The sequence below is a fragment of the Oncorhynchus gorbuscha genome, linkage group LG03 (genome assembly GCF_021184085.1).
Source record: "Oncorhynchus gorbuscha isolate QuinsamMale2020 ecotype Even-year linkage group LG03, OgorEven_v1.0, whole genome shotgun sequence".
Taxonomy (NCBI): Eukaryota; Metazoa; Chordata; class Actinopteri; order Salmoniformes; family Salmonidae; genus Oncorhynchus; species Oncorhynchus gorbuscha.
The window spans coordinates 91,545,260-91,689,438 of NC_060175.1; the positions used below are offsets into that span (position 1 = coordinate 91,545,260).

General features: G+C 41.3%; 1 protein-coding gene across 2 annotated transcripts; it reads right to left on the reverse strand.

Moving 5' to 3' along the window:
• Nucleotides 1–7,905: 7,905 nt before the first annotated feature.
• On the reverse strand, nt 7,906–91,854 carry LOC124032201 (teashirt homolog 2-like). 2 transcript variants are annotated; one of them, XM_046344424.1, is made up of 2 exons: nt 91,510–91,854; nt 7,906–11,616 (listed from the first exon to the last, which is right to left on the reverse strand). In XM_046344424.1, exon 2 carries the CDS (start codon nt 11,588–11,590, stop codon nt 8,573–8,575), a length of 3,018 nt encoding a protein of 1,005 aa, XP_046200380.1. In that variant the 5' UTR covers nt 11,591–11,616; nt 91,510–91,854; the 3' UTR covers nt 7,906–8,572. The 2 variants fall into 2 exon arrangements, with proteins under 2 accessions (XP_046200380.1, XP_046200378.1); XM_046344422.1 differs by lacking the exon at nt 91,510–91,854 and adding an exon at nt 87,567–88,060.
• Between the last annotated feature and the right edge of the window lie 52,325 nt (nt 91,855–144,179).

Below are 144,179 nucleotides of genomic sequence, written 5' to 3' on the forward strand. Positions count from 1 at the left end.
GCTTTAAAACAGCAACATTTGATCTACGACCCATGGCAAAATGAAGGACATTCACATTCAAGCTGCACATTTTTCTCTACGCAGCTAAAATGCGTTTTTTGTTGCTTTGGGGGTGTTTTTCAGCTAAGGGGACAGGGCAACTTCATCGCATCAAAGGGACGATGGACGGGGCCATGTACCGTCAAATCTTGGATGAGAACCTCCTTCCCTCAGCCAGGGCATTGAAAATGGGTCGTGGATGGGTATTCAACCATGACAATGGCCCAAAACACACAGCCAAGGCAACAAAGGAGTGGCTCAAGAAGAAGGACATAAAGGTCCTGGAGTGGCCTAGCCAGTCTCCAGACCTTAATCCCATAGAAAATCTGTGGAGGGAGCTGAAGGTTCGAGTTGCCAAATGTCAGCCTCGAAACCTTAATGACTTGAAGAAAATCTGCAAAGAGGAGTGGGACAAAATCCCTCCTGAGATGTGTGCAAACCTGGTGGCCAACTATAAGAAACGTCTGATCTCTACTTGCCACCAAGTACTAAGTTATGTTTTGCAGAGGGGTCAAATACTTATTTATAACATTTTTGACATGCGTTTTTCTGGATTTTTTGTTATTGTTTTTGTTATTCTGTCTCTCACTGTTCAAATAAACCTACAATTAAAATTATAGACTTCCCTCACTGTTTCCCTCAGTGTTCATGATTCTTTATTTACTCAGAACACCAAACAAAACAACAAAAGAATAACGAACGTCACGTTCTGCAGGCTTCACAGAGCTAACCAAAAACAAGATCCCACAAATGCCAATAGGAGAATGACAACTTATATGTAATCCCCAATCAGAGACAATGATAAACAGCTGCCTCTGATTTGGAACCACACTCGGCAAAAAACGAAGAAATAGAAAACATAGAAATAAAGGAACTAGAATGCCCACCCTAGTCACACCCTGGCCTAACCAAAATAGAGAATGAAGCCTCTCTATGGCCAGGGTGTGACAGAGTGAGGCCTAAGAGGGTTTTATAAATAAGAATCAACCAGAGATGACCATGGCCGAAAGGAAAATAACATCTAGCCGCTCGAGAGCACCGTTACCTGCCGATCTATAAATTATGTCTCCGTAATCTAGCAGGGGTAGGATGGTAAATCTGAATCAGGCTTCGTTTAGCAGCTGGAGTGAAAGAGGAGCGATTGCGATAGAGGAAACCAAGTCTAGATTTAACTTGAGCCTTCAGCTTTGATATGTTCTGAGAGAAGGACAGTGTACCATCTAGCCATATCACCCAAAGACTTGTATGAGGTGACTACCTCAAGCTCTAAACCCTCAGAGGTAGTAATCACACCTGTGGGGAGAGGGGCATTCTTATTACCAAACTACATGACCTTTGTTTTGGAGGTGTTCAGAACAAGGTTAAGGGTAGAGAAGGCTTTTTGGACACTAAGAAAGCTTTGTTGTAGAGCATTTAACACAAAATCCGGGGAGGGGCCAGCTGAGTATAAGACTGTATGATCTGCATATACATGGTTGAGAGAGCTTCCTATTGCCTGAGCTATGTTGTTGGTGTAAATTGAGAAGAGTGTGGGACCTAGGATTGAACCTTGGGTTACTCCCTTGGTGACAGGCAGTGGCTGTGACAGCAGATGTTCTGGCTTTATACACTGCACTCTTTGAGAGAAGTACTTAGCAAACCAGGCCAAATACCCCTCAGAGACACCAATACTTAGCCGGCCCACAAGAATGGAATGGTCTACCGTATCAAAAGCTTTGGCCAAGTCAATAAAAATAGCAGCACAATATTGCTTAGAATCAAGGGCAATGGTGACATCATTGAGGACCTTTAAGGTTGCAGTGACACATCCATAACCTGAGCGGAAACCAGATTGCATACCAGAGAGAATACTATAGACATTAAGAAAGCCAGTCAGTTGATTATTGACAAGTTTTTCCAACAATTTTGATTAACAGGGCAAAATAGAAATAGGCCTGTAACAGTTAGTATCAGCTTTATCTCCCCCTTTAAATAATGGACAAACCGTGGCTGCCTTCCAAGCAATGGGAACCTCCCCAGAAGGGAGAGACAGGTTAAAAGGTTGGATATAGGCTTGGTGATGATAGGGCAGCAACTTTAAAGACAAAAGGGCCTAAACCTTCTGACCCAGATGTTTTTCGGGTGTCAAGTTTCAGGTGCTCCTTTAGCACCTCGGACTCAGTGACTGCCTGCAGGGAGAAACTTTGTAGCGGGCAGGGGGAAAAAGAGGGAGAAGCATCGGGATAGTCGCATTAGAAAGGGTGGTAGATGAGGATATGTTGGATGGGCAAGGAGGCATGACTGAGTCAAATAGGAATCCTGACTTAATGAAGTGGTGAGTAAAGAGCTCAGCCATGTGCTTCTTGTCAGTAACAACCAAATCATCAACTTTAAGGGACATGGGCAGCTGTGTGGAGGAGGGTTTATTCTCCAGGTCTTTAACCATTTTCCAGAATATCTTGGGGTTAGACCCACAGAGAGAGCACTGCTCCTTAAAGTAAATAACTTTGGCCTTCCAAATAGCCTGAGTGTACTTATTTCTCATTTGCCAGAAAAATAGCCAGTCAGCCTGAGTGTGCGTGTGCCGAGCCTTTCTCCAAATGCAATTATTGAGTTGGAGTAACTCTGCAAGATCACGGTCAAACCAGGGGCTGAACCTGTTTTTAATTCTAATTTTATTTATGGGGGTGTGTTTGGTAACAATACCACTGGTCCTAGTGTCTTCGACAGAGGGGATCAAGCTGATTCTATACCATTTTACAGAGGCCAGTTCATGAAGGAAGGCTTGCTCTTTAAAGTTTTTTAGCAAGCGTCTATGACAAATCAGGACAGGTCATTTCAGTGAACAGCCATTACGAACACAGGCTGTAAAACAGTGATCACTAAGGTCATTACAGAAAACATCAGACTGATACCTATCAGGATTATTTGTGAGGATTACATCAAGAAGAGTAGCCTTTTCTGGGTGTTTGGAGTTATACCTTGTGGGGTTGGTAATAATCTGAGAAATATTTAGGGAGTCTGGTTGCGACTTGCTCAGGTGGTTTAAGCATGTATCAGTTTAGGTCACCTTGCAGGACAAATTCAGACTTGAAACGCCAATACCATCCTCCTCTCTTTCACGTTGACGAAATGGTCTATCACTACCACTATCTATCACTATCATACAGTACACATTTTCCTTTTTTGTTGTCCTTGGCTACATGGCTAAATAGTTGTTCGCTAGCCTAACTTCCATACATGGGCAACATTAGCTAGTTAACATTAGCCTTCTACATCTAGCTACATATTGAACTTCCATCCTCTCAGGCCAAGGGCACAACAATGTATGAATTAATGGTTGGATCAAAATCGCCATTTTAATCATTGGCTAGTATGGTGAATTAAATAAAACCACAAGTCCAAATCCCGATCTCCATCCATGGCTAATTTAGGAAAGTGCCAATTTTATCTAGCTAGCCACCGGAGGACAACAACACAACGAGATGCAGCAATTCAAGTTTTTCTGTCAATGACGGATGCTCTCAATGGGATGTACAGTTGAGCTCGCTCAGTTTAGCTCAACGCAGATTGGCAAATTTTGTGTACTTTTTTTTATCAAGGGAGCCCAAATGCTCTCTGGCTTCCCTTGCCTTCAATGCTACAGGTGGCAACAATGTCATACTCGTTTGGACAAGACAGCATCAGATAGATGGCCTACATGTAGAGAGACAGAGGAGCACAGTTTCGCTTGCTCAGATGCTTTCTCCTGTGAGATACATTCAGCTCCTTACAAATTGAAGGAAAATGATGAAATACAGAGATATGAAATATCTTTTTTTATGACATTGGTACATTTTTGGCGGGAAACCTGGCCTCCCTTGGCATCCATGAATACATCCATGAAAACATGAATACACCCCACTGCGTTGGACTCTGCGTTGATAGTGCAACATACAGCACATCAAGAGGGAGGGAGACTCTTCAAATCTCCCTGACATCAGATTACTGACTGACACAATGGTGAAGCCTTTCAAATGTTATTCTCCTCTCACAGAGAAGTAATGATATGACTCAATCATTGACTGGCCTATGTATTTCGCATTGAACAAGAAATGAAACAAAATTAATAATTAAGGACGACCATTATAAATTAAACCATAAGAGACAGACAGAGAAAGCACAAGGAAGAGAGGATGATTAGAAGAAAAGAGGGCAGAAATCATGAGTCGGCCTAAATTATGAAACAATGTTGGAACTATTATGATAGAACATTTTGTAGACTTCTAATGGAATACAGCACTGTTCCTGAGTTTTCACCTGTTCTCAACTACTTTATCAACCCTTATCTTTTCTTTTTAGAATCAGGTATCAGGTTACATGATTGATAAGACATGCATGTGCCATAATTGCTAAATAACAAGGAGTTTATAATGTATGATGCAAGATGAATATGCAGTATCATGCCACTTGATTGATGAAATGTTTTGAAGTATATTAATCAAGTGTTTGATATGATTAGCACATTTGTAACAACACAACAATCTAACATAAATAACATGACAGATAGGCCTACTGAAGGAGGCGCAATGGAGATGGCTACTAATTTTGACCACTTCTATAGGTAAAATCTGTGCAATGACCACTTTTATGTGAAAATTGCAATCCATTCTTAGCTCATGCAATAAGTCATGCATACAGTATGGGGACTGAAAATGGAGGCCTGGAAGTAATGAGGTGTAATGGTGTAAAATGGACATTACAAATCATAAAGATTTCAGGGAAGAAGAAATTATACTCAAGGGCTCGGTCTCTGTCCCTTATCTCTAACAGGTAATTATTTTCATGGTAATTCATTAAACAAATGAGATTCACTTATTATGATGATGTTGTGTGACAACCCTCTTTCAACCCTCTTTTCCTCTGTGATTCACAGAACATGCAGAAAACACATCCCTGTCTAATCCATAGAAAGAAACAAAGTCAGGCATATAGTTAATGTTTTGTGTGTATCCAAGCAGGCAAATTCCAATGTCCCATTACAGCACATCAACATCATAGCGGACCAAGCAATGGGCGTACACTTATCATTATTTGATAATATGTTTAATGGCAGATTGACAAAGGATTTGCAAATGCGAGCTGGCATCAATTTAGCTAAGTTCGGTTTTCACGGCTGTGTCTGCAATGCTAGCATAGTTATGTAGATAATTCAATTTTTCTACTAAGCCACTGGTACAGTTTTTAAAAAGAATCTCCAAGCCCTAGCCTGTTTGGAGAGAGTAAGCTGTTTGGATGTTTCGGATCCATCAGACTGTGAATAATCAGAATCATGAAATTTATAAACCTTAAGACAGTTTAAATGTTTCAAAAACAATTTTACAGCTAGACAAACCGCATCATGGTATAGGCAGGCTGTTACTTTTCATTGACTGCAAAACATTAGGCAAGAATAATTTCTTAAACCCGATATGACTAAGACAGAGAATTTCACATCAGTACTAATATTTTTCCAAAGTTTATTTCATTTACTTTTCCTTCATTCAATTTCCATGGATGAGAGGAAATGTGATGACACATAACACAATCTAGCTTTAACAATTCACCGCAACTGCTGGATTTACAGTACTGTGTATACTACGGTCTCTGCTAACCAGGGGTGTAACCCCCCCCCCCCAACATTCTGAAATAAAAATGTTGTCCCCCCCAGTTTTATTATTTTATATACATTTTATTTAACTAGGCAAGTCAGTAAAGAACAAATTCTTATTTGCAATGACGGCCTACACCAGTCAAACCCGGACCACGCTCGGCCAATTGTGTGCTGCTCTATGGGACTCCCAGGGTATGGTTCAATTCCAGACCCTGGAATGAAACCAGGGTCTGTAGTGACGCATCTAGCACAGAGATGCAGTGCAGCACCACTCGGGAGCCCAATTTTCTAATTGGAATGTGATACAAAACAAGACCATACTGACACATCCGAGCGGTCAGGTAGGGTGTTTGGAGTGTTCATCGGACTGGATTTAAAAAATTACATTAAAAAAAAAAAAAAAATGATGTCCCCCCCACCAAAGTTGCACCCCTGCTGCTAACTATATATTTCAGTCCATGAAGTGCAGTAGGGCTACAATACTACTACCTTCAGCCATTGCGGAGGTGCCCAGTTATTTTGCAAATGAAAATCAAAAATCTTAATCATGCCAGGTGTACAAAGATGAACTGTATGGAAATGGAAACATTCCATATGAAAAATCATGAAGCCTGGATTGTTCAGCAACTCACTTACCAGAATCTGTGTTTTGTTTGATAAAATAGAATTTGAACCTTGTGGAATATTTGTTTTAGCTCATGGTCACATATACAGTACATATATTTTACTTATAGATTATACACTGAGTGCACAAAACATTAGGAACACCTTTATTGAGTTGCATCCCCTTTTGCCTTCAGAACAGCCTCAGTTCATTGGGACATGGACTTTACAAGGTGTCAAAAGTGTTCCACAGGGATGCTGGCCCATTTTGCCGCCAATGCTTTCCACAGTTGTCTTAAGTTGGCTGGATGTCCTTTGGGTGGTGGACCATTCTTGATACACACAGGAAACTGTTGAGGGTGTAAAGCCGAGCAGCGGTACAGTTCTTGACACACTCAAACCGGTGCACGTGGCACCTACTGCCATACCCTGTTCAAAGACACTTAAATATTTTGACTTGCCTATTCATTCCCCCTCTGAATGGCACACACATAATCCATGTCTCAATTGTCTCCAGGCTTAAAAATCCTTCTCTAACCTGTCTCCACCGCTTCATCTACAATGATTTAAGTGGATTTAACAAATGACATCAATAAGGGATCATAGCCTTGGATTTATCTGGTCCGTCTATGTGATGGAAAGAGCACATGTTCCTAAGTGTATCACTTCCCTGTACAGTAACAATAAATCACGAATGTGACTGACTTATTAGACCAAATTAAGGTAAGAAACAATCCAGTTGATTGCATTGATGACAGCATTTTATCAATGGTAAGCCTTAACCTAATGTTGATCACTTGCATGCTATGCTGATAGAGCCAGACTACTATGTACGCTTGTTGTCCCACATCCAATACTGCAGTGAATTTCTATAGTCATTTCACAAAGGATAAAGGAACTTAAGCAAAATTGTGACATTTTGAATGCTTACAACTGCAGCAGTACTGAGGCATATCTCCTCTTTAATAAGACAATTCAATCTCACATTTTAATTTCCATGAATAAACACAAATGATCTGAATATTGCAATCAGTTTTCCCACTATAATCTTCCCATATCTTAGATCATTTGTGCTGGTCTCAATTTAAAATAAGTTGCTGCTCTACAACATAATGGCTCTACAGACGAATTAGGGGATCCATTGGTGAGGCGAGGCATTACATAATTTATAGCTTTAATCTGCTCACTGAGGTGTGTGGTATATGACAGTAATTATAAATGCAAGAAGAAATTATAGCTGAATACTTTAACTGCATTAGGAGTCATCTGATGAACAATTGTGATTGCCTGCTCATTTCCAGCAGAGGGCAAGTTGGTGTCACAGTATTCAAATCACCATAGAGCCCATGTGCTTTTCTCCATTTGCCATCAAATGTCAGCCGCCTGTTATTAAGCAGAGATTTGATGGTGGTGGTAATTGAGGGACTTGATTGCTGGAAAGAAGAGAGATAAATTGTGTAAAATGTTTATGAATTTAGCAGGCAATTATATTTTATAGCTGTGAAATAAAAGAGCTGAAGAAAATGTCTACTTGTTATGAAGAACACAGTCATTCCCAACCACACATTGATCTACGCAAATATTGTTAATTTACAATATTTCAGGAGACGTACAGGAGACTCATGAAAACTTAAAATGAACACAGTCTGGTATCAAATGTTAATTCTTTATTTAAATTGGTAAAAAAAAAGAAGGTGCAGGTATCATTTGTCTCACTGTCATCCTTTTAAAATGAAACACATTTATATTAGATTTTTCCTCGTTTCCAACCTGTCTATATTTGTTGGGTTCATGTACATAATCTGAGTCTAAACTGGTGATTTAACATTTATTAAAGTGCTTTTCTGTTCTATCAATGAAACACAAAACATTTTTACATAGCAATTCACTGTACAGTTCAATGTACAGTGCAATAAATGTGTTAACATGTGTCTGGCTACCTGTTTAAAACAGCTGCATATTTTACAAAGGTGTAGCATTGGAGATGAACATTACAATTTATCCATTACATTGTATTTGAAATAATACAATTGAAACTTGACATATTATACAAATAAATAGTAGTCATAGCCAGAGCTATTGCATGCAAACGTTAGCAGTTATATTTCAAGCAGTAATACATTTCATTACTGGTGATGCATTTGAGAAGGGTGCAAAGGTATAGGTTGGTGTATTCTTTAACATTTTAGGGTTTAGTCTAGCCAGCGTGTCCACGTCATATTCAATCAAATGTTTTCAATGTCTTTATTCATACTACACAATGCTACTGGAAACATGGCTGAAATATCTAACAAAAAAGGTAGCAAAAATGAACAACTCCTACTCTTTATCCATTTCCACATATTGTGAATGGTTATCAGGTGATTTGCTGTGAGTTTTACTCAAGTGGAGTTTAACTGCATGGTTACTAGCAAATGTCCTACAACACAGCTTACATTTGAACTTAGTGTCAACATCCTCCTCTGTGACTAGCGTCTCTGTCGCACGGACACTGAGAGCCTTTGACAGTTCTGGCTCCTCTACCTTCGTCTGATGCTCAATAGGCAATTTGCGCATATCTTTGATTTGGAACCCTAGGTGTGATTCCAGGTGAGAGATGAATGCTGGTGGTGTCCTGAACTGGGAAGCACAGTCATTGCAGTAGAAGATCGGATGGCCAGTGTCCATGCTCTTCAGAAACTTGGTCCCCCCTGTTTTCCTAAGTTGGTATTTCACATTGGCCAACCAGTGGCTGATGGTTGTCATGGACAGTCCAGTAAACTTAGAGATGTGCATTCGTTCCTGAGGACCAAGATCTGAGAGTAAGTACTTGCCCTCAGAAGTCAGAAAGAGGCTGGAGACAAACTGGGCTTGGAGGATGATAAGATGTCGGGGGTTCCAGTTCGAATGCCTTCCCTTGCGCTTGTGAACCGAGTATACCTCAGCCGACACGTCCTCAGAGTGTCTCACGTCTGATTCCAGTTTCATGGTGGGTATCCTTGATGACATAGAGGCTTTTGGTGTGGTGGCTTTAGGAAGAACCTTGACCATGTCAGCAATGTCAGACAGAGCGTGTTTCTGTGGCATTGGGGCAAAGGTTTGTAGATGGGAAGAACTTGGCTTGTTAGGTTTATATTTTGTCAGGTCTATTGGCTGATCATTGCTAGCAAACAGGAAGGCAATGTTAGCGCTGTTCCTAGCAGGGGTAGCATGCACCACTGCTGGTTTCTCCATACTCTGGTTGAGTTCAGCTAATATAGATTGAGAGCGAGCAGATGGTTTACTATTTTCAGATCTTGAATTGGTGGGCTTATTTGCTTTACCCAAATGGCTGTTCAGAACTGACTGCAGTGCACTTAGAGGGTTTATGCCGAGTATTTCCGGGGTGTCATTGACAAGCTCTGAAGTAGTGCTTCGTCCACCGGTGGCAGGAGGGCTTGGTGTCTTGCCTCTGTCTGAGAAATCTGGGCTCAACTTCCCTCTGATCACATCACTCCCTTCATTCAGACAGTCTGCATTGAGCTTTGAAGAGGTAGAGGAATCGTCCTGACAATCGCTGTCATTATTCTCCACCAGATCAAACGTAATATTCAGACGTTCTTTACCATCACTAATGCCAATCTTTTCTTTCTTGGTGTCCGCTTTTCGATACGGTTGCTGTGGAGTGTCAACTCCCCCAGCACCCTGAAGAAACTTCCCCTTTGGGGCGATCGGTCTCAGCTTGTGGTTGAATGTGTGCTTTATCTGAATGGGGGGAGACGCTGAGAGATGAGTGCTGCTCTTGATGATCCCAGAGAGTTGATAGGAAGCGTGGATACTGGGGTAGGCACTCCAGCTGGGGGTCCCAGTCTGAGCCTTGTTGATTGCAGAGGCGACCGTGTTGGCTAAAGACTTGAGGATATCCCCCCCACCACCTGACAATCCCTGTTGCTCCAGATCCTCCTCACGAAGATAGCGATATTTAATCACCCTGTTCCCTGCCTTTTGATCCTCACTGTCTGCCTTGTCATCTTTCACTTCATTTTCTTCCATTTTGTCCAATGTGTCATCCCTCTGGCTATCTTTCTCACTGACCCTTGGGGAATATGTTTTTGGAGACACTTTATCGCCATCAGTTTCGTTAGCAAGCGGCTCAGCTAATACCTGCATCTTTTCTATAACCAAGGGATCCAGAGCTAACTGTTTCCCTTTCTTAGAGGCTGAGTTTGTAACTTTCATGAAATGTCCAGTGACCATCATATGAGTGGTTAGTTGTTGCAGGGTATCGTGTGAGCTTCCACACTCCATGCATTTTAGAATCTGAGATTTGCATGTCTCAAACTGCCAAGTGTAGCTAGCCCCATTCTGATAACCATAGCGATTACTGTTAGCATTTGAAATAGCAGCGGACCGCTGGGCCTCGCTGTAGCCAGCTAACCCTGTGGTGGAATCAGGAGAACAAGGTCTGTTGGCCTCATAGGTCCGTTTCTTTGCTGGTGGCAGTAATTTCGGTGAGAGTACTGGAATAGGTTCTTTCAAAGGTACTTTTTGGTAATGCTTAGTTTTTATCATATGGACACTCAAGTCCTGGAGGGACTCAAAAGAATGGCCACAGAACATACACTTCAAAACTTTCTGTGCATCCTCTTTCCCTTCCATGTCTTGCAAATTTCGTTTCCTTGATTTGGAAGAGGATGTGGAGGCATTGCTTGGTTTGCCATGATTGTTGTCCTGGTAATGTCCACTCTTGTTCATGTGCACTGTCAAATCCACAATACTGTCATAGGATGCAATGCAGTCCTTACACTTGAAACGGCTGGCCCCTGTAAACACTGTCCCACCTGCTTTGCTGCTTTGTCTGTAGAGGTGGACCGAGCTGAAGAGGTTGGGTTTGGACACAGGCTTTGGGGAGTGTGTTTGCTGGAAGGTTTTGGATAGTGCATCCTGATGCCAGTCAAATTCACTCTTGGTGCTAACATTGGTGCTGTCACAGTTAGCCTTGCTGGGAGTTTTGCTAATTTTCAAGTCCATTCCGATCCCTGTGCAGTAGGAATCTGAGAGGAAGTTAGCATAGGCGGCCCTCATTTTCTCCAGGCTGCTGTGCATGTCATCCTTGTATTTCAAACCGCTGCTCCCCTCGTCCTTCTGGCTTTCAGGTGGTGAGGAACTTTTGAAGTCTGAGAGTGAGAGTCTATCGCTGGCGTCGCTAAGGCGCGACTCCAACTCGGCTTCTTGATGGGAAAGGACACTGACGGGGGAGTCCTGGTAGCTGTAGCTGCTTTTGTTGTCCATCTCTTTGTCCTCTGAGGCCTTGGGACTCGTCTTCTCTTCAGTTGGAGTGTCCTTCTCTCTCTCATCCTCAGGGATGGTCTCTCGCATGACGCCATGTTCATCAGGCTCGTATACTGAAAAAGAAGGAGAGATACAATTTAGAGGCCTTTGTTATTACGCTTCACATAATCTCGTTCCCAGACACTTCCGTCCAATGAAAATCTGGTGAACCAACGCATCAAACTGTGTCTTCGTTAGCCAATAAAGAAAGACCGGGAGAAACTCCCGGTGCATAGGCATTGGCTTAATCTACAACATCTTCCTTGTAACCCTCCCCACGCCTCACAGTCATGATGACAAATACTTGACTCAGTAGGCAAGTCCCATAGTGGGAGTGACCATAGAATTCTAAGGCCAAGTTTGAATCGTTGATATCCCAGGCTTATATGCCCAATAGCCTGGGGACGAGGTTATTCATTACAAGACCCATATCTCTGTTTAGACTACATAATAGTAAGAAATCACCATAGGAGAGGGAAATTAGTTGAGTTGCAATCACGTCTGAGCATTTGAAATATTTCCAAGAGTGGAAAAATATGCAAAGTACGTCAAAACAAGAGGTTTTGTTTGTTCTGTTTTCAGAGAAACTGAAATCCACACAAGGCTACATGCACAATGCAGGCCTGAGCTACATGAGAGGATCAACAGTGTGGATGTCACATGCCTTTTTTAACAAACTACTAGAGGTCAAGCAGCTCCTTGTGATTCACGGCGGGCCATTGAGTTAGTGCTGTGTCAATGGTTTCCCTGCCTCATGTTGAATTTACAACAATCGTTGGCTAATGACAGGCAAAATGCAATTGATTTTTTTGTAGGGTTTTACTGACTGTTATTGCAAGTGGCCTATTCCAAAGTGATTATGAGTATCTCCAAACTGCAATGAACTTGCAATGAAAAAACTGAAGCTTTCTCAGTTGGATAATATCTTCCCATGCTTGGATCCACCAGATTGTGTTGCACCAAATTACAAAGACTGAGCGATATTCTAATATTCCACAAGTGTTCTATGAATAAATGAAAAAGCCTGAGCCTTGCAAGATGAGGGGTTTACTTACATTTCAGATTTCAAAATGAGATTAAATGTATCCTGTCTCCATTAAGTGGTTACAGAGTGAGACAGTCTTTCTTGACAGTGAAATTTGAATTCTTTATGCAAATGTAAACCTAAATCTAGATAATTATTAACACATGAATCAGATCACAACAAAGAACCAGTAAATTGTTGAAAATATATGTATTTATCATAAGATCATTAACTAACATTTCTAGAAGTTGTTGGCAATCTGTCACATTGTTATATTGTCCTTGACAGTCTCATAAACAGCAATTATCCATTTCATTATTCACCTGTTTGTTCACACTCATAGGGCTCAATGTTATTGCATCAATTAACTGATAATTAAACAACCATTTTTCTAATTGACATATTTAACATAATCTAATTTGCATTACTTGTGATACAGCATATTAAGCCGTTTTGAACAGGGCTGGAGGATCAGATATTCATACAGTAAATGAATCAGGAAAACTATTATCAGTACAAAAAAATCTAACTCTTCTCTGTTGAATTAAGGTCCCTCTCAAATTTAGCCAGTCTACAATATGAAAACAAACGACTTAAAAAATACTTTTGAAGAGACATCTTGCAGTATGTTCTCTTATTCATGTTGGAAAATTTGCATTTTGGGAGAAGTTATGGCAGATGTGCTTTTAGATAAACATGAAAAGGACACAATGACCTTGTTTAGGAACCTATGGATCTAATGTGGGTAATATTTCACCTTTGATTTAGGGGCAATCTATGGAATGCTGAATGTAAGGAGCACTCTAAGTACTACAGAACACTGGGTCAGCCCATAGAATGAAGAATGTCATCCTCCTTCGCATTTGGAAAAAAATACTGTTTTTTAAATCAGTATTTCACAAGTGCCTCAGGACACGCTCTAGAGGTTGCCAGCTAATGGATGAAGATGGTCGTGGGACACAAAATTTCAAAACAAACATGGAGAACAAGGAGCCACACAGCACACCAGAGATTCCCGAATGTGCTATGACCCTTAACCACAAGAGAAACTTCTGGATTGGCCAACTGAGATCATTGATGGCCTTCAAAACACCCTCTTCCCCCCATGCAGGAGAGGGAGTGTTGTCAGAGTACAGAGACATGTTTTATTGATTGTTTTATACATACAGTTGGAGTCAGAAGTTTACATACACTTAGGTTGGAACCATTAAAACTAATTTTTCAACAACTCCACAAATTTCTTGTTTAAGTTGGTTAGGACATCTACTTTGTGCATGACAAGTAATTTTTCCAACAATTGTTTACAGACAGATTATTTCACTTATAATTCACTGTATCACAATTCCAGTGGGTCAGAAGTTTACGTACACTAAGTTGACTGTGCCTTTAAACAGCTTGGAAAATACCAGAAAATGATGTCATGGCTTCAGAAGCTTCTAATAGGCTAATTGACATCCTTCGAGTCAATTGGAGGTGTACCTGTGGATGTATTTCAAAGCCTACCTTCAAATCAGTGCATCTTTGCTTGACATCATGGGAAAATCAAAAGAAATCAGCCTAGACCTCAGAATTTTTGTAGACCTCCACAAGTCTGGTTCATCCTTGGGAGCAATTTCCAAATGCCTGAAGGTACCACATTCCTCTGTACAAACAATAGTATGCAAGTATAAACACCATGGGACCACGCAGCCGTCATACTGCTCAGGAATGAGACGCGTTGTCTCCTAGAGATGAACGTACTTTGGTGCAAAAGGTGCAAATCAATCCCAGAGCAATAGCATAGGACCTTGTGAAGATGCTGGAGGAAACAGGTGCAAAAGTATCTATATCCACAGTAAAACGAGTCCTTTATCGACAACCTGGAAGGCTGCTCAACAAGGAAGAAGCCACTGCTCCAATACCGCCATAAAAAAAGCCAGACTATGGTTTGCAACTGCACATGGGGACAAATATCGTACTTTTTGGAGAAATGTCCTCTGGTCTGATGAAACAAAAATAGAACTGTTTGGCCATAATGACCATCATTATGTTTGGAGGAAAAAGGGAGATGCTTGCACGCCTAAAAGCACCATCCCAACCATGAAGCACGAGGGTGGCAGCATTATGATGTGCAGGTGCTTTGCTGCAGGAGGGGATGGTGCACTTCACAAAATAGATTGCCTCACGGGGAAAGAACATTATGTGGATATATTGAAGCAACATCTCAAGACATCAGTCAGGAAGTTAAAGCTTGGTCGCAAATGGCTCTTCCAAATGGACAATGACCCCAAGCATACTTCCAAAGTTGTGGCAAAATGGCCTAAGGACAACAAAGTCAAGGTATTGGAGTGGCCATCACAAAGCCCTGACCTCAATCCTATAGAAAATGTGTGGGCAGAACTGAAAAGGCGTGTGCGAGCAAGGAGGCCTACAAACCTGACTCAGGTACACCAGCTCTGTTAGGAGGAATGGGCCAAAATTCACCCAACTTACTGTGGGTGGCTTGTGGAAAGCTACCCAAAACATTTGACCCAAGTCAAGCAATTTAAATGCAATGCTACCAAATACTCATTGAGTGTATGTAAACTTCTGACCCACTGGGAATGTGATGAAAGTAATAAACGCTGAAATTAAATAATTCTCTCTACTATTATTCTGACATTTCACATTCTTAAAATAAAGTGGTGATCCTAACTAACCTAAGACAGGGAATTTTTACTACGATTAAATGTCAGGAATTGTGAAAAACTGAGTTTAAATGTATTTGGCTAAGGTGTATGTAAACTTCCAACTTCAACTGTAGTTATCACAGATAAACAAGAACACTTGTTCTATTCTTAGCCTATGACAAGCTTCTAGTTAATGTTTTCTAGTTTGAAAGTCTTGAGAGACTATGGACAGAAGTCAATTATAGCACATTGCTTTTTTGGCAAATTCAAATTACCGTAGAACCTTTCACATATATCGACCATTACCAAATATTGATTGATAAAAGAGCCTTTTCAAGTAGAAGTTTCAAGGATTGTCTGGTGACATATTGCAGATATAGCAAAACAGCTTTACTTAGCCTACTTCATGCAGATAGTGAACCTTCTAACTAATTAATGGATTAGGAATTAGCATTAATAAATATTTCACTAAGACATTTAGCAATCATACCGCAATGGAGCTGACATGCATCCAATAAATTGTTATTTCATGGCAATTAGATGATACAATTTACTATGTTCAAGTAGCTTTATCTACACTGCCATAGAGCACTATCAAACTCAGCATGGCTATTTAATGAAACAAAAACGTATTAAGATATATAAGATAACGTATTACTTAATTATAAGGAATTAAAATCCTAAAGTAACAGAATGTGAGAACAGTCTACATTCAGTATATTTTGTATTTCCAGACGAAATTGAGAGAAATTATCAGCAGCATTTCCTGCCCATTTGATCAGAAGTAATATCAGTGAAAAAGATGTGACGCGAGAAGTTCCACTCCCGTCCATGCGGGAATACAGACCGCCTGCCTTCCCACATTTGCGACAACCACTCCCATAGTTAGGGCAGAGACAAGACCATCTCGTCATTATATACAGTATCTTTGGTTATCAACATCCAAAGGCACCAGGCAGGGGTGACTCCAAGATGACCAGGGGTGACCCACATGTCTACTTCCACTTCTCACACTCTTTGTAACTCCATTTTGCCAACCCTTGGTTGATGCCAATTAGCAATATCAAATGCAAGGGCAGAACCTTCTCTGATGCTACTTAGGGACATTGTAGTCTACATCTCCGATACAAATGTATGATCATAATTTGATCACCTGTTGCAGAATAACTTTCCAGGGAGGCAGGAAATGTAACACTTGTAGTCTATTTGAGGCTTGAAAAGGCTTCTGAAGATTGGAAATGAGAGGAAATTACAAATTTCAGACTTTAATTTATCTTACAAAAAATGTAGAAACTCCTACATCGGATGTCCATTAAGCATAATCCACATAATAATTCACATTTCCTGGATTATTTTCCTGCTGTAGCAAACAGTCTCAAATTAAGATCCTAAAACTTTATGATGACAAAATGTGTCAATGCGATACTGGAACACTCCACCCTAGTAGTAAATCGTCAACTGAAAACCTGTACAATTTTTTTACAATTGCTACAACTGTCAATTGCTACAACTGTCAAAATACAGTACAAGATTAAACAAGATGCAATAATACTGATGATGTAATCATTTCAGTGATCATCAACTTTTATGAATGTTTCCTAAACTACAAAGTAGACCTTCTGAGGAAATGTTGTGCCTTTTAGTCTGGTATAGTCAGCATTCAGTCTAACTAGGCTTGTAAAATGAGAGGGTTGGCATGCCAGGGCTGAGATTTATCATGTCATAAACCCCTGCAAAGCCTCCAATCTGTGTCACTACAAATGTCTATCTTCAGACAGGGATATGCAAAGGTCAAAAAACCTACGGTGTCCATCATAAAACAGCTACTTGAGGTGTTTATAACATGAATCCGTTAGAACAGACCCCTGGCACAACAATGCCTGAATATCCAGGAGAAGCAGTCACTTTGAGCCAAGGCAATTTTAGAACACAAGCCTAGTGAATGTGTAGTGGTAGACATAGTATAAGAAATCATATTCTCACACTTACAGGAATTATTTTCCCCCCCAGTTAAAACAATACTGAATGGGTATTAAAACATATCAGAATACAGAAATACAAAATTTAAAAATGTATGACAATCTTGGCATTTTCCAAGTTAGCATGCTGAAATTAGTCTGTGTTTTCCCCCAGTAACAGTATTTAACTTCCACTATTAGCCTGTTAGTATTAACTTTGTAATGGTAAAGATAAACATTTATCCCATGGAAGGTCAACATTTCCCTCATTAAAGTGACAAGGCAGTCAGTGAGCAGCCTGACAGGGTTAGCTAATGGACAGCTGCCTGCAATATCCCAGGTAATACTATCTTCACAGAAAACACAGTCTCAAGCTACAGTTTTCGCAGCTCACAAATCAATATCCCTTTTTACTTCACATTGATTGCCTGGAAGTGGGACCGACCTAAGCAGGACTGTTATGACATTTCTAGATTTCCCCCTGTCTTTGGAACAATCAATTACACGCTCATAGCAATCAAAACCTCTTTGGAAAATTATCCTGCTCCATGACATTTTCATCTCCCGGATTTATGGCACGCTAAATAGAAAAAAATAAAACAGCAGGCCCGTCCGTCCGTCCGTCTAGGCTGTCCGTCCGTCTAGGCTGTCCTTCCGTCTATGGTGTCCCACATAAGAATACAGCTTCTAAAGTCTACATGTTAATAAAACAGGTCTGGCAAATAAAGCAATCTACAGACTGTCTTCTGGAGTCAAATTTTCTCCCTAACTTCTGCAAGACTTTTGTTGATATATTGTTGTAAATGAGCAGTTTCATGTTGTCGTCACTATAGATTTCAGTTCTATAATAAGGTAAGTGAGATAGATATGTTGTAGGTTCCTCTCCAGAGCACTCTATGGAGTTGGAGTCCTTGTAGTGTGAAGGGAGACATCTCAAAGAGGCTGTGGGGGGCTGACGCACTGTACTGTAATTTTGATCAAATATCTACTAAAACTATACTTTTGTTGTTGACTTCATAGTGTCTGCAAGATGGCTACACATTTTCTAGTGGTTAGTCATCATTATGTACAGTATTAACTTACGCTTAATGCACAAGCCTGTCATAAGACCGAGATACATACCAGCTATGTAATATTTGCCAGAGATGTACTATCTCACAGACGTCAGTCAGTTGAAGTCAGGTTACAGTATGCTGTCTAGATCAATCGGAGACTGGATACATGGCTGACATTGCATGAGTTAATTTTTAATCCGGGCCAATAGTTGACTGTAAACTCAATAATCCTTGCTTTATTTTACAGATAGTATAAAAGAAACAAGTCCAATATACTGTCTCGAAGAAATGAAGGGACATGTTCACAGGGTTCACAAACTGCCTAGCCTATGTGATCCAGTTAACTATTCCTGGAAGGTAATAGACAAGACACAAAATATCTGTATTTTTAAAAATTGTAAATTAAGTAGGCCTAAATAACTGACAATCTTTCTCACACTCCACCTATAGCCTAGATGGTTTATTTGGCTTGATACAGTACATCACCCCCACAGTCATAAATATACCCAGAACACTTATGTTACCAGCAACAATAAGATGAACTCAGAATGCAGTGGTTGCAGAAATCACAAAATTTCAAATAGTTCGCCTAATTTCAGTTTATGTAACAAAACAAGCAAGTATAGTGTAGAGAATCATTGTACCATCTAAACCACTGTGAAATATATTTTTCATAACCAAACATATTTTATTTTCAGCTGTTTGAAACTGGTATACTAAACCGAAAGTAAAAGATGCAAAAACAAAAAACCTAAGTATGGGAATCATAGAAATAATGCACACAGAACAGATCTTCTGCTTCTTAGACTTGCTTTCAACGAGAATGACATATCTATAACTCACATTTCTATGTCGCCCAAAAAGTTACATATGGCAGCTTTAAGATCTCTCTGAGGGTTCTGCTGCAGTGTGAAACAATGTGACAGAGTTCAGTGTACATTTTTGTATGCATGAATGGGATGATACTTAAAGCGCATTACCTACTTCACTAAACAGGGGCTATTCATGCAGATTAATGCCTTGCTTTCATACACCGGCACATTCAATATTTCATAGTCTAATATGATCAAATAAAGAACCTCAACATTTCAAAGCAGACAATGTGGACAATGTGAAGAAAGGCAGATTGTGAATTGTGCTAAATGCAGCACGATGTAGCTACTGGGACGGACAGATTTATATGATCACAAATATGACGCCAGACCATACCATCTGGTGGTTGCTTTGGGCAAAAATCACAATAATTTTGGCAATAAAAACAATATTTCCACATTCACAACCAACATGTTGGTTAGTGAATGAAGGTAAAACATTGAAAACCTTACTAACCTACACCATTGACACTTGATCTTGAAACAGCTACAATATGTTTCAAGACTAAGACTAAAAAGGAGCTGAATCTATTTGGAGATTTTTATCTTTCCGATTTGGGGATTTTCATGTTCAAAATAAAAATGCTGTCAATCGTCAGTGTCCCTGTTTCTTCATTGATACTAATCACAATTCTCACCTAGTCACATTAAGCTGTGGCTGCCATCCTACTGTAGCTCCAGGAGTTCCTTCCCCTCCCTCCCTCAATGATGTCACTGAGCGACACTGCTCTTTTTGATGCCTGGCTGCTTGAAGATCCTGCTCCGAGACGCATCACTCGGCCCGCTGCCTAATTGGAAGTGAATAGCAGGAGAGCAATGCAATTTGCACTCTAGCACCCAAGTCATCACGTAAGCGTGCCACCGTGCTAACGCCAGCCGCCATGACGCCTGCCTGCCACCGCCTCACTTGCAGTACTGTTGCCTCGTGTTGCATCTCACCAGAAGAGGAGGGCACTGCTTTTAGGGCTGGCAGGGGACATTCTACACACCCTTCCAAAAAATATGGATGGAACCACGAGAATATTGCCTCACTGTACGTGGCACTACAGTCCATTGTTAAGTTCAAGGATTTTGTTTCTGGCAAATGCAACAAATACTTTCTTAGGAAAAGGAAAACAGTACATTTAAATCATGAACAGCAAATACTACTGTCAATATAATAAAAAAAAAACATTTTTATCTGAGACAGAGACACAGAGCGAGAGGGAGAGAGACACAGAGCGAGAGGGAGAGAGACACAGAGCGAGAGGGAGAGAGACACAGAGCGAGAGGGAGAGAGACACAGAGCGAGAGGGAGAGAGACACAGAGCGAGAGGGAGAGAGACACAGAGCGAGAGGGAGAGAGACACAGAGCGAGAGGGAGAGAGACACAGAGCGAGAGGGAGAGAGACACAGAGCGAGAGGGAGAGAGACACAGAGCGAGAGGGAGAGAGACACAGAGCGAGAGGGAGAGAGACACAGAGCGAGAGGGAGAGAGACACAGAGCGAGAGGGAGAGAGACACAGAGCGAGAGGGAGAGAGACACAGAGCGAGAGGGAGCGAGAGAGAGCGAGAGAGACACAGAGCGAGAGGGAGCGAGAGAGAGCGAGAGGGAGCGAGAGAGACACAGAGCGAGAGGGAGCGAGAGAGACACAGAGCGAGAGAGAGCGAGAGAGAGCGAGAGAGAGCGAGAGAGAGCGAGAGAGAGCGAGAGAGAGCGAGAGAGAGCGAGAGGGACACAGAGCGAGAGGGACACAGAGCGAGAGGGACACAGAGCGAGAGGGACACAGAGCGAGAGGGACACAGAGCAGAGGGACACAGAGCGAGAGGGACACAGAGCGAGAGGGACACAGAGCGAGAGGGACACAGAGCGAGAGGGACACAGAGCGAGAGGGACACAGAGCGAGAGGGACACAGAGCGAGAGGGACACAGAGCGAGAGGGACACAGAGCGAGAGGGACACAGAGCGAGAGGGACACAGAGCGAGAGGGACACAGAGCGAGAGGGACACAGAGCGAGAGGGACACAGAGCGAGAGGGACACAGAGCGAGAGGGACACAGAGCGAGAGGGACACAGAGCGAGAGGGACACAGAGCGAGAGGGACACAGAGCGAGAGGGACACAGAGCGAGAGGGACACAGAGCGAGAGGGACACAGAGCGAGAGGGACACAGAGCGAGAGGGACACAGAGCGAGAGGGACACAGAGCGAGAGGGACACAGAGCGAGAGGGACACAGAGCGAGAGGGACACAGAGCGACACAGAGCGAGAGGGACACAGAGCGAGACACAGAGCGAGAGGGACACAGAGCGAGAGGGACACAGAGCGAGAGGGACACAGAGCGAGAGGGACACAGAGCGAGAGAGACACAGAGCGAGAGAGACACAGAGCGAGAGGGAGAGAGACACAGAGCGAGAGGGAGAGAGACACAGAGCGAGAGGGAGAGAGACACAGAGCGAGAGGGAGAGAGACAGAGCGAGAGGGAGAGAGACACAGAGCGAGAGGGAGAGAGACACAGAGCGAGAGGGACACAGAGCGAGAGGGACACAGAGCGAGAGGGAGAGAGACACAGAGCGAGAGGGAGAGAGACACAGAGCGAGAGGGAGAGAGACACAGAGCGAGAGGGAGAGAGACACAGAGCGAGAGGGAGAGAGACACAGAGCGAGAGGGAGAGAGACACAGAGCGAGAGGGAGAGAGACACAGCGAGAGGGAGAGAGACACACAGCGAGAGGGAGAGAGACACACAGCGAGAGGGAGAGAGACACACAGCGAGAGGGAGAGAGACACACAGCGAGAGGGAGAGACACACAGAGCGAGAGGGAGAGAGACACAGAGCGAGAGGGAGAGAGACACAGAGCGAGAGACAGAGACAGAGAGACACAGTGAGAGACAGAGACACAGCGAGAGACAGAGAGACACAGCGAGACAGAGAGACAGAGAGAGCGACAGACACAGACAGACAGAGACAAGGGGACAGAGAGACAGAGCTGCTACTCAGTACAGCCCAGCGTGCTGCTGCTTGCTCCTCTCTGTCACATGTTTTTTGAAGAGCTTGTGACATGGCTCTCCAGGAGCGACGTGATGAGGTCTGATGGTTCCTTTCTGCAGAATAGCAGTTTACCCCTCATTCACCCTTATCAGAGAGAACCCGTCATCTTACTGTACGCCACCCATCCAAACTCTGCATATTGGAGCTGACCAGTCAAGCAAACAGAGGTACTATTAAAAGACCATCTTGCTTCGGTTCAAATTTCTCTGATTGAATGTCAGTCAGGAATGTTTGCGTGGTTTGGCAGGCAGGGTAGGGGAAAGTGGGCCATCGTTTAAAGGACCACTGCCTCGCACAGATTAGGTCTTTGTTCAAAGCTTTTATGAGCCACAGGCTGGGAAGAGGAGGATGGGACAATTATTCTACACTTGTCTGACCGGACTGGGATTTTATGATGCCCAGTAGTTCTGCCACATACAGACTAATAAAACAAATGCATTATACATTTACCAGGTAATTTGATTGCAAATAGAGAGATTTTTATTTAATTAGATTTTGCTATATTCTTATTTTACAAAGTGAAAGTGGTTGAATTGAATCTTTTAGAGAAAATTCCTAAATTAATTAAAAAACCTATACATTATATTTTGGTATAACACATTGTGTTGTGACAATAAGCTATTACACATCATAGTGTATTTGATGTAATAGACACTGAACATAAATATAAACGCAACATACTACAATTTCAAAGATTTGACTGAGTTACAGTTCATATAAGGAAATCAGTCATTTGAAATAAATTCATTAGGCCCTAATTTCACATGACTGGGAATACAGATATGCATCGGTTGGTCAGATAGATTTTTTGTTAAAGTAGGGGCGTTGATCAGAAAACCAGCCAGTATCTGGTATGACAACCATTTACCTCATGCAGTGTATAGAGTTGATAAGGCTTTTGAAACATGAGGTGATGGTAGTGGATGAATGGTATGACGATGGGCCTCAGGATCTCTTCACTGTATCTCTGTACATTAAAATAAAAATATAATGCAATTGTGTTCATTGTCTGTAGCTTATGCCTGCCCATACCATAACTCCACTGCCCCATGGGGCACTCCGTTCACAACATTGACATCAGCAAACCGCTCGCTCACAGGGTGCCATACACGCCATCTGCCCGGTACAGTTGAAACCAGTATTCATTAGTGAAGAGCACACTTCTCCAGCGTGCCAGTGGCCATCGAAGGTGAGGATTTACCCACTGAAGTCAGTTACGACAATGAACTGCAGTCAGGGTAAGACCCTGATGAGGACAACGAGCACGCAGATGAGCTTCCCTGAGACATCTGACGGTTTGCTCAGAAAATCTTCAGTTGTGCAACCTCACAGTTTCATCAGCTGTCCGGGTGGCTGGTCTCAGATGATTCCGCAGGTGAAGACGCCAGATGTGGAGGTCCTGGGCTGGCATGGTTACACGTATTCTGCAGTTGTGAGGCCCATTGGACGTACTGCCAAATTCTCTAGGCGTCTTCTTCTTGTGGAGGCAGCTTATGGTAGAGAAACTAACATTCAATTCTCTGGCAACAGCTCTGGTGGACATTCCTGCAGTCAGCATGACAATTGCATGCTCCCTCAAAACTGTACATTTTAGAGTGGCCTTTTATTGTCCCCAGCACAAGTTGCACCTGTATAATGATCATGCTGTTTAATCAACTTCTTGATATGCCGCACCGGTCAGGTGGATGGATTATCTTGGCAAAGGAGAAATAATCACTAACAGATTCAGAAAACTTTAATATCTTCAGAGAGGCAATTCATAAAACATAGCACATATAAAAAATAAAAATAAAATAGCAAAGGATGTTTCCAAGCATTTAGGCAGGGTAGTGCAATTTCAGTGCAAGTGCTAATGTGCAATTAGTCCAACATTTTGTTAAGTTGCATAATTGCATTTGGAATAAAAGAGTACTCCCTTTGACCTGCGGCCAGAGGGAAGGAGCTGGAATTTGGAGTGGAGTGGGTTGGAAGAGTCAACCTCTATTTTATTTGCCTTCTGTAGGGCTCTGCCCAGGGATGTAAACACATTTGTGCACAACATGAGAACATTTGTGGTCTTCTATTTCAACTCATGAAACATGGGATCAACACTTTACATGGTGCATTTATATTTTTGTTCAGTGTACAACATGAAATATAAAGGCTGCTGGTGGTCCACCTCTGTCACTACATGGTTCACTGTTACATTTCCTCTTCTCCGAGATAAGTGAATGTATATAGTCACAAAATCATGAACTTCACAAAAATGCTGGCCATCATTAATCTGATACTGCAGCTGCCTGGTGAAGTGTGTATTCTATTAAAACAATCTGAATTTCACTAACTCTCCCTCCCTCTTCTGGCTCTATGGATCTTTCATTAGAATCTGGACGGGAATCCAGAAGAGGCTTTCCCTATATAAGCAGTTTTGTGCCGTTTTCAGCAAAGGAGGGCATTTTTTATATTCCAAATTCATTAATAGTAGATTGCTGCTTTTTCCCTTCATTAAATACAACAGAGGTGTGGTACTGTCAGATGGTTTCTTGTGGGACCAAAGGCTGTTTCATGGCAAGTGTAGAGGGGAGAAGCAGACCCGCCAAACCTGAAGCAGCTTTGGGGGACGAAACAAGCTAAAAAGTAAGAAAGGCAGAAATGCTTCAAAACAACCCAGCCTCCCTCCCATTCATTTTAATGGCAAATTTGCTGTCAAATGTCCTTCTGCAAAAATGATTAGGGATCGCAGTTTTTCTGAAAAGCGCAAACTTCTGGATTTGCCTGGCGCTGCATTGTCACTTTGACAGCCCGTTCTGAGAACAATGGTTGCCCAAATAGTGAAATGTGTTGGCACCAAATTTCTGAAAGTTGCCCCTCAATACTGTGGCTCATGGCTTCTTTCCGCTGTTCGTGGATATTCTGTAGCGTTGATACCTAGATGTGGATTAGAGTGATAAAAGGAAGAAGCTAGTGAATTGAAGCTTCCTGCGGCGGCGCATCATCTATTGTTAAGAGATTGACATTCACTCTATTGAGTCAATGTTTCAGTTCATAAAAACCTTTTTCTATAAGATCTGGTTAAAGAGTACAGTCATTGTGTCATTGTAAGCCTCTGTTTGTAAAGCATTAACGTTTCCAGTAAAGCAATATAATTTAGTGGAAGGGCCCACCACAAATACTGGTTTGAAAGTACAGAGTAACTTTATAACCCTGGCTACAAATAACAAAATCCTTGTGATGATATTCCTTTAGTTTGTTAGGTTATTAAATCCATAGATTTACATAGTATATGTATGTAACGGAGTAAAACAATTATGTTTTCTATGTGCTACTACCTCAATTACGCTGAGCTTTTCAGCAGTGACATTTCTGTGGTGTTATGCTGCATTCGTAACCAAGTATGAGGTGGGAACTTACCCATTGTAAATACCAGTTGGATGCATTCATGTGCTTTGAACTTGTTGAGAAACAAATAAATTATAGCATTCAAAAACCATATTAATAAATTTATTTTTATAAATAAAGTTTTGATGTTGCATTTAACTGCTGAAAATGCTGTTATCAAGGTAATTTCCTTAGTAGGCAATGTCAGAGGTCACCATGTAGGAGAAGTGGGGGCTTAGGATGATATGCTGTGTTCATATACTAGTCGGAACTAGGAAACTAAAATGTCTGACTTGTTAATTGGTTGTAGTTATACAGGGGCTGCGTTCAACCAATTAGCAAGTTGGACATTTGAGTATCCTAGTCCCGACTAGCGCGTGAACGTGGCAATAGACCGGTTTCCAACTAGTAATTATCAGGTGGAGGGCTGCTTATGTGGATTTGTCCCAGTCATGTGGTAAATTCCCACTTCCCACTTGGTTATGAAAGCAGCATTAATGTAATGGAGGAGTAGTAAGAGCTGCCTGCCTGCCTGACGAGTACAGGGCCTTTTTATTCATTAGTTAATTTATTGAAAAGAAGGTAGGCGGACGGACGGGGCAGCGAAACGGAACTGATAACCTGTAGGTTGTGCATTGAGGGGGAGGAAAAGGAGGGAGGGAAGGAGAAAAAAAAGAGAGGTTGAGGAAGCCGCAGACCAGAGCGACAGAGGAGGGGTTAATGGTAATGAGTGACAGGCTTTCAGAATGATTTACAACGGGTGGCGCGGCGGCAGAGCCGGAACTTGATGGATGATCCTGAAAGACGGAGACAAACCATAAATCATGTCTTTGAATCATTGACAGAGATAAAGGAGGGGGAGCAGAAGCAATGGCATTGACGTTCATTCTTCCAATAATGTACATTGACGAGTTACACTACGGAGCCTTAATTAAAAAGTGAACATGGCGGGTCCTCGCTTTCTATCCCCTCCCTCCTTCTGCTCCTCTATCCTCTCCTCTTGCCTCTCTCTCGCTGTGGCAATATCAACGATAATGAAATATGCAGTAGCATCCACAGCCTGTCCCCTTCCCCTCTCTCTGCTTCTGTCCCGTCGCCGCTTCCTCTGGCTTCCCAAAGCACAGCAGACGGATTAGATAAGTGCACTGCTTAAAGATAGTCACTCCTCAACAATATCAATGAGGGCCTAGTCTGCAAACAGACCCGACAGCACAAACTGATAAAAGCATACAGCGGGCCTACACACAAGTGATAACATAGCCATGCAAATAGTAAACTGTGTTTGAATCAGGCCTATTCAATAGAGTAATACACATCAGTTCAGTTTTTGATAACAGAAGTTGGTTGTATTTAAGATAACAGTCTATTTAACCTTTTTCTTGGGATACAAATCCCACTTGTGGAGATTATGGCCTGAGAAGTGGGTTAGAGCTACTCTCTGTCCAGTACAGATGGCTCTATGGAAAAAAGGCTAGAAAAGCCCTGGGGTAGCAAGGAGGCTGAATGAGTGGCATTCCACATCAGCTAAGCTCTGTTAAAGTGCAAACAAGGTGAAAGTAATCCTAAACATCTGTCTTATGTGTCCTACACACACGCCGTTTGTTCAAGTTCTAGGAAAGACATTAGCAAGCAGAGGAAGAAGAGGGAGAGAGAAAGAGGGATATGTCATTTCATGTCCTAGCTCTCCAAAGAGATTTGGCATGCAAAAGGTTATTTTGTTGTGTGTTGCGTCACTGCTCAGTCAAACAAAATGGAAATGACTGCTCTAATTGTAACACTTTGATTTTTCAATATTAAAAGCCTATGGGGTGCTCTACATCTCTGTTTGCATATGGATGCTTTGACATACTGTGACATTAAGCAGCCTACAGAATGGACTGCGCCCAGGGGCATTAGTGGGTGGGCTGTTTAAGCAATAAGGCATGAGAACCTGGGAATTATCATGTGATAACTCACGACTAGGGGCAGTTATTAGGCCAGAGGCAAAGCCAAGGGCTGGTGAAACAGCCCTTAGGATGGAGTTATCACACAATAATTCCTGGGTTTGAGGAACTTATTGCTTTCATGAACCGGTTGCCAACATATAAAAAAAGATTAATGACATGTTTTCAGTAGCCTTTTACACTCGTACCCGTATACGGGTTGAAAATGGCTGATTTGGGCACTAATAAGCACCTAAATTGGAACATAGTGGCTCTACAGTAACATGCTATACATGATGTGAGAGCTCTGGCTCTGCACTTCACAGCACTCTATGGGTTTTGACTGAACTGAAGCGTGTGACAAGTTGCCCCCATTCTTCCCAGTAATTGGTCAACTTGCAACAAAAAATTAAAATGTCTGAGTGAGGGAAACGCTATAAATTAAGATGACTCAATGTACTTTCAAAGGTGAGACATTAAGGAATATAATAAATACTGCTTTGATTTCAAACAAGCAAACGTGCACTTTCCAAATCATATACAGTGTCACTATGTTTGATGTAGAGTTACAAGATGACATGGCATCATACCCTGGGTTGTTCTGAACAGAATGTGCCTGTCTCTGTTAATTGTGAAGAAAATTTGCCGGGGCACAAGCACCTGAACGCACTCGAGTTCTTTCTATGCTCACCAAAATTACAAAGACGGTTTCACTGAATTGCATTGTGAAAGCCTAAGAGTAAGATTATATTTTATAATTTATGTTGCCAATAGAACAAGCTTTCAAATTATGCCCACCTAACCCAGATTTATAATGGACCGTTTATTTTATTGTATAAACAGCAACAGTAATTGTGTGATGGCGGGGATGAAAGGTTGTGTTTCAAATGAAACAACAAGTGTGCTTGCTCTAGACCCTCAATGGCACAGCTAGAAGAGCTACAAAAATACCTTATAAGACTGAGTCATAAAAGTGCATTGAAATTGCTTAGGAATTGTGCACACTTTGGAGAGGTGTGTGGCCTCTTGGAGACACCAGTTAGTCCTCTCACTGAGACCCTTGTCATGTTTTTGTCTTATGTTGCAGCTACCCCACATTTTCCAGGATTAGTTTTACATTACTGAATGTATCCAGATTCAGATTTCAATGTAAAATGCACATAATGTAAACATTTTTGGATACAGTACTGTGTCAGGTGAACTGTTGTGTACTCACATTTGGTCTAATTATTTTCCCATTATCTCCAAACTGTTCCCTTAAATTCCTACCGTTGTTATGCATACTGTATGCTTTTCAATTGATCCTTATCCATATAGGCCAATTCCCACGAGTGTAAAGGGTTAAAAACAAGTATATTGAGTAAATTCCACCATACAAAATAATCTGGGCAAAAACCAATCGTTAGTTTGGAGATTCTGATGTTGATATCCAAATGGGCTGGTTGTTCTCATGTTTTGACCCAGTTCATTCTATTTATTCCATGTTGCTATGCTAAACAAATCACTGGCATGTAGCTTGTTAGCTAGCTATACAGTTAGCTAGCGAGCAGAGATAAAATTATGATGAGAGACAAGAACTTCAATAATTAATGACTTAAAGACATGTTCCCGGAACTTCGGCAACTAGCAAGTATTTTTTAAACCTCAGACTTTGGGCTGGATTTATCAATGTGTAGTTCATACATGCTTAATGAGCAGAATTACTGTCTTACCTCAATTAGTCACAAAATCCCTAGTTTGAAAGCAACTGTTTTCCAGAAGCTGTGAGCTTCAGTGCCTCACCATTTGACTGACAGCTAGCCATATGCAGAGGCAGAGGCAGAGGCAGAGAAGAGTGGCGCACATGTGATATAGTACGCAATCAATTTTTGGGGACCACTTTTGTCTTGTGAGCACTACTTTCAGAACTCCTGACTAAAAAGTATACAATAGTAACAAAGAATAACTTTAATAAATATAGTAAATGGTTGGCCAGTCCATATTATAGCAAGCTAGTAGTTGGTGATGTTGATATGAACAGCAACTTGTTAGCTAGCTAGCCAACTTGTGCTAATTTAGTCACATCAAACATTGCACTGGAATGACAGTACACTAGCTGCATTTATTTGTTGTAGCTTTTTCTATTGGTATTTAATTGGATATATACATGATAATGATGTTGATGTGTGATTTCGCTTGGCTCAGAAAAATGTCTCGTCTGGACACCGTTCACTCGTAGAGGGCAGATTGGAACTTAAAAGTGAAACGTTGTTTCCGAGGTCAGATAGACAGTGAGGCTTACATTTACCCCCGCTGTACCAAACCAAATGCTAGGTAAGAAGCATGGGGAAATCATTTCTATATGCCCCCTCCCGAGGGCATTTGAAGTTTAATTGCCTGGCTGGGGTGCGGGACAGTGGATACATATCGATACTTGAAAATAAGTTATGCCATTACAGCATCTTTGCATTTTTCAGGAATTATTGTGTGTTATCTCCCTGCTATCAACCAATCAGCATCCAGGATCCAAGCAACCAGGTTTTATAATGTCCTAACTGTCCTATATTCAATGGCCGTAGAGGGAGACTGGGGACATCCGAGACACAAACAGAGTTTTGTGGGATATTCTCCGTTGTTGCTGAACGACAGCAAAAGCGCACTCATTCCAGCTGGGAAAATACATTTTGTCAGTCTAAAATGCAACTGAAGACACAATGGCCATCTAGAATTGAAACTCTGTGGCAGTGGAATACCATGGATATTGAATGCAGAAGCTCACATGCACACTGACATAAACAGCTTTTCAAATACAGTAGTAATCATTTTCAGGTGAGATTTGATGCTGTATATCAATCATCTTTGATTCAACAATGGATCAAAACAGTTTGATGGACAACTGAAGTAATTGCTTGCCATTCATCCGTTTCAGTTTTTCTTTCTCCGTTTTCTTATTGTTGTCACAACTCGTATAATTATTTTTCAAATTCAAACCACCGAGGGAGATCTCAGAAGTAACACAAATACCATATCTGCTTTAAATGAAAATAAGAATTTGTCATAACACCGGTGGTATGTTTATTCTGTACAGAAATAAACAAAAAGAGACAAGCATGTCAAAGAAGAAGTGCTCCTCAAGTTGAATGAATGAGCTTAATGAACATCTGAGTCTGTTGAAGAAGTCATTACTTGACTGTGACTCTGGGCACTGTGATCTTAAATGGTCTTAAAAGATGATCCATACAGTAATGAAGCGAGTGCTCATGTTGGCTCCAAGCCCAAAGTGGAACATAATCAAAGTAGAATCACAGGGATACTACTGTAGCTTTGACTACTAAACAGTGTTTCTTCCTAGTAGTGTTGCTCTTCCAATTGACGAAAATGAACAAAACAACATGCATATTTATATTCAACATATCCTAAATAGTTGTATTTAAACAGGCAAATTCATTCCAAGTCCATAGACCAGCAGACTGCAGTCAAGTGTACTGCGCCTACGCATATGCAGCATGTAACTATTGCTCAGCTCGGACCACCCTGTTCGCTGTGTGGTTGCAGCTGCACATGACACGACGATGCTACTCAGTCCTTGGATCCATCACATACTTTTTCTTGGAGAGTGGTGAAAGCAAATAGAAGCTAAAAGGACCCAGCACTTGCAGTAAAAAAACTAAAACCCGTGGAGTCATTCATCAAAGCATCAGACAATTCGCTATTTCCCAAACTCCTTACCTCCAAGGCATGCCATCTCCCCCCACTCTGGGCTTTTAACTAGGACTCCACATAACTATAGAAATGATCAATTATACATAAACACTACCATTCAAAAGTTTGGGGTCACTTAGAGATGTCCTTGTTTTTCGAAAGAACCATTTTTTTGTCCATTAAAATAACATCAAATTGATCAGAAATACAGTGTAGACATTGTTAATGTTGTTGTAACTGGAAACGGCAGATTTGTTAAGGAATATCTACATAGATGTACAGAGGCCCAATATCAGCAACCATCATTCCTGTGTTCCAATGGCACGTTGTTTTAACTAATCCAAGTTTATCATTTTAAAAGGCTAATTGATCATTAGAAAACCCTTTTGCAATTATGTTAGCACAGTTGAAAACTGTCGTGCTGACTAAAGAAGCAATAAAACTGGCCTTCTTTAGACTAGTTGAGTATCTGGAGCATCAGCATTTGGGGGTATGATTACAGGCTCAAAACGGCTAGAAACAAAGACCTTTCTTCTGAAACTCGTCAGTCTATTCTTGTTCTGAGAAATGCGCAAACTGGCCCTAACCAGAATAGAAAGAGTGGGAGGCCCCGGTGCACAACTGAGCAAGAGGACAAGTACATTAGAGTGTCAAGTCCTCAACTGGCAGCTTCATTAAAAACTACCCGCAAAACACCACTCTCAACAGTGAAAAGGCGACTCCGGGATGCTGGCCTTCTAGACAGAGTTCCTCTAGTGACTGTGTTCTTTTGCCCATCTTAATATTTTTATTGGCCAGTCTGAGATATGGCTTTTTCTTTGCATCTCTGCCTAGGTCATCACAGAAGTGATGGTTGCTGATAATGGGCCTCTGTACACCTATATAGATAGACCATAAAAATCATCAGTTTCCAGCTACAATACTCATTTACAACATTAACAACGTCTACACTGTATTTCTGATCAATTTGATGTTATTTTAATAGACAAAACAATTGCTTTTGAATTTTTTTTTAAACAAAGACATTTCTAAGTGCCCCAAAACTTTTGAACGGTAGTATACATCTTCCCAGTGCCGAATAAACAAGCATGCAAAACAACTATCCATCTTGAGAGGTATTGACAGTAGTGGTTCAGTAGAGAAGCTCTTGGTGGATTTATTCAAAAGTAGGATGTAGAGGGAGCGAGACAGTACACACAGTACATACCCTTATAAATGACAAATATTGAATGGTAGTTTAAAACCAGCCATTGATGCCCACAGAAAAACAATGGCAGCAGTCTATCTAGAAGAGCCAGGATGTAAAACATCCCAATGCAACGCGTCTTCCTTCATCCCACTAAACAAGGATGACCGACTATCCATCCATTTGTGGAAATATGTGTGACCTGCTGAACTGGGACAGGGGTTATTTTGACAGGAGCACTTGTACGTGTTTACATGGCATTTTGGAATATGAGCTGATGGCTGCTGTAAGGACCCCTCTCCGGGCCTGTATCAGAGAAGCAGCTGACAGATAGCACTTCAGCCCAGCTTTAGCTGCAGCTCCCCTTGAGGGCCTGTGATTGATGATCACACTGCCACCTAGATCCACTTTTCTGCACAATCTGGCTACTCTACCTCAGCTAGCCTAGCTAGCGGATACAAATAGTCTGTTTTTTCCTCTTTTCCCTTGTGTCAACATTCTTACTTGTTAGATATTACTACACTGTTGGAGCTAGAAACACAAGCATTTTGCTACACCCACAATAACATCTGCTAAACACTTGTATGTGACCAATAAAATTTGATCTGAAGACGGGTTGTTTTAGTTTTACAAATACCGTCACTGGAAAAGATCATTAAGTAGGTGGAGTTTAGGAGGACTTATTTCAACTCAATGCTTGCTAGTGAATCATGATCTCAAACAGCACTGCAGGATGTTAAGAACAACAACAATACCATTAGTACTTAAAATGTTTGGACCTCAGACCCCTGCAGGTCTAAAGGCATTTAAGAACACTTCGCTTAGCCATCTGGTAGACAATTACACAGGAACAAACACTCCGCCTCAGCAAATAAGGCTTGGGTCATCAATCACGTTGGATACAGAAGTTCAGCTGCTATTGCTCTACTGATTTTAATAACCCCATGAACTGCAGTGCTCTCCTCGTCTCTCCTCTCCCTATCTATCTACAACTAAATTTGACTCAGCTGAAGAGGAACACAAAAAAAAAAAAAACATTTAATGGGGGTTTGATTTTAAAAGAAAGCTGTAAATTACAGTTTCTTAATTTTTCTATTATGATACCATAGTATCAGCTATCCTTAACATAATTATGTTTAATAGCAATATTTTTCAAAATGAAGCCATTTGTTTTAGACACAGGGACTATAATGAGTATGCCAGTGAAATAAAGCTCTATTATTATCTTAATGGGCAACAGGCAACAAAGATAAAATGGAAGTTAAATTGTAGCACAGAGTCAAGGAATTTCAAGCATTCATTGTTTCCCGTTTCAAGTAGTTTACTTAATTTAAATTTGGCCCATGCTTTTTAATTGCAATCATGGTTCCCTTAGGGACTCATATGGGGGCTGTTCGGTAATTGCGAATGTTGATATGAGTTCGTGACAGTATCAACCCTCCATGGTGAATTTTCAGAGTAGAAAACAGATAGGCCAGCAGGTTGATTAGTCATGCCTGTCTACGGAACATCACTACACTGGATGACAGGAAGAATATGCTCTGTGTTTCCATTCTTTCCACTGCAATAATGCTAAGAACAATAGAACATATTGTTATAGAAACATTTTACCCAGGATACCGTAGTAAGATGCCTTTTATCATCATACTGTACACTCTTAGAAAAAAGGGTTCTTCGGGTGTCCTCATAGGATAACAGTGAGTTCCAGGTAGAACCCTTTTGTGTCCAATGTAGAACCCTTTCCACAGATGGTTCTACCTGGAAACAAAAAGGGTGGGGACAGCTAAAGAAGCATTTTGAAACCCTTTTTACTAGGAATGTAAGTTAGATAATGGTTTAATGCTGTAAAAACTAATGCAAAATGTTGCATAAACCCCTTAAAACCCCCTAGATTCAATGTCTGCACCCTGAGGAAATCTAATTAGCATATTAACAAAGATCCCCATAAAAACATCCGTCTGTTTAAGCTAGCAACATTGTTTTTTTTGCATTGGATGTGTCTCAATCCACCGTATCCACCAATGTTGTACTTCTGCATCTGCGAAAGATGAGACTTGAACACGATGGTGTTCTCAGTTCTGCCCCCCCCTCCCAGTTTAGACAGGGCTTAGTCTGTAGAAGATTAACCCACCTCAATGCATGCAGGTCATGCTTTATACAGGTGGGTTTCTGAAACAAGACAAATGGATTCATTGGGTTGTGGCACTGGCCTGCATGGAGACAGAAGAAGAAGTAGGCCACCACCACGGTACAGTCTCTAGTGTAGATCTCCTCTCCTCTGGTACATGTGCCACCTGCCTGCTTGCTCGCCTGCCTGCCCATGTGGCCCAGTTGAGACATGGCTTGAGCGGATCTGGCAAGAACCAAATGTTTTCATTTACCTCAGGGGCAGCTACACTCTCCTTCAGCAGGCAGTGCCAGCCTTACATGTCAAGATACTGGCTCCAGACTCTATTGCTACTGGAAAAGGTCATGCACTCCGAGTTGGGTTTAGAAAACACCCCGACACACCTCTGCTCTACCCTGCACTCAGTGAGAGTGAAGGAGAAATGGGGGAGGCTTGGGCGAGTTGTGTGGGGGGTGCAGGATGGAAGGGTAGCCAGGTGGAAAGCATGGCCAGCCGTAGAAAAATGCATATTGAAATTGTCTATCATCGTGGATTTATCGGTGGTGACAGTGTTTCCTAGCCTCAGTGCAGTGGGCAGCTGGGAGGTGCTCTTATTCTCCCTGGACTTTACAGTGTCCCAGAACGTTTGAGTTTTTGCTACAGGATGCACATTTCTGTTTGACTTGCCTAGTTAAATAAAGGTTAAACAAAATCTTACAGCTGGTAGTTAATGATTATGTTAATGAATACTCAATGGTTGCCATTTGTCAATTAAACAAAATACACCACAGAAACCACTGGATATCAACACAGTTTACAGATATCAGTTAAAGTAATAAGTAAAAAAATGTTCTATTTGATCACTAATCAGAATTCAACACACCTGGACGTTTTCACACTCAACAAGGTACTTCAACGATAGCTTCAATTATAAGCAGTTATAAGCAAATGTTACTAAATTATGACGACACACACACACAGTGGGGAGAACAAGTATTTGATACACTGCCGAAAATCATACAATGTGATTTTCTGGATTTTTGTTTTAGATTCCATCTCTCACAGTTGAAGTGTACCTATGTTAACAATTACAGACCTCTACATGCTTTGTAAGTAGGGAAACCTGCAAAATCGGCAGTGTATCAAATACTTGTTCTCCCCACTGTATATGCATGTGTGTGTGTATATGTACACACACATACACACATACACATACAGTCGTGACCAAAAGTTTTGAGAATGACAAATATTAATTTTCAGTCTGTTGCCTCAGTTTCTATGACGGCAAATTTGCATATATTCCAGAATGTTATGAAGAGTGATCAGTCCCTCTTTGCCATGCAAATGAACTGAATCCCATAAAAACATTTCCACTGCATTTCAGCCCTGCTACAAAAGGACCAGCTGACATGTCAGTGATTCTCTCGTTAACACAGGTGTGAGTGTTGACGAGGACAAGGCTGGAGATCACTGTCATGCTGATTGACTACAGATTACAGACTGGAAGCTTCAAAAAGGAGGGTGGTGCTTGGAATCATTGTTCTTCTTCTGGCAACCATGGTAACCTGCAAGGAAACACGTGCAGTCATCATTGCTTTGCACAAAAAGGGCTTCACAGGCAATGATATTGCTCCCAGTAAGATTGCACCTAAATCAACCATTTATCCGATCATCAAGACCTTCAAGGAGAGCGGTTCAATTGTTGTGAAGAAGGCTTCAGGGCGCCCAAGAAAATCCAGCAAGCGCCAGGACCGTCTCCTCTAGTTGATTCGGCTGCGGGATCGAGGAACCACCAGTACATAGCTTGCTCAGGAATGGCAGCAGGCAGGTGTGAGTGCATCTGCACGCACAGTGAGGTGAATACTTTGAGGATGGCCTGGTGTCAAGAAGGGCAGCAAAGAAGCCACTTATCTTCAGGAAAAACATCAGGGACAAACTGAAATTCTGCAAAAGTTACAGGGATTGGACTGCTGAGGACTGGGGTAAAGTCATTTTCTCTGAAGACTCCCCTATCCGATTGTTTGGGGCATCTGGAAAAAAGCTTGTCCGGAGAAGACAAGGTGAGCGCTACCATCAGTCCTGTGTCATGTCAACAGTAAAGCATCCTGAGACCATTCATGTGTGGGGTTGCTTCATATCCAAGGGAGTGGGCACTCCACAATTTCAACACATCCTCCGAGGGCAACTTCTCCCAACCATCCAGGAACCGTTTGGTGACGAACAATGCCTTTTCCAGCATGATGGAGCACCTTGCCATAAGGCAAAAGTGATAAGTGGCTCTGGGAACAAAACATCGATATTTTGGGTCCATGGCCAGGGAACTCCCCAGACCTTAATCCCATTGAGAACTTGTGGTCAATCCTCAAGAGGCAGGTGGTCAAACAAAACCCCACAAATTCTGACAAACTCCAAGTATTGATTATGCAAGAATGGGCTGCCATCAGTCAGGATGTGGCCTAGAAGTTAATTCACAGCATGCCAGGGCGGATTGCCGAAGTCTTGAAAAAGAAGGGTCAATACGGCAAATATTCACTCTTTGCATCAACTTCATGTAATTGTCAATAAAAGCCTTTGACACGTATGAAATGCTTGTAATTATACTTCAATATTCCATAGTAGCATCTGACAAAAATATCTAAAGACACTGAAGCAGCAGACTTTGTGAAAACTAATATTTGTGTCATTCTCAAAACTTTTGGGCACGCACGACTGACTGACTGACTATGTATGTATGTATGTATGTATGTATGTATGTATGTATGTATGTATGTATGTATGTATGTATGTATGTATGTATGTATGTATGTATGTATGTATGTATGTATGTATGTATGTATGTATGTATGTATGTATGTATGTATGTATGTATGTATGTATGTATGTATGTATGTATGTATGTATGTATGTATGTATGTATGTATGTATGTATGTATGTATGTATGTATGTATGTATGTATGTATGTATGTATGTATGTATGTATATATATATATATATATATATATATATATATATATATATATATACGTCCATACATACACTTTTGCAGACCTATATTTGACACATTAATGCCAAAATAACATGAATAACAGGCAACAAGTAAAATAAATATATTTTATAATGTTTTTAGGCTAAACAGTTGGCGGCCTGAATGACGGGTCGCCACTGATCATAATGCTATAGATGGCCAACCAAATAAATACTGCAATGTCTATTAATGAACGTACCAGTAGGTTTAAAATAACACTGCTAATGACATGTCCCAATTTTTCTGTCTTCATCGCCATACGAAACCATCTAAATCTAATTTTTCTGACACAATGAGTGATAGAGCCAAGCAATACAACAGGGCACAAAGTAACATCTAGACGAGGTGCTACTTATATCCCCGCTTGAAAATCTCCAGCATTTAATCATCCTCCACTAAGGAGAATCCACACACCTCAGAAAAAAAATCAAATCCCTTTTCCCACAGCCTCTTTCAACCTGTATGATAAATGACACCCTTCATTATGCCGTTGCCAAACAGCACAGAGGGGATTTGTACTGATATATGATTTGCAAGAACAGGAAATAAACTCTCCCTTCCTCTATTGCAGCGTCTCTTACCAAGTGGGACAGACCTGGACAGTGTCAATGCTCAGGCCGAAAGTTCAGCAAGGACTGAGGCACTGGCTGACTAAACCTGAAAAGGAATAGACAATGGTTTCAATACATGAACTCTAACCTTTCTCAAATGCCTGAGCTGACTGATGATGAAATGCAAGGGTCATTATGTAAAAAACAAACATAAAAGAATCAAATCAAATTGTATTTGTCACATGCATCGGTGTAGACTAACAGTGACCTTTGCCGTGTCGTCAGAAAACTTAATCATGCGCAGTAATGGGTGAACAGTGAGTACAGGAGGGGTCAGAGTGGCGGATGTGTTGTTGCCTACCCTCACCACCTGGGGGCGGCCAGTCAGGAAGTCCAGGATCCAGTTGCAGAGGGAGGTGTTCAGTCCCTGGGACCCCACAGGGACCATATGTACATATCCCAACCAGAAGTATGGAGCTTAGCAATGAGCATGGAAGGCACTATGGTGTTGATATGGAGTTGTAGTCAATGAACAGAATTATGCCATAGGTGTTCCAATTGTCCATGTGGGAGAGGGCAGTGTGGAGTGCAAGAGAGATATCTGTGGATCTGTTGAGGCGGTATGCAAATTGGAGTGGGTCCAGAGATTCTGGTGTTGATGTGAGCCATGACCAGCATTTCAAAACATTTCATGGCTACAGAAGTGAGTGCTACAGGGCGATAATCATTTAGACAGGTTACTTTGGCGTTCTTGGGCAGGCTGGTTTGCTTGAAACATGTAGTTATTACAGACTAGGTCAGGGAGAGGTTGAAAATGTCAGTGAAGACTCTTGCCAGCTGGTCAGCGCATGTTCTGAGTGCACGTCCTGGTAATCTGTCTGGCCCCACGACACTGAGAACGTTACCCTATTTAAAGGTCTTACATCGGCTACGGAGAGCAAAATCTCACAGTCAACCGTAACAGCTGGTGCTCTCAGGCAGGGTTCAGTGTTGCTTACCTCGAAGCAAGCATAGAAGGAATTTAGCTAGTCTGGTAGGTGTGTGACACTGGGAAGCTCATGGCTGGGTTCCCCTTTGTAATCCGTGATAGTTTGCAAGTCCTGCCACATCAAACAAGCATTAGAGCCAGTTAGTAGGAGTCAACCTTTGTCCTGTACTGATTCATTGCCTGTTTGATGGTTCATTGGAGGTCGTAGCGGGATATCTTCTAAGCATTTGGATTAGTGTCCCGCTCCTTGAAAGCAGCAGCTCTAGCCTTTAGCTCATTACAGATGTTGCCTGTAATCCATGGCTTCCGGTTGGGATATGTACGTACAGTTACTGTGGGGAAGACGTTGCCGATGCACTTATTACTGAAACCGGTGACTGATGTGGTAAACTCCTCAATGTTATCGGATGAATCCAGGAACATATTCCACTTTGTGCTCAGCGAAACAGTCCTTTAGTTTAGCATCCGCTTCATCTGACCACTTCCATATTGAGTGCATCACTGGTACTTCCTGAGAGTTTTTGCTTGTAAGCATGAATCAGGAGGATAGAGTTATGTTCAGATTTTCCTTAGGGAGGGTGAGAAAGAGCCTTTTGTGTTTCTGTGTGTGGAGTAAAGGTGATCTGTAGTTTTGTCGCCTCTAGTTGCATAGGTGACATGCTGGTAAAAATGTGTTAAAATGGATTTCAGTTTCCCCCCATTAAAATTACTGGCCACAAGAAGCGCAGCCTCTGGATGTGCATTTTTTTTGTTTGCTTATGGCCCTAAATAGCTCGTTAAATGCGGTCTTAGTGTCAGCCTCAGTTTGTGGTGGTAAATAGACAGCTACAAAAGATAGATGAAAACTCTTGGTAAATAAGTATGGGCTGCAGCTTATCATGAGTTTTCTAACGAAGGTGATCAAAAACTTGAGACTTCAGAGATTGCACACCAGCTGTTGTTTCGCTTACCCGAGGCTGACGACCTGTCTTGACGTTGTTTTGAAAAAGAAACATAAAAATTACAGTTCAGGTCCCGTTGATAGGATAGTCTCGAACCAAGCTTGTCCAGTTTGTTCTCTAGTGACTGTAAGTTCGCAAATAGAACAGAGGGTAAAAGTGATTTATTTGCTTGCCAACGTAGTCTCGTCAGGATGCCGGCTCGCATGCCTCTCTTGCGCCGTCACTTCCTCTTTCGAATCCAAGGGATTAGGGCCTGGTTGAAAGTAAGCATAACGTCCTGAGCTGCGAACTTGTTGAAATAGAAATTGTCATTCTAATTGAGGTTTGTGATAGCTCTTTTCGGTCATAGGAAATCATGGCGAAGACACAATGTACAAAACGGTTAATTTCAGCAATAAAAAAAACACACCAAACAGCAGAATTGGTCAGGAGCCCATAAAATGGCTGCTATCCACCAGCTGGACGAGATGAGGAAAAGACTGAAGGAAAAAAGCTGGCTTTAGCAACCTACATAATTATCAGAAAGAAAATTTAAAAAACAGAGAAAGATCAACCTCCTCCTGCCCCCAATTACCATGAAGCAAGTCAGGCTAATTACCGCTCCTTGATTATCTCAGATTCCTGTGAGAGTGAGTGATAGACAGACAGGAGGAAGAGAGAGGGTTTGAGAGAGAGATGAAGAGAAAGAGGGGAGAGAAAGCGAGAGAGAGGGGGAGATTCCTATTTGAAGTTAACGGCAGGGCACACAATACTGTATTGATAATGTTACAGTACTTAAGGAGCCCGCATGCTTCCCAGCCGAAACCGCTCAGAAGAGTTTGTGTATATACTATGATGACATTTTGTGGTGTTTTTGTTTGGACGTTGGTGAGTTTATTTGGGGCTGTTCTGGCACACAAACATTTTTCTATGCCCTTCCGTTGGTGACTGGTCAACATTAGGAATTTAGGAATTCTTTGTTGTCATTCAATGAGGGACATTTGTTTTTATTGAGAAACCCTGCACCAAACGTCTTATTCGCACAATTTTACATTTAACTAAGATCTACTCCGCAAAAAAAAAAAAAATGACAGATGAGATATTTTAGATTAATTCTGATTATTTTGAGGAAGTGAATGCTGGCCACGGTGTCTCAAAATGTACAAACAGTACTATTGAATCTTTTAAGGGAGTATTGCGAGCATACTCGTTCGGTTCGCCTAGCCGCCAGCCAAAATGAAGTCTGCTGACGCCTTTAGGAGGTTACGTGAAGACACATTTATCACATGATCTACCCCCCATAAATTGTATCATGTTTTTATATTACAATAAAACAATTCAGCACACCAAGTTTCACATTTCATAAATTAATGTATGTTTCTCCCCACAGATGTAGGCCTACTATGAGACAATACCCCATTCACACTGTGTTCACGGTATAGCTGGCTGCACTGCAAGTGTTCCTTTGTCTTTGGTCTGAAAGGGAGAAAGGGTCTTTGCAGCTTTTATGCTGTGTGTGTAGCTGTATGTCTGCGACTAATCGGCCTGCGTTAGTAGAAGAGCCCCCTCAGGCCAGCCAGCCGAGTGCTCTGCTCAGCGGTAGGCCTCCCATTTGGGTGCTGAGTACAGGGATGTGCCCAGGGCCAGGAGCACTCAATCACTCAGACAGCAACATCCTTTCGCCATCAGAGGGGCTCCTATGGGGGAGGGGATATTTATGAGTAGCGCGTTCACACACACACACGCCCATGCGGCTGCGATTTCGATGATATACTACCGTCTGGACTGTGGGATGGAGCCATATAGTTCATCTCACCCCATCCCAGATTCAGACCACTGGGAGACCTGCAGGTTTGACCTGATGCAGGGAGGAAACGCATGACTCACACCCACCATATGTAAATCTGATCAGGATATGTAATTAGAAATGTCTGAGGAGAATTTGTTTGGTGGTTATCGATAATTTGTTTGATCGTTATCATTTACAGTGCTTTAAAAAAGTTGTAGCTATGTACCCTATACTTCTGTTTTCAAAGGATTTTCCATTTTTGGTACAGTTCATGATCAGCAAGAGCCATTTTTAGTTGATGGTATCAATCTAAAGACAGACAACTAATACGATAGATTTACCTCAGAGTTATCTTTATTTACCTCATTTCAGTTAGTAGAGTAATTGTATCGGAAGCCCTGTAAAGCCTGCTGACAGATAAGGGAATTAATTGGAAATGGCTTCAAATTATCTCTTAAAAGTAAAGAGGCTACTTCGCACCACAAGGGTTTTCTTTCCTCTGGGCGGGTGGGTTGAGGGACAAAAAGAAGGCAATAAAAGGTCTCTAATGGCATCCGTAATGTTTCACCACCATTAAAATAAAGAGAAATATATTCTTTGCATTTTTCACTCTTGCTAGTCATTTGTCTTCCTAACTATATTTGTGTGCCTTGATTTAAATGCTCTCTCCGTTTAAACAGATGTTGTTTTTTTAACTCTGTTTATTAAGTTTTACATACAGGACAATACAAAACAATATAAATAATATACTCAACTAGAAAAAATACAAATAAAAAAGAATAGATTTAAAGATACCGTACTTTGGACAAGTTAAACACATCGGGCAGAAGTCTACCAAGGTTAAAGGGGACAGGGCAGATACCTCAACTTTGTTCCTGAAAACAGACCAGGGATAGGGGTGAAGAAATGCAGACAGTCATCGACACAGACCGACCATCCACTGGACCAAAAAAAATATAAAGTTTACAATGCTTTCAACAACAACAAAAAATGATGATAATTTTATGTAAGAGAGGGGGGGGGGGGAAGGGCAAAACAAGCTCACATATTAGTCTCTGACAGGGCAAGGTGAAAAAGGCACCCGCAGGAAACATTCAATAAGAATCAATAGGCACGTCAACCTTAATAGTATTAGTCGTCTAGCTAAAAGAGTTGTATAAGCAAGTGTCCAACTGAAATCTTGACAGGGGGGTACCTATGGGCAGTACTCCAGTAAGGGCTGTAAGGGGAGACGGATCAAGAACAGTGTCATATACACTGCTCAAAAAAATAAAGGGAACACTAAAATAACACATCCTAGATCTGAATGAAATATTCTTATTAAATACTTTTTTCTTTACATAGTTGAATGTGCCGACAAAATCACACAAAAATGTTCAATGGAAATCAAATTTATCAACCCATGGAGGTCTAGATTTGGAGTCACACTCAAAATTAAAGTGGAAAACCACACTACAGGCTGATCCAACTTTGATGTAATGTCCTTAAAAGAAGTCAAAATGAGGCTCAGTAGTGTGTTTGGCCTCCACATGCCTGTTTGACCTCCCTACAACGCCTGGGCATGCTCCTGATGAGGTGGTGGATGGTCTCCTGATGGATCTCCTCCCAGACCTTAACTAAAGCATCCGCCAACTCCTGGACAGTCTGTGGTGCAACTTGGCGTTGGTGGATGGAGCGAGACATGCTGTCCCAGATGTGCTCAATTGGATTCAGGTCTGGGGAACGGGCAGGCCAGTCCATAGCATCAATGCCTTCCTATTGCAGGAACTGCTGACACACTCCAGCCACATGAGGTCTAGCATTGTCTTGCACTAGGAGGAACCCAGGGCCAACCGCACAAGCATATGGTCTCACAAGGGGTCTGAGGATCTCATCTCGTTAGCTAATGGCAGTCAGGCTACCTCTGGCGAGCACATGGAGGGCAGTGCGCCCCCAAAATAAATGCCACCCCACGACTGACCCACCGCCAAACCGGTCATGCTGGAGGATGTTGCAGGCAGCAGAACATTCTCCACGGCGTCTCCAGACTCTGTCACGTGCTCAGTGTGAACCTGCTTTCATCTGTGAAGAATACAGGGCGCCAGTGGCGAATTTGACAATCTTGGTGTTCTCTGGCAAATGCCAAACGTCCTGCACGGTGTTGGGCTGTAAGCACAACCCCCACCTGTGAACATCGGGCCCTCATACCACCCTCATGGAGTCTGTTTCTGACCGTTTGAGCAGACACATGTACATTTGTGGCCTGCTGGAGGTCATTTTGCAGGGCTCTGGCAGTGCTTCTCCTGCTCCTCCTTGCACAAAGGCGGAGGTAGCGATCCTGCTGCTGGGTTGTTTCCCTCCTACAGACTCCTCCACGTCTCCTGATGTACTGGCCTGTCTCCTGGTAGCGCCTCCATGCTCTGGACACTACGCTGACAGACACAGCAAACCTTCTTGCCACAGCTCGCATTGATGTTCCATCCTGGATGAGCTGCACTACCTGAGCCACTTGTGTGGGTTGTAGACTGCGTCTCATGCTACCACTAGAGTGAAAGCACCGCCAGCATTCAAAAGTGACCAAAACATCAGCCAGGAAGCATAGGAACTGAGAAGTGGTCTGTGGTCCCCACCTGCAGAACCACTCCTTTATTGGGGCTGTCTTGCTAATTGCCTATAATTTCCACATGTTGTCTATTCCATTTGCACAACAGCATGTGACATTTATTGTCAATCAGTGTTGCTTCCTAAGTGGACAGTTTGATTTCACAGAAGTGTGATTGCCTTGGAGTTACATTGTGTTGTTTAAGTGTTCCCTTTATTTTTTTGAGCAGTGTATATACAGTGGGGAGAACAAGTATTTGATAACCTGCCAAATCTTCAGTGTTTCCTACTTACAAAGCATGTAGAGGTCTGTAATTGTTATCATAGGTACACTTCAACTGTGAGAGACGGAATCTAAAACAAAAATCACATTGTATGATTTTTAAGTAATGCATTTTATTGCATGACATAAGTATTTGATAAATTAGAAAAGCATAACTTAATATTTGGTACAGAAACCTTTGTTTGCAATTACAGAGATCATACGTTTCCTGTAGTTCTTGACCAGGTTTGCACACACTGCAGCAGGGGTTTTGGCCCACTCCTCCATACAAACCTTCAGGTTTCGGGGCTGTCGCTGGGCAATATGGACTTTTAGCTCCCTCCAAAGATTTTCCATTGGGTTCAGGTCTCGAGACTGGCTAGGCCACTCCAGGACCTTGAGATGCTTCTTATGGAGCCACTCCTTAGTTGCCCTGGCTGTGTTTTCCGGGTCGTTGTCATGCTGGAAGACCAAGCTACGACCCATCTTCAATGCTCTTACTGAGGGAAGGAGGTTGTTGGCCAAGATCTCGCGATACATGGCCCCATCCATCCTCCCCTCAATACGGTGTAGTTGTCCTGTCCCCTTTGCAGAAAAGCATCCCCAAAGAATGATGTTTCCACCTCCATGCTTCACGGTTGGGATGGTGTTCTTGGGGTTGTACTCATCCTTCTTCCTCCAAACACTGCGAGTGGAGTTTAGACCCAAACCTCTATTTTGTCTCATCAGACCACATGACCTTCTCCCATTCTTCCTCTGGATGATCCAGATGGTCATTGGCAAACTTCAGATGGGCCTGAACATGCGCTGGCTTGAGCAGGTGGACCTTGCGTGCGCTGCAGGATTTTAATCCGTGACGGCGTAGTGTTACTAATGGTTTTCTTTGAGACTGTGGTCCCAGCTCTCTTCCGGTCATTGACCAGGTCCTGCCATGTAGTTCTGGGCTGATCCCTCACCATCATGATCATTGATGCCCCACGAGGTGAGATCTTGCATGGAGCCCCAGACCGAGGGTGATTGACCATCATCTTGAACTTCTTCCATTTTCTAATAATTGCACCAACAGTTGTTGCCTTCTCACCAAGCTGCTTGCCTATTGTTCTGTAACCCATCCCAGCCTTGTGCAGGTTTACAATTTTACCCAGATGTCCCTACACAGCTCTCTGGTCTGGGTCATTGTGGAGAGGTTGGAGTCTGTTTGATTGAGTGTGTGGACAGGTGTCTTTTATACAGGTAACGAGTTCAAACAGGTGCAGTTAATACAAGTAATGAGTGGAGAACAGGAGTGCTTCTTAAAGAAAAACTAACAGGTCTGTGAGAGACGGAATCTTTACTGGTTGGTAGGTGATCAAATACTTATGTCATGCAATAAAACGCAAATTAAAATCATACAATGTGATTTTCTGGACTTTTGTTTTAGATTCTGTCTCTCACAGTTGAAGTTACCTATGATTAAAAAGATTACAGACCTGTACATGCTTTGTAAGTAGGAAAACCTGCAAAATCGGCAGTGTATCAAATGAGTGTTCTGCCCACTGTATATATATCAGAGAAACATTTAAATATTAATTCCCAGAAACCTGACAGTTTGTGACAGCCGCAAAACATATGATCCCGTGTGGCTGATTCCGTTTTACATCGGACACAGGTCGAAGCAAAATCAGAGAATATTCTTCCAAGTTTGGCCCCAGACCAGTGGATAAGGTGAACCAACTTGAATTGAATGAGGCGGTGTCTGGTGCTAAGAGAGGATGAATGCACCCTGTGCAGCACAGATTCCCAGGTGTCTTCCCCAAGTTCCTCCCCCAAATTTTCCCATTGAGTCTTTGAAGGCACCAAAGACGGGTTCTGTAAGTCATTAATGATTGCATATAGATCTGAAATTGCGCCCCTAGGAAGCTTGTTCAGCTCAAATATGCGCTCTAAAGCTGTATTCGCAGGCCTATGGGGAAATTCAGGTGTGTTAGCTCTGACAAAGTTTCTAGTCTGGAGATAGCGGAAAAAGTGGGATTGGGGAGGTTGAACTGTTCCTGTAGCTGAGCAAGTGAAGCAAATGTATCATAGAATAATTCGCTAGTGAGGAGAGGCCTAGTGAGTGCCAGATGCCAAAAGCCCCATCATTTAAGAGACTGCTTTACAATTGGGTTGACACACCTTTTGCCTAGGGACACTGGGAGAGACGAGCACAACACAGAAGTAGGTGCAGCAGATTTACACGATACAGACTCCATCTGGACCCAGAGTGGTCTAGGGCCAGTAGGGTCAGTCTGCAGCCAGTACAAAAGGGATCTGAAATTTGCAGCCCATTAGTATGTCTAATGCTTTTGTAGAGCTAAACCACCCAATGCTTTCGGCTTCTGTAAATGTTTTATACCAATCCGTCGTAACTTGCCATCCCAAATAAAATACATGAATGTTTGATCCAGTGAATTCAAAAATGATTTTGGAATAAAAATTGAAATAAACAAACATTTGGGCAACAGTCATTTTATTGACATTAATCCTTCCAATAAGACAAAGCGGTAGCGAATTCGAAAAAGTAAAAGATAGTTTCAAACTGTCTGCTAGAACAACAATGTTTTCCTGAAAGAAATTTAAATATTTCCTTGTTACTTTAACTCCCAAGTAGGTGAATTGATCCTGGATAATCCTAAACTGAAAACTTGTAAAAGAGCACGTTAAAGCAGCCATATTTACTGGAAAAAGCTCATGTTTGCCTAGATTCAGCTTGTACCCTGAGACTGATCCAAACTTTTTAAAGAACAGATAAGGCATGGGGCAATGTGGTATCAGGGTTGGGGATAAACAAAAAGAGGTTGTCAGCGTATAGAAAGTCTTTCTGTTCTAAGCTGGTCCTGAATATACCTTAAATGGCATCAAAATGATCATATTACTCCACTGCTAGCCTCTACACTGATTTCCTGTTAACTTCTTGCGTCGAGCCAACCCGGATCCGAGATCATGACTACAGCCTCAAGCCATTACCATAACGCAACGTTAACTATTCAAGAAAATCGCAAATGAAATAATCAATATGCTAGCTCTCATGCTTAGCCTTTTGTTAACAACAGTCATCTCAGATTTTCAAAAATATGCTTCTCTACCATAGCAAAACTAGCATTTAGCATTAGCATTTAGCGTTAGCATCACCAGGCAACATTTTCACAAAAACATTCAATAAATCATTTACCTTTGAAGAACTTCGGATGTTTTCAATGAGGAGACTCAGTTAGATAGCAAATGTTCAGTTTTCCTGAAAGATTATTTGTGCAGGAGAAATCGGTCCGTTTTCTGCGTCATGTTTGGCTACCAAAAAAAAAAAAACGAAAATTAAGTTATAAAAACGCCGAACTTCTTCCAAAATAACTCCATAATATTGACTGAAACATGGCAAACGTTGTTTAGAATCAATCCTCAAGGTGTTTTTCTACTTATCTCTTCAATGATGTATCGTTCCTGGAAGTGTGCTTCTCCCTCTGTATCGCATGGTAAAATGAGTGCCACTGACAATTGCGCACCAATTTAGACAAAGGACACCGGGCGGACACCTGGCAAATGTAGTTTCTTATGGCCAATCTTCCAATGATATGCCTACAAATACGTCACAATACTGCAGACATCTTGGACGAACGGCAGAGAGCATAAGCTCGTTCACGGCACATTCACAGCCATATAAGGAGACGATAGTAAAACAGAGCTTAAAAAAATTCAGCTCATTTCCTGTTTGAGGTTTCATCTTGGTTTCGCCTGTAGCATCAGTTCTGGGGCACTCACAGATAATATCTTTGCAGTTTTGAAAACGTCAGAGTGTTTTCTTTCCAAAGCTGCCAATTATATGCATAGTAGAGCATCTTTTCGTGACAAAATATTGCGTTTAAAACGGGCATGTTTTTTAATCCAATAATGACATAGCGCCCCCATAGGTTGAAGAGGTTAAGGCAAGGTCCGATTTAAAGGTTTTATTCCTAACCTACAAAGCTCCTACTTATCTTTCCGATTTGGTCCTGCTGTACATACCTACACGTACGCTATGGTCACAAGACGCAGACCTCCTAACTGTCCATAGAATTTCTAAGCAAACAGCTGGAGGCAGGGCTTTCTATTATAGGGCTCAATTTTTATGGAATGGTCTGCCTACCCATGTGAGAGACGCAGACTTGGTTTCAACCTTTTAAGTCGTTATTGAAGACTCATCTATTCAGTGGGTCCTATGATTGAGTGTAGTCTGGCACAGGAGTGTGAAGGTGAACGGAAAGGCACTGGAGCAACGAACCGCCCTTGCTGTCTGGCCGGTCCCCCTCTCTCCACTGGGATTCTCTGCCTCTAACCCTATTACAGGGGCTGAGTCACTGGCTTACTCGTGCTCTTTCATGCCGTCCCTAGGAGGGGTGCGTCACTTGAATGGGTTGAGTCACTGACGTGATCTTCCTGTCTGGGTTGGCGCTCCCCTTGGGTTGTGCCGTTGCGGAGATCTTTGTGGGCTATACTCGGCCTAGTCTCAGGATGGCAAGTTGGTGGTTGAAGATATCCCTCTAGTGGTATGGGGGCTGTGCTTTGGCAAAGTGGGTGGGGTTAGATCCTGCCTGTTTGGCCCTGTATCGTCGGATGGGGACACAGTGTCTCCCGACCTTTCCTGTCTCAGCCTCCAGTATCTATGCTGCAGTATTTTATGTGTCGGGGGGCAAGGGTCAGTCTGTTATATCTGGAGTATTTCTCCTGTGTTATCGGGTGTCCTGTGTGAATTTAAGTATGCTCTCTCTTTTTCTCTCTCCATTTCTCTCTCTCGGAAGACCTGAGCCCTAGGACCATGCCTCAGGACTACCTGGCCTGATGACTCCTTTCTGTCCCCAGTCCACCTGGCCATGCTGCTTCTCCAGTTTCAACTGTCCTGCCTGCGGCTCCCAGATCTGCTATTTTCAACTCTCTAGAGACAGCAGGAGTGGTAGAGATACTCTGAATGATCAGCTATGAAAAGCCAACTGACATTTACTCCTGAGGTGCTTACCTGTTGCACCCACGACAACCACCATTATTATTTGACCTGCTGGTCATCTATGAACATTTGAACCTCTTGGCCATGTTCTGTTATAATCACCACCTGGCACAGCCAGAAGAGGACTGGCCACCCCTCATAGCCTGGTTCCTCTAGGTTTCTTCCTAGGTTCTGGCCTTTCTAGGTGGTTTTTCCTACCACCGTGAATCTACACCTGCATTGCTTGCTGTTTGGGGTTCTAGGCTGGGCTTTTGTACAGCATTTTGAGATATCAGCTGGTGTAAGAAGGGCTTTATAAATAATTTTGATTTGATCAGTTTGCAGACGGCACTACAGTGGTAGGCTTGATTACAAACAATGACGAGACGGCCTACAGGGAGGAAGTGAGGCCCACTGAATGTGCTGTCAGGAAAATAACCTCACACTCAACAAAACAAAGGAGATGATCGTGGACTTCAGGAAACAGCAGAGGGAGCACCCCCCTTTCCACATCGACGGGACAGTAGTGGAGAAGGGGGAAAGTTAAGTTCCTCGACATACACATCACAGACAGAGTGGTGAAGAAGGCGCAGCAGCGCCTATTCAACCTCAGGAGGCTGAAGAAATTTGGTTTGTCACCAAAAACGCTCAAATGTTTACAGATGCACAACCGAGAGCATTCTGTTGGGCTGTATCACCGCCTGGTACGGCAACTGCTCCGCCCACAGTCACAAGGCTCTCCAGAGGGTAGTGAGGTCTACCTGCCCTCCAGGACACCTGCACCACCAGATGTCACAAGAAGGCCAAAAAGATCATCAAGGACAACGACCACCCGAGCCACTGCCTGTTCCCCCAGCTATCATCCAGAAGGTGAGGTCAGTGCAGGTGCATCAAAGCTGGGCCCGAGAGACTGAAAAACAGCTTCTATCTCAAGGCCAAACTGTTAAACAGCCATCACTAACATTGAGTGGCTGCTGCCAAAATACTGACTCAATCTCTAGCCACTTTAATAATTAAAATTGCATGTAATAAATGTATCACTAGTCACTTTAAATAATGCCACTTTATATAATGTCTACATACCCTACATTACTCATCTCATATGTATATACTGTACTCTATACCATCTCCTGCATCTTGCCTATGCTGTTCAGCCATCGCTCATCTATATATTTATATGTATATATTCTTATTCATTCCTTTACACTTGTGTGTATAAGGTAGTTATGAAATTGTTAGATTACTTGTTATTACTGCATGGTCGGAACTAGAAGCACAAGTATTTCACTACACTCACATTAACATCTGCTAACCATGTGTATGTGACCAATAAAATGGTATGTATGTCAATTGTAAAGCCTTTTTGTCTGGAATTAATTTTTCATTGTGTGTCGACCCCAGGATGGCGTCATTATGTGTCGCCATTTGCGTCGGCTAATGGGGATCCTTATAAAAATCAAAAAAATTGTTATTTTCTCTCTCCTACTAAAATACAGAATGTATAAAGCTTTGCATTCACATATATACCTAGGTCACATAATAGGAGCCAGTGTTGAGTTAACACCTTGACTGCTTTATGGCTGGCCTTTAACCGTCAATTATAGCAGCTGCCTGTCTGCCTGCCTGTCTGTCTGTCTGTCTGTCTGACTGCCTGCCTCCAGGCCCAGCAGTAATCTTTTCCCTGCTAGCCTTTAATAAACCACAGGCCGCTTTATTAGCCTGCACTCAAAGTGATTGATTGCTGCCAGTCAAAGAAACCCCATCCTACCTCTCCTCTCCCTCAAACCACAAAGTAAGCTACCTTTTCAGCTACCACCCATCACACTATTAAAGGAGAGTATTCACAGGGAGCCAGAGAGGGGAGTGGCATCAGCTCTCTAACATGGGCTATGTAACAGTGATGTTTTTGTTCAAACGCTTGAGTCAAAATCAATTTCTGAGATGTGTATACAGCCTATGTATATTCGATTTTTTTATGAGTTCACGTTATGTTTTGGCACATGAGTAAAGATGAGAAAATGATCCAATGAGAGGGTTCAACAATGAGCTGTTCATTCTACTACTGTATGTTCCATTATTTATATACTGGATTCTTGACATGGCTCACTGCAATATACTGCATCTACTGGTATACATATCATTCTTAGTATACAGTTGAAGTCCGAAGTTTACATACACCTTAGCCAAATGCAATTAAACTCAGTTTAAATCCTTGAAACTTCTACTTGAAAAAGCTACTTTATCAATCAATATTTGGTAAAGGTCGATATAAGTGAAAGGTTCTACGGTAATTTGAATTTGCCAAAAAAGCAATGTGCTACAATTGACTTCTGTCCATAGTCTCTATCAAGACTTTCAAAATAGAAGACTTTAACTAGAAGCTTGTCATAGGGGATAGTGTTCTTGTTTATCTGTGATAACTACAGTTGAAGTTGGAAGTTTACATACACCTTAGCCAAATACATTTAAACTCAGTTTTTCACAATTCCTGACATTTAATCCTAGTAAAAAGTGCCCGTCTTAGGTCAGTTAGGATCACCACTTTATTTTAAGAATGTGAAATGTCAGAATAATTAGTAGAAATATTTATTTCAGCTTTTATTTATTTCATCACAGAAGTTTGCATACACTCAATGAGTACTTGGTACCATTGCCTTTAAATTGTTAAACTTGGGTCAAGTGTTTCTGGTAGCCTTCCACAAGCTTCCCACAATAAGTTGGGTGAATTTTGGCCCATTCCTCCTGACAGAGCCAGTGTAACTGAGTCAGGATGTAGGACTCCTTGTTCACTCATGCTTTTTCAGTTCTGGCCAGAAATGTTCTATGAGATTGAGGTCAGGGCTTTGTGATGGCCACTCCAATACCTTGACTTTGTTGTCCTTAAGCCATTTTGCCACAACTTTGGAATTATGCTTGGGATCATTGTCCATTTGGAAGAGCCATTTGCGACCAAGCTTTAACTTCCTGACTGATGTCTTGAGATGTTGCTTCAATATATCCACATAATTACCCAGCCTCATGATGCCATCTATTTTTTGAAGCGCACCAGCCCCTCCTGCAGCAAAACACCCCGCAACATGATGCTTCAGGTTGCAAGCCTCCCCCTTGTTCCACCAAATATAATGATGGTCATTATGGCCAAACAGTTCTATTTCGGTTTCATCAGACCAGAGGACATTTCTCCAAAAAGTACAATCTTTGTGCAGTTGCAAACCGTAAGTCTGGCCTCCTTGCTGAGCGGCCTTTCAGGTTGTCTCGATATAGGGCTCGTTTTACTGTGGATATAGATACTTTTGTACCTGTTTCCTCCAGCATCTTCACAGGGTCATTTGCTGTTGTTCTGGGATTGATTTGCACTTAAACTTCCAACTTCAACTGTATCTTGTGTAAATTCATCCGGAGTATATACAGTGCCTTGCGAAAGTATTCGGCCCCCTTGAACTTTGCGACCTTTTGCCACATTTCAGGCTTCAAACATATAGATATAAAACTGTCTTTTTGGGAAGAATCAACAACAAGTGGGACACAATCATGAAGTGGAACAACATTTATTGGATATTTCAAAAAAAAATGAACAAATCAAAAACTGAAAAATTGGGCGTGCAAAATTATTTCATCCCCTTTACTTTCAGTGCAGCAAACTCTCTCCAAAAGTTCAGTGAGGATCTCTGAATGATCCAATGTAGAACAAAATGAATAATGATGATAAATACAATCCACCTGTGTGTAATCAAGTCTCCGTATAAATGCACCTGCACTGTGATAGTCTCAAGAGGTCCGTTAAAAGCGCAGAGAGCATCATGAAGAACAAGGAACACACCAGGCAGGTGCGAGATACTGTTGTGAAGAAGTTTAAAGCCGGATTTGGATACAAAAAAAATTCCCAAGCTTTAAACATCCCAAGGAGCACTGCGCAAGCGATAATATTGAAATGGAAGGAGTATCAGACCACTGCAAATCTACCAAAAGACCTGGCCGTCCCTCTAAACTTTCAGCTCATACAAGGAGAAGACTGATCAGAGATGCAGCCAAGAGGCCCATGATCACTCTGGATGAACTGCAGAGATCTACAGCTGAGGTGGGAGACTCTGTCCATAGGACAGCAATCAGTCATATATTGCACAAATCTGGCCTTTATGGAAGAGTGGCAAGAAGAAAGCCATTTAAAGATATCCATAAAAAGTGTTGTTTAAAGTTTGCCACAAGCCACCTGGGAGACACACCAAACAAGTGGAAGAAGGTGCTCTGGTCAGATGAAACGAAAATTTAACTTTTTGGCAACAATGCAAAACGTTATGTTTGGCGTAAAAGCAACACAGCTCATCACCCTGAACATACCATCCCCACTGTCAAACATGGTGGTGGCAGCATCATGGTTTGAGCCTGCTTTTCTTCAGCAGGGACAGGGAAGATGGTTAAAATTGATGGGAAGATGGATGGAGCCAAATACAGGACCATTCTGGAAGAAAACCTGATGGAGTCTGCAAAAGACCTGAGACTGGGATGGAGATTTGTCTTCCAACAAGACAATGATCCAAAACATAAAGCAAAATCTACAATGGAATGGTTCAAAAATAAACATATCCAGGTGTTAGAATGGCCAAGTCAAAGTACAGACCTATATCCAATCGAGAATCTGTGGAAAGAACTGAAAACTGCTGTTCACAAATGCTCTCCATCCAACATCACTGAGCTCGAGCTGTTTTGCAAGGAGGAATGGGAAACAATTTCAGTCTCTCGATGTGCAAAACTGATAGAGACATACCCCAAGCGACATACAGCTGTAATCGCAGCAAAAGGTGGTGCTACAAAGTATTAACTTAAGGGGGCTGAATAATTTTGCACGCCCAATTTTTTTTTTTTTTTTTGTTAAAAAAGTTTGAAATATCCAATAAATGTCGTTCCACTTCATGATTGTGTCCCACTTGTTGTTGATTCTTCACAAAAAAATACAGTTTTATATCTTTATATTTGAAGCCTGAAATGTGGCAAAAGGTCGCAAAGTTCAAGGGGGCCGAATACTTTCGCAAAGCACTGTACGTAAAGAATGCATTTGGACTACTTGGGTTGTTAATTTGATTTGTTAAGACATTTCTTGATTTTGTTCATTTAAAAAAAAAAATGTTTTGTACTTGTTTGAAATGTTACTGCATTGTTAGGAGCTAGGAACATAAGCATCCCGCGGAACCCGCTAAAACATCTGCTACACTGTCTACACAACCAATAAAGTTTGATTTCATTCTAATAAAAAAGACGATTGAAAATGCATCATGATTGGTAGAGAACCTGTTTGCTTTAGTAGGGAAGGCTTTTGTAGATGACATTTAAATACATTTTGTTTTTGCTTTATAGCTCAACAACAACAACTCATACATCATGATCTCATTTGTAATCCTTTGTAGTCCTTGGCACAAATTCTTATTGTTTGTGTAAAGTAAAATCATTAATTTCAGAAGCATTCTTATTTTTTGTGGTTCATTACATTCTACATTTTAGTAATTTAGCAGACACTTGTCCAGAGCGACGTACAGTAGTGAGTGCATACATTTTCATATTTTGTTTGTACTGGTCCCCCGTAGGAATCGAACCACCATGCTGTACCAACTGAACCACACGTTTGCCTTTTTAGTCCGGACTACTAGAAGGCAAACATAAAACAAGCCAACTCAAATGTTAATGGCTCTTTCCACCAATTCATTGCCTTTTAAGAAGTGAAACTTTGTCAAAAAAACTTTTGATTTCAACTAATTTTAACATTGACAATAAGAACACATATTCAACTTCATAAAAAAACTAGTTTTCCAATCTCAAGAGTTAATAAATAAAATAAAAGTAAGCTGCAATAAGTGAGTGTTTGTTTGTTTGTCCTCTCGTGTAATATTGTATTTTTCGTATTTTTTGTATATGTATTTCAAATTTATTTTCAATCTCTTTTCGATTTTTAATTCGATTATACCTTCCGGTAACCTGCCTCACCCAATGTGATACGGAATCGTTATTATTTTAAATGTTAGAACACATTCAAGAACCTCCAGAAGCTAACCAGCTAATTAGCTACAAGCTATTTAGTCATTGTTACCTACTGCTAGCGGCTTTTACCTTCTGCACAGATACCCGCCCTGTTTTTAGCCTGGATAATACTCGCTAGTCTACCAGTATCGGACTGTCTCTCCACAATCCCTGGACCACTACTTCTGATCTTCACAGCTAGCTTGAAGCTAGCTAGCTAGCTCACAGCTCACAGCTAGCTAGCTCACAGCTAGCTAGCTCACAGCTAGCTTGCACTCACCATGGTACCCAGTACCGAAGCTATCCGAGGCCCACCTCCCGGCCTACTCAGCTGTGATGTCATACGTTCCAGGTCCATACCCAAGCAGTTCGAACTTCTAATTTTAAAAATTAATTTCTCCAGAAATAAGTCTCTCACTGTTGCCGCCTGCTACCGACCCCCCCCCCCCCCCCCCCCCCCCCCCCTCAGCTACCAGCTGTGCCCTGGACACCATTTGTGAATTGATCGCCCCCCCATCTAGCTTCAGAGTTTGTTCTGTTAGGTGACCTAAACTGAAATATGCTTAACACCCCGGGCAATCCTACAATCTAAGCTAGATGCCCTCAAGCTCACACAAATCATCAAGGAACCCAGGTACAACTCTAAATCTGTAAACAAGGGCACCCTCATAGACGTTATCCTGACCAATTGGCCCTCCAAATACAACTCCGCCGTCTTCAATCAGGATCTCAGCCTCATTGCCTGTATCCACTACGGGTCTGCTGTCAAACGAGCACCCCTAATCACTGTCAAACGCTCCCTAAAACACTTCTGCGAGCAGGCCTTTCTAATTGACCTGGCCCTGGTCATTCTTTAAATTCTTTAAAAGTAACTTTCTCACCATCTTAGAGAAGCATGCCCTGTTAAAAAAAATGCAGAACTAAGAACAGATATAGCCCCTGGTTGACTCCAGAACTGACTGCCCTCAACCAGCACAAAAACATCCTGTGGCGGACTGCAATAGCGTCGAATAGTCCCCGCGATATGAAACTGTTCAGGGAAGTCAGGAACAAATACACACAGTCAGTCAGGAAAGTAAAGGCCAGCTTTTTCAAACAGAAATTTGCATCCTGTAGCTCTAACTCCCAAAATTTCTGGGACACTGTAGAGTCCATGGAGAACAAGAGCACCTCCTACCAGCTGCCCACTGCACTGAGGCTAGGTAACACGGTCACCACCGATAAATCCATGATAATCGAAAACTTCAACAAGCATTTCTCAACGGCTGGCCATGCCTTCCTCCTGGCTACTCCAACCTCTGCCAACAGCTCCGCACCCCCCACAGTTACTCGCCCAAGCCTCCCCAGCTTCTCCTTTACCCAAATCCAGATAGCAGATGTTCTGAAAGAGCTGCAAAACCTGGACCCGTATAAATCAGCTGGGCTTGACAATCTGGACCCTCTATTTCTGAAACTATCCTCCGCCATTGTCGCAACCCCTATTACCAGCCTGTTCAACCTCTCTTTCATATTGTCTGAGATCCCCAAGGACTGGAAAGCTGCCGTGGTCATCCCCCTCTTCAAAGGGGGAGACACCCTGGACCCAAACTGTTACAGACCTATATCCATCCTGTCCTGCCCATCTAAGGTCTTCGAAAGCCAAGTCAACAAACAGATCACTGACCATCTCGAATCCCACCATACCTTCTCCGCTGTGCAATCTGGTTTCTAAGCCAGTCACAGGTGCACCTCAGCCACGCACAAGGTACTAAACTATATCATAACCGCCATAAATAAAAGACAGTACTGTGCAACAGTCTTCATCGACCTGGCCAAGGCTTTCGACTCTGTCAACCACCGTATTCTTATCGGCAGACTCCGTAGCCTCGGTTTTTCTAATGACTGCCTTGCCTGGTTCACCAACTACTTTGCAGACAGAGTTCAGTGTGTCAAATTGGAGGGCATGTTGTCCGGTCCTCTGGCAGTCTCGATGAGGGTGCCACAGGGTTCAATTCTCGGGCCGACTCTTTTCTCTGTATATATCAATGATGTTGCTCTTGCTGCGGGCAATTCCGTGATCCACCTCTACGCAGACGACACCAATCTGCATACTTCTGGCCCTTCCTTGGACACTGTGCTATCTAACCGCCAAACAAGCTTCAATGCCATACAACACTCCTTCCGTGGGCTCCAACTGCTCTTAAACGCTAGTAAAATCAAATGCATGCTTTTCAACCGTTCGCTGCCTGCACCCACACGCCAGACAAGCATCACCACCCTGGATGGTTCCGACCTAGAATATGTGGACATTTATAAGTACCTAGGTGCCTGGCTAGACTGTAAACTCTCCTTCCAGACTCCTATCAAACATCTCCAATCCAAAATCAAATCTAGAATCGGCTTTCTATTTCGCAACAAAGCCTCCTTCACTCACGCCTCCAAACTTACCCTAGTAAAACTGACTATCCTACCGATCCTCTACTTCGGCGATGTCATCTACAAAATAGTTTCCAATACTCTACTCAGCAAACTGGATGCAGTTAATCACAGTGCCATCCGTTTTGTTACTAAAGCACCTTATACCACCCACCACTGCGACCTGTATGCTCTAGTAGGCTGGCCCTCGCTACATATTCGTTGCCAGACCAACTGGATCCAGGTCATCTACAAATCCATGCTAGGTAAAGCTCCGCCTTATCTCAGTTAACTGGTCACGATGGCAACACCCAACCGTAGCACGCGTTCCAGCAGGTGCATCTCACGGATCATCCCTAAAGCCAACACCTAATTTGGCCGCCTTTCCTTCCAGTTCTCTGCTGCCTGTGACTGGAACAAATTACAAAAATCGTTGAAGTTGGAGACTTATCTCCCTCACCAACTTTAAACGTCTGCTATCTGAGCAGCCAACCGATCGCTGCAGCTGTACATAGTCCACCGATAAATAGCCCACCCAATTTACCTACCTCATCCCCATACTGTTTTTATTTATTTACTTTTCTGCTCTTTTGCACACCAGTATCTCTACCTGCACATGACCATCTGATCATTTATCACTCCAGTGTTAATCTGCTAAATTGTAATTATTTGCCTACCTCCTCATGCCTTTTGCACACAATGTATATAGATGTTTTTTTTCTTTTTTTCCCTATTGTTTACTCTATGTGTAACTCTGTGTTGTTGTCTGTTCACACTGCTATGCTTTATCTTGGCCAGGTCGCAGTTGTAAATGAGAACTTGTTCTCAACTAGCCTACCTGGGTAAATAAAGATGAAATAAAAAAATAAATATCAGGTGGTGGGGAAAGCTCAGCCCAACCAACCTGTTTCTTCTACACCAGGACCCCAGAGGAGAAGAATGCTGGGACAATTCCATCTGCCCTCCCCCTCTCTTCCTCTACCCCCAGAGCAATCACCCTGTGATCCCCCATCCAGGCCTCACCCCCTCAACCCCTCTGGTACAGTACATCCCCTTCATCCACCTATAGGGGGAATATAATCTTATGTGCAACAGGGAGTGGCAACTGAATGAAACCTTCACAACAAAGAAATTGTTAAAAACATTTCTAGCCTATCTATGTGTAACAGTGGTATGCTTGACCAGCTCAGTTTCCCACCAAAAACACCAGAAGATTGCCAGAGTGGAACCAGCTCACCTGGTTTTACTCTATGATTTGACTACTAGATGTTCAAATGTGTCTTTTGAAAAGTATATATTTTTAAATGAATAGTTTCACAATATTAAAACGAGAGTTCAGTTCACGTAACAGTGTTGACCTTAAAATGCGGGTCAGATGTAAATGAATCACATTAAATAAATAATCATCTTCAGAGATGATTTTGTCAAAGCAACAAAATAACTAGGGCTTTACAATGGTGAAATTTTGGGAGTGCAACTACAGTAATGTACAAGAGGACCAAGAAACTGAAACACAATTTCTGACATTATTACAGTAATAGAATACACGGTTGGCATGGGTAATAAGACATTATGTATGGTGACTTTTCATCCTCCTATTCTGTATTGTACGTAAGTAATGTTTAAAATCTTTGCTTTGGTAATATCTCAAATGTATGGGCCATGTAAACCTTCACAATAGTGTTCAATAGAGGAATAGAGAGATACTGAGGGGAAAGGTGCTAGATGGTGTTCAGCTGCAGTAATATCGCAATCTCACTCTCCTCTCCCAAGAATTGCTATAAACCCAATTACGAAAATTGCACCCATATATTTGTGGGAGACAGTTAGCTCATCTTGGTGACAGTGCAAACTTTTAGGGTGAATTATGCCTGTGTCATTCAGGAGTTTACCAGAGCAAGTCAATTACTCACAGGCTGGAATCTCAGCTAGCCCATATACAGTATAGGCTGCCCATACAGTCTCTCATGCACACACACAAAAAGTATGTGGAAATAAGATAATGAACAACCTTGGCAATTTATTTTGTTTCAGTTTCCATTTCGTTATCCACACTTGAAATCGCACCACCTATTACAAGAAGAAGTAGGTATCTTTACAGTAACTGTAGTTAAGGCCTATCTACTAAAAAAGTTGTTTCTGTTACTCGAAACACACTGTTCCGCTCTCACTAGAATAAGCATAAAACTTCCGATGACTTTTTGTCATGAATAACGATCAATGTGGGCTGTTTGAAGACTGCAGACACATTCTGCTCAATGTGCCTGTAGGCGAGAGGGAGGCAGAGAGCAGGGAGCACATTCCTCGCTGACTGAACAGAGCCGAGACAGAGACCCCTCATGATCTGAGCCAGAGGTGGAGATCATCCTCTCAAAGCTAAAGGTGCTGCAGTTGTATGTATGTGTGTTTAGAGTTGACATGGCAACCATACAGACTACAGAGTCACAGAGCTATAGCTAAGCTACCCCACCCAGGCCTGCATATTTAGAGGAAGGATACTTAATATTGTGCAAATGATGAGGTGGAAGGTAGCCTAGCGATTAAGGGCGTTGGGCTCACTTGGTGAAAAATATATCAATGTGCCCTTGAGCAAGGCACTTGGTCCTAATTGTTCCCGTAAGTCATTCTGGATAAGATGTAATGATACCGGAGTTTTGGATAAATAGGTAGATGCGTATGCTGTCTGTATCATATAGCAACATGAAAGTACGCCCGTAATTAAAGGGTTGAGTTACATGACTGACTTATTTTCATTACCATTAATTTACTCAACGTCCTCTGTAAGAAAATAAATATACAGCCAGCAGTCTAATCATAGTAATTTATTTCAAATCTCTATATCATTGGACAATAATAACGTAATTTAGAGGGGGTTTTTCAGTTCAGGATGAGAAACACATCTTTAAGATGACACAAAAGCGTACTAGTATAGGAAGCAATTAAGATATGGATATCTGGAGTGATGAATGTCATTTTAAAAAAAACACCCCACAAAGAGGTCACTAACACTACACTCAGTAATCACAGATCCAAACATGGAGCTTTCCTTCATCCTACCCTCTGACATGGCATAACAATCATTAACAGGAACTGGAAGCCTAAGTATTGTTGTCCATTACTTTACTTCAATTAGAGGAGGGGTGGTAGGGTTAGGGGGGAAATAATACATTTAAAAAATACAAAAAATATAAATGTGAATGAGTGTGCAGGTTCGTGTTGTAAGTAATGCAGGCAGGAAATAAGAGTGGGGGGAAGAAACTCGCCTTTTATCATTTCCCCCAAATCAGAGGAGGAAATGAATATGAATGCCCTCCGGCAGGCGAGAGGGGGGGGGGGGGGTTCAGGACCTGATGAGGTCCTTTTAAAAGGATGCGTCTGGACACTGCCGGAACCTTCTCAGTTGGGTCCATGCCAGAATGGTGGGGCTGCCATAGTACATGTAGGGAACATGCAAAAATAAACACATACAGTATGTACGCACAAACAAGTGTGCAAACACATCACTGACAATGTATAAGGACTGCAATTGCGAATGTACAGTAGAGCACAAGACAGACATGCAAACACACTACAAAACAACAACAACATAAGGATAAGCGATTTTCTAAGACAATGTATAGCAGCTGTTATTTTGGCCATAGTACATGTGTCCTGACAGCTGCATGAGTCTCTTAGATTGACAAGGTATGAGTCATAACTCAGTGCTTCTGGATCCACCTCTTTTGTGTTTCAGGAAATGGAAGTGGCGGCAAATAGGGTTAGGGGTTCAGAGTCAAAGTTATTCTGAAGGGGGGGGGGGGGTCAGGGTGTTGTCAAAATACGAGGGAAATGCACTTAACATTTAACAATGTTTACAAACACAAAGTCAAATCTATATAAACTACATCAAATGTGTTCCCAAAACACTTCACACCTTGACTGATAGAGGTGTTAAATAGACATCAGAAATGGATCCGCTTACATTCTCCATATGACATCTGATATACAGTGTCACGTATCAAACAACCAATCACAAAGTCCCTTTTCAAATTGAATCAACCCCTGTCTCTAAGCCTTGTTCAGCCAGCCTGTGGATGAATGCATATACTGATAGAGGAGCAGATTGTTTGGATGCATGTTTCCAGTAGATATGAAGAGATATGCAGTACCCTGTCCAGCTGACAAAGAGCCTGTCCAGTGTTAATGTCATGGCTCTGGGCAACGTGCTTTGATCTATGTGTGACCTCTTTTACGTTGTCGTGGAGATGATCTTCCCACAGCCCTGAACTTTGGTCATGTCACTCAGACTCACAGACAGAGGACTGCTGTGGCTTATTATGGCCAAGGGGACGACTGGCTCGTGGTTCACTCCCAACATGATAACTTTCACCTCCGGACAATGGCTTCCCTCTTGTCCAAACACTACACCACAGACGTCATGGAGAAAATGGCTGTGATTTACTTCACAAAATTACCTGAGGGGACTGAGATAATTCAAATCAAATTGTATTTGTCACATGCTTCGTAAAAAACAGGTGTAGACTAACAGTGAAAAGCTTACAGAAAGTTCCTTTTCCAAAAATGGAGAGTTAAAGAAAAAAAATCAATGAATAAAAATATAAAACTAATGAACTTTGATCAAAACAAAAAGGAAAATGCTGAGTCAGCATGTTTTGCAGGATATGAGAGGGAGGGGAAATAGTATTGTCTTTTACAGCTAAAATGGCTTTTGGACTCATTTTAACATTCCTTCTGAATGTGAAGACTTCCCACCAGTACCTGATCACATCACTTTTAACTCAATAAGTATTGATATTTCCCTTTTCCACTTTCCATTTTATTGAAAAACAGTAAGGGACAAATAAATACGTACACTGTATGTTCAGGGAACAACCGTGGAAACACCTGAGAACATTAAAGACTGGTTTCCACTGAAATGCATATTGTCGTTTTACCGCATAATTAATTTGACTGCAGTATGATGTGGAACAGGATCCTGTTGACCGTTAATGACTCCCCCTGGCAATGTAATGGCATGTATTACACTGCTGATCCCCCAAAGCCTTGCCTCCCACACACACACCCCAGGGTTTTCGTTAGGAAAATGTGGCGCCAGACAATTGACCGGGAACATTTAAATTTACGGGTCAGTTGAGAAATGTACCTGACCCATATCCATTGGGTGTGTAACCTGATTAGGGCATCCACCCACGGTGTTCAGAAAGACAGAAATCTCATTTAGATTATGCTATTAATATTAAACAGAACATGCAAGTTGAGGTTGCAAAGATGTGCTGTCCTTCTTACCAAATTCTGATGCGCACTTTGAAGATGTTAGAATAACTTTACAAATGTACATAATAATAAAAATACATAATTGCATAGGTTGCTAGTATAACTATGATTGTGCCTTTGGCTATTTAACAATAAAAGATAGTTCATATAGTAATAAGGCCCGAGGAGGTGTTGTATATGGCCAATATACCACGGCTAAGGGCTGTTCTTATTGCAAGACACAATGCGGAGTGCTTGAATACAGGCCTTAGCTGTGGTATATTGGCCATATACAGTTGAAGTTTCTGACCAAGCTTTAACTTCCTGACTGATGTCTTGAGATGTTCCTTCCTCATGATGCCATCTATTTTGTGAAGTGCACCAGTCCCTCCTGCAGCAAAGCACCCCCACCACATAATGCTGCCACCCCTATGCTTTACAGTTGGGATGGTGTTCTTCGGCTTACTAGCCTCCCCATTTTTCCTCCGAACACAACGATGGTCATTATGGACAAACAGTTCTATTTCTGTTTCATCAGACCAGAGGACATTTCTCCAAAAAATGTGATCTTTGTCCCCATGTGCAGTTGCAAACCGTATTCTGGCTTTTTTATGGCGGTTTTGGAGCAGTGGCTTCTTCCTTGCTGAGTGGCCTTTCAGGTTATGTCGATATAGGACTCGTTTTACTGTGGATATAAATACTTTTGTACCCGTTTCTTCCAGCATCATCACAAGGTCCTTTGCTGCTGTTCTGGGATGGATTTGCACTTTTTGCACCAAAGTACGTTCATCTCTAGGAGACAAAATGTATCACCTTCCTGGGCGGTATGACAGCTGCGTGGTCCCATGGTGGTTATACTTGCATACTATTATTTGTACAGATGAATGTGGTACCTTCAGGCGTTTGGAAATTGCACCAAAGGATGAACCAGACTTGTAGAGGTCTACAATTCTTTATTTGAGGTCTTAGCTGATTTCTTTTGATTTTCCCATGTCGTCAAGCAAAGAACCACTGAATATGAAGGTAAGCCTTGAAATACATCCACAGGTACACCTCCAATTGACTCAAATGATGTCAATTAGCCTATCAGAAGCTTCTGACATCATTTTACGGAGCTGTGAGGGGAACGGCACCTCAGTACCTCCAGGCTCTGATCAGGCCCTACACCCAAACAAGGGCACTGCGTTCATCCACCTCTGGCCTGCTCGCCTCCCTACCACTGAGGAAGTACAGTTCCCGCTCAGCCCAGTCAAAACTGTTCGCTGCTCTGGCCCCCCCAATGGTGGAACAAACTCCCTCACGACGCCAGGACAGCGGAGTCAATCACCACCTTCCGGAGACACCTGAAACCCCACCTCTTTAAGGAATACCTAGGATAGGATTACATTTACATTTAAAATAAAGGATAAAGTAATCCTTCTCACCCCCCCCCCCCCCCCTTAAAAGATTTAGATGCACTATTGTAAAGTGGCTGTTCCACTGGATGTCATAAGGTGAATGCACCAATTTGTAAGTCGCTCTGGATAAGAGCGTCTGCTAAATGACTTAAATGTAATGTAAATGTAATTTTCTGGAATTTTCTAAGCTGTTTAAAGGCACAGTCAACTTAGTGTATGTAAACTTCTGACCCACTGGAGTTGTTGGGAAAATTACTGTATCACAATTGTTTACAGACAGATTATTTCACTTATAATTGAATAAGTATTGATATTTCCGACCTAACCTACTTGCCAAAACGATAGTTTGTTAACAAGAAATTTGTGGAGTGGTTGAAAAACAAGTTTTAATGAATCCAACCTAAATGTATGTAACCTTCCGACTTCAACTATCAAAACCCCAAGGTGCATTATTGCTATTATAAACTGGTTACCAATGTAATTAGAGTATTCAAATTAAATGTTTTGTCATACCTGTGGTATACGGTCGGATATACCACAGCTGCCTGCAAATCAGCATTCAGATCTCAAACCACCCAGTTTATAATATAAAATAATTGCCTCAACAGATTTGGTCTGAATTTGGCTAGGCTACTTTGAAGCAAGGTAAGACATGCCTCATAATATGTAGTAAAACGTTCAGGTTTCAAACGAAGTACACACTACCGGTCAAAAGTTTTAGAACACCTACTCATTCAAGGGTTTTTCTTTATTTTGAATAATTTCTACATTGTAGAATAATAGTGAAGACATCAAAACTTTGAAATAACACATATGGAATCATGTCAAAATCAAAAAAGTGTTAAACAATTCAAATGATATTTCATATTTGAGATTCTTCAAACAGCTACTCTTTGCCTTGATGACAGCTTTGCACACTCTTGGCATTCTCTCAACCAGGTTCATGAGGTACTGTTGTCACCTGGAATGCATTTAAATTAACAGGTGTGCCTCGTTAAAAATTGTGTCATGTCTTTCCTTCTTAATGCATTTGAGTCAATCAGTTGTGTTGTGACAAGGTAGGGGTGGTATACAGAAGATAGCCCTATTTGGTAAAAGACCAAGTCCATATTACGGCAAGAACAGCTCAAATAAGCAAAGATAAACGACAGTCCATCATTACTTTAAGACAAGGTCAGTCAATGAGGAGCATTTCAAGAACTTTGAATGTTTCTTCAAGTGCAGTCGCAAAAACATCAAGAGCTATGATGAAACTGGCTCTCATGAGGACAGTCAAAGGAATAGAAGACCCAGAGTTAACTCTTTTTCAGAGGATAAGTTCATTAGAGTTACCAGCCTCAGAAATTGCAGCCCAAATAAAGACTTCAGAGTTCAAGGAACAGACATCTCAACATCAACTGTTCAGTGTAAATCAGGCCTTCATGGTCGAATTGCTGCAAAGAAACCACTACTAAAGGACACAAATAAGAAGGGACTTGCTTGGGTCAAGAAACACAAGCAATGGACATTAGACCAGTGTAAATTTGTCCTTTGGTCTGGAGTCCAAATTGGAGATTTTTGGTTCCAACCGCCATGTGAGACGCGGTGTGGGTGAACAGATGATCTCCGCATGTGTATTTCCCACCGTAAAGCATGGAGGAGGAGGTGTCAGTGTGGGGGTGCTTTGCTGGTGACACTGTCTGATTATTTAGAATTCAAGGCACTGTCGTGGAAGATTCAGAATTTGTTGGTAACATATGTAAGATGTTTTATATTCATCAAATGTGTGTAAGTTACTTCTCATCAGAATGGTATTTTTGTATAATACTGTGGCGAGGTTGCAGTTATCTGTTCTATGTCAAGACTAAGTTGCATGGGCCGCGGAGAGGGGAGAGGTCAGTGTCATCATGTCAAACATATTTTACTCCCTACCTTTTTCTAGTGGGAAAAGGAGGGTGGCATTGTCTGGAATCATTCTCATGCTCCCTTTTATCATCTTAACCTATAGCCTCACTCTCCTCTCAGTGAGCTTGTCCAGGATTGGTTGTATTTAGAGTTGGTTGTATCTAAATGTAAAATTGATATATGCCTGTTGATATGGAGGATTGGTTTATGGTTCTGGGGTTTGAGTAAGGAGACAAAGCTGAACGATTTATTATGTCTATGCTGTCGGACTATGTGTGTTCTTTGCTATTAAAGGATCTCAGTTGCATTGTAAGGGGGCTCTCAGAGAATTCATTGAGAGACACTGAATTTATCTGAGAGTCACAGGATTGTGATAGAGCTCATATAATAAAAGATGGACTTTTATAACTAACTCTGACTTGTGTGTGTGTGTTTGCTCCCATGATTTGGTAAATAGAGGAAATTTCCACGACAGCACACTTAACCAGCATGGCTACCATAGCATTCTGCAGTGATCGGCCATCCCATTTGGTTTGTGCTCAGTGGGACTATCACCTGTTTTTTAACAGGACAATGACTCAACACAACTCCAGGCTGTGTAACGGTTATTTTAATCCAAGATGGCGGAGCAGTCAGACGTGGGTGTTTGTCTTTTCCCGTGTACAGTCGGGCAAAAAAATATTTAGTCAGCCACCAATTGTGCAAGTTCTCCCACGTAAAAAGATGAGGCCTGTAATTTTCATTATAGGTACACTTAAACTATGACAGACAAAATGAGGGGGAAAAAAAAATCCAGAAAAATCACATTTTAAAAATCCACCTTTCCAGAATCAAGTCTCTCACAGCTGCCACTTGTTATAAACCCCCTTCAGCCCCCAGCTGTGGACACCATATGTGAATTGATTGCCCCCCCGTTTATCTTCAGAGTTCGTACTGTTAGGTGACCTAAACTGGGATATGCTTAACCCCCCGGCCATCCTACAATCTAAGATGCCCTCAATCTCACACAAATTATTAAAGAAACCGACCAGGTACAACCATACATACGTAACCATGGGTACCTTCTTAGATATCATCCTGACCAACTTGCCCTCTAAATACACCTCTGCTGTCTTCAGCCAGGATCTCCGCGATCACTGCCTCATTGCCTGTGTGCGTAATAGGTCTGTGGTCAAACGACCACCTCTTATCACTGTCAAATGCTCCCTCAAACACTTCAACGAGCAGGCCTTTCTAATCGACCTGGCCCGGGTATCCTGGAAGGATATTGACCTCATCCCATCAGTAGAGGATGGCTGGTTATTCTTTAAAAGTGCTTTCCTCGCCATCATAAATAAGCATGCCCCATTCAATAAAATAAAAAAAACTAAGAACCGATATAGCCCTTGGTTCACCCCAGACTTGACTGCCCTTGACCAGCACAAAAACAGCCCGTGCCATTCTGCATTAGCATAGAATATACTAATCGATAATTTCAATAAGCATTTTTCTACGATTGACTATGCTGTCCACCTGACTACCACTACCCCGGGCCAACAGCTCAGCACCCCCTGCAGCAACTTGCCCAAGCCCTAGCCCCCCATTTCTCCTTAATCCAGACAGCGGATGTTCTGAAATAGCTGCAAAATCTGAATCCCTACAAACCAGCTGGGCTAGACAGTCTGGACCCTCTCTAAAATTATCCGGCAAATTTTTGCAACCCCTATTACTAGCCTGTTCAACCTTTTTCGAATCGAGATCCCCAAAGATTGGAAAGCCGCCGCGGTCATCCCTCTCTTCAAAGGGGGAGACACTCTAAACCCAAACTGCTACAGACCTATATCCATCCTGACCTGCCTTTCTAAAATCTTCAAAAAACAAGTTAACAAACAGATCACCGACCATCTCAAATCCCACCGTACCTTCTCCACTATGCAATCTGGTTTCCGAGCTGGTCATGGGTGCACCTCAGCCACTCTCAAGGTCCAATATAACTGCCATCGATAAAAGACCCCACTGTGCAGCCGTATTCATCGACCTGGCCAAGGCTTTCGACTCTGTCAATCACCGTATTCTCATTGGCAGACTCAATGGCCTTGGTTTCTCAAATGACTGCCTCGCCTGGTTCACCAACTACTTCTCAGATAAGAGTTCAGTATGTCAAATCGGAGGGCCTATGGTACGGACCTCTGGCAGTCTATGGGGGTGCCACAGGGTTCTACTCTCAGGCCAACTCTTTTCTCTGTATATATCAATGATGTCGCTCTTGTTGCTGGTGATTCTCTGATCCACCTCTACACAGACGACACCATTCTGTATACATCTGGCCCTTCTTTGGACACTGTTAACAAACCTCCAAACGAGCTTCAATGCCATACAACACGTCTTCCATGGCCTCCAACTGCTCTTAAATGCTAGTAAAACTAAATACATGCTCTTCACCCGATTGTTGCCCCCACATTAAGCATCTCTAATCCAAAATGAAATATAGAATCAGTTTCCTATTTCGCAACAAAGCATCCTTCACTCATGCTGCCAAACATACCCTCGTAAAATGGACTATCCTACCGATCCTTGACTTCGGCGATGTCATTTACAAAATAGACTCCAACACTCTACTCAGCAAATTGGATGCAGTCTATCACAGTGCCAACCGTTTTGTCACCAAAGCCTCATATACTAACCACCACTGCGATCTGTATGCTTGGCTGGCCCTCACTACATGTTCGTCACCAAACCCACTGGCTCCAGGTCATCTAGAAGTCTTTACAAGGTAAAGCCAGGCCTTATCTCAGCTCACTGGTCCCCATAGCAACACCCACCCATAGCACGCATTCCAGCAGGTATATTTCACTGGTCATCCCAAAAGCCAATTCCTTCTTTGGCTGCCTTTCCTTCCAGTTCTCTGCTGCCAATGACTAGAACGACTTACAAAAAAAAAAATCACTGAAGCTGGAGTCATATCTCCCTCTCTAACTTTAAGATGCTCTGACAGCTGATGCTTAACGATCACTCTACCTGTACACAGCCAATCTGTAAATAGCATACCACAACTACCCCTTCCCCATATTGTTATTTATCTTCTTGCTCTTTTGCACCCCAGTATATCTACTTGCACATCATGTGCACATCTATCACTCCAGTGTTAACGCTAAATTGTAATTATTTTTCCTCTATGGCGTATTTATTGCCTTACCTCCCTAAACTCTTCTACATTTGCACACACATTGTACATAGATTTTTCTACTGGCCTACATGGCTAAATAAATCAATAAAATAAAATTGACTTCAACTAAATTGAGATGGTTTTGGATGAGTCAGACAGAGTGAAGGAAAAGCAGCCAACAAGTGCTCAGCATATGTTGGAACTCCTTCAAGAATGTTGGAAATGCATTCCAGGTGAAGCTGGTTGACAGAATGCCAAGTGTGTGCAAAGCTGTCAAGGCAAAGGGTGGCTACATTGAAGAATCTAAAAATATATTTGGATTTGTTTAACACTTTTTTGTTTGCTAGATGATTCCATGTGTGTTATTTCATAGTTTTGATGTCTTCACTATTATTTTACAATGTAGAAAATAGTCCAAATAAAGAAAAGCCCTTGAATGAGTAGCTGTTCTAACACTTTTGACCGGTAGTGTATGTATTCAAAATGCATACTGCGGCAGCAGTATCTGAATGCTGTACTAGTGTGATAAATAAGATACATAACGCATATACTGTGTACACACGCACCATTTTAATTCCACAATATTATGCAAATTAACCTATAGACCGAATAGCATTACCAGTCAAATGTATTTAAGTCAACTGGTATTTACATCAATGAAGAGTCTAAAACGCATTATTTCGCAACAGGATTTCTTATTCTCCCGGACAATTGGTCGGCACCAATTTAATTTCTCGCCCAAAATAATTATAATAAAACGCCAAAAGCCGGCTATTACCGGAAACCCACACACCCACACACACACACCCACACACACACACACACACACACACACACACACACACACACACACACCTCTGCCTTTCAACTAACAACATTTCTTTGGAAAAAGTTGCCTGGGTGTTCTTTAGAATTGTGTGGAAATGCCAGAAACGCATTTGTCCAATCAGTCATGAAACATTTGCGGTCTCTAAAATCTCATCTGTGACATCACAGCATCTAACACCCACGTGAACTTTTCATGATTAGTCATGTCACTTCATACAGGAAGCCTTTGGCATAATGTTGTTTTCTTTCACTTAGATACACTTGGCCCACAATTAGATGTAGCCCTTTCCTGTACAAAGCCTTCCCTGTCTACTATTAATCACGGGAGGACAAAATTATTGAGCTTTAGATCCATCTCCTTCGGAAAACCCACACCCTTTTCATGATCTTAAAAATGGTGAAAAGGACTTGTGTAGTTTAATCAGATGTCTGCAATCTGAGATCATACATGGGCCAAGTACTGGAATCTGCAATGATTCATGTTCTTAAGTACAGGATGATCTGAGTTAATGGTAAAAGAGGGGGGGGGGCTAAAGAAGAAAAAGTGGGCTAAGAAATGGATTCAATTTTGAAAATATTTGTGTAGCCTACTCGTCTTCATACACACACTATCTATCAAATCTACATTGTCCATACATCATTTGTGTTACTACCAGACTATAACAATGTTAGAAAATACCTAATGATTAACTGCAGATCATACATTTCCTGGTATATTAAGCAGAATTAGTGAATCTTCATGGCGAATAAGAAATGCAACAGAACCATTATTTCTTTGGTCTGCCCGCATTCATTTCCTATCCCTAAATTATACCATTCGTCATCCTCTCATTACAAGGACAGACAATTTTGAACAAATTCCAATTGCCTTTTATTGCTAGCTTAGATGATACAGGATGCATATTTTTCATAACTCCGTCTACTACGCACTCTGTTATTGAAGCTAAGATAATATATTTTGCCCTGCATGAATAAATGCAACAATAAAATGCAAACTGTCCTGTTACTGTATAGTACGTTGTTGTGCATGTTGAGTTTCCAAGGTAACACTGTTCCAGTAGAATAACAAAGTACCACGCTATTACAAGATAACATACTACAAGATATTACATGCATATGAACTCATGCAGTAATTGTCTAAGATGCTCAATTATTTGTTTAGTATTGTATTTTCCTGGAAAATGAGAATGTAAGTATTAATAGGCACGTACGGTGCATTCGGAAAGTATTCAGACCCACTTTTTTTCCACATTTTGTTACGTTACAGCATTGTCCTAAAATTGATTAGAATGTTTCCTACACCCCATAATGATAAATATTTTTTTATACATTTTTTGAAAATGTATATCAAATCAAATACTAGATTTACATAAGTAATTAGACCCTTTAGTCAGTACTTTGTTGAAGCACCTTTGGCAGCGATTAGTGAGTCGTCTTGGGTATGACACAACAAGCTTGGCACACCTGTGTTTGGGGATTTTCTCATATTCTTCTCTGCAGTTCCTCTCAAGCTCTATGAGGTTGGATGGGGAGCGTCGCTGCACAGCTATTTACATGTCTCTCCAGAGATGTTTGATCAGGTTCAAGTCCGGGATCTGGCTGGGCCACTCAAGGACATTCAGAGACTTGTCCCAAAGCCATTCCTGCATTGTCTTGGCTGTGTTCTTAGGGTCGATCCTTCTCCCAGTCCCTGCCACTGAAAACATCCCCATGAGCATGATGCTGCCAACACCGTAGGGATGATACCAAGACTCCTCCAGACGTGACGCTTGGCATTCAGGCCAAAGAGGTCAATCTTGGTTTCATCAGACCAGAGAATCTTGTTTCTCATGGTCAGAGTCATTTTAGGTGCCTGTCACGTGCCTTCTACTGAGTGGCTTTGACAGAGTGACCATCAGGTTCTTGGTCACCTCCCTGACCAAGGCCCTTTCCCCCAATTGCTCAGTTTGGCAGGGCGGCCAGCTCTAGGAGGAGTCTTGGTGGTTCCAAACGTATTCTGTTTAAGAATGAGGGAGTCCACTGTGTTCTTGGGAACCTTTAATGCTGCAAACATTTGGTGGTACCCTTCCCCAGATCTGTACCGTGATACAATCCTGCCTCAGAGCTCTACCAACAATTCCTTCGACTTCATGGCTAGGTTGTTACTCTGACATGCACTGCCAACTGTGGGACCTTGTATAGACAGGTGTGTGCCTTTCCAAATCATGTCCAATCAATTGAATTTACCACAGGCGGACTCCAATCAAGGTGTAGAAACATCAAGTATAATCAATTGAAACAGGATGCACCTGAGCTCAATTTCACGTCGCATAGGAAAAGATCTGAATACTTAAGTTTATTTTTATTTTTTATGTTGATACATATGCAAACATTTTTAAACACCTGTTTTCACTTTGTCGGTGTGTTGTGTGTAGATTGAGGAGGAAAAACAGAAAACAAAATGTGGAAAAGGGTCGAAGGGGTCTAAATAACTTCTGAATGCACTGTAAGTAACATAACTATTACCTAGTAAGTACATGCCTGGTAAAAAGTCATTAAAACAGGTTATTCCCTTTTAATGATTGACTTAATTTTTCATACCAGAGTAAACCAAGGCATACAATAATATGTTCTCTTGAATCCTCTTAATCAAGTTGCAAGCACAGCAGAATTACTCTATATTCAACAAAAACACCCAAGCTGTCAGTGCTATTTAATGAGATTCAATTAAGATGTTGGTTTCAAAAGACTGGCTCAGCACATGCAGGCAAATAACTCAAGGCTTGAAATGCACACCAATGGAAAGTGAAGAGCGAAAACAGTCTGATTTGAGTAACCACACTACATTTGCTGTATTGAATTTTAGGAATATTGTTCAGTATGAATGTTTATTGTAATATGTTACTAAGAGGCCCATCAACTGACATTATATAATATAAAATATCTGATATTTTGCTATCATAACAAAATTGTTTTAAATGCCCAAAATCAGAAGAAACCGATATACGGTTCTGTTTAGTCCATTGATTGATCAATGAATTGATTGTCAAATACAGTAATTGACATTGAAAATACCATGATTTTTTTGCCCACTTTATATTCCTGAATAGTTAAAGACTAAGAGGTTAATGTACAAGAGTCGTTCTTTCAAGACACGAAATGTGATTGAATTGGTGAAATTCTTTCAAACGTAAAAGCCTCCATTTGACCCCAGTCTAGAAAATGGAGAGCATAGGCCAGGGAGGTCAGCTTTTTGGTTCCAGGTAGAATCATTTGCACAGAGGGTTCTACATTAGACTCAAAAAGGTTCTACCTGAAAAGAAAAATTGTTCTTTAAAAGTTACTCATATGGGGACAACTGAAGAATCCTTTTGGAACCCTTTTTTCTAAGAGTGTATGCTAAAATATGAACAACATTTAAATGCAAATGAAACTGCCTTTTGACCTCTAGGAAAAGCATAGAGCCACAGTATGAAGTCAGCTTACCTTTGTAAATTGTAACAGATCACACCATTAGCACAATATTGTCCTAGCTCCTGCAAACAGTAACTGCTGAGAGTTAATTTGCATAATACATCTTAATTTAAGCCTATTAAGGATTTGATTAGAAGCAAATCAGGTACACCGCAGATAACTTCAGATTAATGTTTTCACTGCGTTTTAGATTACTTTGCATTCAGTGGCACTGAGCAATTAACCAAAATGTTGATTATTTTTTGTTAAAAACAACTAATTGACCGAATCAGTTCTATTATGTGTCTGTTTTTTTCAGTGAGCTTAATGTGCACGTTGCACAGTTTCTCTAAAGATACATCAGATCACTACTGCGAACTGTGTGATGTTGTAGGGAGTTGTAACTTCCAACAGACCTATAATTTTACATAATTTACCACATTGTCTGCGCTAAACTAACTACAATGACCATAATCCATTGCACACCTACTTGTCTGGTCTGTGTGTTTCTTTTACACCTGCCACATTAGGTTAGTGTGGGGAAGAAAAGGAAAGAGAGAGGAGACAGAAGAATGTGTGATGGAAAGGGATAGAGAGCAGTTAATTTGCAAAGTCTCTACCTGAAAATACCCAATCTAAGTGATTGATAGTAGGTATTCAGCAGTCATAAAAGTAAGCCTTATTTACTTTGAAGAAATACTAAAATGATGTTTGTCAGACAGTATAGGCAGCAGCTCTATAGCGATGAGTTGATGACTTGAGAATAAAATAATCAAGTAATCAAATGTAATATACACAACTACTGAAATATTTGATTAAAGTAATGGGAATAAATTACTGCTAATCGGTTATTACCCATAATGGGCAGACACTAACAATTGGACTGGTATTAAATTGTTATTCTGTGTTGTTAGAGCATTCAACCCACATTATGTGTAAAAAAAATATATAAAAAATGAATTAATCAAAACCCCCAAAAACATAAAAGATTCAAAACAACCTCAAAAGCACTAAATTGCTCAAATGTTGTATAGTTGAGGTGCTGTCGTCAAATTTGAAATTTCACTATGCTAATCTTACACACAATTACTTTTTATTTATTTCACAATTTAAGTAACATACAATATGATGTGGCATACACAATATGATGTGTATACAACTAAAATGAGAGAACATCATATATACAACTCAGGATATTCTTCTGTGAATTGGGTCAAATAGAACAGTTATGGATTTCTATGGATGTATCCATTTGAGAGGCATATGGCGCTAGATACCGGATCCAGCACTGCCTTCAGAGCCATATGTCCAAAAAGTAGGTCTACAACCATACATTTCATTCAACAAATCTCAGGTAGTCCTCGTCTTTCCTGTGTTGGAGTAAACTGTGTTTTATAAGGTGATGTACAGGGTAAATGTGCTTATTGCATACTTACAAGAATGCAGTGCTCTTGGCAAGTGGAAATCCACTGTACTTCGTCATATACAAACATCCTTCACACAGCAGGAAGTGTTTTATTACATTATCTCTAATCCTTCCCATTTTCATCTTCAAAGTACATTTAAATGAACAGCCCTTACTCTTCAGTCTTTTCCCCATATCGGTCTTTAAACCATTGTATCTGGAACCTGGACAAAGCACAGTGATGTGGCATAATTTCCTTGATCCTTGAGATTTAGCCTGCTTACAATAAACTCTCCCAATATTCTAGTTATTGTCTGCCTTAATTTGGAACAAAAATATAACAAAGCATTTTTCTGCTACGATGATCACATGGACACATGAATCACCCAGCCGAATGGCATATCAAATTGTGTAATTTGCCTGGAAACTAGCACAGGTCTCAGAGGGAACGCAAGGTGAATGAGCAGTTGCAAGCTGCAGTTGTAGGCTGCAGTCTCGTTGTGACTGAGGAGGTACGGTGCAACACTGCACAGGCAGTCAGGCACTCGCCTTGAGACCAATCATAACAGTCTGTTTTCCATACAGGAGAGACCAGTCCGCTGGAGGGCATACGAGTCTCTGTTCTTATCACATAGATAGCAGGGGGGTGCACCGACTCCCTCTCAGACTATTACCTATCCACACCTGCTGTCACCTCACCTCACTGTCGTGAAATGTAATGAGATCTCTATAGGTTAGCTGGTAGAGCATGGTGCTTGCAATGTCAAGATTGTGGGTTGAATCCTGATGGGTCCACCCACTCGAAAAATGTATGCACGCATGACTAAGTCTCTTTGGATAAAAAACATTTACTAAACGGCATTTATCATTCCAAAATCACACCCCATATTACTCTTATATCAAATATGAGGACAACTCAAAATGAGAGCAAAACTAAGCCATCAAGACCTTTGACAAAAGTCAACACTTTTTGGTACAAAACACAATAATTAGCAAAGGTTATAATCTTCTATAGAAAAATAGGACAGAAAATGTATCACTTCTATATTTGGTGGTGCCCTTACCTTTCATCTTTTGTCTTTCAAATCAAACTGCTACTCTGGACATCCTTTTCTTTTTACATGAACTAGAATAAACAACATCTGCCTTGATGATAAGATGTTTCCAGAACAAAATCACTTTCAGCTTGCCAATCCCCACAAGCTACTGTCACTCACGTACTGGCACTGCAACACTTAAAGCCTTTGTTTGTTGTTCAATGCATCTTCTTTAAAAGCAAATTGGGCAAACGGTTTGAGGCACAGCTAGAACTACAGTATTTAGTCCAGTCATAGGGTTGCATGTCTGCAACATATGAAACAAAAACACTGAAATGCTTTCCTGTACTCCATCCCATATTCCTTGGTGCCAGGAAGGAATTGTAACTTTAAGTCACCCTTACGTTCAATGAAGGATGAGCAAATCTAATACTGTAACTGAAATTCGCATGAATGTCTGTCGCCTCAAACAAAATTTCCCATAAATTACTTGGCTGTAGCTGAGGACATTCTCTTCATTACACCTTCAAAATCACATTTTCACTGAGGTATAGGCCTACTACATCTGCACAAAAAAATAAAAACGAATCCTTGCATCTCTTATTTCAATAGCCCTCTCTCCCGTTTCCCATCCACACATCATTAAACATATTATTATAACATGACTGTCAGCCCGTGTCTCTCTTCGCACCATTCTTGCTCTGCCAGGTAATCAATTTGTCGTCACTCTCTGTAACCCCAGTAAAGTCATCAAGCGAAATGAGTTACAGCTGCAAAGAGCCTTCAAGAATACAGAGGGGGGAAAAAAGCGAGTGAGAAAAATGACAACAACGCCCAGGAATATTCAGCTGCCTGCTAGCACATCCCAGGTCTTGAAGATGAAATATTAATACACAATTTGTTTATCTGCAGGCCAACATCTCTCCGGTGCCGAGCTGTTAATTTTCTATCGGCACAGACAACGGATCAGTCAGTCATGAACTCTTCACAACCATTACCGGGAGACATTTTGATTAAGTATTCCTAATGTAGTGGATAGGAAAGAATGGAAACACTCTGCCTGCCAACTTTTGATTGACCATTAAGCCACTGATGAATGTGCCTGTCAAAGAGGAGACAATTACCTCAACAATGAAGAAACTCTTCAGGAAGGCTTATTTCTCTAAAGGGCTGACACATTCACCAGATTACAGACGAGGCAGCTGAGAGCGTGGAAAGGGATCTTAGGCATCTTTTCAAAAGTTCCCAGGATAATAGTGGGTTGGGGACACATTGTTTTTAAGAAAAGGGATTTTTGTGGGACAAAAATACTTAATGTGAATAATAATAATAATAATAATAATAATAAATACCCAGTGCATATGGAAAGCATTTAGACCCCTTGGACTTTTAACATTTTGTTGTTACAGCCTTATTATATAATGGATTAAATAAAATAAAACTATTCCTCATCAATATACACACACAATACAAAGTGAAAACAGGTTTTTAGAAATGTTGGCCAATTTATAAATAATAAAAAACAGATACCTTATTTACATAAGATTTCTGACCCTTTACTATGAAGCTCAGGTGCATCCTGTATCCATTGATCATCCTTGAGATATTTCTACAACGATTGGACTCCACCTGTGGTAAATTCATTAGATTGGACATGATTTGGAAAGGCACAAACCTGCATAAGGTCCCTCAGTTGACAGTGCATGTCAGAGCAAAAACCATGCCATAAGGGCAAAGGAATCGTCCGTGGAACTCCGAGACAGGATTGTGTAGAGGCACAGATCTGGGGAAAGGTACCAACACATTTCAGCAACATTGAAGGTCCCCAAGAACACAGTAGCCTCCATCATTCTTAAATGGAAGACGTTTGGAACCACCAAGACTCTTCCTGGAGCTGGCCGCCTGGCCAAACTGAGCAATCTGGGAAGAAAGGCCTTGGCCAGAGAGGTGATCAAGAACCCGACAGGCGACACTGACAGGGCTCTAGTGTTCCTCTGTGGAGATGGGAGAACATTCCAGAAGGACAACCATCTCTGCAGCACTCCAACAATCAGGCCTTTATGGTACAGTTGCTAGATGAAAGTCACTCCTCTGCAAAAGGCAAATAACAACCCACTTGGAGTTAGCCAAAAGGCACCTAAATGACTCTGACTATGAGAAACAAGATTCTCTGGTCTGATGAAACCAAGATAGAACTCTTTGGTCTGAATGCCAAGGGTCACATCAGGAGGAAACCTGGCACCATCACTACGGTGAAGCATGGTGGTGGCAGCATGTTTTTCAGTGGCAGGGAGACTAGTCAGGATCAAGGCAAAGATTAACGGAGCAAAGTACAGAGAGATCCTTGATGAAAACCTGCTCCAGAACTCTCAGGACCGCAGACTGGAGCGAAGGTTCACCTTCCAAAAGGACAACACATCTAATCACACAGCCAATATAATGCAGGAGTGGCTTCGGGAAAAGTGTCTGAATGTCCTTGAGTAGCCCAGTCAGAGCTCGGACTTGAACCCGATCGAACATCTCTGGAGAGACATGAAAATAGCTGTCAAGCAAAACTCCCATTCCACCCTGACAGAGCTTGAGAGGATCTGCAGAGAATAATGGGAGAAATTCCCCAAATACAGGTGTGCCAGGCTTGTAGCATACCCAAGAAGACTCAGTTTAAATGTATTTGACTAAGGTGTATGTAAACTTCTGACTTCAACTGTGTGTGTGATATACACTGCTCAAAAAAATAAAGGGAACACTTAAACAACACAATGTAACTCCAAGTCAATCACACTTCTGGGAAATCAAACTGTCCACTTAGGAAGCAACACTGATTGACAATAAATTTACATGCTGTTGTGCAAATGGAATAGACAACATGTGGAAATTATAGGCAATTAGCAAGACACCCCCAATAAAGGAGTGGTTCTGCAGGTGGGGACCACAGACCACTTCTCAGTTCCTATGCTTCCTGGCTGATGTTTTTGTCACTTGAATGCTGGCGGTGCTTTCACTCTAGTGGTAGCATGAGACGCAGTCTACAACACACACAAGTGGCTCAGGTAGTGCAGCTCATCCAGGATGGCACATCAATGCGAGCTGTGGCAAGAAGGTTTGCTGTGTCTGTCAGCGTAGTGTCCAGAGCATGGAGGCCCTACCAGGAGACTAGCCAGTACATCAGGAGACGTGGAGGAGGCCGTAGGAGGGCAACAACCCAGCAGGAGGACCGCTACCTCCGCCTTTGTGCAAGGAGGAGCACTATCAGAGCCCCGCAAAATGACCTCCAGCAGGCCACAAACGGTCAGAAACAGACTCCATGAGGGTGGAATGAGGGCCCGACGTCCACAGGTGGGGGTTGTGCTTTTCATTTGCCAGAGAACACAAAGATTGGCAAATTTGCCACTGGTGCCCTGTGCTCTTCACAGATGAAAGCAGGTTCACACTGAGCACATGTGACAAACGTGACAGTCTGGAGACGCCGTGGAGAACGTTCTGCTGCCTGCAACATCCTCCAGCATGACCGGTTTGGCGGTGGGTCAGTCATGGTGTGGCATTTCTTTGGGGGGGCCGCACAGCCCTCCATGTGCTCGCCAGAGGTAGCCTGACTGCCATTAGGTAAATAGATGAGATCCTCAGACCACTTGTGAGACCATATACTGGTGCGGTTGGCCCTGGGATCCTCCTAATGCAAGACAATGCTAGACTTCATGTGGCTGGAGTGTGTCAGCAGCTCCTGCAAGAGGAAGGCATTGATGCTATGGACTGGTCCGCCCGTTCCCCAGACCTGAATCCAATTGAGCACATCATGTCTCGCTCAATCCACCAATGCCACGTAGCACCACAGACTGTCCAGGAGTTGGGGGATGCTTTAGTCCAGGTCTGGGAGGAGATCCCTCAGGAGACCATCCGCCACCTCATCAGGAGCATGCCCAGGCGTTGTAGGGAGGCCATACAGGCACGTGGAGGCCACACACACTACTGAGCCTCATTTTGACTTGTTTTAAGGACATTACATCAATGTTGGATCAGCCTGTAGTGTGGTTTTCCATTTTAATTTTGAGTGTGACTCCAAATCCAGACCTCCATGGGTTGATAAATTTGATTTCCATTGATAATGTGTGTGACTTTGTTGTCAGCACATTCAACTATGTAAAGAAAAAAGTATTTAATAAGAATACTTCATTCATTCAGATCTAAGATGTGTTATTTTAGTGTTCCCTTTATTTTTTTGAGCAGTGTATATACACAGTGGGCCAAAAAGGTATTTAGTCAGCCACGAATTGTGCAAGTTCTCCCACTTAAAAAGATGAGGCCTGTAATTTTCATCATAGGTACACTTCAACTATGACAGAAAAATCCAGAAAAATCACATTGTAGGATTTTTAATTAATTCGGTTAGGACATCTACATCTATCAGCGCTGATCCGCTGATCCTCAACACGGGGGCCCCACAAGGGTGCGTTCTGAGCCCTCTCCTGTACTCCCTGTTCACCCACGACTGCGTGGCCACGCACGCCTCCAACTCAATCATCAAGTTTGCGGACGACACAACAGTGGTAGGCTTGATTACCAACAACGACGAGACGGCCTACAGGGAGGTGGTGAGGGCCCTCGGAGTGTGGTGTCAGGAAAATAACCTCACACTCAACGTCAACAAAACTAAGGAGATGATTGTGGACTTCAGGAAACAGCAGAGGGAACTCCCCCCAATCCACATCGATGGAACAGTAGTGGAGAAGGTAGCTAGTTAAGTTCCTCGGCATACACATCACAGACAAACTGAATTGGTCCACTCACACTGACAGCGTCGTGAAGAAGGCGCAGCAGCGCCTATTCAACCTCAGGAGGCTGAAGAAATTTGGCTTGTCACCAAAAGCACTCACAAACTTCTACAGATGCACAATCGAGAGCATCCTGGCGGGCTGTATCACCGCCTGGTACGGCAACTGCTCCGCCCTCAACCGTAAGGCTCTCCAGAGGGTAGTGAGGACTGCACAACGCATCACCGGTGGCAAACTACCTGCCCTCCAGGACACCTACACCACCCGTTGTTACAGGAACGCCATAAAGATCATCAAGGACATCAACCACCCGAACCACTGCCTGTTCACCCCGCTATCATCCAGAAGGCGAGGTCAGTACAGGTGCATCAAAGCTGGGACCGAGAGACTGAAAAACAGCTTCTATCTCAAGGCCATCAGACTGTTAAACAGCCACCACTAACATTGAGTGGCTGCTGCCAACACACTGTCATTGACACTGACCCAACTCCAGCCATTTTAATAATGGGTATTGATGGGAAATGATGTAAATATATCACTAGCCACTTTAAACAATGCTACCTTATATAATGTTACTTACCCTACATTATTCATCTCATATGCATATATATATACTGTACTCTACATCATCGACTGCATCCTTATGTAATACATGTATCACTAGCCACTTTAACTATGCCACATTGTTTACTTTGTCTACACACATCTCATATGTATATACTGTACACGATACCATCTACTGTATGCTGCTCTGTACCATCACTCATTCATATATCCTTATGTACATATTCCTTATCCCCTTACACTGTGTATAAGACAGTAGTTTTGGAATTGTTAGTTAGATTACTTGTTGGTTATCACTGCATTGTCGGAACTAGAAGCACAAGCATTTCGCTACACTCGCATTAACATCTGCTAACCATATGTACGTGAAAAATAAAATTTGATTTGATTTGATTTACTTTGTGCATGACAAGTAATTTCCCCAACAATTGTTTACAGACAGATTATTTCACTGTATAAAAATTCCAGTGAGTCGGAAGTTTACATACACTTTGACTGTGCCTTTAAACAGCCTGGAAAAATCCAGAAAATGATGTCATGGCTTTAGAAGCTTCTGATAGGCTAATTGACATTAATTGGAGGTGTACCTGTAGATGTATTTCAAGGCCTACCTTCAAACGCAATGCCTTGACAATATGGCAAAATTAAAAGAAATATGCCAAGACCTCAGAAAACAAAATGGTAGACCTCCACAAGTCTGGTTCAATTTTCAAACGCCTGAAGTTACCACGTTCATCTGTCAAACAACAGTACGCAAGTATAAACACCATGGGACCATGTAGCCGTCATTCCGCTCAGGGAAGAGACGTGTTCTGTCTCCTAGAGATGAACATACTTTGGTGGGAAACGTGCAAATCAATCCCAGAACAGCAGGAAAGGACCTTGTGATGATGCTGGAGGAAACCGATACAAAAGTATTTATATCCACAGTAAAACAAGTCCTATATCGACCACTCAGCAAGGAAGAAGCCACTGCTCCAAAACTGCCATAAAAAAGCCAGTGTGCAGTTACGGTTTGTAACTGCACATTGGAACAAGGATCGTACTTTTTGGAGAAATATCCTGTGATCTGATGAAACAAAAATATAATTGTTTGGCCATAATGACCATTGTTATGCTTGGAGGAAAAGGGGGGAGGCTTGCAAGCCGAAAAACACCATCCCAACCGTGAAGCGGCAGGGTAGCCTAGTGGTTAGAGCGTTGGACTAGTACCCGGAAGGTTGCAAGTTCAAACACCCGAGCTGACAAGGTACAAATCTGTCGTTCTGCCCCTGAAAAGGCAGTTAACCCACAGTTCCTAGGCCGTCATTGAAAATAAGAATTTGTTCTTAACTGACTTGCCTAGTTAAATAAAGGTCAAATTAAAAAGCACGGGGGTGGCAGCATCATGTTGTGGGCGTGCTTTGCTAAAGGAGGGACTGGTTCACTTCACAAAATAGATGGCATCACGAGTGAGGAAAATTAAGTGGATATATTGAAGAAACATCTCAAGAAATCAGTCAGGAAGTTAAAGCTTGGTTGCAAATGGGTCTTCCAAATGGACAATGACCCCAAGCATACTTCCAGAGTTGTGGTGGCAAAATGGCTTATGGCCATCACAAAGCCCTGACCTCAATCCTATAGAAGATTTGTTGGCAGAACTGAAAAAGCATATGCAAGGAGGTCCACAAACCTGACTCAGTTACACCAGCTCTGTTGGGAGGAATGGGCCAAAATTCACCCAACTTATTGTGGGAAGCTTGTAGAAGGCCACCCGAAATTGAAAGGCAATGCTACCAAATACTCATTGAGTGTATGTAAACATCTGACCCACTGGGAATGTGATGAAAGAAAGAAATCTGAAATAAATAATTCTCTACTATTATTCTGACATTTCACATTCTTAAAATAAAGTGGTGATCCTAACTGACCTATGTTAATTGTGAAAAACTGAGTTTAAATGGATTTGGCTAAGGTATACGTACATTTCCGACTTCAACTATATGTATATGTGTGTGTACACTACCGGTCAGAAGTTTGGGGTCACTTAGAAATGTAATTGTTTTCTAAAGAAAAGCACATTTTTTTGTCCATTAAAATAAAAAAATGGATCAGAAATACACAGTGTTGACATTGATAATGTTGTAAATGACTATTATCCCTGGAAACAGCAGATTTTTTATGGAATATCTACATAGGCGTACAGAGGCCCATTATCAGCAACCATCACTCCTGTGTTACAATGACACGTTGTGTTAGCTAATCCAAGTTTATAATTTTAAAAGGCTAATTGCTCATTAGAAAAACATTTTGCAATTATGTTAGCACAGGTGAAAACTGTGGTTCTGATTAAAGAAGCAATAAAACTGGCCTTCTTTAGACTAGTTTAGTATCTGGAGCATCATTTTGTGGGTTCGATTACAGGCTCAAAATGACTAGAAACAAAGACCTTTCTTCCGAAACTCGGCAGTCTATTCTTGTTCTGAGAAATGAAGGCTATTCCATGTGAGAAATTACCAAGAAACTGAAGATCTCGTACAACGCTGTGTACCACTCCCTTCACAGAACAGTGCAAACGGGCTCTAACCAGGATAGAAAAAGGAGTGGGAGGCCCCAGTGCACAACTGAGCAAGAGGACAAGTACATTAGAGTGTCCAGTTTGAGAAACAGACACCTCACAAGTCCTCAACTGGCAGCTTCATTAAATAGTAACCGCAAAACACCAGTCTCAACGTGAACAGACGACTCCGGGATGTTGACTTTCAAGGCAGAGTTCCTCTGTCCAGTGTCTGTGTTCTTTTGGCCATCTTAATTCTTACATTTTTATTGGTCAGCCTGAGGTATGTTTTTTTCTTTGCAACTCTGCCAAGAAGGCCAGCATCCTGGACTCGCCTCTTCGCTGTTGACGTTGAGACTGGTGTTTTGTGTATGTAGGCATGTACATTACAATGCAGTCGGAAAGTATTCAGACCCCTTGACGTTTTGTTACATTAAAGCTTTATTCTAAAATGTATTAAATCATTTCCCCCCCCAGAATTTACACACAATACACCATGACAAAGCAAAAACTGGTTTTTAGACATTTTTGCAAATGCATAAAAAATACAATTAAAAAAATAAAATATTTAATTGACATAAGTATTCAGACACTTTCCTCAGTACTTTGTTGACGCACGTTTGGCAGCGATTACAGCCTTGAGTTGTCTTGGTATGACAGTTCAAGCTTGCCACACCTGTATTTGGAGAGTTTCTCCCATTCTGGTGAACCTTTGCCCCAGTCTGAGGTCCTGAGCACTCTGGATCAGGTTTTCATCAAGGATCTCTCTGTACTTTGCACCGTTCATCTTTCCCCTCAATCCCGACTAGTCTCCCAGTCCCTGCCGCTGAAATACAACCCCACAACATGATGCCATCACCACCATCCTTCACCGTACAGATGGTGCCAGGTTTCCTAAAGACATTACGTTTGGCATTCATGCCAAAAAGTTCAATCTTGGTTTCATCAGAACATAGGATCTTCTGTCTCATGGTCTGGGAGTCTTTAGGTGCCTTTTGGCAAACTCCAAGCGGACTGTCATGTGCCATTTATTGAGGAGTGGCTTCAGTCTGGCCACTCTACCATAAAGGCCTGATTGGTGGAGTGCTGCAGAGATGGTTGTCCTTCTGGAAGGTTCTCCCATCTCCACAGAGGAACTCTAGAGCTCCATCAGAGTGACCATCAGGTTCTTGGTCACCTCTCTGACCAAGGGCTTTCTCCCCCGATTGCTCAACTCTAGGAACAGTCTTGGTGGTTCCAAACTTATTCCATTTAAGAATGATGGGAGGCCACTGTTTTCTTCGGGACCTTCAATGCTGCAGATATTTTTTGGTACCCTTCCCAAGATCTGTGCTTTGACAACACCATCACGGAGCTCCACGGACAATTCCTTTGACCTCATGGCTATGTTTTTGCTCTGACATGCACGGTCAACTGTGGGACCTTACATAGATAGCTATGTGCCTTTCCAATTCATGGCCAATCAATTGAAATAACCACAGGTGGACTCCAATCAAGTTGTCAAAACACATCTCAAATATGATCAATGGAAACAGAACGCACCTGAGCTCAATTTCGAGTCTCACAGCAAAGGGTCTGACTATTGATGTAATAAATTATATTTTTATTATTAATAAATAAACAAAAGTTTTTTTTTAAAGTTTTCGCTTTGTCATTATGGGTTATTGTGTGTAGAGTGCTTTTTTATTATTTTTACTATCCATTTTAGAATAAGGCTGTAACGTAACAAAATGTGATAAAAGTCAAGGGGTCTGAATACTTTCCGAAGGCACTGTGTGTGTGTATATAAGGATGAGTGTGTGTGTTTGGAGGTGCTTTTCTGTCGGTCTGCTTGTGTGTGTCCATACACTTGAGTGGGTGTCTATTAGATAAGGGTTTCACGATCTTATGCAACTACATTGATCTGCCATTACTGGCAGAGAACAACCACCATCGGATGCCTACATCCGCAATCATAAAAAGGAGTGACAACTTCGAAACCCACTGAACTGCAGGGTCGGTATAATTTGTGGAAAGTTCCAACAGGAATCTAGCATGATTAATTCACCTAGCTAACTAGCTGCCGAATAGGCATCAACTCACCAACGTAGCTTATTCTTAATCTTTGTCCATAGGCTACCAGAGTCATTTTTCTGAAAAAACGTGGTGAGTGAAAACTATGAAATAGCTCACTCTACCCGGTATCTTATTCGGCCGCTATCCAACTTTGTATGCGTTGTTTGTTGGCAACCTTGTTATTTCTGAAGTTTTTGGAACAGATTCCTGTTGGAACGTTGCACAAATTATACCCACCCCATCCTGCCACCTCCACTGACAATACCATTTATCAATCAATTCATATCCATCATCTCAAATATTTTCAGTCCCTATTTTAATAAAGCCACTGGTCTGCACTACAGTGCGTTATTACAATGGTGGAAACACTGTCAAAGAGCAAGATTAAGGTTAATCATACAGATGATGTATATGGCCTGAATTACTGAGCATTAACACCAATTATTTAGCAGAGTGAGGTAACAAAGGATGAAAGAAGGAGTAGGACAGCCTGATGGTTTTGGTAATGATCGATCTGGCTTAAGTAACCCGATTAGTAAACACTAAAATGAGTTGGTCACCATAACAAACCAAGTATTGGCACACTGATGACCTTTAGCACTACAGTACTTTTTGTCATGACATGAAGAAAGGCCACACTGAAATATGCTTAAGTACACACACAAAAAACTAAGGGAACACAAACTCTAGCCTTATTTGAAAGATGTGCATGTATTTTTCCTGATGACCCCATAACACCTACATTTAGGCAACAGAGCTTTGTTCATATTTTACACCTTGCACTGTAGATGATGTAGGCCTACTGTATGTATTCAGTTTACTGAGTGACAGTCAGGTATAACTATTTATATAACATTTGCATTACACTGTTAGTGGTTGTCAATGATTGTCTCAGGTGTTCTCCATCTTGTTTAAACACATTAGAACACAGTAGACACACACACACCAAAAAGTACTCTGTTCTCCATTTGTCCGTGATATCAAATAATAAAAGTTAAACTGTTTCAGACAGCCTACTCGAAGCACACATCTGAAATGTACTTTTACGCACGTCTTAATCGTTTATGGTAATACACACAACTTTTGCTTTCTAGTAAAACTATTTTCGAATGACTTGGACTAAATTATAAACCCTAAAGTAGACTAATTCAATGAAATTACCCCCACATATGTGCGCATAATAGCCTATGCATCTCTCTTATTCAAAAACAGAAAACTAACTTTTTTTTTTTTTTAAAGACTCGAGTATATTTGAATAAATTGCACCTTTGTCATATCGTATTACCGTCACTTTGATATTCGCTTTGGGTTAGTAAAGAGGCTATATCAGTTTGATAAGAATAACATCTAATATTGTTCAATACCAATATACGTGTGAATGTCCTCTTACCCGTAGCCCTTTTCGGCGCCTGCTGTTTCCTCCTTGGCATTTTTTAAACTCGTATCTCACTCTGTCCAGGTGAAATCAGTATGCAGTCTAATAAACTAGTCCATGCAGAGCGAGCGACTCTATTTTGCTCTCAGAGTAGGCTACTTCTTTCCTCTTACTATAAAATCCAGAGTCAGAAAACGTTGCCTGGGCAATGCAGGTGTCAAAGCAATTCTTCTTCTTTCACGGTTCCTAGATCATATAGGGCGGATTGTCTTCTCCTTTTCTTTCCGTTTCGGTCCACCAAAGCCATAGGACGACGTCCGTCAGATAGATGCCAGTCAGGTTCTGAGAGCACCCTGTATTAAATAGCATATATGGAAGGAAGAGCGTAAAACGTTTGGGTAATGGTACAGTAGGCTATATCACGCAAGGATCAGGCAGGGTGAGGCGATGCCAGCAAACATCGATACATAGTACAAACTGAACATTAAAAACTCCTCCCTCCTCGCCTGGACTTGATGATGGCAGTCAGACATTTGGTCGTCACTAGCCATAAAGTCATAATTGTCTAAACCCCGCCCATTTCTAAAATGTGTCTAATGAATGTTTTATATTAAACCTAACCTTAACCGTAACAACACTGCTAACCTTAAAGTAAGACCAAAAAGCGACTTTATTTTGTGCCAATTTTCGTTTTATGGCTAGTGGAAACCATACATTTGTTACGCTCAATAACTTATTAAAGGGACAGGGGCTAGAGAAAATACCAGGACATGACCCGGTAGAAACTTTTTTTAAAGAAGGTACTACATCGATTTAAATTACCTTTTGTTTTCACAATGTTTTGCTGAGGTGTTGAATGGAAGAAAGAAATAGGTATTTCAAAACTGAAATGACTTCCAAACATAGTAAATGCTATGAGGTTATAGAGTTGTATAAGAAGTATACAACACCTGTTTATGTCTTTGTAATCTGTGAATCAGTCTTGCGTAGCATCATGTTCATCAACTTCACATTCACCTCACAAAAACACGTTTTGTGCTGTAATATTGTGCTGTAATATTTTAGAAATATCTTATACAGTGATAATTATGTCTAATCCCCGCCCATTTCTACAATTTCTGTTTGAGAATTGCAATGCTGCAGGAGAACTTGACCAACTGCTTCAACAGAAATGTCCTTACTAGATTATTGAGGTAAGTAGGAGTTTAGACAAATTGTGTTCCTATTACATAGAGAAGCTACTCATGACATAATCAGAAACTAGGTTTAGGTAATATGATGGATGACTTCGGTGGTCCTCACAGTGCAACATGATCTCACAAACCCTTTCGGAGAAACTGGTTTGCCCTGGCCAGTCCGTCCCTACATTACAAATGGCTTCATAATAATATTCCATCATGCCATTGATGTGGATATCAGTCATCTTACCCGCAATGCCAGCGACCTCCCCTGAACTCGGCCTGAACCGGTGTGATCAATCACGGCTTAGATGCAACCCCAGCCATACCTGTCTGACAGCTTTTAACACCCACCCCGTTCCCGGCTGTGTGTTTCAAAAGGAGCATGTGTGTGTGTACACCGCCACCCAGCTACCCTCAGTTCAGGGGTGTGTGTTCTTATGTGTGTGTGTGCGTGTGTGTGTGTGTGTGTGTGTGTGTGTGTGTGTGTGTGTGTGTGTGTGTGTGTGTGTGTGTGTGTGTGTGTGTGTGTGTGTGTGTGTGTGTGTGTGTGTGTGTGTGTGTGTGTGTGTGTGTGTGTGTGTGTGTGTGTGTGCGTGTGCGTGCGTGTGTGCATGCGTGAATCATGCATTGATGTCTATGGGAGGTTGTGTGTGTGTGTGTGTGTGTGTGTGTGTGTGTGTGTGTGTGTGTGTGTGTGTGTGTGTGTGTGTGTGTGTGTGTGTGTGTGTGTGTGTGTGTGTGTGTGTGTGTGTGTGTGTGTGTGTGTGTGTGTGTGTGTGTGTGTGTGTGTGTGTGTGTGTGTGTGTGTGTGTGTGTGTGTGCATGTGTGAATCATCCATTGATGTCTATGGGATATCTCTGCTATACACTGAGTGTACAAACGCCTTTGTCGGGTTATGGACTCTACAAGGTGTCGAAAGTGTTCCACAGGGATGTTGGCCCATGTTGACTCCACCACCCAAAGGACATCCAGCCAACTTGACACACACAAGGAGCTGTTGAGCGTGAAAAACTCTGCAGTTTTGCAGTTCTTGACACACTCAAACCGGTGCGCCTGGCACCTACTACCATACCCCATTCAAAGGTACTTAAATATTGTCTTGCCCATTCACTCTTTGAATGGCACATATACACAATCCATGTCTCAATTGTTTCACGGCTTAAAAATCCATATTTAACCTGTCTCCTTCCCTTAATCTACACTGATTGAAGTGGATTTAACAAGGGACATCAATTAGGGATCATAGCTTTTACCTGGATTCACCTAGTCAATCTATGTCATGGAAAGAGCATGTGTTCCTAATGTTTGGTACAATCAGTGTATATACAGTATATTGTATATTGCTACTAGTCTATGCTATAGTACAATTTCACATCTTTATGTCAAGCATTTCTTTCTTACTTTGCTGCTTATGGATTTTCCACCACATAGCTGATGATCCACAACCATAACATATGGTAACAAACCAGTTTTAGTGGGATTATGTTCCTAACTGTGGACACTTGTGGCTTCAAGCTTCCAAAATGTTCAGTGTTGCAGCAATTAGATGCATTGTGTTGCCTGCATGCTGAGAAGGCTGTAAACAAAGACACACTGATGTGTGTATACTTAGTTAGAATTTTGCCTGTCTGAGGATATCAAAGCCCCAACATTATTTAATCATATAACATATTCCACTTTGACATCAATCAGTCACATTTTTTTGTTGTCAAAAAATCTCTCAAATGTCTCTGTAAAAAAAAATTATAATGTTGGAAATGTTGGAAAGGCAGCATCCTATGACAGTGCCAATTTGAAAGTCACTGAGCTCCTCAGTAAGGCCATTCTACTGCCAATGTTTGTTTATGGAGATTGCATGGCAATGGGCTCGATTTAATACACCCGTCAGCAACGGCCATGGCTGAAATACCAAATCCACCAATTTGAAGGGGTGTCCACATACTTTTGTATATATAGTGTATGTGAAACTAAATATTTCTTATTTAAGGAAATCAGTGTTCTGGAATTCACTAAGAGCAGTTAGTTTCACCTCCTCGTGACTGTTTCCAATGTTGCAACAACCCAACAACCCAGTACTCATTTGCATCTTTGGTTCAACTATTTAGTTACGCAGGTTGGCTACAAAACCGAGCAGCATAGCCAGTCTAATTAAAATATACTAGCCATTGTCGTGTCTTTGGCTATGCCAGATTAAGTGATAAGACATGCTATTCTATAAAATCCTTTCTCTGTAATTAATATTACCTGATTGAGCTAATCATGTAAATGTAATTAACTAGAAAGTCGGGGCACCACAAAATAATATTTATAGAGCAGTTATTCTTAGAATAAACTCTTAAAGACCTGGTAATATTTTACATCAATAGCAGTCAATATTAATCGTTACCTTATTTCAGTCTCATCTGAAAGTTGTACATTCTTGATCTTCACAAACCCTGGCTAACAAGTTGAATCAGCAATACAAACTTGGGTTTAATTATTTATTTACTAAATACCCAACTAATCACACAGAATTACATATACACAGAATGAATCATACATTGATTACAAATTATGTCATAAAGGAAAACGTAGGTAGCGGATGGAACAGATATGACAGTTGGTTAGAGACAGAGAAAAGGGGGTTGGGTTTGAGTGAAAGAGCGGGAAGACTGAAGAACAAAGGGAGAAGCGATATCTCTATTGGGCCATAGGCAGCTACTCTATCGTAAATACAGGATCTTATGCATTCTAAATTATAGCCCATTTGGAAAAGGAAAATGCAATGAATATTTACTCTGAGCTGCGCTTCAATAGGTTGGTGGTAGATGGAAGGCTGAGTTGTCCATGAGTTATTCCATCCTTTGAAGAGCGTCTCTGGTGGTAAACTGTACCCGTTTTAGTAACGTTGTTGTGTGGTAGACGGTATACTCTGTCTGTCCTTTCCCAGTCCACGCTTGGTGGCTGGAGTGAATCAGAGTTCAAAGTTCATACCCCATTGCCATGCTTATATGCTCATGCTATATTCTGGCTGGTATTGTCGAAATTCATCATATTCGACGTGTCGATCGTCCTCTTCACGTGGGAATTCAACGCTAATTTCTTTAGGTAGCTGAGATTGGCTTTGCTCTGTAGGTGTCACCTGTCCTTCTAACATCAAGACCGTCGCCTTAATGTCCCCGGAACATGAAGTTATATTGTCTTCGAGGCTTTATATAGGAAGGGAGAGGAGGGCGTGTTTCATAATTTATAACCAATGTCTCATCACGCGGGCGGGCCACTGAGTCAGGCCTAATTCACTCATGAAAACCCAATTCTCACATTTTAGAAGCTAAAATCACATTTCATCCCCTCACAAATAATTTCATATTCAAACATTTAAATTGCACAACAATTCCTTGTGGATCTGATAACTATAATGTGTTGACTTTCCACTGGACAGTTTATGTCATTTTATCATTGATGAGAATGTCTCAGATGATAACCGAACTGACATATTCATTAAGTACCAACGCATATGTTCAACTGGTTGGATGACCAAAATATGGTTGATTTCCCCCCACCTTCTGATGTTCCCAGAATCTCTATGTTAACCAAGGGATTTTCAATAGTCACATCAGTAGGGTAGAAAGAGGGGAAAAAGGGGGAGAGGTATTTATGACTGTCATAAACCTACTCCTAAGCCAGCATCATGACACCATGATGAAAGAAGGAAGGCCTAGGGAATCCAAACCTGTTTTTGATTCAAAGCTGAAATTTCATGTGAGACGGACAGCCAGTGATCCATCTTGAGAGTCATAGGTTACAAAGTAGAACAACAACATATGCATACTGTTAACAGCAGATGCCCATTTCAAAATCAAATATAGAAACCAGTTTGGGGAAAAAAATAGTCAAAAGAACTAAGAGCCTCAATAAAATATCAAACTATATTACAATTAGTTGCATGAGAACTTTGTATATTAATTTGGAGTAATTTGAAATGCACATATTTATGACAATGACTAACACAATGGTTTTACTGTTTTATGCTCTGATTGCTAACCTTGAAGCAAACGCTCCACTGTGAGAAATCCTTGTCAAAGTTTGCCAGGACTAACATGTTAGAGAATGACATTGCTCAATGTCCAAGAATATTGTATTTGGATCTAAATATCTCTGTTGTTTTTAATTCTAAATTTGGTGTCTATTATCTAAGTTGACTAAACAATGGCCTTGATATCTTTAGGATAATATTTAAGCAATAAGGCCCGAGGAGGTGTGGTATATGGCCAATATACCACGGCTAAGGGCTGTTTTTAAGCGCGATGCAATGTGGTGCCTGGTGGTATATTGGCCATATATCACAAACCCTGAGGTGCCTTATTGCTATTATAAACTGGTTACCAACGTAGTTAGAGCAGTAAAACAAAATGTTGTGTCATACCTGTGGTATAACATGGCTTTCAGCCAATCAGAATTCAGGACTCAAACCACCCAGTTTATCAATCCTAATATATCAGTTTTGGCATAGGCTACCATCGAGTCGCTTCACCTATTTCCTCTTCTGTAATATATCGTTAAGGAAGCCTTGTGAAATTAATTAATTATTCATGCTTGATTTCAAAATGAAGCGCTTTAAGAACATGGATCCACTGGAGGATTGACACATGCAACGGTGTTCTTACATGAACACACACTGAGGCACACTGGGACTAAGCAGCAGGGCTGTTCAAAAACACCAATTGGGTTCAGGGAGTGTGTGTGTGTGTGTGTGTGTGTGTGTGTGTGTGTGTGTGTGTGTGTGTGTGTGTGTGTGTGTGTGTGTGTGTGTGTGTGTGTGTGTGTGTGTGTGTGTGTGTGTGTGTGTGTGTGTGTGTGTGTGTGTGTGTGTGTGTGTGTGTGTGTGTGTGTGTGTGTGTGTGTGTGTGTGTGTGTGTGTGTGTGTGTGTGTGTGTGTGTGTGCGTGCGCGCGCGTGCGTGCGTGTGTGTGTCGGTATGTGTCTGTGTCGGTGTGTATGTTGTGCACTTGAGGCAGTAAAGCAGGAGTGAAGATAAATGCCCTGTCAGTGTCTTTAATGATTTATCTCAAACATTTCACTTGATCCTATAAGGTTCACCCTGTGGCAGGTAATTGCTTAAATAGAAAAAGAGCATTTGTTTGTTAAAGTACTGAACATTGAACACGCTGTCTAGAGCTCTACATCTTACCTAGTCTATGTCAATGTATTGCACATGTTAGTGAACTGTAGGCCTGCTGTTAGTACATTGTTTTGCCTTTCCCTGAGTTTCTGCAGTTTAAACCTTTGTGATGGCCTATATGTATCTTTAGGGTAGGGTATTTAGGGTATTTAAAATAATGTGTGTGTGTGTGTGTGTGTGTGTGTGTGTGTGTGTGTGTGTGTGTGTGTGTGTGTGTGTGTGTGTGTGTGTGTGTGTGTGTGTGTGTGTGTGTGTGTGTGTGTGTGTGTGTGTGTGTGTGTGTGTGTGTGTGTGTGTGTGTGTGTGTGTGTGTGTGTGTGTGTGTGTGTGTGTGTGTGTGTGTGTGTGTGTGTGTGTGTGTGTGTGAGCATGAGAGCATTCACTCCGTGTGCCTATTTCTGCCTCCCTGTTTGCATGTGGGCCTACTGCAGTGGGCACTTAGGTAAGGCATCAAAGCAACCTGTCACTTGTCTCTTGGCATTGCTTTAGTCTGTGTCGACAGTGTGTCCACCCTGGGTTTGTCAGTGTCTGTTCAGACCTGAGCTGTCTTGTTCAGCACATGGCACTGGCTAAAGGATGCTGATGGACATTTCCAGTGCTCCTTCTCCGTGTCCATCACCCAGCCCAGGAAGTATGGCAGGATGCATCCCTGACGCATCTTGTTGACAGCTACAGAGGGTAGTCTGCTGTTCTGCCACCCTCAATTATGGGAAGTTTGATCTGATTCTAACTTGAGAAGTTTAGGTTGGTGGTTGCCTGCTGTGCAAACATTTGCCTGATTGTAGCCAATCAATATTTTTCTAATTGACTCTGAAAATAGAAAGTAATTTGATTTGATCTCATGATCTCATAATTATGCATGCATAATGAAGATATGACTCAGTTGATATAGTAGTATCATACAAACGCAATCATAAGTCTTAATTGATATTAGATTTACATTTGTCCAGTTTTTATGTCTGAATTATTTTGTATAGATCTCTTAAAATGATCAACATATTTTATGGGAGTTGGAAATTAATCCCAACTCCTTTTCTATTGAAGTCATTGACTATAATGAATCCCAACTCCTTTTCTAATGAAGTCAGTGGAGACAATGAATCCCAACTCCCTTTCTAATGAAGACAGTGGAGACCATGAATCCCAACTCCCCTTCTAAAGAAGACAGTAGAGACAATGAATCCCAACTCATTTTCTAATGAAGACAGTGGAGACAATGAATCCCAACTCCTTTTCTAATGAAGACAGTGGAGACAATGAATCCCAACTCCCTTTCTAAAGAAGACAGTGGAAACAATGAATCCCAACTCCTTTTCTAATGAAGACAGTGGAGACAATAAATCCCAAATTATTTTCTAATAAAGACAGTGGAGACAATGAATCCCATCTCATTTTCTAACAAAGACAGTGGAGACAATGAATCCCACCTCTTTTTCTAATGAAGACAGTGGAGACAATAAATCCCAAATTATTTCCTAATAAAGACAGTGGAGACAATGAATCCCAACTACTTTTCTAGGAAAGACAGCGGAGGCAATGAATCCCAAATCCTTTTCTAATAAAGACAGTGGAGACAATGAATCCCAACTCCCTTTCTAAAGAAGACAGTGGAGACAATGAATCCCAACTCCCCTTCTAAAGAAGACAGTGGAGACAATGAATCCCAACTGCTTTTCTAATGAAGACAGTGGAGACAATGAATCGCAACTCCTTTTCTAATGAAGTCAGTGGAGACAATGAATCCCACCTCTTTTTCTAATGAAGACAGTGGAGACAATCAATCCCAAATTATTTTCTAATAAAGACAGTGGAGACAATGAATCCCAAACTCCTTTTCTAATAAAGACAGTGGAGTCAATGAATCCCAACTCCTTTTCTAATGAAGACAGTGGAGACAATGAATCCCAACTCCTTTTCTAATAAAGACAGTGGAGACAATGAATCCCAACTCCCTTTCTAAAGAAGACAGTGGAGACAATGAATCCCAACTCCGCTTCTAAAGAAGACAGTGGAGACAATGAATCCCAACTCCTTTTCTAATAAAGACAGTGGAGACAATGAATCCCAACTCCCTTTCCAATGAAGACAGTGGAGACAATGAATCCCAACTCCCCTTCTAAAGAAGACAGTGGAGACAATGAATCCCAACTCCCTTTCTAATGAAGACAGTGGAGACAATGAATCCCAACTCCCCTTCTAAAGAAGACAGTGGAGACAATGAATCCCAACTCCCCTTCTAAAGAAGACAGTGGAGACAATGAATCCCAACTCCCCTTCTAAAGAAGACAGTGGAGACAATGAATCCCAACTCCCCCAAATTTCTTCTAAAGAAGACAGTGGAGACAATGAATCCCAACTCCCTTTCTAATGAAGACAGTGGAGACAATGAATCCCAACTCCCCAACTCCTTTTCTAATGAAGACAGTGGAGACAATGAATGCCAACTCCCTTTCTAAAGAAGACAGTGGAGACAATGAATCCCAACTCCGCTTTTCTAATGAAGACAGTGGAGACAATGAATCCCAACTCCTTTTCTAATGAAGACAGTGGAGACAATGAATCCCAACTCCCTTTCTAATGAAGACAGTGGAGACAATGAATCCCAACTCCCTTTCTAAAGAAGACAGTGGAAACAATGAATCCCAACTCCTTTTCTAATGAAGTCAGTGGAGACAATGAATCCCAACTCCTTTTCTAATCCCAACTCCCTTTCTAAAGAAGACAGTGGAGACAATGAATCCCAACTCCCTTTCTAAAGAAGACAGTGGAAACAATGAATCCCAACTCCTTTTCTAATGAAGACAGTGGAGACAATGAATCCCAAATTACTTTTCTAATGAAGACAGTGGAGACAATGAATCCCATCTCATTTTCTAATGAAGTCAGTGGAGACAATGAATCCCATCTCCTTTTCTAATGAAGTCAGTGGAGACAATGAATCCCACCTCTTTTTCTAATGAAGACAGTGGAGACAATAAATCCCAAATTATTTTCTAATAAAGACAGTGGAGACAGTGAATCCCAACTCCCTTTCTAAAGAAGACAGTGGAAACAATGAATCCCAACTCCTTTTCTAATGAAGACAGTGGAGACAATGAATCCCAACTCCTTTTCTAATGAAGACAGTGGAGACAATGAATCCCAAAAGACTCATTTTTCTAAAGAAGACAGTGGAGACAATGAATCCCAACTCCTTTTCTAAAGAAGACAGTGGAGACAATGAATCCCAACTCCTTTTCTTTCTAATGAAGACAGTGGAGACAATGAATCCCAACTCCCTTTCTAAAGAAGACAGTGGAGACAATGAATCCCAACTCCTTTTCTAATGAAGACAGTGGAGACAATAAATCCCAAATTACTTTCTAAAGAAGACAGTGGAGACAATGAATCCCAAATGAAGACAGTGGAGACAATGAATCCCAACTCATTTTCTAATGAAGACAGTGGAGACAATGAATCCCATCTCCCTTTCTAAAGAAGACAGTGGAAACAATGAATCCCAACTCCTTTTCTAATGAAGACAGTGGAGACAATAAATCCCAAATTATTTTCTAATAAAGACAGTGGAGACAATGAATCCCATCTCATTTTCTAACAAAGACAGTGGAGACAATGAATCCCAACTCATTTTCTAATGAAGTCAGTGGAGACAATGAATCCCATCTCCCTTTCTAAAGAAGACAGTGGAAACAATGAATCCCAACTCCTTTTCTAATGAAGACAGTGGAGACAATGAATCCCAACTAATAAAGACAGTGGAGACAATGAATCCCATCTCTTTTCTAAAGAAGACAGTGGAGACAATGAATCCCAACTCTTTTTCTAATGAAGACAGTGGAGACAATAAATCCCAAATTATTTTCTAATAAAGACAGTGGAGACAATGAATCCCAACTCATTTTCTTGAATCCCAAATCCTTTTCTAATAAAGACAGTGGAGACAATGAATCCCAACTCCCTTTCTAAAGAAGACAGTGGAGACAATGAATCCCAACTCCCCTTCTAAAGAAGACAGTGAAGACAATGAATCCCAACTCCTTTTCTAATAAAGACAGTGGAGACAATGAATCCCAACTCCCTTTCTAATGAAGACAGTGGAGACAATGAATCCCAACTCCCCTTCTAAAGAAGACAGTGGAGACAATGAATCCCAACTGCTTTTCTAATGAAGACAGTGGAGACAATGAATCGCAACTCCTTTTCTAATGAAGTCAGTGGAGACAATGAATCCCACCTCTTTTTCTAATGAAGACAGTGGAGACAATCAATCCCAAATTATTTTCTAATAAAGACAGTGGAGACAATGAATCCCAAACTCCTTTTCTAATAAAGACAGTGGAGTCAATGAATCCCAACTCCTTTTCTAATGAAGACAGTGGAGACAATGAATCCCAACTCCTTTTCTAATGAAGACAGTGGAGACAATGAATCCCAACTCCTTTTCTAATGAAGACAGTGGAGACAATGAATCCCAACTCCTTTTCTAAAGAAGACAGTGGAGACAATGAATCCCAACTCCTTTCTAAATGAAGACAGTGGAGACAATGAATCCCAACTCCCTTTCTAATAAAGACAGTGGAGACAATGAATCCCAACTCCTTTCCAATGAAGACAGTGGAGACAATGAATCCCAACTCCCCTTCTAAAGAAGACAGTGGAGACAATGAATCCCAACTCCCTTTCTAATGAAGACAGTGGAGACAATGAATCCCAACTCCCCTTCTAAAGAAGACAGTGGAGACAATGAATCCCAACTCCCCTTCTAAAGAAGACAGTGGAGACAATGAATCCCAACTCCCCTTCTAAAGAAGACAGTGGAGACAATGAATCCCAACTCCCTTTCTAAAGAAGACAGTGGAGACAATGAATCCCAACTCCCTTTCTAATGAAGACAGTGGAGACAATGAATCCCAACTCCCTTTCTAATGAAGACAGTGGAGACAATGAATGCCAAATCCCCTTCTAAAGAAGACAGTGGAGACAATGAATCCCAACTGCTTTTCTAATGAAGACAGTGGAGACAATGAATCCCATCTCATTTTCTAATGAAGTCAGTGGAGACAATGAATCCCATCTCCTTTTCTAATGAAGTCAGTGGAGACAATGAATCCCACCTCTTTTTCTAATGAAGACAGTGGAGACAATAAATCCCAAATTATTTTCTAATAAAGACAGTGGAGACAATTAATCCCAACTCCTTTTCTAGTGAAGACAGTGGAGACAATAAATCCCAAATTATTTTCTAATAAAGACAGTGGAGACAATGAATCCCAACTCCTTTTCTAGTGACGGTAGTGGAGTCAATGAATCCCAACTCCTTTTCTAATGAAGACAGTGGAGACAATGAATCCCAACTCCTTTTCTAATAAAGACAGTGGAGACAATGAATCCCAACTCCCTTTCTAAAGAAGACAGTGGAGACAATGAATCCCAACTCCCCTTCTAAAGAAGACAGTGGAGACAATGAATCCCAACTCCTTTTCTAATAAAGACAGTGGAGACAATGAATCCCAACTCCCTTTCTAATGAAGACAGTGGAGACAATGAATCCCAACTCCCCTTCTAATGAAGACAGTGGAGACAATGAATCCCAACTCCCTTTCTAATGAAGACAGTGGAGACAATAAATCCCAACTCCCCTTCTAAAGAAGACAGTGGAGACAATGAATCCCAACTGCTTTTCTAATGAAGACAGTGGAGACAATGAATCCCAACTCATTTTCTAATGAAGACGGTGGAGACAATGAATCCCAACTCCCTTTCTAATGAAGACAGTGGAGACAGTGAATCCCAACTCCCTTTCTAAAGAAGACAGTGGAAACAATGAATCCCAACTCCTTTTCTAATGAAGACAGTGGAGACAATAAATCCCAAATTACTTTCTAATGAAGACAGTGGAGACAATGAATCCCATCTCATTTTCTAACGAAGTCAGTGGAGACAATGAATCCCTACTCCTTTTCTAACGAAGACAGTGGAGACAATGAATCCCAACTCCCTTTCTAAAGAAGACATTGGAGACAATGAATCCCAACTCCGTTTCTAAAGAAGACAGTGGAAACAATGAATCCCAACTCCTTTTTTAATGAAGACAGTGGAGACAATAAATCCCAAATTACTTTCTAATAACGACAGTGGAGACAATGAATCCCATCTCATGTTCTAATGAAGTCAGTGGAGACAATGAATCCCTACTCCTTTTCTAATGAAGACAGTGGAGACAATTAATCCCAACTCCCTTTCTAAAGAAGACAGTGGAAACAATGAATCCCAACTCCTTTTCTAATGAAGACAGTGGAGACAATAAATCCCAAATTACTTTCTAATAAAGACAGTGGAGACAATGAATCCCATCTCATTTTCTAATGAAGTCAGTGGAGACAATGAATCCCTACTCCTTTTCTAATGAAGACAGTGGAGACAATGAATCCGAACTCCTTTTCAAACGAAGACATTGGAGACAATGAATCCGAACTCCCTTTCTAAAGAAGACAGTGGAAACAATGAATCCCAACTCCTTTTCTAATGAAGACAGTGGAGACAATAAATCCCAAATTATTTTCTAATAAAGACAGTGGAGACAATGAATCCCATCTCATTTTCTAATGAAGACAGTGGAGACAATGAATCCCAACTCCTTTTCTAATAAAGACAGTGGAGACAATGAATCCCAGCTCCCTTTCTAATGAAGACAGTGGAGACAATGAATCCCAACTCCCCTTCTAAAGAAGACAGTGGAGACAATGAATCCCAACTCCTTTTCTAATAAAGACAGTGGAGACAATGAATCCCAACTCCCTTTCTAATGAAAACAGTGGAGACAATGAATCCCAACTCCCCTTCTAAAGAAGACAGTGGAGACACTGAATCCCAACTGCTTTTCTAATGAAGACAGTGGAGACAATGAATCCCAACTCCTTTTCTAATGAAGACGGTGGAGACAATGAATCCCAACTCCCTTTCTAATGAAGACAGTGGAGACAGTGAATCCCAACTCCCTTTCTAAAGAAGACAGTGGAAACAATGAATCCCAACTCCTTTTCTAATGAAGACAGTGGAGACAATAAATCCCAAATTACTTTCTAATGAAGACAGTGGAGACAATGAATCCCATCTCATTTTCTAATGAAGTCAGTGGAGACAATGAATCCCTACTCCTTTTCTAACGAAGACAGTGGAGACAACGAATCCCAACTCCTTTTCAAACGAAGACAGTGGAGACAATGAATCCGAACTCCCTTTCTAAAGAAGACAGTGGAAACAATGAATCCCAACTCCTTTTCTAATGAAGACAGTGGAGACAATAAATCCCAAATTATTTTCTAATGAAGACAGTGGAGACAATGAATCCCAACTCCCCTTCTAAAGAAGACAGTGGAGACAATGAATCCCAACTGCTTTTCTAATGAAGACAGTGGAGACAATGAATCCCAACTCCTTTTCTAATGAAGACGGTGGAGACAATGAATCCCAACTCCCTTTCTAATGAAGACAGTGGAGACAGTGAATCCCAACTCCCTTTCTAAAGAAGACAGTGGAAACAATGAATCCCAACTCATTTTCTAATGAAGACAGTAGAGACAATAAATCCCAAATTACTTTCTAATGAAGAGAGTGGAGACAATGAATCCCATCTCATTTTCTAATGAAGTCAGTGGAGACAATGAATCCCAACTCCTTTTCAAACGAAGACATTGGAGACAATGAATCCGAACTCCCTTTCTAAAGAAGACAGTGGAAACAATGAATCCCAACTCCTTTTCTAATGAAGACAGTGGAGACAATAAATCCCAAATTATTTTCTAATAAAGACAGTGGAGACAATGAATCCCATCTCATTTTCTAATGAAGACAGTGGAGACAATGAATCCCAACTCCTTTTCTAATAAAGACAGTGGAGACAATGAATCCCAGCTCCCTTTCTAATGAAGACAGTGGAGACAATGAATCCCAACTCCCCTTCTAAAGAAGACAGTGGAGACAATGAATCCCAACTCCTTTTCCAATAAAGACAGTGGAGACAATGAATCCCAACTCCCTTTCTAATGAAGACAGTGGAGACAATGAATCCCAACTCCCCTTCTAAAGAAGACAGTGGAGACAATGAATCCCAACTGCTTTTCTAATGAAGACAGTGGAGACAATGAATCCCAACTCCTTTTCTAATGAAGACGGTGGAGACAATGAATCCCAACTCCCTTTCTAATGAAGACAGTGGAGACAGTGAATCCCAACTCCCTTTCTAAAGAAGACAGTGGAAACAATGAATCCCAACTCCTTTTCTAATGAAGACAGTGGAGACAATAAATCCCAAATTACTTTCTAATGAAGACAGTGGAGACAATGAATCCCAACTCCCCTTCTAAAGAAGACAGTGGAGACAATGAATCCCAACTGCTTTTCTAATGAAGACAGTGGAGACAATGAATCCCAACTCCTTTTCTAATGAAGACGGTGGAGACAATGAATCCCAACTCCCTTTCTAATGAAGACAGTGGAGACAGTGAATCCCAACTCCTTTTCTAATGAAGACAGTGGAGACAATGAATCCCAACTCCTTTTCAAACGAAGACAGTGGAGACAATGAATCCGAACTCCCTTTCTAAAGAAGACAGTGGAAACAATGAATCCCAACTCCTTTTCTAATGAAGACAGTGGAGACAATAAATCCCAAATTATTTTCTAATAAAGACAGTGGAGACAATGAATCCCATCTCATTTTCTAATGAAGACAGTGGAGACAATGAATCCCAACTCCCCTTCTAAAGAAGAGAGTGGAAACAATGAATCCCAACTCCCTTTCTAATGAAGACAGTGGAGACAATGAATCCCAACTCCCCTTCTAAAGAAGACAGTGGAGACAATGAATCCCAACTGCTTTTCTAATGAAGACAGTGGAGACAATGAATCCCAACTCCTTTTCTAACGAAGACGGTGGAGACAATGAATCCCAACTCCCTTACTAATGAAGACAGTGGAGACAGTGAATCCCAACTCCCTTTCTAAAGAAGACAGTGGAAACAATGAATCCCAACTCCTTTTCTAATGAAGACAGTGGAGACAATAAATCCCAAATTACTTTCTAATGAAGACAGTGGAGACAATGAATCCCATCTCATTTTCTAATGAAGTCAGTGGAGACAATGAATCCCATCTCCTTTTCTAATGAAGTCAGTGGAGACAATAAATCCCAAATTATTTTCTAATGAAGACAGTGGAGACAATGAATCCCAACTCCCCTTCTAAAGAAGACAGTGGAGACAATGAATCCCAACTGCTTTTCTAATGAAGACAGTGGAGACAATGAATCCCAACTCCTTTTCTAATGAAGACGGTGGAGACAATGAATCCCAACTCCCTTTCTAATGAAGACAGTGGAGACAGTGAATCCCAACTCCCTTTCTAAAGAAGACAGTGGAAACAATGAATCCCAACTAATTTTCTAATGAAGACAGTGGAGACAATAAATCCCAAATTACTTTCTAATGAAGAGAGTGGAGACAATGAATCCCATCTCATTTTCTAATGAAGTCAGTGGAGACAATGAATCCCTACTCCTTTTCTAATGAAGACAGTGGAGACAATGAATCCCAACTCCTTTTCAAACGAAGACAGTGGAGACAATGAATCCGAACTCCCTTTCTAAAGAAGACAGTGGAAACAATGAATCCCAACTCCTTTTCTAATGAAGACAGTGGAGACAATAAATCCCAAATTATTTTCTAATAAAGACAGTGGAGACAATGAATCCCATCTCATTTTCTAATGAAGACAGTGGAGACAATGAATCCCAACTCCCCTTCTAAAGAAGAGAGTGGAAACAATGAATCCCAACTCCCTTTCTAATGAAGACAGTGGAGACAATGAATCCCAACTCCCCTTCTAAAGAAGACAGTGGAGACAATGAATCCCAACTGCTTTTCTAATGAAGACAGTGGAGACAATGAATCCCAACTCCTTTTCTAACGAAGACGGTGGAGACAATGAATCCCAACTCCCTTACTAATGAAGACAGTGGAGACAGTGAATCCCAACTCCCTTTCTAAAGAAGACAGTGGAAACAATGAATCCCAACTCCTTTTCTAATGAAGACAGTGGAGACAATAAATCCCAAATTACTTTCTAATGAAGACAGTGGAGACAATGAATCCCATCTCATTTTCTAATGAAGTCAGTGGAGACAATGAATCCCTACTCCTTTTCTAACGAAGACAGTGGAGACAATGAATCCCAACTCCCTTTCTAAAGAAGACAGTGGAAACAATGAATCCCAACTCCTTTTCTAATGAAGACTGTGGAGACAATAAATCCCAAATTACTTTCTAATAACGACAGTGGAGACAATGAATCCCATCTCATTTTCTAATGAAGTCAGTGGAGACAATGAATCCCATCTCCTTTTCTAATGAAGTCAGTGGAGACAATGAATCCCAACTCTTTTTCTAATGAAGACAGTGGAGACAATAAATCCCTAATTATTTTCTAATAAAGACAGTGGAGACAATGAATCCCAACTCCTTTTCTAGTGAAGACAGTAGAGACAATAAATCCCAAATTATTTTCTAATAAAGACAGTGGAGACAATGAATCCCAACTCCTTTTCTAGTGAAGGTAGTGGAGTCAATGAATCCCAACTCCTTTTCTAATGAAGACAGTGGAGACAATGAATCCCAACTCCTTTTCTAATAAAGACAGTGGAGACAATGAATCCCAACTCCTTTTCTAATGAAGACGGTGGAGACAATGAATCCCAACTCCTTTTCTAATAAAGACGGTGGAGACAATGAATCCCAACTCCCTTTCTAATGAAGACAGTGGAGACAATGAATCCCAACTCCCTTTCTAAAGAAGACAGTGGAAACAATGAATCCCAACTCCTTTTCTAATGAAGACAGTGGAGACAATAAATCCCAAATTACTTTCTAATAAAGACAGTGGAGACAATGAATCCCATCTCATTTTCTAATGAAGTCAGTGGAGACAATGAATCCCTACTCCTTTTCTAATGAAGACAGTGGAGACAATGAATCCCAACTCCTTTTCTAGTGAAGACATTAGAGACAATAAATCCCAAATTATTTTCTAATAAAGACAGTGGAGACAATGAATCCCAACTCCTTTTCTAGTGAAGGTAGTGGAGTCAATGAATCCCAACTCCTTTTCTAATGAAGACAGTGGAGACAATGAATCCCAACTCCTTTTCTAATAAAGACAGTGGAGACAATGAATCCCAACTCCTTTCTAAAGAAGACAGTGGAGACAATGAATCCCAACTCCTTTTCTAATAAAGACGGTGGAGACAATGAATCCCAACTCCCTTTCTAATGAAGACAGTGGAGACAATAAATCCCAACTCCCTTTCTAAAGAAGACAGTGGAAACAATGAATCCCAACTCCTTTTCTCATGAAGACAGTGGAGACAATAAATCCCAAATTACTTTCTAATAAAGACAGTGGAGACAATGAATCCCATCTCATTTTCTAATGAAGTCAGTGGAGACAATGAATCCCTACTCCTTTTCTAATGAAGACAGTGGAGACAATGAATCCCAACTCCTTTTCTAACGAAGACAGTGGAGACAATGAATCCCAACTCCCTTTCTAAAGAAGACAGTGGAAACAATGAATCCCAACTCCTTTTCTAATGAAGACAGTGGAGACAATAAATCCCAAATTATTTTCTAATAAAGACAGTGGAGACAGTGAATCCCATATCATTTTCTAACGAAGACAGTGGAGACAATGAATCCCAACTCCTTTTCTAATGAAGACAGTGGAGACAATGAATCCCAACTCCCTTTCTAATGAAGACAGTGGAAACAATAAATCCCAACTCCCTTTCTAACGAAGACAGTGGAGACAATGAATCCCAACTCCTTTTCTAATGAAGACAGTGGAGACAATGAATCCCATCTCCTTTTCTAATGAAGTCAGTGGAGACAATGAATCCCAACTCCTTTTCTAATGAAGACAGTGGAGACAATAAATCCCAAATTATTTTCTAATAAAGACAGTGGAGACAATGAATCCCATCTCATTTTCTAATTAAGTCAGTGGAGACAATGAGTCCCAACTCCTTTTCTAATGAAGACAGTGGAGACAATGAATCCCATCTCATTTTCTAATGAAGTCAGTGGAGACAATGAGTCCCAACTCATTTTCTAATGAAGACAGTGGAGACAATGAATCCCAACTCCTATTCTCATGAAGACAATGGAGACAATCCGATCACAGACAGACATTGCCACCAATACTTTATATTTTTTTCCTTTTCTTGAAGAGGACAACAACTTCAGCTTTTAATAAACATGTTATAAGAACGAAAACAGCTGGCAGCAGCCGCACAGATGGCTCCATTCCTGGCATCTCCAAAGAGGAGAGCACGCATGCAGTCTCATTATTCCAGCATTTGGTTATGCATATTGCTCAACATTTTATTCAAATGCTTAACAACCAGTATAAGCAATACAGGTGTTACTATTTTTCACATGGCTGAGGCTCTGAGTCCACTGCACAGTAACAATTTGGGACCTGGATTTTGCTTTGGTCATAAGGCTAGCAATGGTGCAGATCAGTTGCTATGCGTCTTATGTACCAGCAGCCTTTTACTTGTATACATTTTTCAGTCCCTGCTGTCTCTGTTTGTGATTATGAGGTATGCTCTGTTTAATCTTCAGTAAGGGAATGATTCATTGGCGAAATGGCTGTCAATCTATTTCTGACTGCGACTTAGGCTCAAGCAGAGCTGCACGTTGTGTCGTTAGGGCAGTTGTGTCGTTAGGGCAGAGCTGCACATTGTGTCGTTAGGTCAGAGCTGCACGTTGTGTCGTGAGGGCTGACCTGAGAGCTGCACATTGTGTCGTTAGGGCAGCACACAGATATTTCAGCCAAGCATCCATTTCTTAAGACAGGATGGAAGGTATTGATTACAAAGAGCAATAGACAAACATGTCAGCTATAGCCAGATGTGAGCCTAGTGATTTCTGGCCTTAACCTTGACCTGATGTAAAATGGTATTCACACCATAAATAGATAAGCCATCTACATGCGTTTAAGCCTGAATATACCCATAATATTATATGTATACACTTCAGTAACGTTATAAATTGTGTTACTAGGAAAAACGTAATTTGAATTAAAACAAGGCAAAGATGGAGTCCCATGAGAAAAATGTGTTTTTGGTTTAAGTTTGTTCTATTTAGGTTGAATGTTTTAAATTACATATGCTCTCTAATTGGCCGCGCAGGCATGGTCAAATAAAACCATGCTAATGAGGCATTGCATTAATTTGCTTACTTCCTTTCAAGTCTCTCTCTCTCCCTCTTAGCAAAAGTCTGCTACTCGCACACTTATACAGGCTTCTCCGGACAGGGTAGTTGACAGACAATTGTGCCTGCAATGAATATGTAGATATACTACATTCTAGAAACATAATAAATAAGACCTCCAAATGTACATGATGACCAGACAATATCATGAAGGAAAGATGAATTAGCTGGTATGAACTGTTCATTGACTGTTCCTGCATGCAGAATACTGATGACCCCTGGCAGGTTTCAAACCTTCTAGTTCAGAAAGACAGTAGTGAAAATCAAAAGGCATTTTCACATTTTAACACAGCACAGCATCTCCATGAGGCACAGCATCTCCATGTCATGTCTATTATGTCTTATGTAATGTACTGGTTAAAATACTTCTCTCTCTCTCTGTTCAATTTGATGATTAAGTGTCTGCTACTCACAAAGAAGGAAGGAGAGATCTTTCGAGGTCTGTCTTTAGTCTTCCCACGTCTGTCCCTAAAAGATCCAAGGGATTTTCCTTCAGACTTGACACTACATATATGCTCAAGCTGTCTGATTTCATTTATAACAGCAGTCAAGATCTGCTCAGCAGACACGAGCAGGAATTGTGACCTTTATCCCAGCTATAACTATAATGCACTTTAGCACATGTCAGTCTGAAGTGTCATATGGTTTGTTTTGTCGTAGCAATCAGCAGGGACAGCCATGGATTTGGTTGGTGTTTCAACCTAACCAACTTGGTAACACTTAAAGATGGACAATGCAGAAATTGCTCCACCATTTCCTGATTGCTTAAATTCAAATAGTTCTCCTAATTTCAGTTAGTGACAAAACAAGCAAATATAGTGTAGAGAATCACTGTACCATCTAAACCAATGGGAAACATATTTTCCATAACAGAAAAGAGTGTATAATCAGCTGTTTAAAACTGGTGTACAAAACCGAAAGTAAAAGATGCAAAAACAAAACTTGACATTTTCCAAAACACTTCATCAAGTGAGTCTGCCATCTCAATATGGATGTCATCCAGTAAATATGTATGTCTCCAAGGGAACCTGATACTTTTAAAGTGACAACAACGATGACCTTGACATTTATTTTTGTCAGACCCAAAACTGTCTCCCTCAGCAGTGAGAGATGTGTGTCTGTCCAGATGGTTTTGTGTGGCACTGTCTTGCTAATTGTCAGCGATGCCATCAAAGAAAAGAGTGTATAATCATAAGAGTGTATAATCAGGTCACCCCGCTCCTCCGTTCTCTCCACTGGCTTCCAGTTGAAGCTCGCATCCGCTACAAGACCATGGTGCTTGCCTACGGAGCTGTGAGGGGGAACGGCACCTCAGTACCTCCAGGCTCTGATCAGGCCCTACACCCAAACAAGGGCACTGCGTTCATCCACCTCTGGCCTGCTCGCCTCCCTACCACTGAGGAAGTACAGCTCCCGCTCAGCCCAGTCAAAACTGTTCGCTGCCCTGGCCCCCCAATGGTGGAACAAACTCCCTCACGACGCCAGGACAGCGGAGTCAATCACCACCTTCCGGAGACACCTGAAACCCCACCTCTTTAAGGAATACCTAGGATAGGTTAAGTAATCCCTCTCACCCCACCCCCCTAAGTTTTAGATGCACTATTGTTAAGTGACTGTCCCACTGGATGTCATAAGGTGAATGCACCAATTTGTAAGTCGCTCTGGATAAGAGCGTCTGCTAAATGACTTAAATGTAAATGTAAATGTAAAGAGATGAAGCAGACCTGACAACATACCTAAAATTAGAGCCGAAAGACATGCAACCGTTATTTTGTGAAGCTTACCTATGCTATAATGAAAACACCAACTTACACTCCTGAATTTTTCACTTGTATGCCCCAAATACATTAATGATATTATACTCACCACTTCTTTCTATGATGGTACTGTTCTATTAGCATCTAAAGACTCATCCTGTAGTACATCAACGCTCATTTACAGTATCGGTAGGGCTGTGACGGTCATGGATTTTTAAAAAATATGCACATTTTCTCCTCTCCTCCGCTCCTGGCTGCATGTGCTGCCATAGAAATGGAATGAATAAAACCGGCGTCCCCATTCAAGTCAATGATGGCATAATGGGTGGACTGGCGGACATTGCGAGTAGCAAAGCAGGAAGTACAACCAGGAAGTGTAACCATCAATATGTGCTGGGATTTGTTGATTCAACTCAACTGACATTACAAACAATAGATTCCAATGCATGTGCCACATCAGTTAACATCATTTGAATAAACATTCTATATTACCATGGAAAATAGTGACTCACAATACTCACAATACCACTGCGAGTGTACCCATTAATTTACCAGTCAAATTGCCAGGGTTAGAGGTTTCAAGCCCGCTCTATCCATTATATTTCTATATGTGCTGCTGCAGGTAGGGGTGCATTGTCTAGGCAACTGAAGACTCGTTTGCTACAACAACCTTGCTTGTTTTAGCAAGGAGCAACAAAGTTTCATCACGTTGTTAAGAGTCCATTTACTGCAGAAACACACTCAACCACATTAATTGCCTGGTCATCCCGTCTTCAGTCACCTGGTCACCCCTCCTCTCCAGAAAAAAATATAATATATGCATACACTTGTGATGGTTATTTTATTTTCATGACAGTCTTCATTCATAACTGTCGGTTACACAGTTATGCAGTAATTGTGCCCGTCCCAAGTTGTCATGACGTTGGCCTGGGGGTAGGTTTATGACAGTCATAAATACCTTCCCCCCTTTTTCCTCTCTCTACCCTACTGATGTTACATTTGCAAACCCCTTGGTTAACATAGAGATTCTGGGAACTAAATGAACTATATTCTGGTAATCCAACCAATTGAACATATGCGGTGGTACTTAATGAATATGATGTCAGTTCGGTTGTCATCTGAGACATTCTCATCAATGATAAGATGACATAAACTCTAGAGTGAAAAGTCTACACATCAGAGTTATCGGATTCACATGGAATTGTTGTTCAATTTAAATGTTTGAATATGAAATTATTTGTGAGGGGATGAAATGTGATTTTAGCTTCTAAAATGTGAGATTTTTTTTTCATAAGGTTAGGGCTCTGCTCAATCATTGGCTGTGAAGAGTCATGGGTTATAAAACTTTTCAGACACACCCTTCTCGCTATATAAAGCCTTGACGAAAATGTAACCTCCTGCTCCGAGGATGTGAGGACGACGGTCCGATGTCAGAATGGTTCAGATAATAACTACAGAACGAAGCCAACATCAGCGTGAGCTTTGGTTGCGAATGGTATGAACTTTGAACTCTTATTCACTACAGAAGTGATACCTCCTAGCCGTTGAGTTAGCTACAGCAGCTGCAAACGCAGGCTAGTAAAGGACAGACAGAGTATCCCGTCTACCACACAATGACGTTACTACAATGTATCCAATTGACCACCAGAGACATTCTTCAAAGGACAAAGGACTCGGTTTGGCAACACGGCCTTCCATCTACCACCAACCTACCGAAGCGCAGCTCAGAGAAAATATTCATTGCATTTTCCTTTTCCAAATGGGTGGTAATTTAGAATGCATAAGATACAGTATTTATGATAGCACAGCTTCTTCCTTTGTCCCTCAGTCTTCCCGCTCTTTCACTCAAACCCAGCCCCTTTTCTTTTGTGTTACCAGCTGTCATATCTGTTACGCACACCTGTCACCATCGTTACGCGCATCAGCACTTCATGGGACTCACCTGGACTCTTAACTTTTTGATTGTCTCCCCTATATCTGTCACTTCCTCAATATCTCAATATATGTCCCCGCTAGGGACATTTTCCTTTATGACGTAAATTGTAATCAAAGTATAATTCATTCTTTGTATATGTAATTCTGTGTGATTAGTTAGGTATTTAGTAAATAAATAATTAAACCCAATTTTGTATTGCTGATTCAACTTGTTAGCCAGGGTTCGTGAAGATGAGATGAGACTGAATTAAGGTGACGATTAATATTGTCTGCTATTGATGTAAAATATGACTAGGTCTTTAAGAGTTTATTCGGAAGATAACAGCTCTATAAATATGATTTTGTGGTGCCGCAACTCTCTAGTTAATTACATTTACATGATTAGCTCAATCAGGTAATATTAATTACGAATAAATTATTTTATAGAATAGCATGTCATATCACTTAATCCGGCATAGCCAAAGACACGACAAAGTATAAGGCTTTATTTGCTGTAAATGGGTAACACATTATTTGAAGTACATGTGCCACGTTCAACCAGTTAACAAGTTGGAAATTTCAGAGACACCCATTCATATGCAGTATAACTAAATAAATATTTAAAAAATCATTAAAGCTGCAGTATTGAACTTTTTAGGAGACTCGACCAAATTTCACATAGAAATGTAATCTGTCATTCTCATTGAAAGCAAGTCTAAGAAGTGGTAGATCTGTTCTATGTGCGCTATTTATATGCTTCCCGTTCTTAATAACCTCTATGGGATCGGTGTCCCCTATACCGGGATGGTTGAGCTAGTGTACGCTAATATGATTAGCATGACATTGTAAGTAACAATAATCTTTGCAGGACATAGACATGTTTTATATGGGCAGAAATCTTAAATTATTGTTAATCTAACTGCACTGTCCAATTTACAATAGCTATTACAGTGAAAAAACACCATGCTATTGTCTGAGGAGAGTGCAAAACAACAACAACAACAAAAATCACGGCAACTGGTTTGATACGTTCACCTCTGAAGGTAAATACTGTACTTACATTCAGTAATCTTTCTCTAATTTGTCATCCTGAGGGTCCCAGAGATAAAAATGTAGCATAGTTTTGTTTGATAAAATCCATTTTTATATTCAAATGTAGGAACTGGGTTCTACAGTTTGAACCCCTGATGTCTCTGGCTCCACACCCACCCTGCCCAGCCATCTAGGTGTGTGAAAGTTAGTGTATAAGATAATGATCCATCCTGTATGACATTTCTGGAACTGTGTAAACTTACATTTTGTATTACCATATCATGTTTGTATGTTCTCTATAGTTATGTACTTGGAAATGTATCAATTGACCAATTCAGCACATTTGGGCAGACTTGATACAAAATGTTGTCCAGTATTGCAATGCTTCACTGGATCAATCTGAAACTTTGTTCACACACATCTAGTGGCCAAAATCTAAATTGTGCCTAAACTGCAATATTATATTATGGCCTTTCTCTTGCATTTCAAAGACAATGGGAAAAAAAAGAAAATGCATGTTTTCTGTTTGTATGATCTTTTACCAGATCTAATGTGTTATATTCTCCTCCATTAATTTCACAATTCCACAAACTTCAAAGTGTTTCCTTTCAAAGGGTATCAAGAATATGCATATCCTTGTTTCAGGTCCTGAGCTACAAGCAGTTAGATTTGGGTATGTCATTTTAGGCATTTTTTTAAAGGGTCAGTTAAAACCTCTTTGGGATAGGGGGCAGCATTTTCACTTTCGGGTGAAAAGCGTGCCCAGAGTAAACTTCCTGCTACTCAGGCCCAGGAGCTAATATATGCATGTTATTAGTAGTATTGGATATAAAACACTCTGAAGTTTCTAAAACTGTTTGAATGATGTCTGTGAGTATAACAGAACTCATATGGCAGGAAAAAACCTGAGAAAAATCCAACCAGGAAGTGGGAAATCTGAGGTTCTGAGACATGGAAGCCAGACGAGTCAGCTGAGGCAAGTACAGGGAGTGAATATTTAATAAATAACGGACATGAAACAAAACAAGGACAGCATCTGGACAAGGGAAACAAAACAACATTAATGCAGACACGGGGAAGATATTGAGGAAGTGACAGATATAGGGGAGACAATCAAAAAGTTAAGAGTCCAGGTGAGTCCCATGAAGTGCTGATGCGCGTAACGATGGTGACAGGTGTGCGTAATTATGGGCTGCCTGGCGTCCTCGAGTGCCAGAGAGGGGGAGCGGGAGCAAGCGTGACAGAATGTCCTTTGGGTGGTGGAGCATTCTTGATACAGAATAGTTGGCGTGGAAAACCCAGCAGCATTGCAGTTCTTGACACACTCAATCCGGTGCACCTGGCACCTAGTACCATACCCCGTTCAAAGGCACGTAAACATTTTGTCTTGCCCATTCAACCTCTGAATGGCACACATACACAATCAATGTTTCAATTGTCTCAAGGATTATAAATCTTTATTCAACCTGTCTTCTCCCTTTTATCTACACTTATTGAAGTGAATTTAACAAGTGGCTTAACTTTCACTTGGATTTAATCAGTCTATGTCATGGAAAGAGAAAGTGTTATTAATGTTTTGTATACTCTGTGCATATCTATAATCTGTGCTTTTACACAGTTACCATAACCAATAGATGAATTCATAAATACACCTACAGTAGATACATACAGTCCATATAGATAGAAATATATGTGGGACAGTGATATTGACACATTGGACCTGTTCCAGGCCTGGTTGATGAATGAGTGTTGGCTCTAGGCAGTAAGAGAGACACTGGGTTGCTCAGGGGTCAGAAGCCTCCAGGAAATGAGGCCTTGGCAGCTTTACTACCATTCAAACTATGATAGACCAGGCTTGTCATCTTTCTCTCTGGGAGCACACTCAGAAAAGCCATCAATTATCAGTAGGAGCGGGAAATTGATTTCCATCTTTTCCGTACGCAGCAAATGTTCCCCATAAATACACAGTGCTTTGACATACCTCTTTGTACTAAACATGTGCAAACAAGGGACTGGTGTATTAGAATCATAGTGAGAAGTACAGATGATTAGCGCGACATGTCTTTAGGTATCTAATAGCCAAATTAGTAAAACATGAGCAGAAACTGACCAGTAAAACCCTAAAACGTATGCAAATTCATGAAATTCATACTTCATAGGAGGCCTGTGCTGCTAAAAATGACTGTCCTTTACCTTGGCCTGGCCTGCAGTACTGTATGGTTTACTCATATACATAATGTGTGTACTCTGTGTACTCAAGCAGGACTGGTGTGGAACACAGGCTCCAGAGTGTCATGGAGACAGAGTTATCATTCACTACTGGCTGATGCTGGCATTATTCTCATGGGCATTGTTTGACTAATAAGCATTTTCACTTCACTGTGAAGTGCTGGCTCCAGTCAATGGCGCGCCGTTCTGGATTTTTAGAGGACACCTTGATGGAGGAAAAGGTGGCCAACACCATTAAATGCAACCACTGATCTGGAAATCACACTGTGATTTCATTAGGAAAATCATAAAACGGCCTAAAACATTATAACGGAGTTGCGCTTTGTCTTTAAAAAAAATGTAGTGTATTATGCCAAATCCAGTAACTTCCTCTGTCAGGAAATGTTTTGATGATTTAACGTTGAGTAAGGCTTGCAGTGGACAGTAAAGGATTGTTGTTTGGGTTTTTGGGCAGGTTGCCCAACAGACACCTAGCATTATAAGCCATCGAAATGCAGCATTGTTGTCAAATCAGTGACAAGAACGATGTGAAGTCTCTATCTCAGAGTGGTTCTGGGAACATATGAGCAGCTGCCTCATCCAATGTAACAGTGGTTGTATTGTCCACATATAATTGGTGATATTCTCACTAGAATTTGCTGTTCCTCCGTAAAACCTGCAGTCAAGAGATCTCCTGCTGGTTGCTGGAGATCTTTACAATCCGAGTGCATCCAACAGAAGTAGAAGTCCCAGCAGACTCATGAGACTCCTAATGTCATGGAGATTTCTTCAATCAGATTGTGTAGAGGATTCAATAGTCTCTCATGGTTTCGGTAAAGGTTCAACACACATGGGACGGCGTCATTTGAAAAACATCTGTCACTCTGACAATAATAAGTGCACTGGTCCCCTGGGGAAAAAGAAGTGCAAGCTACATATTTTATGTTCTGTGTGTGTGATGCCAAGGCTGCTGTGTGTGTGTGTGTGTGTGTGTGTGTGTGTGTGTGTGTGTGTGTGTGTGTGTGTGTGTGTGTGTGTGTGTGTGTGTGTGTGTGTGTGTGTGTGTGTGTGTGTGTGTGTGTGTGTGTGTGTGTGTGTGTGTGTGTGTGTGTGTGTGTGTGTGTGTGTGTGTGTGTGTGGTGATCTGCACTTTATTTCTAATAGAAGACAACTGACATTTTAAGGCCATTGCGCTTGATCGAGAAACCTGGACAAATAAATATAGTAGGCAGAATGACATGAGGAATGAAAACGATTTGTATTTGCTTGATCTTACATATACATGTTACAATGTTATGTCTAAAATAAATCCCATATGAATACCTATGTATGTAAACATTTAGCCCTGTTTCAGCCTATGTATGTACATATTTATCCCTGTTTCAGCCTATGTAGGGACATATGTTCGCTTACGTGACCCAAGGCCTATGTACAGTGCATTCGGAAATAATTCAGACCCCTTGACTTTTTCCACATTTTGTTACGTTACAGCCTTATTCTAAAATGGATTAAATCAATTTTTCCTCATCAATCTACACACAATACCCCTTAATGACAAAGCAAAAACAGATTTTGCGGAATTTTTACTAATGCACAGCTATTTTCAGGTCTCTTCAGACATGATTGATTGGGTTCAAGTCTGGGCTCTGGCTGGGCCACTCAAGGACATTGAGAGACATTTCCAAGTCACTCCTGCGTTGTCTTGGCTGTGTGCTTAGGGTTGTTGTCCTGTTGAAGGTGAACCTTCGCCACAATTTGAGGTCCTGAGTGCGTTGGAGCAGGTTTTAATCAAGGATCTCACTGTACCTTGCTCCATTCATCTTTCCTTCAATCCTGACTAGTCTCCCTGGTGCTGAAATACATCCCCACAGCATGATTCTGCCAACTATCATACTTCACAGAGGAACTCTGGAGCTCTGTCAGAGTGACCATTGCGTTCATGGTCACCTCCCAGACAAAGGCCCTTCTCCCCCATTTGCTCAGTTTGGCTGGGTGGCCAGCTCTAGAAAGAGTCTTGGTAGTTCCAAACTTCTTCCATTTAAGAATGATGGAGGCCACTGTGTTCTTCAATGTTGTAGAACATTTTTGGTACCCTTCCCCAGATCTGTGCCTGACATGCATTGTCAACAATGGGACCTTATGGAGAGAGGTCTGTGCCTTTCCAAATCATGTCCAATCAATTGAATTTACCACAGGTGTACTCCAATCAATTTGAAGAAACATCTTTAGGATGATCAATGGAAACCAGGTGCACCTGAGCTCAATTTCGAGTGTCATAGCAAAGGGTCTGAATACTTATTTAAATAATGTATTTCTGTTTTTTTAAACTGTTTTTGCTTTGTCATTTTGGGGTACTGTGCATATTGATGAGGATTTTAAAAAATCCATTTTAGAATAAGGCTGTAACATAACAAAATGTGGAAAAAGTCAACGGGTCTGAATATTTTCTGAATGCACTGTATCAGGTATCTTTCCCTTGGGTCCTAGCAAAGCCAATACAGCACCGCACCGCACTCCACTGCAGTGCTCTCATTCTCTATTTCTCCACAGTTCCTCCTGCCTTAATTGAGAATTTGAACAAACAAATTAATCATTTCAGCCCATAAAAATGACAGGATTCATGCAGTAGCATTCTTCATTCTCTGTAATTTGTTGTGTGTTGTTGTCGTCCCTCTCACCCTGCTCCCCTCTGCCATCCCTTTCTTAAACCCACACAGCATTTTTTATGCTGAATCTGCTATAGTTTTCCCCCCTTATGAAAATTACAAATACTTGTCAAGGTTAACGAGTTAATATTCTCATTTAATATTTATTTTACGGGCAAGAGAGAGAGCATCTCCCTTTAGCGCGTCGTCCTCTTGCAGAGGCGTTCTCTTAATCAATATGACAAGGACAGTGTCCTTTTGATAATCCCCTGAATCATCGAGAATAAAAAAAATCTAGAACTTTATTAATCAGCGGACTCTGATTAATTGTTATGAAGTGTTGCTTGTCCATTTCCCCCTGCATTTCCATAATTTCCACAGAAGCCAAACAATCTCCCCAATGATTTGAAGCCTTTTGGGCTGCATGCTTGGCATTGCACTCAGCAGCACGGCAATAAAACGCTGGGCTACACATTAGCCTTAGCTGTGGGTATGCATAATGTAGTTGAAAATACAATTATTTTATATCTTGTGTATTTTATGTCTGATGATACAGAATCTACAGCCCATAATGCGGAAGAAATCTAAAGAAAAGTTAATAACAACATTGACTATATCACGGTTCAAAAGTTTGATAGAATTTATGTTTAATTGCATCTGAGATATTAAAGATGTTTTATTATTGTATGCACACCGGATATATGCAGGGAAATGTGGAATTTTACAGGGTCAGCTGAAGTCGTATGGCACCCCTGGAGAAAATGTTGGTTAAGTGCCTTGTCCATGGTCACATCAACACTTATCAGCTTGGGGATTCAAACCAGAAACCTTTTGGTTACTGGCCCAATGCTCTAACTGCTAGGCTACCTGCCACTCTACATGAAAGTGGTTGGTCACTGAAGTCAATTAGGTAAGGTTCAAATGGACATGTTTGAAAGTTTTGTCTAGATATTAACTTTTAGAGAAGATACATGGTTTGGGGAAAAATTATGATTTGAACACACATGTATATAGTATGAAGTGTGATCCCAAAACTCTCCAACCGACCATCTTTAAGATTTTTAAATAAGTAGGGCAATTAATACTGCATCCATTGAATGTTTTATAATGAATATATGAAATGAAATGCCTTTTGCATAGCGGACGGGCTCAAGGTTGGGGTTCTAATCTAATCTAATTTACATGAGCATGTCAGATGTGTGGTGCTAATTTTCTCTGAAGTTCTGTCCATGAAACAGAATACAGTATACAAGCTAGGAAATTTTCATATCTTAAGGGTCTATCTTTTCTTTCTTTCTATCTCTTTAATGCTTATTATTACTGGAGGAGGCCATCAGACCTTAATGTACTGTGTGTATCTACTGTAGCCTACCAAATATCTGATACAATTCATTTCAGCGTCCAAAGCGATGTTTACATAATAGTGTTAGTATAAAATTGCTATTATTTTTGTTTTGCAGCAAATGAGCCTATAAAATCCTGAAAACGCTTCAAAGTAAATGAATGGGTGTTGGCTATGCGGTGATTGCAGTATCTGCCCTATCAGTAGTTTTCAGAGGGTGCTGGTGACTCATATGCAATTAATTGTGGAGGTGTTTTATCCATCAGCATGAATAATTTAAAGGAAGTGTTAATAGGTGGGCCAGACTAGGCTTGTGGAAGAGAGAAAAGTGTTGTTGAAGGACTTATCATGACTTTTCTCTCAGATCAGGCACTTCCTACAGTCTCCTGGGTCGTTTGTGGCGTTGCAGAGATCGGATGGAAAAACAAACGGCACACTACTACTAATTAATACATTCATAAGAAGGTAAATAAACTGTAAAATGATGAGATATTCTGTATTGTTTACAATACAGTGTATTGTATATTCCCCTTAAGGTCTAATGGTATTTACAGTGACATGGAAGTCAATAAACTTGAGAACATGATGAGAACATTGCTTGTTCAACAATTCCTCACGAGGAAAAGAAGAACAACCTTTTTTAAATTAACATAAAGTACATGTTTAAACATTTCAACAGGAATACAGAATAACGGTATCTGAATCAAAAGAATCAATTTGTCACAGACTGCTTGGCCATACAATGGCTGAGGTTGAGCAGCATCTCAAACAAAAGCCATGGTGCATGGTGAAAAGTCAAAGATTCCAATGAAGCTAAATATTGTTCATGACTTCATATATTGTTCATGATCTCTTCCAAATGGTTTAATATTAGTGTGCTGTGAGTTCCATTTGTTACACAGACTGCTGAAACATAAAACTACATGAAAATAACTCATCTATAAAATAAAAAAAATCTGAATCTTTCATCATGATCCGCCAAAATGATTGTGTCCACAAACACAATCATCTTGGCCTGAATTACTGTTTCCCAAAAACACACTTCAAATCATCATCAGTCATTCAGTGATGATGGCCAAAGTTTATTGTTTGACTAAATATCTTAGTTTAGTAGTTGGAACTCCCACATGCAGAGAACAGATGAAGACACTGAAAAAGTCATCTGTCAGATGCAGTAAAAAGAAGACCAGAGGTACATACTTCCCCATCCTTCACACAGTTCTATACATCACTCCAAGACATACATTAGCTAAGGTGATTATTCCTTTTTATTAACCATTCAGGACTAAGAAAGACATCTGGACAAATAGGAATATTTACTGTCATAATATATCAATATTATATATATATATATACAATCCTTCCTCAACCAGACATGTTTAGAACAGAACAGGGATTTCAATCTTCCATGTTGTTTTTAGACTTTCCTGAGAAAACCTTCAAAACAATGTCATGATTATTATATTTACAACTCACATTGAGTGCACAATGTGATACCAAATGGCATACAGTTTATCTAACACGTACTGTAGATGTACATTATATTGCATACAAACATACATATTTATCAGGAACATACATTTCCTCGTTGTATATTTGTTGACTTTGGGAGGATCATTTCCCACAAAAGATTTCACCATTGCATATCAGTCCTCGTGTACAGTCAGTCGATTTCCATGTTGATCTATGAGTTCTGGGGAAAAAGACACTCCTTCAATGACATGTGGAGAGTACATCAGTCCTGTCCCTTTTCAAGTAATTTCAGCCCTGGCTATTCAGGGTTTGCCCTGTGGCAAAGACTCAGCACTTAATTCTCCAGAAATAGCCATAGCTCATCCTTCACAAGGACTCAGGTAGCCTTGTCATGGAGAACGAGGTTCATTTTAATTTCTGTGTTTCTGTCTCTTCAATGAAACTGGCGATCATAATGCTTGGTTAATATTGAAGTTTGGGGAGCACTTGGTGTTTCCCTCCCCCAGGGCCCATACTGTAGCATGCAGAAGGAGCACATAACTTGTCATTAAACATCTTATCACATAATGGTATCTGCCAACAATGGCCGACATTTGCGTTCCCCCACCTTGCAAAGCTGATGATCCTCAGACTTGTAGATTCTCTATTTGTCCTCTAATATCTATTTGCTTAGATGCAATAGAATCACTGTGTTTATCTCTTGGAATCAGGAAAGAAGTATAGTATAGTATGATAAAAATATTAACATAAGTCTACACAGTAATTGACCCTTATAACAATTTTGCTCTAGTGGCTTCCTGTTTATTTGTTGTCCAGTGGAATGGAGTGTATAATGTCCATATAGATTTTACATTCCCTCTGCCCACTTTAAATAATTCACCATAAAATAATATTGCTTATCCAGTTTATCCAATATAGCCTACTTGCAAGTGTGCCACGATTACATACACACTCAAATCTGTTTTTGAAAATTAAATATGCATGGAAAAAAATCCACACAAAAAGAATCTCATCATCTGAAAAGAAAGGCATTTTGATACATTTCAGATAAAAGGTAAGACTGTCATTTCTCCCATGACATATTTGTTCTTTAACAACAAATCAATGGCAGTGGAAGCTTGGCACCTGAATACAGAATAATGAAGGTAATGAAGCAAAGATTGTCTTCATTAGGCACATTAATATTCATAGACGTAGATAATCTGACACCACAGAGGACTTGGTAACCTTTTCTTATATTAGATTATTTTCTTTTTTTTACTTCTTAACACAATTAAAGTCCAGCAATGACTTCATTAATTCCGCTTTCTGTCAGCTGCTTTAGAGAACTGTCAATTTGGCCCCGGCCTGCCTGTCAGTGTGGAAGAGAGACAGTCATCCCACTCTTTCTGGAAGACAGTTGGAATCACAGTGCTGTATGAAGTCACATTCCCAGACACCTTGCCAAATTGATTCTTTTAAGGTCTTTCTCTTGTATAATTTTTTCCCCCTGTCTCTTCTTCATGTGAAGAGTGTCAAATCTAGGCTAAATCTAAATCTGGTGTCGGTTTTAGCCATTATCAATGTCTCCTGTTTTGCTCTGTTTTAATAGCATTTTATGGAATGATAGGCTACTATACATTACATTCTAATACTGCTTTCTGTCAGTGATGACGGCAACTAACATAGATAATAGCTAAAGTAGCCTATATAATGTTGTCCTTCATCATACTCTCCCAAAATATAAATACTTTAATGTCTGGGTAGTGTGCTTCTTGACAAATCAGCATCTTCACAGACACACTATACGATAGGATGAGATTAAGGGTGCTTCCCAAGTAGCACATTCCCTATATAGTGCACTACTTTTGACCAGATCAACACGGGCCCTGATAAAAAAGTAGTGTCCTATAAAGGGCACATTTCCTGGATAGCCACAGCCATCGTGATGTGAGATCCGCATGCTTTCAGTGTAAATGGCTGACTCTCCTCCTGACTGTGTTTTGATCAGAAATACAATAGTTTCTGCTAGCTGGGGATAGGCTACGCTGGGGCGGCAGCGTAGCCTAGTGGTTAGAGTGTTCGACTAGTAACCGGAAGGTTGCGTTTTCAAACCCCCGAGCTAACAAGGTACAAATCTGTCGTTCTGCCCCTGAACAGGCAGTTAACCCACTGATCCCAGGCCGTCATTGAAAATAAGAATATGTTCTTAACTGACTTGCCTGGTTAAATAAAAGGTAAAATATGGCAGTGGCCAGAATTGTACCACATCAGATCAGCCTATTCTTAGTGATGGTTTGTTATCACATCAGCGATCTTTTATTTAAGTTAGTTAAGAACAAATTCTTATTTACAATTACAGCCTACCATGGCCAAACCCTAACCCAGGGCCAATTGTGTACCACCCTATGGGACTCCCAATAACAGCCAGTTGTGATACAGCCTTGGATTTGAAACAGGGACTGTAGTGACACCTCTAGCACTGAGATGCAGTGCCTTAGACCACTGCACCACTCAGGAGACAGGATGTCATTCAAAATCTATACTACTAATGTCAGTCGATCCATATTATTTTGAGAATACCATCTTAATGTAAGAAAGGAGGCATTCAACACATTAAACCTGTGGTGGCACGTAACCTCCAAGAACCTGTAGTCTATAATTACAATTCTAGAAAATAACATTCAATTCGCATATGAATTTTCACAGGTGTGACCTAAGGGATGTGTATACTCCTCTCCTCTGGATTAATAAACCAATACCTGTTTAATCATATGCTACTATGTGTAATTCACCAGGTGCTGGCTTATACAGGGAAAACAGTCTGGGCTCCATTCACTGCTGTACCTAATACAATGGTATCTGAGGCTTCATATGTTGGTAATGATGCAATAGTCTGAGAAGAAGGCCTAATTGGAATGATACTAGAACAGGCAGAGAGCTCATTAAAAGCCGTGAACACTACCTCATGGTAAACAGTCACTTTAAGGGCTGGCACTAATGTGATGAGGCAAAGGCTTGATATCTCACTTTCCAATGAACACATCTAATGTTTAAGCTCCTTATATTCCCTCAGAGGTAGCAGCTGCAGGAGCAGTGCAGTTTGGAATGTATAAAGGCTCCTAATTGCCACTGGAAATTAGTCAGATGCTTGTAGAGCTATTGAGGATGCAACGGCGCTGAGAGATTCATTATATTGTCTAGGTACTTTAGTATGACTTTGCCTTTGCTTCTCATGACCGGTTACAGGCTAATATAGTTTTATTATGTTCTTGATTGACAAATGTTATATTTCTGGTACAGTACAGAAATGACCAGGTAAGTACATGGTCTTAGGGTAATAACTAGGGCTGCCAAACGATAAAAAATATAATTGAGTTAACTTGCAGGAGTTGCTGCATTTCTTTGTAATAAATAACACATTCTGAACATGCTACATTTTTGTAATTTAAGATATTTCATGCAAATATTACAAGAATATTGACGTCTTCCCATCAAACAAAAATTGATTCTGTGAAAGTTCCCAGGAGATTGGTTAGATCGCAGCAAATGTTCTAATAACTCAAACTGTCTAGTCATGCTGATGATTATAGAATGTTTGTAGAACATTCCTAGACCATATTTAAACTAAAGGTTCCCAGAATGTTTCATTAGGTTGTGGGAACAGTCTGGTGGGAACATTGTGGGGTAATCACAAAATACATGTTCCCAAAACACAAAAACTGTATAGTTGTTTGTACAATTCTACAATGCAAAAAAACATTCACCTGGTGTTACAAGAACCTTCCCAGAACACATTTAGTATGTTCTTTAAACGTTCCCATAATATTTATTTAGGTTGTGGGAACATTGTGCGGATACTGTATACCAAGAGATAGGTTCAAAAAACACTAAAACTGTGCTGTTGTGCTGATATTCAGATAATATTTGTGTCAGAGTGCACAAAACATTCATTTGATGTTGCAAGAATGTTGACATAACATTTTATTAGGTTGTGGGAACAATGTGGGTACATCAGTTCCTACAACACAAAATATGCTCAGTTGTGATGACATTCATGCAATGATTAAGTTGGGTTGCACAGGACATTCCTAGCATGTAAGCAGATCACCTGGTCTAAGTTGTTTAAAGGTTCTCAGAACATTTAATTTTGTTATGGGAGTTGTCTGAGATGTTGCAAGAATATTCTTGTGAAATTCTCATAGGTTGCACAGAACATTCCCACAATGTTACACATTCCACCATTTCCAAATAAGTCAGGTTTTATGACGTTCATAGCATATTCGTTTTAGGTTTAACAAAATATTTATTGATCTTCATACAATATACACTACAGTTCAAAGTTTGGGGTCACTTAGAAATGTCCTTGTTTTTGAAAGAAAAGCATTAAAATAACATCAAATGAATCAGAAAAACAGTGTAGACATGGTTCATGTTGTAAATGACTATTGTAGCTGGATACTGCTGATTTGTTATGGAATATCTACATACGTAGGTGTACAGAGGCCCATTATCAGCAACCATCACTCCTGTGTTCCAACATGTTGTGTTAGCTAATCCAAGTTTATAATTTTAAAAGGTTAATTGATCATTAGAAAACCCTTTTGCAATTATGTTAGCACAGGTGAAAACTGTTGTGCTGATTAAAGAAGCAATAAAACTGGCCTTCTTTAAACTAGTTGAGTATCTGGAGCATCATCATTTGTGGGTTCGATTACAGGATCAAAATGACTAGAAACAAAGACCTTTCTTCCGAAACTCGGCAGTCTATTCTTGCTCTGAGAAATGAAGGCTATTCCATGCGAGAAATTGCCAAGAAACTGAAGATCTCGCACAAAGCTGTGTACTACTCCCTTCACAGAACAGCGCAAACTGGCCCTAACCAGAATATAAATAGAAATGTGAGGCTCCAGTGCACAACTGAGCAAGAGGACAAGTACATTAGTGTCTAGTTTGAGAAACAGATGCCTCATAAGTCCTGAACTTAAATAGTACCCACAAAACAGCAGTCTCGACGTCAACAGTGAAGAGGCGACTCCGGGATGCTGGCCTTCTAGGCAGAGTTGCAAAGAAAAAGACATATCTCAGACTGGCCAATAAAAAGAACAGATAAAGTTGGGCAAAACAACACTGGACAGAGGAAGATGGGAAAAAGTGTTATGGACAGACGAATCAAAGTTTGAGAGGTTCGGATCACAAAGAAGAACGTTTGTGAGATGCAGAAAAAATGAAAATATGTTGGAGGAGTGCTTGACGCCATCTGTCAAGCATGGTGGAGGCAATGTGATGGTCTGGGTATGCTTTGGTGGTGGTAAAGTGGGAGATTTGTACAGGGTAAAAGGGATCTTGAAGAAGGAAGGCTATCACTCAATTTTTCAATGCCATGCCATACCCTGTGAACGGTGCTTAATTGGAGCCAATTTCCTCCTACAACAGGACAATGACCCAAAGCACAGCTCCAAACTATGCTAGAACTATTTAGGGAAGAAGCAGTCAGCTGGTATTCTGTCTATGAATATAGTGGCCAACACAGTCACCGGATCGCAACCCTATTGAGCTGTTGTGGGAGCAGCTTGACCGTATGGTACGTAAGAAGTGCCCATCAAGCCAATCCAACTGGTGGCAGGTGCTTCAGGAAGCATGGGGTGAAATCTCTTTCAGAAGAACTAGAAGGCCAAAGTTCTGCAAGGCTGTAATTGCTACCAATGGAGGATTCTTTGACAAAAGCCAAGTCTGAAGGACACAATTATTATTTCAATTAAAAATAATTATTTCTAACCTTGTCAACGTCTTGACTATGATTCCGATTCATTTTGCAACTAATTTCATGTATGGTTTCATGGAAAGCAAGGACATTTCTAAGTGAACCAAAACTTTTTAACGGTAGTGTACATTTTACATTGTCTTGGAGGCCCTTAGAACATTTTGTAAATGTTATGTTTAAGTTTGAACTAATATCACCACAATATTTTGAGCATGCAAAACTGTAGCTCCTTAAAGCATAGGACAGCAGATTGGAATAGATCCAAATTACCTTTCTCTTGCCATTTAATGACAATTCATATTTGAGGACTGTATGTGATATACAGACACATGCCATTTTAATGGTATTTATAAGACATTTGAACAGCATTCAAGCCTACAAATATTTTGGTGTTTTACATGTTGTCCATCTGCACATATGGGGTGTGAACCTGCAGTGATTGGTTCCAAAGTCAAGGCTTTTAAACTCTGCACCACCAGGGAAGCTCTTTTACATCTTATTGTTTCAGTATTTACAGTAGCTATGGCAGTATGGTCAATCAGGAATTCCATGCTTTTTAGTGTTCTTAGATATAACTAACTTATTCACTAGCACTCCACCCATCCTTTTTATATGCTACGTACTTCTGGGCCCATATTTACAAACCAAGACAATGAGTGTGGATTTAGGGTCACTTTTGCTTTTCAGATCATGAAAAATAAGACAGGGGGGACCATATCAAGTGCAGTGCAACTGAAGCACACAATGAGTCTGATGCCAAGCAGAAATTACCAGCATCACCCTGTTCATTAGGGCATTAGGGGCGGTGCCCCACTTGTGATTGATCGACAACAAAAAAACGTGGGCACATAGGCCGTGTAAACATTACTTGGATTGTTTTGCCAGCTATTTGCTATGAGGGAGAACTGTGCCAATAAAATCCCAGGATTTCATAGCAAAATTATAACAGCACAAAGTAAATGGACCATCCTGGGGTGCTCAAATATTTGTCCATTAAGTCATAACTTCTAGGTCTGCTCTACTCTCCCTCTCAATGAGTCTCACGCGCCAGACGGCTTACTTCCTCGTGTGAGACTAGATCAGGTGCAGATTGTGACAAAGCAAAAAGCAAATTGTAATTTACTTGTAAATAAATAATCATAACAGTTACGGGAGCCTGGGACCTGATAAACCGGACATTTACATCCAACAGGAGTCGAAAGACAGAGGGATACACTAGCTAAAACCTCATTGCACATCTGGTAGGGCAAAAAAGCATGGCCAATTTAGTTTCCCCCCATGTTATTCATCAGGTTCTACTGTAGGTGACAGGGCAACGTGTGGAATAAAACAGCATAAAACTAGGTGAATCACAATGCATTATCAAATTAATTAGCCAGCTACAGTAATTTTGAGAAACATTGAGAAATAGTTTGGGTGATGTTTTGCTCAAATTAACAGTAATCTACAGTACCAGTCAAAAATTTGGACAAGAGTGTGCAAAGCTATCATCAAGGCAAATGGTGGCTACTTTGAAGAATCTCAAATGTAAAATATTTGTTGAAATTCCATATGTGTAATTACATAGTTTTGATGCCTGCACTATTATTCTACAATGTAGAAAATAGTGAACATAAAGAAAAACCCTTGAATGAGTAGGTGTGTCCAAACTTATGACTGGTACTGCACCTTTGATAAGCAACTAGATAGCTATATCTAGCTGGTTGCTTGCCAGCTAATTACCATGCCAATTTCAAGTCTTTCTCATATCTGACTCAGAAATATGAAGTTATTTCATAATAAAAGTTAACTGGCTAGCGCAACATGCTTTCTGACATTATGTTAGCTAGCTATCCCCAGTTAGATCATATGTTTTCACTTATTGCATCTGCATGCTTTTGCGTTCTCCCTGGTTTCCACAAGCAAAAACAAAAAATTAGCTATATAGTAAAAATTCCAGATTTTTTTGTTTTGTTTGTGTTTTTAAAATCCTCAAAAGTCTTAATAGTCTATTGACACACCCACGCGTCAATCTAATAACATCATTAAAAAAATACCCATCAAAATCTGTCAGTTTAAGCTAAAGATATCATTGGCTGTATCTCAATCCATCACATCCACCTATGTCACCATTCCGCATCAGCGATGGAAAGTGGCAGGGCTACAGCTCAATTTGTCAGACCAGGAGACATCCTGAAAATTGGTCTTCTCACAAAAAGGTCTGTTGCTTGAGAAAGGTTGGGCCCACTAACTACAATGTCACGGGACTCATCTGCAGGTTAACCATACACATTTATGGAAGGATGGAGGTAGTTTTGTGACAACAAAGAAAATTGTATTAAAGGCCAAATTCAATATTCTATGAACATTCTTTTTATATACTTTTTTTTATACATACAGGGGTCCTAAAATTCCACAATAAATAGCTTAATGGTCCATGGTATGACCATCTTAAAACAATTCCATAAGTTAGCTTAGTAGTGTGGTAACTAATGACAACCATTCTTCCTGATGCACATGTTTGTTTGTGAGCTGACCTCTCATTCTAAATAGTATAATCTAATATGTTCAAAACAGTGGCAGCATGTGCATCAGTACTCATTTTGTTTTTGACATGCAAAAGTGAAATAGGTGTATTTATGCTGTTGTTAAAATACACAGATCACTTTATAAATCTTCTCAAAGAAACTACCGGTAGTTAGAAAACTTGGCATCATATTTCTTTCATGCTGCTTTGTTGACAACTCCAACCACCTCGCTCCCTGGGTATTCAGCCAATCAGCGGCTGCTGCTGGAGATTACAATAACAAGCAGTTTATAAAACGCAGCAAAGATATTTCTTATGTGTTTCATATATTTTTTTCTGCATGGAAAATGCAACCCTGTCACAGCACAACTAGCTCCATGACAAATCATATGCTTATGAAGCACAAAGGAATGTTCTCGGAGGCGGCCAAGCAGCAGACATATTGCTGGTGACATGTCTAGTGAGTATGCAGGCCATTGATAAAATGCAATTGTGTTCATTGTCAGAAGTTTATGCCTGCCCATACCATAACCCCACTACCACCATGGGGCACTTTGTTAACAATGTTGACAGCAAACAGCTCTCCCACACAACGCCATACATGCTTGTGTGCCATTTCCCCGGTACAGTTGAAACAGGGCTTCATCCGTGAAGAGCACACTTCTCCAGCATAACAGTGGCCATCGACGGTAAGCATTTTCCCACTGAAGTCGGTTACAACGCTGAACTAAATCCACAGTTTCATCAGCTGTCCGGGTGGCTAGTCTCAGACTATCCTGCAGGTGAAGAAGCACATGTTGTCTGCAGTTGAGTTTATTTTTTGTGATGTTCCAACCTAATTAAACATTTTGGGAACCTTTAAAGAACAGACTAAATGTGTTCTGGGAATGTTCTTGTAACATCTGGTGAATGTTTTTTATTCCCTAAAATATATATTTTTGAGTTATTTGCACAACTGGACAGTTGTGTTTTGGGAACATATATTTTGTGTTGTCCCACAATGTTCCAGACTGTTCCCACAACAAAAGGAAACATTCTGGGAGCCTTTAAAGAACAAACAAAATGTGTTATGCGAACATCCTTGCAACATCATGCAAATGTTTTACAGTATACAAACAGTATAATCATAAGCACAACTAGACAATTGTTGTGTTATGAGAACATTTGCCAAAACTTAATGAATGTTCTGGGAACAGAATCAATTTTGGTTTGCTGGGAAAACATTACATGTACATTGTGATATTACATTATCTGGACACCTAATGAGAACGTCTGGGGAATGGTCTGTGGTGGTTGTTACAGATGTTGCGCACAACATTTTAGGGACGTTAATATTTCATTTTTTTTAATTCGGAGAAGGTTCTGAGGATGTTGAGCTAATGTTCCCGGTTTGCTGGTTGATTTTGTGTAATGTAACTGTTAGCAAAATTAGATCAAATGAGAAAGCACACTTTATTTAACCTCAATGTCAATCTATTTCTGACAATGTGATTAATTGCGATAACAAAAATATGAAATTTGGGAATTCAAATTATTAAAAGTTAACTCGATTAACTCTGCGAGCACTAGTAATAATACAGTAAAACCCTATGGATTACTTGGTTGTTTCTTAGGATTCATTAAATCAAGCACCGTTTGCCAACATTAGCTCCCAGGTATTTACCAATTGTGTAAGAACCAGAAAGTAATCATTGTTACCACATCATTTTCTCATAAATACCAGACAAATACCAGTGGAAAGTACTGTATAATAAACCTACATTTCACTCAATAAGCAGTACAATGTCCTAATCATGTCCAAGAGTCTATTTCATAATTTTATTAAAGCAATATGACACCTGTAACGGTTCTCTTGTGGTGAAGGAGAGTCGGACCAAAATGCAGCGTGTAGATTGCGATCCATGTTTTAATAAACAAACGTAACACGAATCTAAATACAAACACTACAAAAAACAATAAACGTAACGAAAACCGAAACAGCCTATACTTGTGTACACTAACACATAGACAGGAACAAGGACACTAAGGACAATCACCCACGACAAACTCAAAGAATATGGCTGCCTAAATATGGTTCCCAATCAGAGACAACGATAAACACCTGCCTCTGATTGAGAACCACTCCAGACAGCCATAGACTTTGCTAGATCACCTCACTAGCTACAATCCCAATATATACACACCACATACAAAAACCCATGCCACACCCTGGCCTGACCCAATACATGAACACAAAATACTTTGACCAGGGCGTGACAGATCCCCCCCCCCCCCCCCAAGGTGCGGACTCCCGAACGCACCTCAAAACAATAGGGAGGGTCCGGGTGGGCGTCTGTCCATGGTGGCGGCTCCGGCGCAGGACGTGGACCCCACTCAGTCAATTTCTTAGTCCCCTCTCCTCGCGTCCCTGGATAGTCCACCCTCGCCACCGACCATGGCCTAGTAGTCCTCAACCAGAACCCCACTGGACTGAGAAGCAGATCGGGACTGAGGGAAAGCTCGGGAGTGAGAGGAGGCTCGGGAGTGAGAGGAGGCTCGGGAGTGAGAGGAGGCTCGGGAGTGAGAGGAGGCTCGGGAGTGAGAGGAGGCTCGGGAGTGAGAGGAGGCTCGGGAGTGAGAGGAGGCTCGGGAGTGAGAGGAGGCTCGGGAGTGAGAGGAGGCTCGGGAGTGAGAGGAGGCTCGGGAGTGAGAGGAGGCTCGGGAGTGAGAGGAGGCTCGGGAGTGAGAGGAGGCTCGGGAGTGAGAGGAGGCTCGGGAGTGAGAGGGAGCTCAGGCAGGTAGATAGATATAGCAGATCCTGGCTGGCTGGTGGTTTCAGCAGATCCTGGCTGACTAGCAGATCCTGGCTGACTGGCAGATCCTGGCTGACTGGCGGATCTGGCGGATCCTGGCTGACTGGCGGATCCTGGCCGACTGGCAGATCCCGGCCGACTGGCAGATCTGGCAGATCCCGGCCGACTGGCGGATCTGGAAGAGTCTGGCTGACTGGCGGATCTGGAAGAGTCTGGCTGACTGGCGGATCTGGAAGAGTCTGGCTGACTGGCGGATCTGGAAGAGTCTGGCTGACTGGCGGATCTGGAAGAGTCTGGTTGACTGGCGGATCTGGAAGAGTCTGGTTGACTGGCGGATCTGGAAGAGTCTGGTTGACTGGCGGATCTGGAAGAGTCTGGTTGACTGGCGGATCCTGGCAGACTGAAAGATCTGGCTGCTCCACGCAGACTGGCGGCTCTGGCTGCTCCACGCAGACTGGCGGCTCTGGCTGCTCCATGTAGGCTGACAGCTCTGGCGGCTCCTTGCAGACTGGCAGCTCCTTGCAGACTGGCAGCTCCTTGCAGACTGGCAGCTCCTTGCAGACTGGCAGCTCCTTGCAGACTGGCAGCTCCTTGCAGACTGGCAGCTCCATGCAGACTGGCTGCTCCTTGCAGACTGGCAGCTCCTTGCAGACTGACAGCTCTGGCTGCTCCATGCAGACTGGCAGCTCTGGCTGCTCCATGCAGGCTGGCAGCTCTGGCTGCTCCATGCAGGCTGGCAGCTCTGGCTGCTCCATGTAGGCTGACAGCTCTGGCGGCTCCTTGCAGACTGGCAGCTCCTTGCAGACTGGCAGCTCCTTGCAGACTGGCAGCTCCTTGCAGACTGGCAGCTCCTTGCAGACTGGCAGCTCCTTGCAGACTGACAGCTCTGGCTGCTCCATGCAGACTGACAGCTCTGGCTGCTCCATGCAGACTGACAGCTCTGGCTGCTCCATGCAGGCTGGCAGCTCTGGCTGCTCCATGCAGGCTGGCAGCTCTGGCTGCTCCATGCAGGCTGGCAGCTCTGGCTGCTCCATGCAGGCTGGCAGCTCTGGCTGCGCTGGAGAGGCGGGAGACTCCGACAGCGCAGGAGAGGCGAGGCGCACTGTAGGCCTGATGCGTGGTGCTGGCATTGGTGGTACTGAACCGAGGACACGCACAGGAAGCCTGGTGCAGGGAGCTGCTACCGGAGGGCTGGGGTGTGGAGGTGGGCTGGGGTGTGGAGGAGCTCTTGAGCACCGAGCCTGCCCAACCTTACCTGGTTGAATACTCTCAGTCGCCCTGCCAGTGCGGCGAGGTGGAATAGCCCGCACTGGGCAATGCTAGCGAACCGGAGACACAGAGCGCAGGGCTGGTGCCATGTAAGCTGGCCCAAGGAGACGTACTGGGGACCAGATGCGTAGAGCCGGCTTCATGGCTTTCGGCGCTCAATCTAGCCTGGCCGATACGCGAAGCTGGAATATACCGCACCGGGCTATGCACCCGCACTGGGGACACCGTGCGCACCACTGCATAACACGGTGCCTGTCCGGTCTCTCTAGCCCCCCGGTAACCACAGGAAGTTAGCGTAGGTCTCCTACCTAGCGTAGCCCTACCCCCTGTGAGCCCCCCCCCCAAGAAATGTTTGGGGCTGACTCTCGGGCTTCCATCCGCTACGCCGTGCTGCCTCCTCATACCTGCGCCTCTTGCCTCTCCTGTGGCTCCTGCCTGTTGACACGCTGCTTGGTCCGTTTGTGGTGGGTGATTCTGTAACGGTTCTCTTGTGGTGAAGGAGAGTTGGACCAAAATGCAACGTGTAGATTGCGATCCATGTTTTAATAAACAAACGTAACACGAATCTAAATACAAACACTACAAAAAAAACAATAAACGTAACGAAAACCGAAACAGCCTATACTTGTGTACACTAACACATAGACAGGAACAAGGACACTAAGGACAATCACCCACGACAAACTCAAAGAATATGGCTGCCTAAATATGGTTCCCAATCAGAGACAACGATAAACACCTGCCTCTGATTGAGAACCACTTCAGACAGCCATAGACTTTGCTAGATCACCCCACTAGCTACAATCCCAATATATACACACCACATACAAAAACCCATGCCACACCCTGGCCTGACCCAATACATGAAGATAAACACAAAATACTTTGACCAGGGCGTGACAACACCAGACTAATGACAAAAAATAACAATAACCATCCACCATCTTATGGACTACGACCAATGATGAAGTTATCAAATAAAGACTCATTTTGTTCAATAAGAAATTGGTCTTGCCCAAAATAACTATTTTATCCCCTAGCATTTCAACCAACCACGATTCATTAGCTACATCTTATCTCAAACAGGCAGAATCCTCTGCTGTGCCATTTTGACTGTATTCAAATCTCTTTAATACCATCTCATGTTTAAAGACTGCCCATAAATCCCATATCAGTTCTTAATGACCATTGCCGGCCAGCCGGTAATATGTCATTGTTCGCAGGCGATCACCCAGTGGGGAATAGACCATGCCAGTCTGTAATTGCAAACAGAAAGATTTATATCACCATTATGAACACCCATGAGAAATAATTCAAACATATCATTGAAAAAAAGCCTGCCAGTTTCTAATTCCCAAAACCTAAATTAGGCACACACATTGTACAATATTCTATAACTGCCATTTTTATCCAATCCGTCATTCAGGAGTTCTCCTGAGGAAGAGTCTAATTGGATGTTTTCCATTCAGTTTGTTCATTGCAGGTCCTTGTCCTACAATGTTTCTTTATAGAATGAACATAAGAAATTATATTTCATGTTATGCTAATTGTTACACAATACCGGATTATTGCTTGGTGCGATATTATTTAGTGAATACTTGTGTAAAAAGACCATCCCAGAATAAGAAGGGACAACGTTTTCTTTTCTTTTATCAACATGAATCCAAAATCAAATTCCCCAAATGCAATGCAGTCAGTCCCCCTTTTCCTGGTATTTGAAATTTTCCAATGGCCATGAGACTGTGATTGAAGGAGCTGCTAAAGGAACACCCATAGTGTGTCAATATAGCTTTGTTATGCAACCACTGTTGGATCCTCCTGAGAAGGAGAGGAGGCAGGTGTAGGCTGACGAAGGCTGAGGTTTAATCACCATGGGGAATGTGGACCTGAGTGTATTCTCTGTAGCCAAGGAGAGAGGTAAGGAAGAGCAGCAACAAACTGAAGAGGACCACTGTTTGACATTGCCTAACGAATTGCCTCATTGAGTACACTTTCAACACGGTTGTTATTTTTTACTAGAGTTTGATAGTTGTTCAAATGTTAATTGTTGGTTCTAGTTTAAACTAAAATATCGGGACCAGTTTGAAGCAATAGGGAAATATTGTATAATTGTAACGGCCGTTGGTGGAAGAAGGTGAGAACCAAGGTGCAGTGTGGTCAGTGTTCATATGGTTTAATAGGAATAGAACACTGAAAATACACAAAAAAACAAAGTGAACGAACAAAACAGTTCTGTCTGGTGATACAAACACGCAACAGAAAACAACTACCCACAAAACCCATGTGGGCAAGAGCTACCTAAGTATGGTTCTCAATCAGAGACAACGATAGACAGCTGTCCCTGATTGAGAACCATACCCGGCCAAAAACAGAGAAATACAAAAACATAGAAAAATAGAGAATAAAAGCCTCTCTATGACCAGGGCTTGACAATAATAGACCATTACCAGTAGCACTAGCAGGAATGATTTTATGGATTTGTTACAATGTTTTCCAATCAATAACTGATGTTTATGCATTCATTCCATGTATCTATTTCCTATATATTTATAATTACTCTTATCAAATCTCCATAACTAATATGGCAGAAACAGCACACTTTTGATTTTGTACTAAGTCTCAGGGCAACTGAGAGCAAGGCTTGGCAACAGAAGGAAGTTGAAATGCCTGGTTGGAGTCAGCCATCAAAAGCAGGCCAGTCATGCAGACTCCTGTTCTTGAGTCTACTGAGATTGCTCTGAAGGACTCTGTCTTTGTCCTTCCTCAGCCAGACTGCTGCTGTCTGGGAGCTCTGGGGGCTCACTCACCACTGACAAGCACAGCCAGATCATACCCCCTAAATCAAATATAGTTTTATTAGATCTGTCTTGTGGAGCGGCACTCCACTGCAAAAACATGTTTTGTTCTCTTTAACCTATTCCACCAGGGATGCAAACCAACAGTGACACTGTCATTTGTGAGCAATGCAGTATGACTCCCTTGTGGTACAAGTGTCAGATTATACTGTGCAGTACTAGTTATCCTCACTAAATATATCCTCTCTGGTATCATAAGGCTGTCGTAAGAAATTCATGGTTCACACACATGCCCTTTAGTGAAGGCCAGAGAGACACTGTCATAAACCTTAAGAAGTTTGCCAGGATGAAGCTAATTGTAAATTCATAACTGTCTTCTAACTCTTCTTGCAATGAAAAAAAGATATCTGCGATAAAACAAGGTACCTGTTCCTGCTTGATCTAGACTCTTATCGTATGATATGCAGTGTTATGTCCCGAAGGACACCAAATTGACTGCACACGGAATTGCCATCTCTTATTATGCCTGCATTTAAAATGTATCAGATTCAAATATGCAGATGCATTTAAAATGAATGAATCATTCCCATTTGTGACTGAATTAGTTACTAATTTGACAAAGACATTGGTTTAATATTGACTTAAATACTTTGTTAACCTCAAACTTTGTATTTTTACTCTACATAAAGACAGATTATAAATACTGACATTATATTTCTCTGTTACTTGTTGTACACAAACGACAACTATTGTCCCTTGAAGATTGTTTTCAACCTCTCTCTCTCTCCATTGTGACAGATGAGGATCAGAATGACATGTTGTGAGCTTCACATGTTGGTATAATTGTGAGCGACTCATTGAGTGACAAGGCCTGAGGTTATGCCATACTCTAGATGGTAGAAAACAATACGGTGACTGTTGACTGCTGGACTGATGGGCTCATTCAACTGACCTGATGTTGAGGAGACAGGCTTCTTCAGGTGAAGGATGGCAGACAGCACAAGTCTCAATGTGGAGAAGGGTCCCCCGGAGAACGTTCCCTTAGGACAATTAAGCAACGTTCATAGAACATTCTCAGAACGCCAGAGTGCCGTAACCCTTAAGGGACCTAATGGGAACGTCGCAGAATGTCCTCAGGACATACCCTATTTGATGGGATGTTGCTGAAAGGGAGATACAGATCCCAATAAAACCATCTAAAAAACAGAACTACAGTAAACAGAACTACAGTAAACATGTTTCCTATAATCTAACTAATTCATTCATTTTGATTAGGACAGAAGAAAAGAATGTGCTTTATGTTTGCAGTTTATTTCCTTTAAATGACCCAAGGATGAGGAAAGGCAATACGTTAGCTCTGAAGGATGAATGATATTATTTTTACCTATATTGTTTGGTATAGGGTTGTCACGTTCTGACCATAGGTCTGTTATTTTATTCTTTGTTTTAGTATGGTCAGGGCGTGAGTTGGGGTGGGCAGTCTATGTTTGATTTTCTATGTTGGTTTTTGTGTTCGGCCTAGTATGGTTCTCAATCAGAGGCAGGTGTCGTTAGTTGTCTCTGATTGAAAATCATACTTAGGTAGCCTGGGTTTCACTTTTGGTTTGTGGGTGTTTGTTTCCGTGTCAGTGTTTGTCGCCACACGGGACTGTTTTGTTGATTCACGTTTAATATTTTGTTCCAGTGTCCAGTTGTGTTTTTTTTAAATAAATCAATATGGACACTTACCACGCTGCATTTTGGTCCGATCCTTACTCCTCCTCAGACGATCATGCAATCCAATGTCTAAGAGACACAATGGCTACAAGGATTACATTAAACCAGAATATATTTGTCACATGCTTCATAAATAACAGGTCAAATCAAATTGATTTATAAAGCCCTTCTTACATCAGCTGATATCTCAAAATGCTGTACAGAAACCCAGTCTAAAATGCTTACTTGTGGGACCTTCCCAACAATGCTGAGAGAAAAGGATAGATAAATAAGGTAGCTGAGGTAGATATGTACATATTCAGTGCATTCACATTCAGTGCCTTCACTTTTTCCACATTTTGTAACTATAAAGCTTTATTCTAAAATGGAGGAAATTATTTTTTTCCTTTTTTTCCAATCTATACGAAATACCCCATAACGACAAATCAAAAACAGGTTTTTAAACAGGTTTTTAAATAAAAACTGAAGTATTCAAACCCTTTGCAATGAGACTCGAAATTGCTCTCAGGTGCATCCTGTTTCCATTTATCATCCTTGAGATGATTCAATTGATTGGACATGATTTGGAAAGGCACACACCTGTCTATATAAGGTCCTACAGTTGTCAAAAAATGTCTCCAGCATTGAAGGTCCCCAAGAACACAGTAGCCTCCATCATTCTTAATGGAAGAAGATTGGAACCACCAAGACTCTTCCTAGAGCTGGTTGCCCGGCCAAACTGAGCAAGAACCCAATGGTCACTCTGGCAGAGCTCCAGAGTTCCTTTGTGGAGATGGGGTAACCTTCTTGATGGACAAACATCTCTGCAGTACTCCACCAATCAAGCCTTTATGGTAGAGGAAACTACTCCTCACTAAAAGGCACATGCCAGCCTGGTTGGAGTTTGACAAAAGGCACGTAAAGGACCCTCTTGAAACCAACATTGAACTATTTGGCCTAAATGCTAAGCGTCACATCTGGAGGAAACCTGGCACCACCCTTAAAGTGAAGCATGGGGCTGGCAGCATCATGCTGTGGGGATGTTATTCAGCGGCAGGGACTGGGAGAAAATGCCAAGACAATGCCGGAGAGGCTTCGGGACAAGTCTCTGAATGTCCTTAAGTGGCCCAGGCAGAGCCCAGACTTGAACCCAATCAAACATTTTGGGAGAGAACAGAAATAGCTGTGCAGCGATGCTCCCCGTCCAATCTGGCAGAGCTTGAGAGTATGTGAATGGGATACATTCCCCAAATGCAGGTGTGCCAAGCTTGTAGTGTCATACCCAAGAAGACTCAAGGATGTAATCACTGCCAAAGGTGCTTCAACAAAGTACCAATTTGTAAGTCGCTCTGGATAAGAGCGTCTGCTAAATGACTTAAATGTAAATGTAAATGTACTGAGTAAATTGTAATACATTAGCAAAAAATTCTAAAAACCTGTTTTTGCTTGTCATTATGGGGTATTGTGTGCAGATTGATGAGGGCAAAAATTATTTAATCCATTTTAGAATAAGGCTCTAATGTAAATAAATGTGGGAAAAGTGAAGGGGTCTGAATACTTTCCGAATGCACTGTAGGTAGGGGTAAACTGACTAGGTAACTACGAATCAAAATAATTAGTCCAAAAGGCACTTAACGCTAATTGTCTCCAGGGGCTACGTATTACTATTGCTGACCCTGTAAAACAACACATTTAACTGCAGCTATTCAGTGTATGTGACACTAAAACATCCTGAGTGATGAGCTTGGAGGGCTCTATGGTGTTGAATGCTGAGCTGTAGTGAATGAACAGTCATTTTACATTGGTGTTCCTCTTGTCCAGGTGGGAGAGGGCAGTGTGCAGGGTGGTCTGCTTGAAACATGTAGGTTTTATGGAGTGGGTCAGGGAGAGGTTGAAAATGTCAGTGAAGACACCAGTCAGCTGGTCATCGCATGCTCTTACTACATGCCCTGGTAATTAGTCTAAATGTTAACCTGTTTAAAGGTCTCACTCACATCGGCTACGGAGAGCGAAATCACACAGCTGTCCTGAACTGCTGGTGCTCTCATTCATGGTTCAGTGTTGCTTGCCTCGAAGCGAGCGTCGAGGACATTTAGTCAATCTGGTAGGTTTGTATCACTAGGCAGCTAACAGCTGGGTTTCTCTATGTAATCCGTAATAGTTTGCTAGCCATTCCGTATCGGATGAGCGTCAGAGCTGTCATAGTAGGATTCGATTTTAGTCCTGTATTGACGCTTTGCCTGTTTGATGGCTCATCGGAGGTCGTAGCGGGATTTCTTACAATCATCCTGATTAGTGTCCCTCTCCTTGAATGAATCTCTAGCTTTTAGCTCAGTGCAGATGTTGCCTGTGATCCATGGCTTTTGGTTGGGATATGTATGTATGGTCACTGTGGGGATGATGTCATCGGTGCACTTATTAATGAATCCGGTGAATGATGTGGTAAACTTCTCAATTTTATTGGATGAATCTTGGAACATATTCCAGTCTGGGCTTGAGAAACAGTCCTGTAGTTTTGCATCCGCTTCATCGGACCACTTCTGTATTGAGGGCGTCAATGGTACTTCCTGTGTGAGATTTTGCTTTGCTTGTAAGTAGGAATCAGGAGTGTTAATTTGTAGAGATGGCATTTTGTAACAGACACACTCATCGAAATCTGAAAGTTCTACCAAAAACGTAATTTTCTTGTATTGTAACTAATGTGAAGTAATTCAAAGTAGCATATATGTTTACATTTTTTCAGACATCCAGATCCAGCTCTATAAATAACCAAGGGTTTCTCAGAATGCTCCGAGGTATTATTTACATTCACTGACAGCCAAAGGCAGCACCAAAATGACAGGTCTCCAAGAGGGAGATGTAGCGTGCATTTTATGAGTGGCAAAGGAGATTAGCAGAGCAATGTTGTACATGTAACTTTGACCTCCATGGGGCAGGCAGGAAGGAGAACAGTAGGCTGAGTCAGGTGGAGAGGAGATGCTGCTGGGTAGTCCAACATTGCAGACCTGGGTTCAAATATGTGTGCATTTGAGTATTTGTTATCTAAATACTTATTTTCTGTATTTTAAAGTAATTTCAAATAATTTCCTTTAAATAGCCTAATATTAGAAAAACATTTAAATACTTATTTCAAATAAGTATTTGCGTCAGTGTGTATTTGCATCAGTGTATTTTAGTATTTTCAAATACATTCCAACATTCAACTACTTGTTGTTTTTTAAATTTAAAAAACTCAAATTAAAATATTCTAGTATTTGACCCCAGGTCTTATTCATTGACTGCATCTAGTTTGTCATCAAGAGAATACTTCTTAATACTTGTTAGTATGTGGTGATCACATAAGAATTTCTAGATGTGATCAAGGTACAGTATATCTCAAGTGAAAGGGAAGTATAAAAATGTGCCATTATTTTAGATACTCTCACCATTATTATTATTTGTTGTGATTATATTATTTGCATCCCATTTTTACGTTTTGATAAAGTTGCACATCACATTTTGTTGTAGTCACTTATTTTTTAACTGATCAATTCTGCTCAGCAGTTGAATAGAAACCTATGAACCTCCCCTTTCAACCACAGCCCCATTGTGTACTGTAAGCAATGTGTCAACCCAAAGCATTACTCTCTTGCATTTGGTCTATTATTTTGAGTACTGGCTCAGAATGTATTTGTTTTTCACATATTATAATTATAGGGCCTGTTATTTTTGACATGTTCTGCCTGCTGCTTGCCTGTCTGTCTGTCTGGCATAGTCAGAGATACTTCCATGCCATCACATTGGGCTCAGTGAAGCTCTTACAAAATGTGTGTGTGTGTGTGTGTGTGTGTGTGTGTGTGTGTGTGTGTGTGTGTGTGTGTGTGTGTGTGTGTGTGTGTGTGTGTGTGTGTGTGTGTGTGTGTGTTGAGTCGGGGAAAGTGCTCCTCTCAGCCAGGAGTGTCAGAGAGGGCTGATGTCATCCTGTGAGTAAGTAGCCAGGGCAGGGGCTGTGAGAGAGAACAGAAGAGGTACTGTAAGTAAGCTCTGGTGGGTAGATTTCTATCTGGACATGTTGTGGAAAGTGACGTTAACGTGTGTGTGTGTGTGTGTGTGTGTGTGTGTATGCATGTGTTCAACGTTCAGCAGCTATGCAGGCAGGCAGTTCTGGAGCAAATCTCCCTGGTCATCTCGCACTGCTCACGCTGTACAAACAGGTTCCACGTCGGTTTGTGTCTTGTCTTGTCAAGTGGCTGACATCCTGATTTAATCAACATCCATGGCTGCCAGATGAATTAGATCACTATCAAAAATGTTCCTGGTACACCATGTCCCTCACTTGTCAGAACCAAACTCGTCTGCTCATTTATTTATGACATTATTTTCCCTGAGAGAAAATAATGTCGCACCAATGGGGACTAAAGGTAAGCTTGTCTCATAATGATGTCATTTGGCTCTTTAAATTTGGATGAGATCCAGGCATTTCAATAATTCCATCACCAACTTCCATCATATTGGAAACACAATATGGTGAAATGGAGTGTTAAAGACAAACAAACATAACATTTCAACCATAGAGTTGCATATGTTCTAAAAATATGTGATCCCCATACACATTGGGTGCTCACTATCTAAATTTGTGTTTTTGATTTTAAAAAATACAACACATAGTATTAGTGAACTGCTTCTAACAATATAGTTAATTTACAAACAAAACATTTTGTTTTTCACATTTCACATTCTCTAGTACTTCTGTTCAACCTAAAAGTTCAATGTTGTTGTGTTTATTTATGCAAGACATCAGAGGAAGAAGACACCTGGGGAGAATCTCAATTGGTTTTGCTCGACTCCTCGCATCCTCTCCTCCGTCTTCTCCTCGCATGCTTTTGAAAAAGGTCAAAGGTAATCCAGGGGTGGAGGCGAGGAGAGGAGAGAAAAAATGGAAACAAAAGCACTTGTATGATATGAGACTCTCCTTCTCCACTCGCGTGTCATCATAAATATGTTAAAGGGGTGGAATCCCCAAAAAGAACATGTGTAAAGTGATATAAACAAATGTAGCTAGTTGTGCAGAACATTTTACTGGTAAATGGATAAGTAGCATATGATTTTTAAATGCTTTTCTCCTTCCAGAAAACAACAGCTGATTCAAAAGGGGTGTGGTGGATTTTAAAACATTTCTGCACTAGCCACCAGGAGGATCATCGTGTGCGTCATCTGCCAAAGTATGTCATCAAAGAGGTGAGCATGCTCCTCCATCTGCCAAAGTATGTCATCAAAGAGGTGAGCATGCTCCTCCATCTGCCAAAGTATGTCATCAAAGAGGTGAGCATGCTCCTCCATCTGCCAAAGTATGTCATCAAAGAGGTGAGCATGCTCCTCCATCTGCCAAAGTATGTCATCAAAGAGGTGAGCATGCTCCTCCATCTGCTTACTAATGACATGACACTCTCCTCGACCACACAGAGGAGAGGAGGACGGAGGAGTCGAGGAGAGGACAGACCTTTTCCCAATTGAGAATCTCCCCTGGACACGCTCCATATGGAGTCACATGACCATCGTGTCCTTGTCTTGTGCTTCACAACAGATACTGGAAATGGGGGATCGACATAAAATACATTCTGGCCAATAACCGAGAAAGCCATAGATATTTGGAAAATTATTGAATGGTGTCCTCTTGTTCCAATGTGGTCTCAATGCCAATAGGACTATACACTAAATGAACATCATTTCTGAAACAATGCTTTTCAGAGAACGCTTTCCATTGAGTGCATCATTGTACTGCCTTTTCATTCACCTCAGTAATTTGTTCAATATCTGGAAATAGTCCAGACAGTCATAGTACTTATTTTGAATGGACACAAGTGATGTGTACACATAGGCTCTTTTTTATCATACTGATGGCAATATCAACAAAAATAAAATCAGTTTGACATTGTGGGGAGATAGAACAGTAGATCAGTTGAAGATCAGCTTCACAAGCATGGACATGTGCTCTGAGCAGAGCACATGCCCATGAATTATCTGAAGGAGTACTGGTAGGCAGGTGTTGGAAATCAGTTACAGTACTGTTGGGGTGTGTGTGTGGGGGGACTATTTTATAGCAAATATACTGAAACAATGTAAAGAACCTGCAGAGCAGAGCTGAGTAGGATTCATATTGAGATGTCCATCACGGCTCACTGGGTTGATATTTCCATCATGGACAGCAAAGGAGACCTTGACAGTTGGGCTGCTCACAGCAAGCTGTTTTCATGGCTTGAAGAGCCCTTAACATGCACCAGAGTTGAAGGATTGGTAGGAGATTATTAAATAAAGTGACAAGCACACTACCCATTCATTCGCTGCTTCGAAATCACTGTGAAATACAGTATCACTGTTGGGGTGTGTGTGTGGGGGGGACTATTTTATAGCAAATATACTGAAACAATGTAAAAAAAAATACTTAAAAATAAAAATTAAATGATGCATCGAGTTCATGATCTTCCAGGGCCCCATCTTGTCTGCTTTGTATGTCCCATGTTATGGATGATTATGGCTGTGACAGTAGAGAAGAAACGTCAATTTATCTTTGAATGAGACTTGGTAAGTACCTACTTTAAATCACACATTGAATGAGACTCGGTACCTACTTTAAATCACACATTGAATGAGACTCGGTACCTACTTTAAACCACACATGGTGTAAGACTCGGTACCTACTTTAAACCATACATTGAATAAGACTCTGTACCTACTTTAAATCATATATTGAGCCAACATTTTTTTTTTAAAGCCTGAAGAAAAAAACAAACATACATTGAATAAAATTGGGAGCAACTTTAAACCACACATTTAATAAGACTTGGTACCTACTTTAAACCACACATTGAATAAGACTCGCCACCTACTTTAAACTATACATTGAATAAGACTCGCCACCTACTTTAAACCATACATTGAATAAGACTCGGTACCTACTTTAAACCATACATTGAATAAGACTTGGTACCTACTTTAAACCACACATTGAATAAGACTCGGCACCTACTTTAAACTATACATTGAATAAGACTCGCCACCTACTTTAAATCATACATTGAATAAGACTCGGTACCTACTTAAAATCATATATTGAGCCAACATGAGAAAAAAAAAAGAAAGTTGGAGAAGAAATGAAACCCCCAGTGACGCTGGCTCACCTTAAAGGGGTTATGAAACATGACATTTATTTTTTGTTTACCCAAGGGTGCACTTCTGAATCCCAAGGGTACTGCAACCTGTGTATAACTCACCCTTAGGGCCTCAGAGTATTTTTCACGATAAAATGAAATTTTATGGCATGTGAGATAAGCTGACACTAATGCAAGGTCAAAAATAATAGAATCAATACAGCGGGCTGGTTGACATTTACAGAAAATAATGGGTTGAAAAGCATTGTTGAAAACAGAATGAAACAAATCTCTGCTGAATTCTTATTGATGGCTTTTCATTATTTCTGATAGTTTGACTTTTGTTTTGTGTGCTGTGGTGTGGTGTAATTTATCTCCCTGTGTGTGTGTGTGTGTGTGTGTGTGTGTGTGTGTGTGTGTGTGTGTGTGTGTGTGTGTGTGTGTGTGTGTGTGTGTGTGTGTGTGTGTGTGTGTGTGTGTGTGTGTGTGTGTGTGTGTGTGTGTGTGTGTGTGTGAGTGAACATATTTATGTGTGCATACATGCTCATGCATGTATTAGGATTAATCAACAGCTACCAATGCCTTTTCAACAGCTGCCAATGACTTTCCAAAGCCAATCTGGTTGTCTATTGTATTTGATTAGTGACTTTTAAAAAGAGG

Excerpts from the sequence above, each read along its gene's own strand:
- LOC124032201 (XM_046344422.1), bottom strand. The coding sequence starts at position 87,606 with ATGCCAAGGAGGAAACAGCAGGCGCCGAAAAGGGCTACGG. Across the intron at positions 11,617-87,566 it reads GGCGCCGAAAAGGGCTACGG|TATACGAGCCTGATGAACAT; the intron begins GTAAGAGGACAT and ends CTTCTTTTTCAG.